Source organism: Thamnophis elegans, chromosome 12, assembly GCF_009769535.1.
Source record: "Thamnophis elegans isolate rThaEle1 chromosome 12, rThaEle1.pri, whole genome shotgun sequence".
Classification (NCBI taxonomy): domain Eukaryota; kingdom Metazoa; phylum Chordata; class Lepidosauria; order Squamata; family Colubridae; genus Thamnophis; species Thamnophis elegans.
Window position 1 is genome coordinate 13913578 of NC_045552.1, and position 133377 is coordinate 14046954.

Below are 133377 nucleotides of genomic sequence, written 5' to 3' on the forward strand. Positions count from 1 at the left end.
TAAGAACAGTGAAGTGTATGGAGGGAGGCACTTGGGTCCACTTCATAAAACTAACTGGGAGGAACTGCCAGTCACTTCTACCCCACTCTTAAAGACTCCGTTAGCGTCCATTCCGCCTGGTGGTTGCCAGACCAAGACAGACAGGAAGGAAACGAATCCCAAGGCATCCAGTTCCTTCTCCCCAAAACAGAGTCTACCAATAGCCGTTAAGCCTGTTAGTTCTTCCAAAGAGAAGGAGAAGCAGCTAGGACTTCTTCAAGCCCCCGTTTGGTACAGATTGAACCGGCATCCAGTCCCTCTCCATGAACCTGCTTGGGAATAAAGACCATGGAGCTTTTTCTTCTCAGGACGAGCTCCATCGGTAGTCAACCCACTTAAAAGCTGTAAGAAGAAAGGAGATGAGATTAGGATCATGAATGATGGGGGTGTCTTCCTCTTTGATTCTAGAATCAGTTCCACCGGTCATCGTTTCCACCATTCCGGCATTAAAAAACAGCGAGAATTGGGTCTCCAAATGGCCAGCTTCCTCCCTTCCTCCACCATCTCTAATTCCTGGGACATAGTGACACAATTGCAAAAGCCCTTCTGTGAATTAGAAGCAGGTATTAAAACAAGGGGGTCCAACTCAATTTCACTGAGGGCCGCATCAGTGTTGCATTTGACCTTGAGGGGCTGGGGTGGGCATGGCCAGAGGTGGGCATGGCCAGTTTGACGACACTCGTGTCAGGGACGCCTGTGGTGGCCCAAGCACTCTGCAAGCAAAAATGGGCTCCTGAGCTCCGTTTTAGGCTCCGACGGCCTCCTGCAGCCCTCTGCCAGTGAAAGCCCTTCATGGTATTGGACCTGGGTACTTGAGAGACCGCCTGCTGCCAATTACCTCCCAAAGACCCATTAGATCGCATAGGGCTGGCCTCCTCCGGGTTCCGTCTACCAGCCAATGCCATCTGGCTACCACCCGGGGGAGGGCCTTCTCTGTTGCAGCTCCGGCCCTTTGGAACGAACTCCCCCAGAGATTCGGACCCTCACCTCTCTCCAGGCCTTCCGAAAAGCCGTTAAAACCTGGTTGTGTCGGCAGGCCTGGGGTTGATGAGTTCCCTTCCCCTCTCGATCTGTGTGGCTGTTGGTTATTTTTAAATGCTTGTATTTGTACTTTTTGTGTTTCCCTTTCCCCCCTTGGGTTTGTGCGCTGCCCTGAGTCCCGCTGGGAATAGGGCAGCATATAAATAAAACAAAACCTAAATGAAACCTAAACCTAAAATAGAGCTCGGAGGGTGAGCTCCATTTTCGCTGGCAGAAGCATCGTGGGCCAGCTCTTTTCTGTTTCCAGGGTGGCCCCAAGGGCCAGATCTAAGCACTCCGCAGGCCAGATCTGGCCCCTGGGCCTTGAGTTTGACACCCCTGCTTTAAAGTATTTGTAGACCTCAATGTTGGAAAAACACTAGCTTCCTGGCAAACATCAATCCCGGAAGTTGAACATGGTTCTATTTGTAGTGCTCAATTCCCGAGTGGCAACCGGAGTCTCCCCCAAAGGGATATGTGGATCTGAAGAGCTGCAGCAGGAAGTCTCCTCTTCACCCCTTGGCATCTTCAAATCTATTCCAATATAGGTAGTCCTCGACTTACAACCCTTCATTTAGTAACCCTTCAAAGTTATAACGGCATGGGGAAAAATAAGTCTGAGGGACCATTTTTCACACTTACAAACACTGCAGCATCGGTCAGATGGTTGGGACACTGCCTTCGTCATAAATATGAATCAGTTGCCAGGGATCTGAATTTTGATCACGCAACTGATTCCTACTGGATAACCATTTGCCTGAAGTGGGATAGGGTTTCCTGCCTAAGCAGGGGGTTAGACTAGAAGACCTCCAAGGTCCCTCCCAACTCTGTCATTCTATATTTATGACGATTGCAGTGTCCTGACCTTCTGACAACTCAAGTCAGTGGGGAAAGCCCGATTCATTTAACGACACTGTCACTAACTCAACAACCCATGCAGTGATTCAAGGGACCACTTTTATCAAAGGGGGCAAAACCCACTGAACAAATGTCTTGCTCAGCAATGGAAACGCTGGGCTCGCTTGTGGTCGTAAGTCAAGGACTCCTCCTAAACCACACCAAACTGGGAGAAATGAGAAATGAGGGCTTATGTCTTTGGATTTTTGCAGTGGTGAAATTCATTTTTTTTTTTACTACCGGTTCTGTGGGCGTGGGTTGGTGGGCGTGGCAGAGGAAGGATACTAATATATCACCATTCCCATCCCACTCTGGGGCCAACTGGAAGTGGTATTTGCCGGTTCTCTGAACTACTCCAAATTTCCGCTACCGGTTCTCCAAACCTGGCAGAACCTGCTGAATTTCACCCCTGGATTTTCGCCACCGCAAACGGCAGATGATGCCGAGTTTGCTGCGCCGGGCATCACGCTGGGAGGTGGGTGGGGTGCCCGAACCGGCGCTAGAGGGCGCCCGCAAGCCTCTCCGTCTCTCTCTCTCTCTCTCCTCTCCTGCCTCCTCCCAGCCGCTGAGCGAATGGAAACGGATCAGGAGCGCACGTTTCCTGAGCGGGGGAAGGAGCGGGGTGCGCTCTGATTGTTACGGTCCCGGCGGCCGCGGGCGACTCTGGGCTGGAGCCGGAGGGAGGAGGCGTCCCACAGCGGCCATCCTTGCAGCTCGGGCCGGCCTCCGCCCCTCCCAATCGGTTGCATCTCTCCCGTTGCCTCTTGGCGGGTGCCTCTTCGCAGCCCTCCGGCTCTCCTCCTTCCCTGCGTTGCTCCGGGTTTCTAGTTGCATCGGAAACAAAGGAAAGGCACTTGCCCCCCTCCCGCTCCTCCCCCGTCCCTCCCCTCCCCTCTCCGTCCCTCCGGACTGCAGCCGTGCGGGGGGCAGCCGGATCGGCCGTGCCTTCCTCCTCCTCGTCCAGCCGGAATCCAACATGCCTCGGCTGCAGCCGTCGAGGCCCCGCGGCCAGGCAGGGCTGCCGCCGCCGCCGCTTCTGCTCCTCCTGCTCCTGGCCGGCCACGTCGCCCGAGTAAGTGACACATTGGCTGCTTTTTCAGGGCACCCCGGGCCGGGTGAGCTTTGGGGGGGGGGTGTCTCCCTAAACCCGTCTTCTCTGCCAGGCTCCCTCGCGTCTTCCGTGGGTGGTCGGGGCAAAAGAGAGGAGGGGGTGCTTTTCTCTTGCCTTCAGGCCTTTTTAAAAAGAGGGGGGATGCTAAAGCGAGGAGGGGGGCTCGCTCTAATGCGAGCTTCCCTGAGCTCACGGGTTTGGGGGCGCTTTTTCAAAGAAACCAATGTAGGGGTGGCGAGGGGTTCCCAAGGCGGTCCTGCTGAATTGGGGTGGGGGGGCAAGGACCCCTCTAGGCATTTGGGCTGCCAAGAGAGGGGTGGGTGGGTGGGTCTGGGTGGTTACCCCGGAGTCGGGTCTCAACGGCTCCTCTGCTTAAGGAGCATCCCTCCTCTCTCTTTTGGGGCGGAGGGCGTGTGTGTGTGTGTGTGTGTGTGGCTTGCGGGAGGAGGGGGGGCAGATGGGGAGGAAGAGGGGGGGTGTCTGAATGAGCAGCAGCTGCCGGCGTTTGCAGTATGGGGGGGTGAGTAGTGGGCGCGCGTGATTTGGCAGGATTAGCCAGTGCCTCACACGCCCCCTTTTTTGGGGGGGGTGTTACATCCCTCTCCTGCTGCACCCGAGAAGAGGATGAGGTCGGCTTGCTGGAGGGGACCGAACCCGCTCCGAAGCAAGTCAAGGGAGTCCCTGTCTTCCTTGAGTGAATGGGTTTAGTAGTAGATAGATAGATAGATGGATGGATGGAGGGATGGATGGAGGGATGGATGGATGCTTGGCCCGAATGGATTCGGAAAGGAAGCGAAGTGGGGAGGGGTCTCCATCGTTGTACATCCCCCAGCTCAGCATGCTGAAGATTGAAGCTTTGTTGGAGAATTAAAGGCAACCCCTCCTCTTTCCTTCGCTGGGGCGGCAGATGTCCTGGTTTGTAAGCTCTAGTTGCAAAAAAAGTCTTTATGGAAAGGCGGGGAGAAGGTATTATCTCCCCCTCCCTCCCCCGCCCCAATTCGATCGCGCAGCTTGAGTCCCACGCCAAAGGTCACCTGCGAATCTTCCGCGCTCAGCTCTTTTTTCCTCTGACCTACTACAAACTCCCCTTTCGTTTGGGAGGGGAGAAGGTGGGAGGTGCGGGGGGGGGGGAGAAAGGTGAGCTGTGACGTCATTTGAAGGTCGATGGGTTTGCACAGAAGGGGGACATTTCTCCCCCCCCTTCTTCTTCCCTTCTTGCTTTGCTGTGTAGCACGGGTGTCTTGTGAGTGTGTGTGTGTGTGGGGGGGGAGTAAACAGAAGGAAGGATTATGTATAGGATTATACATAGAATGATATTTGCTCGTCACCTCAGTGGGTCAAGTCTGCAGAGAAAATACACAGGGAGGGTTGAGTCGTGGGGTGGGTGGGAGTGCCCCGTAATCCTCCCTGCTTTGCTGTCTCCAGTCTTTTTGGGCGCAGCTCCCTCTCATCCAGCAGAAACAAAGTAAAAGTAATAAAAGAAAGATTGCCTTCCCTATTGTGATTTCTCTTCCAGAGTGGTTAAAGAACAGCCCACTCCCCTATCCAGAGAGAGCCATGGCTCCCTCATGGGAAAAAAAAGCTGGGAAGGAGTGGTCTTGATGGGTGGGTGGAGAGGAATGGAAATAGGGGCTGTTCTTGAGTTCCAGGAGACACCCCCCCTCCCTTCCTGTAGTAGAAGGTCACTTGGCTTATCTTTTCCCACCCAGCGATCTTTCCACCCGGTTGGGGGTCCCATGTTATACTCTCCCTCCCCTGTTTTTAGGCCTCTGGAAGCCTGCAGGGTGTATGTGTGGCTGGTGTCGGGAGTGACACATCAGAACAGGGCATGGGGAAAGCATCCATCCTTTTACACTTTTGTGGGGTGGTGGTGGTGGAGAGGTAGGGTTCCATAGAAGAAGGGTGTGTTGAGTCTATTGTTTTCACTGTCCTAGTGGTACAAATAAAATAAAATAAAATCACGCGTCTTGGGGGTGTGGAGGATGTCCACATGTGCTACAGGATCTGGGTAGGTGGATTACTTGAGGAGATGATGAATTCTGAAGCTGTGACATTATTGAAGAGGTACTTTTTTTTAACAAGGGGGTGTGTCAGGGGTGAAATCCAGCAGGGTTTGACCGGTTCTGGAGAACTGGTAGCAGAAATGTTGAGTAATTTGGAGAACCGGTAGCAGAAGTTTTGAGTAGTTTGGAGAACTGGTAGCAGAAGTTTTGAGTAGTTTGGAGAACCGGTAGCAGAAATTTCGAGTAATTCGGAGAACCGGTAGCAGAAATTTTGAGTAGTTTGGAGAACAGGTAGGAGAAATTTTGAGTAATTCGGAGAACCAGTAGGAGAAATTTTGAGTAATTCGGAGAACCGGTAGGAGAAATTTTGAGTAATTCGAAGAATCGGTAGGAGAAATTTTGATTAGTTCAGAGAACCTGCAAATGCCACCTCTGGCTGGCCCCAGAGTGGGGTGGGAATGGAGATTTTGCATTATCCTTCCCTTGCCACGCCCACCAAGCCAGGCCCACAGAACCAGTAGTAATTTTTTTTTGAATTTCATCACTGGTGTGTATGTGTGTGTGTGTGTGTGTGTGTGTGTGTCTTTCAGAGGCACTGTTGCTGGTTAAGAGTGATGGAAGCAACAACCCATCTGGCAGGATAGCATCTTCAACAGGCTTGCCTAGACAAATGCAGTGTGACATCACTGGGGCTCTGAATGGCTAGAGAAGAGACCCAGGCTCAGTAATTGAGTCCATATACTATTGGGCCATGATGGCGAACCTGTGGCATGCGTGCCAGAGGTGGCACGTAGAGCCCTCTCTGTGGGCACACCCTCCGTCGCCAGCTGATCTTCTGGTTTCCAGCAGGCGCCTGCACGCCGGCCAGCTGGTCATAGTGCACGCTGGAGCACTGGAAACCCGAAGACCAGGTGGCTGGCACACGCCTTCTTTGCGCACTTCCAATAGGTCCGTTTTTCACCCTCCCGGAGCCTCTGTGCGTGCCCTGCACTTACCTGCAGTCCAAAACGGGCCGTGTGGGGACTCCTGGGAGGGGCGGGGCGGGCAGGGCCAGCCAGTAGTGGGATTTGGGTGTTCTCCAAACCCCTGCATACCCCCAGCTGCCCACCCCTGCTTCTGCCCCAATTTCATGATGTTGGCTGTAGTCCGGATTGTTGGCCAGTGCGTTGCCAAGATGACATCATGTTCTACATTCGGCTTACCTAAATATTGGGAAGGCTCATCCTGTGGCAGAATCTTGTCTCCCCTAATATAAATTCAGTCGCTGTGAGCCTGATTCATGTGCCTTATTCCCAGCCTATGAGGTCATTCTCAGATGCCTGCAGGATGCTGATGGAAAATTCAGTTGGGGAAAACCTTCTAAACTCCTTGTAACTATTTTATTGCTGTCTTTGGCTGCTGCTGTGCCCCATACTTCCTAATTCCTGCGTCTGGCAGTAAAGCTCCGTTAAAAGCCATTAATTGAGCCCTTAAAGAGGCAGGATGAAAAGAATGGGCCAAGGCATGGGTTTGAGGGCACCAGAACTATGCATCCATCCATTATTAAGTGAATGAATGTTCAGCCTTGGAACCTTTCAAAGTTATGATTATCCTTAAACAGGGAGTGATGGGCAAAGTCTTCCCATAACCCATGGCAAATAATTGGAGAGTTGACTTGCGTTTTTGAAGTGTGTGTTTGTGGGGTAACTTCGAGTCAATTTGCAGTTTTCTTGGCAATCTCAGTAGAGGTTGACTGTCAATCCATCCATCCATCCATCCATCCATCCACACACCCACACACCCACCCACCTCTGTCTGTCCATCTACTTAACTACCTACCTACCCATCCATATCTCTCTCTCTCTCTCTCTCTCTCTCTCTCTCTCTCTCTCTCTCTCTCTCTCTCTCTCTCTCTCTCTCTGTCCCTCCCTCCCTCCCTCCCTCCCTCCCTCCCATGTCTGTCTGTCTGTCTACTTACCTACATACCTACCTACCTACCCACCCGTCCACCCGGGTGTATTTTATATGAGGCCAAGATAATTCCTCTTCACTCAATGCAGCCCAGGCAAGCCAAAAGGTTGGAGGCCCATCCTTTATATCATGTCCTGAGACCATGGCTGGGTTTTCATAGCCTACAGAAGCACAAATGAACCATCCTGTTTTAGCTTAGTCTGGTGTACCGTCTAGTGTGTTGTGAGAACTATGTCTAGCTTTATTGCTTGTTGGCTAGAGTTTGAGATTTTTTTTTTTTAAAAAATGCCTTTTGTTGCTGGTGCTCTCAATTAGTGGGAGCTTTATAAATCATGTGGTCTCCCGCTCCTTTTTATTGCCGAATATTGTGAGATGGAACTGAAATGCAGAAAATCAAATCCTGATTTGTAAATGACTTCTTGGTACTTAAGAGTTAACCAGGAGATTTTCGTCAACCAGATACTGGTGGGATTCAAATTTTTTTACTACCGGTTCTGTGGCCATGGCTTGGTGGGCGTGGCACAGTGGTGGGTTCCAGATCCCGTTGCAACTGGTACGGAGCAACGGAACCAGGCGTCCACCACATGAACACGTGCAGCATTACCTTACCGCCTGCGACACTCCGCAACGCCTCCACAATGCTCCAACTGCGTGGTGGAGGAGTGTTGCGTAGGTGCCGTACGCTCCGTGGGTGTGTGTGGAAGCCCTGAAGAGTTCAAATACCGGTAAGGAGCATGGGCGGGCAGGCAGGCCCTCTGGAGCATCGTCCTGGAATGGTACCAGGTGCGTACTGATCGTAACCCACCTCTGGCGTGGCAGGGGAAGGATACTGTAAACTCTCCTTTCCCAACCCACTCCAGGGGAAGGTTACTGCAAAATTCCCATTCCCTCCCGATTAGCTGGGACTCGGGAGGCAGAGAATAAATGGGGGCACGGCCAGCCAGAGCTAGTATTTGCCGGTTCTCCAAACTACTCAAAATTTCCACTACCGGTTCTCCAGAACTGGTCAGAACCTGCTGAATGCCACCTCTGCAACCAGATATTGGGTGGGTGCGGAGACCTTTAACTGAATTTCTGTAGGTTAATGGAAAACCAGCTGGGTTCAAAGCAACATGTGGAAAAGGGTTTTTAGATCTGGATCCTGGAATCCAGATGACCACCAAGGCAGGGAAGTGAATATTTTTTTATCCTTTATTACCATTTTGAGATCTTCCAGAGTTACGCAGCCCAGAACGGGTGCTGAATTAACATGCGGTTTGTTGGTTTTGGCTTAGTATCACATGTAAATCTGGCTCTTCTCTAGAGGTTTTTCAGAATTGGGTCTCAGCCTTATTAATGACGATCTTCTCAATTGCCAGTTTGGCTACTACTTTAACTCCTTTTCGGTGCTCTAGAGCAGTGTTTTTTTCCCCTAAACTTGGCAATTTTAAATTGTGTGGACTTCATCTCCAAGAATTCCTTGGTAACTGTTGGCTGGAAAATTCTGGGAGCTGAAATCCACATGTCTTAAAAGTGTGATTAGATAAATGCATTTTGATAAATGTTGGTTGCAGCATTCTGTGTCTGTGTAACCGGAAGACACTTCCTGAAAAATATTCAGCATACAGGCTGCAAAAGATTTTTAAACATCTATTTTAATAGCTGAAAATAACCTGTTTATCCAAACGATGCTCTTATTTCCTAAACAGCCTGTTCTCTGTATAAACAACTTCATCTCTTTAATTCTTTCAGTTTGATTTTAAGCATGCAGACAGACAAATATTTATAGGAATTGGCTTACTTAATTAGCAGACCATCCATTTCCTGAGTATTTTTTTCTGAAAGTTTATCACGAAAGAAACACAAACATTGACCTTAGTATAAATTATAAGGTTTTCCTCCCCCTTAAACCCCCTCCCATCTCTTGCAGTGACTTCTCAGAGTTGCTAACAAATGTCTTAACTCTACCAGAAAGTACTAAGAACACCAACAACAAAAAACTTGTCATTGTGATGGGGTACGGAAGACAAATGTTAAGCAACTGGAAGCCAGTGACTAGGGAGACCATGTCAACTTTGCAAAGGCATCCCGGAAGGATTCATTCACTGTGAAATTCCTAGTTGAATGGGTAAAGGAAATTATTCCATCAGCAGCTGCAGAAAATGGCTGTGGTTGAGTTAGGTCACATTTCTACTTGTCCCTCCTCAGCACCTTAACAAGCTAGGTGTTAAGCTTAGCTGGTGTAGTGTCTCTGGGGGGGACTCAATCATCCAGGTCATGGTTGTCCCAAAGGTGCTTTTTCAAAAGGCAACTGAACTGTCTTTGTTTTCACTTGAAGACATTTCACTTCTCATCCAAGGAGCAGCAGCTGTTGTTTTTTTCTCCTCCTCCTCCTCCTCCTCCTTCTTCCTTCTTCCTTCTTCTTCCTTCTTCCTTCTTCCTTCTCCTCCTCCTCTCCTCCTCTTCCTCCTCCTCTTCTTCTTCCTCCTGCTTTTCTCCTCCTCCTCCTCCTCCTCTTCTTCTTCCTCCTCTTCCTCCTCCTCCTCCCCTTCTTCTTCTTCTTCTTCTTCCTCTTCCTTCTCCTCCTCCTCCTCTCCTCCTCCTCTTCTTATTCCTCCTCCTCCTCCTCTTCTTCCTTCTCCTCCTCCTTCTCTCCTCCTCCTCCTCTTCTTCTTCCTCCTCTTCCTCCTCCTCCCCTTCTTCTTCGTCTTGCTTCTTCTTCGTTCTTTCCTCTTCCTTATCCTCTCTCCCTCCTCTACTCCTCCTCTTCTATTTCCTCCTCCTCCTACTCCTCTCTTCCTTCTCCTCCTCCTTCTCTCCTCCTCCTCCTCTTCTTCTTCCCTTCCTCTTCCCCTTCCCTCCCCCTCCTCCTCCCCTTCTTCTTCTCTTCCTTCTTCCTCTTCCTTCTCCTCCTCCTCCTCTCCTCCTCCTCTTCTTATTCCTCCTCCTCCTCCTCCTCTTCTTCCTTCTCCTCCTCCTCTCCCGGTCCTCCTACCTCTTCTCGTCCTCCTCTTCCTCCTCCTCCTCCCCTCTTCTTCTTCTTCTTCTTTCTTCTTCTTCTCTCTCTTTTCGTCTTCTTCCGTCTTCTTACTCTCCTCTCCCTCCTCCTCCTCTTCTTATTCCTCCTCCTCCTCCTCCTCTTCTTCCTTCTCCTCCTCCTTCTCCTCCTCCTCCTCCTCCTCCTCCTCTTCTTCTTCTTCCTCCTCCTCTTCTTCTTCTTCTTCTTCCTTCTCTTCCTCCTCCTCCTCCCTTCCTCCTCCTTATTCTTCCTCCTCTTCCTCCTCCCCTCCTCCTCCTCCTCTTCTTATTCTTCCTCCTCTTTCTCTTCCTCCTTGGATGAGAAGCAAAACCTCTTCAAGCCAAAAACAAAGAGATATCCAGTTGCCTTTTAAAAATCACCTTTGGGACTTATTGCTTTTCATTTATTTTCTCTCTTGGCATAATCTCAGAGTTCAGTCATTGCCATGGTTGAGTTGTATGACTTATAGCTTTAGGTATTTTGTGTTTGCATCTTGTTATGATGTTAATTTTTGTTTAGGAATTTTGTACGATTTTATTGGCTGGAGGTTCCTTTCTTTTCCTTTGCATTTGTCTATGAGATTCCTTTTAAATTAATGGAATGTGATTTAAAAGCTTGAGAAATAAATGAACTTGCTCTATGACTTATTGCTATATCTGAAACCAACTACTATGGTTTATTCAGTAGACCATGGTTAATGCATATTATGAATCCCATTTATAACACAACCTGTCTAAGCCACAAGTAAGATATCCACATTAAGGATTAGTACATGTCAACATCATTACTACAATCTGTAGGACTAAATAAGAAAAGAATTGACTCCTCTCTCATAGATGTTGTCCCCTCTAGACATAGTTATGCCATGAGTCCATTCTCGTGTCTACTGTATTAAAATCCTCCAGGGATGCTTCCCAGCACATACACAATCTAGGCTATAGATTTTCCCTCTTAATTTTTTCCTGCTGTGACAGAAATTGCTCTTGTTATCCACAAGAATCCTTTTCAAAGTCCAAGCATCTCTCCTGGAATGGCCTCCAAAAAGACTGCTTCAGCATAAAAGCCCATTCACCGTTCAGTGGTACCTCATTGTTAATTGATTCTGGGAGGCACGATGAGTTTAAAAAATGATGACTACCAAACAAATCCCCTCCCCCATAATGAATAATGTAGTGAGTCACAAGGCAGCCGATACTGACAGGTTGTAACTTGTGCATTGAGTACCAAACAAACAATGAGTATCAGGACAAAATTTTCACATCAAAATTTGATGAGTTTCAAAGGTGTTGAGTACCCAGCATTAGGCTCTTCTTCAGTGAGTCCTTCCATCACATTAGACGGCCAAAGTATTTGAGTTTTCTCTTCAGGATCTGGCCTTCTAAAGCAGTGTTTTTCAACCTTTTTTGTGCAAAGGCACACTTTTTTCATGAAAAAAATCACGAGGCACACCACCATTAGAAAATGTTAAAAAAATTTAACTCTGTGCCTATATTGACTATATATAAAGTGTTTTTCCCACGGCACACCTTACACTATGTCACGGCACACTAGTGTGCCGCGGCACAGTGGTTGAAAAACACTGTTCTAAAGAGCAGTCAGGGTTGATCTCCTCTAGGACTGACCAGTTGGATCACCTTGCAGTCCAAGGAACTCCCAGGAGTCTTCTCCAGCACCAGAGTTCAAAGGCCTCCATTTTTCCTAGGCTTTCTTATGGTCCAACTTTCACAGCCATCCATTGCAACTGGGAAAACCATAGCCTTGACTATATGCTCTTTTGTTGGCAGGATGAGGTCTCTGCTTTTTAGTATGCTGTCTAGATTTGCCACAGCTTTCCTCCCCAGAAGCAAGCCTCTTTTAATTGGCTGCAATCCCCATCTGCAGTGATCTTGGAGCTTAGAAAAATAAAATCTGTCACTACTTCCATTTCTTCCCCATCTATTTGCCAGGAATTGAAAGGGCCGGATGCCATGATCTTAGTTTTCTTAATGTTAGGCCTTCTGTCCCTTGTCCCTTACTTTAATTACCTTATAGTGATGTGCTACAAAGCAGGCAGTGATGCCAAGGAATATGTTGTATAACAAAAGGGTTCAGAAATGGGATGCATTTTTTTTAAAAGAAACCCAAGATGTTTGAAAGAGAAAGAAAAGCAATGCAAAAAGCATTACTGCTTTTAAGTTGCTTTGTGGTTCTGAACTCAGATTCTGAGGACCCAATGGATAGCCTACTTCATTTCTTGGGAACTGAGTGTATATAATTTTGATCGATTGGAACTATCTTCTGAAGCAGCTCCGGGTCAGAGATAGACGATAGAAACAGCAGATGGGGTCCCATTATGTCTGGACTTCTTGCTAGATGACCTACACACAATCTTCTCAGGCACTTTTTGGAAGATGAGTTAATAAGCAATAGCGTAAAATGACATTGACCGTGGACATATTGCAATACGCCAAACCTTGATTTGCTTGTTTTGAGCCGAGCATGACGTACAAATTCAGCTCTTCTAGTTGGCATCATGTTCAAATCAAGATAGAATGGCTTATCCGGTAAATTGGGCTTAAAAATTGAGGTTTAACAGCAACTGGGTCTACTCAGCATCCTAATCTAGTCTAGAGGGGAGTGGTGGGCTGTTTGTTGTGTTGGTTACAGTTTTGTACCAATTTAGTAATTGTGTACAAATGCAGAGAGAACAACACTATCAGGTTAAGTTAGTGGTGGGATTCAAATAATTTAACAACAGGTTCTCTGCCTTAATGACCAGCTGGGTAGGTATGGCTTGGTGGTCATGTGACTGGGAGGTCATGGCCAACTCAATGTCACTCTGGTCGATGGGCGCTTCGCCTTAGCTGTGACAATGTAATAAGGGTTAACCGGAGAGGCAGTTTCTGTAAGCAGGGCAATAAAGATTAGGCTAGAAACAACACCAGAATGTTTCCTTCCTGCCTTCCTTACAGGATTAGCCCTGTAAAATGGGGAAAAACAAAATGTGATTTCTTCCAACAACTGGAGCCGAGGTGGCGCAGTTGTTAGGGTGCAGTACTGCAGGCCACTTCAGCTGACTGTTATCTGCAGTTCAGCGGTTCTAATCTCACTGGCTCAAGGTTGACTCAGCCTTCCATCCTTCCGAGGTGGGTGAAATGAGGACCCAGACTATGGGGGCAATATGCTGACTCTGTAAACCGCTTAGAGAGGGCTGAAAGCCCTATGAAGCGGTATATAAGTCTAACTGCTATTGCTAACTGCTATTACTAACTGGTTCTCCAAACTGCTTAGAAAGTTAACAACCGGTTCTCCCAAATAGGTGCGAACCGGCTGAATCCCACCACTGGCATTAAGTGATACTAGTTGTAGTGCAAAACATTTGGTGTGCCTGGCTATTGTGTTCTTTTTTAGGATTAGGATTAGGGTTTAATATTGTCGAGTGAACCAGTCATTGATCGTAAATCAAACAGGGAACTGAAGCACATGCAGACTGTACTGCATGTTTTAATAATTTGGTTTGGAGAACACTTACGGCTCCATTGCAGGTTCATTTCTTTCAAAAGTTGACAGGCATTTTAACAGATGTGTCAATATTAGCTGAAGTGTTTTCTTAATTATAGCAGCTAGAAGAAACTCCATGATGATGGAGAAAGCGGACTGTGGTTGGGAGGCGAAGTGCTTTATAGGGGAGAAACCAGAGGTGGGTTCCTACCGGTTCGGCCCGATTTGGCCGAGTAGGTAGTAACTTGGCCTGCCATCCCCCCCCCCACCGAACCGGCCATGACCAAGAAGTGGTGTGTGGGCAGGAGTGGGGGATGTGGTTTTGCATGCTGCCTGCACGTATGTGGATAGGGTTCAGAGGTGGGTTCCTACCAGTTTGCACCTATTCGGTAGATCCGGTTCGTCAAATCTACCGAACCGGTTAGAAGAGGTTCCACCAGTGGACCCGGAAAGCGGGCCACACCTACAGAAGAGGTTCCAAAAAATTTTGAAACCCACCACTGGTCCTTGGATATGATTATTCTACACTATGAAGCTCATATTTATAAAATTTAGTGCCTCTGTGAAAGGTAAGGATGACTACTGCGTTTGTGGTGCAATCAGAACATTGCGTGTGTTGAAGTTGTTTTAACGCAAACCAAAGATGCCTTTTAAAAAACAAGTTGACATCCTATTCTTATGCAGGCCAGTGCTGTGTGTGAGATAATTTAAGGTGGTTTTGACAAGTGTCGTCGGCATCTTCATATCCAGTCACATGGGCGGCAAGCCACTCCCATCCGGTCACATGGGCGGCAAGCCACTCCCACAAAGGAGGCCACACCCACAGAGTAGGTTCGAACAATTTTTGAAACCCACCGCTGGTCTTTGGATATGATTATTCTACGCTATCATGCTCATGTTTATAAAACTCAGTGCCTCTGTGAAAGGTAAGGATGACTACTGCGTTTGTGGTGCAATCAGAACATTGCGTGTGTTGAAGTTGTTTTAACGCAAACCAAAGATGCCTTTTAAAAAACAAGTTGACATCCTATTCTTATGCAGGCCAGTGCTGTGTGTGAGATAATTTAAGGTGGTTTTGACAAGTGTCGTCGGCATCTTCATATCCAGTCACATGGGCAGCAAACCACTCCCATCCGGTCACATGGGCGGCAAGCCACTCCCACAAAGGAGGCCACACCCACAGAGTAGGTTCGAACAATTTTTGAAACCCACCATTGATAGGGTTTATGTTGCTTGTGCGGCTCAGTTTCTGGTAGGCTGTGGCCCAGTGCCAGTCCATAGCCCAGGAGTTGGAGACCCCTGTTTTACACTTACTGTGATGCCCTGATCATCCTTTTGGCATGTTCACTAATTTGTTGGAAACCCCACAAAAGACATGCCCGATGCCTCTTCTGCTATTGAATGTGTGCCGGAGCAGGCTGATGGAATGATATGCAGGTTGTCTTTGTTCTTTTAGAGGCATTGCTTTGCAGGGTAGTTTCAAAAGAGGATGCTTCCTGCAGTGATCACAAAGCAAAAACACCTCCTTCCGAGCTCTGGAATAGCTTTGTTATTTACAAGGATGATTTAAGATGAGGACTTAATCCATAATTTAGGCTGGGGATTTAATCTTTGTCCTTAATATGACCCCATCCCTGCAACCTAATAATACCTTAACACCAAGAATCATACGCTCACCAGGATAAAAGATATATAATAAAAAGAATCCACGGTATTTAAAAATATTTATTTCCCTCCAACGATTTCTCTTCTTCTAAGCAACAAATGTATATTGCTGGTCTTTGACCGTAATAAAGATCTTACTCTTCTTCTAAGCAGCCTCCTCCTCCTCCTCTTCCTCCTCCTCTTCCTCTTCCTCCTCCTCCTCCTCCTCCTCCTCCTCCTCCTCCTCCTCCTCCTCCTCCTCCTCCTCCTCCTCCTCCTCCTCCTCCTCCTCCTCCTCCTCCTCCTCCATCTCCTCCATCATTTGGTACCTGTTTCAGCCCTGAGGGTTGCTAGATAGAAATAAACGACAATTGAACAATTCCAAGGATCTCTTTATAAATATGAATGATGCGTTCCCATAAATGAGAATCTCCATTTCAATTACTTTTGGCATTTATCCTAGGAGACCAGGCTCAGTTTACAGTTGCACAATGAAAAGCGGAAAAAGAAAGAAATAGAGAGAGAGAGAGAGAGAGAAAAGCAACAAAAGGCAGTCTTTAAAAACATCTCAGCCTCGGTGGAACATCAAGCCAGTTTTTCAAGCCTCATTGGCTTCATGGATTATTTATCCATATTTGACCATGAAAAGAAAATAGGTACTCAGCTGAATGCTTTTCAGAAATAAGGGAGAGGAAGCATTCTTCAAATCTTGGCTTTTTAAAATTAAAACCCAGTGCTCTTCAGAAAGTTCATTTCTTCGGGATTCTGGACGCATCTGTTCCTCCGGTGTAAAGTCCCTAGTGAAATCTTTAGAAGAAGGAATACTTTTAAATTCAGTTTCAAGGATACGAAGCATCTTGTTTCTCTAACTCAGTGATGCAGTGGTGGGTTTCAAATTTTTTTAGAACCTCTTCTGTAGGTGTGGCCTGCTTTGTGGGAGTGGCTTGCCAGCCATGTGACTGAGTGGGAGTGGTCAACTTGTAAAATGTGGTGAAACTCACTTAACAACGCTCTTGCTTAGCAACCAAAATGTTGAACTCTGGCATTTGAAGCACGCAAGTCTTAAAGCTGTCAAGTTACAAGACCCTTGCACCCCTAACTCTTTAGAAAAAAAAAACCAGGGGTGTTCAAACTGGACAGCTTTAAGACTTGTGGACTTCAACTCCCAGAATTCCTCCTCTCATTCTTCAGCTTGATGATGTGTGGATGGGCGGGGTGGGGGGGGAGCTGGAACCGGTTCTAAACAGCACTGTAGATTTCTGGAACCTCTTCTATAGAAGAAGTTAGAACTGGCAGGAACCCACCCCTGCAGTGATGGCTAACTTTTTGTCGTTGAAAAGGTGCCGAAAGCGTGCGCATGTGTATCACACCCACGTGCCCACGCCCATATTGCAATGCATGCACAATCTCCCTGTGTGCCCGCCCCCTGTGCATGCGCTTGTGACCCTCCCTGCATGTGCCCCCCCACATGCATGCGTGCTCCCCTATGTTCCCCCACCCCCGCGCATGCGCCTCGCCCCCCTCGCCCAATATTTGCTTCCAGGTTGGTACAGGAGGCTTTCGCCACACCCTGTTTTGGGGCTGGAAAACCTCCTGCACCAACCTGGAAGTCAAAATGGGGCATGGGGATGCCACGCAAGGCCCCAAAATGCAATGGGAGTGCCCCCCCCATGCATACAACCCCCTGCATGTGCCCGTGCATCCCAGCAGTAGGCGCATGGGCATGTGTGGTGGAGCTGGGCTGGGGTGATGGCTGGTATGCCCGCAGAGAAGGCTCTGAGTGCCACCTGTGGCATAGTAATAGCAATAGCAATTAGACTTATATATACCGCTTCATAGGGCTTTCAGCCCTCTCTAAGCGGTTTACAGAGTCAGCATATTGCCCCCAACAACAATCCGGGTCCTCATTTTACCCACCTTGGAAGGATGGAAGGCTGAGTCAACCCTGAGCCGGTGGGAGTTGAACAGCCGAACTGCAGAACTGCAGTCATGCGTGGCATAGCTTTTCCATCATGGCTCTAACTAGCTTCTGTCTTGGTGACTTACAAATCCAAGTTTTTCTTTTTCTTTTTGTCCTCTTTCCTTGTTTCTGATCCTAAGATATCACCTGTTTTGGGTGGCAATTTAAATTTTCCAGTAAAGTTCACTCGGGTCCATAATTGATTGCCTTGTGATGTTTCGTATTTCTTCAGTGTATATTTAGAATTCATGAGAATAAAAACTAAAATATAACATTTATGATTTGTACCGATATAGAGTTTCCTTTGTAGAGATCAGGCATTGGAACAACAAAATTCAGTGTATTTTCGGTAATGGAAGAGATGTTTTCAAACAAGCTTTCTTTGGAAATGATTTAAACTGAGATTGTGATAAAATGGCTCAAGTTTTTAAAGAAATAAAAGAGAGATGCCAACTATTCAGAACTAACAGAAAGCCAGATTTTTAGAGAATCCTGCTGAATTGTGGCTTGTTCTGGATGAACTTTAAGATGGTACACAACCTGTTTGACTCCTAGATGGTGACCTCCAGATGAATGGGATTACAACTTCCATAGTTCCCAGCCAGCCAGGGATACCTTTAAAAAATAAGCCAGCATTCAGGAAGAAAGAGTTTTCACTTTCTAGATCAGGGGTGTCAAACTCAAGGCCCAGGGGCTGGATTTGGCCCGTGGGGTGTGGGTGCTTAGATTTGGCCCATGGGGTTGCCTTGGAAACAACAAAGGACCGGCCCACGGTGCCTCTGCCTCACGAGCTCCATTTTTGCTGGCAGAGCATTGCAGGAAGTTGTTGCAGCCAAAAACAGAGCTTGGGAAGGTCACACGCAGCCTCTCTGAGCTCCGTTTTCGCTGGCGGAGGGTTGCATGAGGCCGTCGCGGCCCAAAAAAGAGTCCGGGAGGGCTGCATGCTACATTTTCGCTGGCAGAGGGACTGCAGGACGGTCCTTCACTATTTCCGGGGCGGGCCCGTGGGCCAGATCTAAGCACCCCACAGGTCAGATCCAGCCTCTAGGCCTTTTGTTTAAAACTTCTGGACTTGAAGTTCTCCTGCTTTCTACCCAATCTGTTCATTTGGTTCCACTCATTTGATTTGGTGGTTTGATCCCATTACCATCAAATTTCTTAACTCGTGTGTGTGTGTGTGTGTGTGTGTGTGTGTGTGTGTCTCCAAACTTGAGACTTGTGGACTTCAACTTCCAGAATTCCTCAGGCAGCCATGAGGTTGAAGTCCAGAAGTTCCCAAAGTTGGACACTCCTCGCACGCTCGGTCCTGCTAAGAGGTTGTCTGTTCTCAGCTACTGAAAGCTGAAACTCTGTTTTACTGCAGGACTTAAACTAGGGGAAAAAAAACGGTTTGTTTGCGGGAAGCTCTTGCCATTTAAATGCAGACATGAAGCTTTGCATGAGCTCTGAATGTCTCAGCAAGACCTTTGCACATTCTTATATCCTAAAGCTTCCTTTAAGCATTCAAGATAAGAAAAGGAAATACAATAGAGTTTGCAAACATTATTCTCCTTTGCTTTTTTTTTTTTTTGTCTGTGAGCTGTGATATTAGCCTCTATCTGGAGCTGGTAAAAGGAGTTTCCATAATTTAACTGCTGAGTGTAGCATATTTGGATGTGCCCACTGAATGTTGCTGCTTCAGTCAATGGGGGGGGGGGGCGTTGTTAAACGAGCAATAAACATGTTGAAGGGTGAGATGAACGTTTTCACTTTCCCTGTATTTTAGTCAAGCTTTGCCAATTGTTGTTTTCCGTTTACAAATATGCTGTCTTTCCCTGCCTTAGGTTCATGGCATACATAAGCAAGAGAAATCTTAATGTCCTCATTAGCACAAATGTTTTAATTTGTATACGTAACTGTGAATGGGGAAAGGGGGAAATATATAATAAATGACACCGAGATGGGTCTTTTGCAAGATGCTTGATTTTGGTGAACGGTATTCGTTGATTTCATGAAATTCGCACTGAAGGTAATTACCCTTCATTGCCAAAGAAAACTGGGATTTATGAGCTTTGCAGTCTAGTACGTAGAGAGGAAGGCAAGAGAAAGAATCTTCGGGGAGAAAAAGTAATACAGTCCTGGACAAGTGATCTATAGCCCACGGGGCCCATGGTGGCACTTCATATAGGCTTCAAACAAGGCTGCTCTATAGAAAAGGAAGTGGTGGCTCAGTGGCTAAAGCACTGAGCTTGTTGATCAGAAAGATCAACAGTTCGGCAGTTCGAATCCCTAGCGCCGTGCAACCAAGTGAGCTCCTGTTACTTGTCCCAGCTTCTGCCAACTTAGCAGTTCAAAAGCATGTAAAAATTCAAGTAGAAAAATAGAGGCCACCTTTGGTGGGAAGGTAACAGCGTTCCGTGCGTCTTCGGCGTTTAGTCATGCCGGCCACAAGACCATGGAGACGTCTTCGGACAGTGCTGGCTCTTCGGCTTTGAAACGGAGATGAGCACTGCCCCCTAGAGTTGGGAATGACTAGCACATACGTGCGAGAGGAACCTTTACTTTTACTTAACTGTGATGGGAATGGAGTAGCGGGTTACTCCATGGGTGGATACATTGTTTTAAAATGAAGGGCTGCAGTCAAAAAGGATATGCTGTATAATCTGTGTTTATTAAAATTTTAAGATTAATTACTGTATAAGAAATGCATATAAGCTAAACTAGAACAGGGGGAACGAAAAAGAAAGAGAAATAGCAAAAAAAGGTAACAGTGCAATAAAAGAAAAGAGAAGCAGTTTAGGAAAAAAGAGAAAGATATAAAGAAAAATGTAAAGGTTTAAAGACTTCTTATATTCGTCCCAACAGTTGTACATAGAAACACAGAGTAGATTTTACTGATTAACAGAGTTGGGAGGGGCTTTTGTAGGTCATCGTCCAACTCTCTCCCCCCCCCCCCCCAAGCAGGAGACCCTAGACCATTTCTGACAAATAGCAGTACAATCTCTTCTTGCACGACTCAGAAATTTCGAGGTGTCTGTTCCTGGCAAGAGCAGGATTTCGGCTTTGGGATCTAGAGTGGGAGAGTGATTACGCATGTGCTTCAGGTGAGGTGTGGTGCTTGCTACCTCTGGTGTCGCAATCTGGCTGCGATCATCTGGTGGGTTGTCCCATTCTAGTAATGGTGGCAGTGGGAACTGTGTACTCCCATCTAATGCTTCTCTGCAGAATCCATTGACTTCCCTCCCCACTGTGCGCTGGGACCTGGTGCACGTTGATGTCATGACGTGCATTTTTCTTCACTTTGGACATAGATGAGACTGTCAAGTATTGAGTCTCGTGATCCAGATTGAGATTCTCCCCCTTGTTCCTGTTGTGATGGGCTTGGGTCATCCATGTAGGCCTTAACATGCTTGTGCTGGTTATCTTTCTCCAGCTTCCTAGGACTGAAGATGAGGGAGGAACAGATAGCCTTCATCTGTAGAGCTTTGGCCCGTATTAGTCTTTCTTTCGCTTCCCTCTTGCATTGAAGGTATTCCAGTTGAGCCTGAACTTTAGCAGCTGCAGCTGCCTTTTCTGCTTCCATGGCTGCTAACTGTACCTGAGCTTTGAAAAAAAGAAAAGAAACAAGGAAAGGAACAAGCAAAAATGCAGAAAGAATAAAAAGAAACCTAAAACACCTTTTGATTTCCCTTGCATCAATTATACACATAATTGCAAAATTATCCCTTATTCTATGATTACAAAAGGAAGCTCACTTTTTTGGTTGTTATCCAGTTTTTTCCACTAATCATCAAAACCACAAATCATAAGTGTCTTCCCCCCCCCCCCCTGTTTCGGGCAAAATGTCTACAAGGGTTTTCCGGTCAGCCATAAATAAAGATATTGGTTTTTTTCTCTAATCAAAGAGGTTGATTTAGATTGTATAGAAGCATCCAAGTAGCTTTCTGGGTAATAGCAGTTTGTCATGGCCTTATCCTGAAAAATTTGTTTGATTTCCCGTATAGCTGTGGTATTCCCAAAGCAATTTCTTTTTGTTTCCAATATATTTTTATTATTTTTACATTTAAAACAATGCAGTACCGCGAAGTCGAAGTGACTATACATTCACATTATATACAGCTAGTCTCAACCATTAACTATTAGCCTACTTAATACATTGTCCATCCTTCTGTCCAATCACAATATATACAGTTTGTTCCAGTCTTGTCACCTTGTCTTATACCAGTCATAAAATCTGTTCCAGACTTCAAAATATTCTGAGTCCCCTTTATTTTTAAGTTCAAAAGTGAGCCTATCTGCTTCGGCACAGGCCAACACTTTTCTGATTATATCTAGCTCTGATGGTGTATTTTCTTTTTTCCAATATTGTGCATAAGTTATGCGTGCCACAGTTAGTACATGTATAAGTAAATAAAATGTATCTTTCTTAAACTCCTCCGGTATTATACCTAGGAGAAAAAATTCCGGTTTAAACAAGATTTGGTCTCCCACCATTTCTTCTAACAATGATTGGATCATTTTCCAATAATTTTTTGCCTCATTGCACGTCCACCACATATGATAAAAAGTGCCTGGTGTTTTTTTTACACTTCCAACAATTTGGAGCCAGATTTTCCCAAAGCAATTTCTTCTTTAGAAGCTACCTAGACCCAACTGTAGATTTCAAGCTCCAAGGTTGGAAGACTTGTGTTTCTTCCCAAAAACCAAGTGTCATGTACCTATTTTCCATGGGAGGTTGATCTTATATTAAAATCTGCCACAGAATCAGTAATCAGGATCCCAGTTTCCAGATTCTGATCCTTCCATTTGTAATGCCCTCCCTCCATGGGTGGGTTGCAATTTAATTTACTATTGGTTTGCTTGTGTGTGCGCTTGCGCGCTGCTTCTGCGCATGCACAGAAATGTCCAGGCGGGTGGGGAGAGCCTCCCACTACCACCACTAATCCGGGGCGAACTGGCAGCAACCCACCTCTGCCTCCCCCCACCTCTCCAATCTGTTTCATGGTCTGGATTCACATCACGTAAAGCCATTGTTGGAAGAAATGCCCATCTGGGTTCAGTTCCAAGTGTGGAGAAAGACACTGGAAACATGGTGACTGCTTGGAAAGATGGTTTTAATGGTGGACAGGGCCACACGCCTTGAAGATGTTGGGTGAAGGGGGGTGGAAGGGAAGAGATGCTGAGAGTGCCTGGGTTTTATACCCTCTCTGGGCTTTTGAATTTGAGCTTGTATTCTGATTGGTTGTCAGACTCCCATGGAGCCATGCAGGAGCAACTCTGTAGGCTGTCCTGAGTCCCAGGCTTGGTTGAGCCTTGCTGGGTGATGTAATCTTCCCAGATGCCATGTGGTGAGTTCTGTTGCTAGATGGGTAGAGGGCTAATCCTACCTTTGTTGGATCTTGGGTGAGGGCATTTGCCTATGAATAGATCTAGCTATCTCTTTATCTCTTAAGCGCGGACATCTGCTAGGGTATTTCATTCTTCTAGGAGAGGGGTGGATGCTACCTTCCTACATTATTGTTGTTGTTTTGTTGTTGAAGGTATCAATTAAGCACAGCCATGTGGTTTATTCAATAAAATATGGATATGCAAGCTATTGTTTGGTTAAGGCAGTTTGGAGATATAATAACAAATTCAATGGAGTTTCTCCATTTTGGTTTCTATAGGATTGCACTCTTTGGCTGTACATCTGTATTTGCTTGCCCGAGCATAAATCCAAATGAATCCATTCATTGGATTGCACCGTTGGACCATTAACTCTCCAGATTGCTGTAAACATGTTGAGGCAAAATGCTTAACCTTGGCCAACCCAGAACTCGTGTTCTTGAATGAATGCATCTCTTTGAGCTTTGTTTAAGGTGAGCATAAGAAGTTCTTTCAGTTGTGAAATTCAGCACTCGACATCCTCACCAGAGCTTGGATTTTTTTTCTTTTTCTTTTGTGGTTTAACCGTTGTCATGTGAAGCCTCTTTCTTGTTTTCCTCACCTGGTCCATTGCTTTTCAGTTTTGTAAAGGTTCAGTTCAGCGGGACTTGTGATTCAAACCAAGTTTGAAAAAGTAAAGTTCTACATTCAGGCAAGAAAAACAAAAAGCACAGGTACAGTATGGGTGGTACCTCGCTCAATAGTAGTAACTGTGAGAGGGATCTTGGAGTCCTTAGTGGACAATCACTTAAGTATGAGCCAGCAGTGTGCAGCAGCTGCCAAAAAAACCAACACAGTTCTAGGCTGCATAAGCAGTGGGATAGAATCAACATCCCGTGAAGGGTTAATACCACTTTATAATGCCTTGGTAAGGCCACACTTGGAATACTGCATCTAGTTTTGGTTGCCACAATGTAAAAAAAGATGTTGAGACATCAAAAAATTCCCAGAAAGCCTTTTGAATCTCTTCCTGTTGGAACACCTCCTTCCCTCTGTAAATCAGTTTAGATATATTTCGAGTTTTCCTTTTTTTCCTAATCTGATAAGCTAACCATCTGCCAGGTTTGTTTGCATTACAAAAAGTATTGTGTTTTGCATATAATAAATTAGTAGCTACCTGGTCAGAGATCAACATGTCAAATTGAGATTTTAATATGTTAATAGCTTCCTTAACCTTTGTATCGTCTGGTTTCCTTGTTAACTCCAGCTCTTTTCTCTTAATTTCCTCTTCCAGTTCTGTTCGTTTTAGCCCTTGCTTATTTCTATGTGTTTTATTTATATTCATCAAAACTCCTCTCATATACGCTTTGCTTGCATCCCATACAAATTCCATAGATGTACCCTTATTCATATTCAAACAAAATATTCAGATAGTAATTTTTTACAATCATTAATATAGTTTTCATATCTAAATAAATTTTCATTCAGTCTCCAAAACCTTCTTGCCTGCACTACCCTTCCCAACTCCATCCAAACTGGGTTATGGTCCGAAAGGACTCTAGCTGCAATCTTTGTTTTCTTGACCCTAGAAAGCAAATCATTAGTGGTTAGAATAAAATCGATCCTTGAAAGGGATTGATGCCTGTCCGAGAAGAAAGTGAAGTCATATTCCTCTGCATTTCTTTCTCGCCAGATATCTCTCAATTCAAAATCATCCATAATGTCAAAGAAAGATTTGGGTAACTTTGCTCGCATCTTGGTATTTAGGCGGGAAATCTTCTTATCTCTCTTAGTGTCTATCACTCCATTCCAGTCACCCAATAGTATACAGGAACTATAGTCCCACTGTACTAATTTAGCATGAAGATTTCTATAGAATCTATCTTGCTGTTGATTGGGAGCATAAATTCCCAAAAGTAATGTCTTTTTCCCTTCTAAGATTAAGTCTAAAGCAATATATCTTCCGAAGGGATCTGCTTCTATTAATTCAGCTTTCATATCTTTTCTTAAGTATACAACTATACCATTCTTCTTTTCCATAGCAGAAGCTGCAAAATGTTGACCAAGTTTTGAGTTGATCAAATATTTTTGATCAGTTGACTTGATATGAGTTTCTTGCAAACAAATTACATCGTTCTTAAACTGTTTAAGATAATGAAATATTTTCTTCCTCTTCTGTGGAGAGTTCAGTCCGTTGACATTCCATGTTAAAATCTTAGTTGTCATCTTTGGTTGGTTGAAGCATTTTTAGAGCTTCCTGCACGGCCTGTTTAACCTTAGGTCTAGCTCCTCCCACTGCTTCCAGATTTGTTGTTGTAGTTCCTTGATCGATGGCCGATGATTGTTGATGCTGTTGCCTCTTAGCTTGTTTCTCCATACGTCTAGTAGTCATGCGGCTAGGTCTTGGTTCCATAGCACCTTGCACTTCTAGAGAAGAGAGATGCTCCATCTTGTCTGGTGGTTGTGTAGTTTGCTGTCTATCCTGTCCTTCTTGTGGTCTTTCTCTAGGTCCAGATGGTGCAGGGTGTCCGGCCTTCAATATATTATAATAAAATCTCGGGCTTTCCATACAGAGTTGAGGCGGTACCTTTGCTTATCAAATGTAAATATGATGCCAAATGGTGCATCCCATCTATACTGTATCTGACGATTTCTGAGTTCTTCGACCAAAAAAGCGTAGTCTCTTCTGGCTCTTAACATTTGAGGTGGTATCTCTTTCAAAACAGCCAGGTCTTGACCGCCAATTTGAAGCTTAGTGTTATAAGACGCTTGCAGTACCATATTTCTGAACTCTCTTGTAGTAAAATATATAACGATGTCTCGAGGAAGCTGCTTCTGCTTTGCCAGCCAGGAGTTAACGCGGTAAGCTTTGTCAATTTGCCAGCCTTGGTTGGTCCCTGGTCTTCCCATCAGGCGGTCAAAAGCTTCCGATAGGATCTGTTTCAGGTTCTCCTGTTTCTCCTCACGCAGCCCCCTTACTCTTAATGCGAACTCCATTTGTCGGTACTGTATCATAATAATTTCTTTTTCAGCATTTTCCACTTTTTGTTCCACCACCTCTGTTTTCAATGTCAAGTTAGCATTGGCATCATTAAGAACCTCTAGAGTATCTTCCACTCCAGAAATATGTTCTGTTAATACAGTTACAAGACTCAGCATGTCGTCTCTAATTTTATCAACCTTAGCCTCAAATTTCTCATACAACTCCTGTTTAAGTCCTTTTATTTCACTTTTAATTTCACTTTTAATTTCTTCTTTCATTTCTTTTATTTCCTCTTTTCTCTCCTCTCTATTATCTCTAAATTTATCTTCCATTTTAATTGTCTGTGCATTAAGAGCCTCGCTTAGATTACTCAGAAAAAATTCTTTCGTTAACACATCCCCAGCAGGGGGCGTAGGAAGCGGAGGCTGCAGCTTTGTACCAGGCACTGAGGATGTGCCCCTGGAAGTAGAGGGTGACGACTTCAAGTTAATATTTGGTTTTGAGGCCATTTCAAAATTTGTCTGCCTGCAGTTAATAAAACTCTATTGCCTAAATATGCAGCTTTAAGTAAAGAGGCTTTTATTTTGAAGTTTAAGGCTTGGCAAAAGTTTCAGTGAGTAAACATTGTAACAAGACCGTTCAACAGATTCATCACCATTTAACTTCCAAATAAGCAAAGTTAATGAAGGAGTAAAATTCTTCTATTGTGAAACCAAAACATGTGATAAGCTATCTCTTTTGTTTTGAATTCTTTTGAAGTCTTGTGAGAATTAGCAAAAAGTGTTCGTTATTACCGGAGAAACCAGCCTGCTCGGCGCCATTTTAAAAGCCTCTGAGTAAATAATTTTTCGGAGGAGAAAAAGAGAAGAAGCTAAAATGTTGATAAGCAATTATTGTCCTCGCAGTAAACGGATTCAGCTCGTGATAAGATTAAATCAAACAAAACTTAGAGCAGAGTGGGAGAGACCTACTTTGTCCTGCACAAGGCAGTTTGAAGTTCCCAGCACGGACAGCCGTTCTGCCTTGGGCTAGCCCCCCTTTCCTTGCAAGCACAAAAGCTGCAAAAATCGAAGAGCATTTGCCAGCAAAACAGTTTCTTCTTTCCCTCTTGCCTGAAGGATAAGAAAACCTGATAAGACGTCAGATGGAAGATCCTCTAATCAGGTACGTAGCCAGGAATTCGGAGGCAGCTGATTTTTTGCTGCTTCCACCAGTAAGCTCCTCCCAGGAAGTCTATAATTTTTTACAGAACTGTATAAAGGGGATAAAATTAATGGTTTAGACATAGACAAATATTTAGACAAGGAGAAAATACCTTCAGTTAGAGAAGAACACAGGCAAAAATTGAATCAACCAATAACCTCGGGGGAAATCCTGCAGGTAATTAAGCAATTAAAGCCAGGGAAAGCACCAGGTACAGATGGCTTGACAGCGGTTTACTACAAAAACTTACAGTTAGAAATGGTAGAACCTCTTAGAGAATTATTTAATATGATTCAAACGGAAGGTAAAGTCCCTCCATCTTGGAAGACAGCGTTTATATCTTTGATACCCAAAGAAGATCAAGATACTACTCAACCCAAAAATTATAGACCCATTTCATTACTGAATGTAGATTATAAAATTTTTACTAAAATATTAGCAAATAGGTTAATGTTGGTCATTCAACAATTGATACATACGGACCAAACAGGTTTTATACAAGGGAGACAGATGAAAAGTAATGTCAGATTAATTATTAATGCATTAGAATATTTGGGAAAGAACAACCAGATCCCTGCTGCGTTTATATTTTTGGATGCTGAGAAGGCCTTTGATCGAGTTAACTGGCAATTTCTGCTGAAGATATTGCAAAAAATGCAGATAGGAGATAATTTTTTACAGTCAATTAAAGCAATATACCAACAGCAAACAGCACAAATCATAGTCAATGGAAGTTTAACAGACTCTTTTCAAATTGGAAAAGGTACAAGACAGGGTTGTCCTTTGTCCCCATTATTGTTTATTATAACTTTGAGACATCAAGAAAGAGTGCAGAGAAGAGTAACAAAGATGATTAGGGGACTGGAGGCTAAATATATATAAAGAATGGTTGCTGGAACTGGGTATGTCTAGTTTGATTAAAAGAAGGACTAGAGGAGACATGAGAGCAGTGTTTCAATATCTCAGAGGCTGCCACAAAGAAGAGGGAGTCAAGCTATTCTCCAAAACACTTGAGGGCAGGACAAGAAGCAATGGGTGGAAACTAATCAAGGAGATAAGCAACTTGGAACTAAGGAGAGATTTCCTGACAGTTAGAATAATTAATCAGTGGATCAACTTGCCTCCAGAAGTTGTAAATTTTCCAACACTGGAAGTTTTTAAGATGATGTTGAATAACCATTTGTCTGAAATGGTATAGAGTTTCCTGCCTAGGCAGGGTGTTGGACTAGAAGACCTCCAAGGTCCCTTCCAATTCTGTTATTCTATTCTATTCTATTCTATTCCATTCCATTCCATTCCATTCCATTCTAGTAGTGATAGAAATCACAGTAAAAGCATCAAAGAATATGGTCATGTTCACCAACATTTGAAAACATTTCTAACTGATCCTGTAGAGCAGGGGTGTTAAACTGAAGGCCTGTGGGCCAGATCCAGCTGGGGGAGTGCTTAGATCTGGCCCATGGGCTCACCCTGGAAACAGCGAAGGACCGGCTCACTGTGCCTCTGCCAGTGAAAATAGAGCTCTGATTTTGCTGGCAGAGGGCTGCAGGAGGCAGTCACAGCCAGAAACGGAACTTGGGAACCCATTTTCGCTGGCACAGCACCTGGGCCATCACCAGCGCCGCCGACACAAGTGACTTTGAGTTGACCATGCCCCCAGCCCCCCCAGGTCAAACATAACCTTGATGCAGCCCTGAATGAAATCGAGTTTGATACCCCTGCAGTAAAGAATAGTTTGGGGCCAGCTTAGTCTCTCTGGAGACAGGTTTCCAGTCCTAGATGTTCAAACAATGGAAATCAGTGAAACATTGAAAAGCCAAGGCATATGACAGAAGAATGGAAGAATAACCCTCAGATGTTCAGGTTGGAGAAGTGAAAATTGTAGACTTCAGATACCTGCAGGGTTATCCAGAGTAGACAGGAGTTCTGTGCAAACAGCAGGATAAAAACTAATGAATGAAGCAAATAAAGCATTTGTGGAGGTGAGGTTGGTAGGAATTGTAAATTAACAATTTTGTTGAGTAACCTGTTGTGTTTGACCACTATCAAATTCATTGCTGCATTGGAAATTGGAAATAATGTATCATTATTTCTGTAGAAGAATGGTGAATTAATTGGTATGTATTGATGTCAAAAATATCCTCATCTTTGAAAAACAAATCTGATGTGGCATTCTGTTTGACTTGGAAACCCATTTGCAGATGATAATTCTATAGAGCAGGGGTAGTCAACCTTTTTATACCTACTGCCCACTTTCGTATCTCTGTTAGTAGTAAAATTTTCTAACCGCCCACCGGTTCCACAGTAATGGTGATTTATAAAGTAGGGAAGTAACTTTACTTTATAAAATTTATAAAGCAGAGTTATAGCAAACCCCTACCGCCCACCATGAAAGCTGGAATGCCCACTGGTGGGCGGTAAGGACCAGGTTGACTACCACTGATATAGAGAATTCTATAGGAGGGCCTCTCTTTAGACTAGTGATTAAGTTACTGGGTTAGAATGCGGGAGAATGTGAGTTCTAGTCTCGCCTTAGCCATGAAAGCCAGCTGGGTGATCTTCAGCCAGTGACTCTCTCTCTCTCTCTCTCTCTCTCTCTCTCTCTCTCAGACCAACTCATCTTTCAGGGTTATTGTTGTAGTAGGGATAATAGGAGGAGGAGGAAGGTGTGTTGGATATATTCATTGCTTTGAGTTATCTTATCTTATCTTATTCTTTCTTTCTTATTCTTATCTTCTTTCTTTTCTTATCTTTCTTCTTATTTTTATCTTTCTTATCTTATCTTTCTTTTCTTCTTATCTTTCTTCTTATTTTTATCTTTCTTTCTTATCTTCTTATCTTTCTTCTTATCTTAATATATATGTGTGTGCGCGTGTATGCATGCGTGTGTGCATGTATGTATGCATGCATGTATGTATGTATGCATGTTCCAGCATAATTCTGGAACGCCTTTGGTTGAACATTCTCATTTCAACCAAATTTGGGACACAGATGACTTACTCTCTGGAAACAAATACTGTGGGGGATTAGACACTCCTAAAGCCCCTCGCAGTGTTTTTTCTGTTAAGATACAGCCTGTTGTGCCCTAAAATGGCTTCTACTGTACTGCCATAAAATGGCTTCTACTGTACAGCACAGTAGAGTTGCCATGGTGACGGCTTCACAGTACTTCACAAGGGGGCTCTCTCTCTTGTGGGGGAGGGGGGAGGGAAAGCCAACATTAGAAATTATGTTTGGTCTGGACGTTTTCCCCCTATAAATAAATACCCGGGCAATGGTGGGTTATCAGCTATTTGTAATAAAGTTGGAAGATAGTTACTTACTTAGTTACTTCGTTAGTTAGATGATAGATTGATAGATGACAGATAGACATATAGACATACTATATTGCCAAAAGCATTCGCTCACCTGCTTTTACTCGCATATGAACTTACTGTAAGTGACATCCCATTCCTAATCCATAGGGTTCAATGTGACGTCAGTCCACCCTTTGCAGCTGTAACAGCTTCAACTCTTCTGGGAAGGCTGTCCACAAGGTTCAGGAGTGTGTTTATGGGAATTTTTGACCATTCTTCCAGAAGTGCATTTGTGAGGTCACACACTGATGTTGGACGGGTTTACGTGGCCTACCACTTTGTGGCTGAGTTGCTGTCGTTCCCAAACACTTCCACATTCTTATAATACAGCTGACAGTTGACCGTGGAATATTTAGGAGCGAGGAAATGTCACGACAGGATTTGTTGCACAGGTGGCATCCTATCACAGTTCCACGCTGGAATTCACTGAGCTCCCGAGAGCGACCTCTTCTTTCACAAATGTTTGTCAAAACAGTCTGCATGCCTAGGTACTTGATTTTATACCCCTGTGGCCATGGAAGTGATTGGAACTCCTGATTCTGATTATTTGGATGGGTGAGCGAATACCTTTGGCAATATAGTGTAGATATAGATAGATAGATAGATAGATAGATAGATAGATAGATAGATAGATAGATAGATAGATAGATAGATAGATAGATGATAGATAGATAGATAGATAGATAGATAGATAGATAGATAGATAGATAGATAGATAGACTGGCTTGTGCTGCATGTGAAGTTTGGGTTACCCAGCATAATCTAACTGTGGACTAAGAGAGTCACTGGCTCAAAGTCAGCAGGGATTTTCTATGTCTGGACTAAAACCAGGGTCTCCCCATTGCTAGTTCAGCTCCTTCACCACTACATCACCTTGGCTGTCATCTTGAATGCTCATGGAATTGGAGACAGTGGATCTACTGTAATTTGAAAATGCAGTTGGACTACAGAGTCTTTGTCTACTACCCTCAATTTCCATCGGGGCTAAATGAGCAAGTTTTTTTTTTCTTGGTTGGATCTGAAAGCATAAAACTGAGCGCACATGCTGATAGATTCCATTAAACTGTTCCTTTTTAAATCAAAAGAAAGGTGAGTGTCTTATGCTCCCTCCTGTGAGAAGGTTGGGGAACACAGGGCTGCTTTCCAAGGCTAGCAATTAAACCACAATCCTTAAATAAACAGAGATTGAATTGAATTGAATTGAATTGATTTTATTTGTAGGCCGCCCTTTTCCCTGAGGGGACTCAGGGCGGCTCACAGAAACCAGGGAGAGGGGAATACAATACAATACAGTACTAAGACAACAACACATAATAAAAATGATACACAACATGCATACAACATTCGGGCGGGGTAATGGTCCTTATCCCCAGGCCTGACGGGCGAGCCAGTTCTTCAAGGCTGTGCGGAAGGCCTGGACGGTGGAGAGGGTACGAATCTCCACGGGGAGCTCGTTCCAAAGGGTCGGGGCCGCTACTGAGAAGGCCCTCCTCCTTGTGGTTGCCAGCCGACATTGGCTGGCCGATGGGATGCGGAGGAGGCCTAACCTATGAGATCTTATAGGCCGTAGGGAGGTAATTGGCAGAAGGCGGTCTCTCAAGTATCCAGATCCACTGCCATGTAGGGCTTTATGGGTGGTCAATAGCACCTTGAAGCGCATCCGGAGATCGACAGGTAGCCAGCGCAGCTCGCGGAGGATAGGTGTAATGCGGGTGAATCGGGGTGCACCCGCAATCACTCGCGCGGCTGCGTTCTGCACTAGCTGAAGTCGCCGGATGCTCTTCAAGGGCAGCCCCATGTAGAGCACATTGCAGTATTCCAGCCTAGAAATCACGAGGGCCCGAGTGACTGTTGTGAGGGCCTCCCGGTTCAGGTAGGGTCGCAACTGGCGCACCAGGCGTACCTGGGCGAATGCCCCCCTGAGATGCTGAACTCTCGGCCACTCCACTCTCTCTCTCTCTCTCTCTCTCCTTCCGCCCCCTTCCCATCCCAGAAACTTAAATGGAAGATATTGATCAAAAGTGCTTCTCCTTCCCTGCTGCAAATAATGATGTTTTCTCTTAGGCAGTTGCTAAATCTCATTATAGAAGAACATCTGCACAACTCATAACTTAGGGGCTGCTTCTCTCTCCCTCCTTCTCTCTTTCTCCCTCTCCCTCTCCTTTTCCCTCTCCCTCTCTCTTTTCCTCTCTCTTCCCTCCCCCCTCCCTCTTTCCCTTCCTCCTTCCTTCCCTCCCTTCCTGAATATGAGAGAGAGAGAGAGAGAGAAAGAAAAGGAGAGGCTGGCTCTACATATCACCCTGAGCCATGGTTGTTGAAGAAGCAGCAATTAGATGAATTCCCACAACATGCCAAGACATAAATAATGGTTTGCAAATTCGGGTGGCTAGGTTGAAGCAACATGTCAAGGCGGAATTAAGGACTGACACGAAGGCTTCAGTAAATGTGGGAATCCAGCTGGGAAAGACAATGAATAAACGAGAGAGAAAATCAGAAATGAACATCCCACAGTGTGGAAGCTTTAGTTAAGAGCAACGACGGTATCATGGGATGCCACATTATATCTTCATTCTTCTGTATGGGCCAAGTGCAATGATGGCAGACAGATCTCGTGCATTCGGTAAACCGGATAATCTTTTCCCAGCTGTGAGTGAATGCACCCTGCCTGCCTGTCTGATATTTGTCTGGGTTCTCGGAGCTCGTAATTCTCAATTTGAGGACAGCTCCTTGGTCCTTGAGTGGCTTCTAGTTGAAGTTCAAAGTGTATATTTTTAGTCAGTCTAGATATTTATACATTCTCCTTCAAGACAAAACAGCACTTTCCCAGACTCGCTCTAAAAGGGAGTTAGAATATAATACTGCAGTGTAGAGGCATGGCAAATGGATAGAAAAGATGAAAAACTCTGTGGCTTTGGGGGGAGGGGGAACACATTGTCCGAGAGCCGTTGGCTATTATCTTTCCTGCACTTAGTACTCATGTGCTTCCTGTATTCATGCATAGTACCGAATCCGCCGATGTGAGCTGGTTTGATTTTGGCTTAGAACATTGTAGCTAAGTCCAGCCATTGTGGTTTTGCAAATCATAGTTTATGATTTAAGATTATGTGTGAAGCCTTTATTACTTTGTTATGTAAAGCTTGCTTAGCTTCGGTGATTCCTGTCTTGAATATTGCCCAGAATCTATATGATTGGTACTCTAGAAATAGTGAAAAATAAACAAACAAATCATGCACTTGCAGAGAATATTTGGTGGCCAGGCCTACCTCAACCATCCAAAGTCCAATCTATTGTGTCTTTGATGTCAGTAGGTGGAGAGCAATGGTGGAAGATAATTTTCAAACCCCCTCCTCTTTTTTTTTTCCTTTTGGATCATGGTGAGCAGAGGAAAGAAGTGGCAGTGATGGGTTAGTCATGGTGAAATGTTTTGTTGGAAGAAATGTCCATCTGGGTTCAGTTCCAAGTGCAGAGAAAGACACTGGAAACATGGAGGCTGATTGAAAAGATGGTTTATTGATGGACAGGAGTGCATGGGTTTTAGGTCCAGGGCAGCAGAACACATGGAATGGAGAGTGAGTGGGCCTTGCCCTTGAGCTTCCTGTTCCTGTGGCAATGACATGTATTCTATTGGTTGCTGTCAAACTCCCATCGGGCTGTGCAGGGGTCATAGCTAATTTTGTCGGGTTTCTGAGTCAAGCTTGGTTGAAATTTGGGCTGATGCAATGCTGTTCCTATTGTGGCTGAATGGCTTTGCCCTGAAAGATAATCCCATCATCCTGGAGCTGAAGGTCTTTTGTCTTGTAGATAGGCTGGCCCAGTCCTGCTGGGGCTATTAAGAAAGGTGGGGGCTGCTTTCCAAGATGATGCTTCTCCTTTAGGGGAATATAATATTCTGCCTTTTATAATATTTCCCAAAATATTTCATTCTTCTAGGAGAGGGGTGGGTGCTAACTTTCTACAGTTTAAAGAGTGGTCCTCCCAAAGGTGCTTTTTTCAAGAGGCACCTGGACTTTCTGGTTTTTCTTTGAAGGCGTTTCGCTTCTCCTCTTAAGAAGCTTCTTCAGCTCTGATTGGATGGTGATCAAGAAGCTGAAGAAGCTTCCTGGATGAGAAGCGAAATGTCTTCAAAGAAAAACCAGAAAGTCCAGTTGCCTCTGGGACAACCATGACCTGGATGACGGAGAATCTCCACAGACGTTTCAAGAACGGGGAATGGTGAGAGGTTTGGAGTTTCTGCAGAGGTGGAATGCTGAGAGACCGCCTACTGCCAATTACCTCCACTAGACCGATACGATCGCATCGATTAGGCCTCCTCCGAATACCATCTTCCAGCCAGTGCAGACTGGCAACTACCTGGAGGAGAGCCTTCTCGGTGGCTGCTCCGACCCTCTGGAACGAACTCCCCGTGGAGATTCGGACCCTCACCACCCTCCAGTCCTTCCGCGCTGCTTTAAAGATCTGGCTATCCTGGCTGGCCTGGGGTTAAGATTCTAACCCCACCCGAATTGTGTGACTGTTGTGTTTTCTTTTAATATGTTGTACTGTCTTCATGTCGGAAAATTGTTTGTCCTTCCCCCCCCCCTTTTTGAACTGTGAGCCGCCCTGAGTCCCCCCAGGGAAAAGGGCGGCATACAAATAAAGGGAAATGAAATGAAAATGAAATGATTAGAACATGAAGCAAGATGTTTGGCAGATCTCTGAGGGCCATTCATAACTGAGGGTGGGATGATATTGCAGTTTACATTTCCAACCTCCCCCCTCCCCCCGCGTCAGGAGTCTTTCTCTCAGGCTCAAGAAGATTAGTTAATTCCTTTTGCTGGAGGTCTGAGAGGCCGTGGACTGCTGTTCATCATTTTGGGTGCTTCTCTGTTTGTTCCAGGAAAGCCTGAATGATCAGACAAGACTTGCAAAGAAGGTACTGTGCAGACAGAATGAGACAACTCACCACGGCCAAATCGCTGTGGCCAAGTCACCACAGCCAACCTTAGTACACTTACTACGTAGGACGTTATCACCCAGCCCTTTCCCAGAAAAATGAAATATCCTAGGAAATATTGAAAAGGCAGAATATTTCTCTGGACGTGAAAAGGAAGAAACATGTTTTAAAAGACAGAATAGCTGCCTGTAGCTTCCTGCCCATCCCCACTTTGTCAATGGGCCATTAAGAAGGCCAAGCTAGTCCCTTTACATAATAAAGACTTCTTCACTTCAGCCACAGGGGGATGGGATTAAAGCATGATAATATTGGCCCTTTACTCAACTGACCACATGGCACCTGAGAACTCAACCAAACCTGGATTCAAAACACAGCCTACAGAGTTGCCCCTGCATGGCCCCATGGGAGTCTGACAACTAATCAGAATACATTTCTTACACAGGAACAGGAAACACAGAGGTGGGACTGAACAGGTTATAAAAAGCTTACCAAGCCCCTCCTTCAGCCCTTCTCTTCTTCTCCACCAGCATTGAAACATGTGATTTTACCTTTTCTGTTCAGGGCTCAAGCCATGTGGTCCTGTCCACCAATGAACCATCTTTCCAAGCAGCCTCCATGTCTCCAGTGTCTTTTCCCCCACTTGGAGCCGAACCCAGAAGGACATTTCTTTCATCAGTACCTTTCATTTTTGTTGACCACATTTTTGCCAAAATTATTTTATCCCTTGTATCAATTTTTTCCCCCCATTCCTATGACTATCAGCTTTTCTAATGCCTTGGTGAATAATAAAAGGAACCAATACCCTGTTGAATTGTCCCCTGGCGAGCTGGGGAAGTCAGATCCACTTAACAACCGGGTTACTGATTTAACAACTGCAGCGATTCACCTAACAAACCGTGGCAAGAAAGATCATAAAATGGGGCAAAATTCACTTAAACAAATGTCTCGCTTAGCAACAGAAGAGTTGAGCTCAATTGTGGTCGTAAGTTGAGGAACTACCTGTAATGCACAGCCATTTTGGTTCTCCAGATGGGCTGGTGGAATTATTTTCTGGGCCTGTTGTTGTTGTTAGTTGCGAAGTTGTGTCCGACCCATCACCGTTTTGGTAACTCCATCCAGCTTCCTCATTCTCTGTCGTCCCCTTCTTCTTTTGCCATCAATCTTTCCCAACACTATCCTCCAGTGAGTCCTTCCTTCTCATTAGGTGGCCAAAATACCCTGTTTCCCTGAAAATAAGACCTCCCTGGATAATAAGCCCAATTGGGCTTTTGAGCGCATGCATTAAAATAGGCCCTCCCCTGAAAATATTGCAACACAGCAGCAGCCCTGAGGTGACCATGCTCACCACCTCCTGTACCTTACAAATAATAAGACCTCCCCAAAAATAAGGCCGAGGGTTTATTTCAGGGTTCAAAAGAAAAGAAGATCCTGTCTTATTTTTGGAGAAACATGGTATTTGAGTTTCATCTTCAGGATCTGTCATTTTTGGGCCCAGGTCAGTGGTGGGTTTCAAAAATTGTTTGAACCTACTCTGTGGGTGTGGCCTTATTTGTGGGAGTGGCTTGCCACCCATGTGACTGGATGGGAGTGGCTTGCCGCCCATGTGACCGGATATGAAGATGCTGACGACACTCAAGCTGAAGTGGCGCAGTGGTTAGGGTGCAGTACTGCAGGCCACTTCAGCTGACTGTTATCTGCAGTTCAGCGGTTCTAATCTCACCGGTTCAAGGTTGACTCAGCCTTCCATCCTTCCGAGGTGGGTGAAATGAGGACCCAGACTGTGGGGGCGATATGCTGACTCTGTAAACCGCTTAGAGAGGGCTGAAATCCCTATGAAGCGGTATATAAGTCTAACCACTATTGCTATTGCTATTGTCAGAACCACCTTAAATTACCTCACACACAGCACTGGCCTGCATAAGAATATGAGGTAAACCTGTTTTTTAAAAGGCATCTTTGGTTTGCGTTAAAACAACTTCAACACACGCAATGTTCTGATTGCACCACAAACGCCCTAGTCATCCTTACCTTTCACAGAGGCACTGAGTTTTATAAATATGAGCATGATAGTGTAGAATAATCATATCCAAGGACCAGTGGTGGGTTTCAAAAATTTTTGGAACCTCTTCTGTAGGTGTGGCCTGGCGCAGTGGTTAAATGCAGCACTGCAGGCTACTGCTAGATCAGCAGGTCAGCGGTTCAAATCTCACCGGCTCAGGGTTGACTCAGCCTTCCATCCTTCCGAGGTGGGTAAAATGAGGACCCAGATTGTTGGGGGCAATATGCTGACTCTCTGTAAACCGCTTAGAGAGGCCTGAAAGGCCTATGAAGCGGTATATAAGTCTACTGCTATTGCTCTACTGCTATTTCCGGGTCCACTGGTGGAACCTCTTCTAACCGGTTCTGTAGATTTGACGAACCAGTTCTACTGAATAGGTGCTAACTGGTAGGAACCCACCTCTGGCCCAGGTGCAGCCTTTGATGCCACTATATGAGCTTTCTGGAGGATGCAGCTGCTTTAATGCTCTTTTGTCTACGCACTTTGTCAAGCTCCCTTTCGGAAGCTCTGCACAGCTCTGAGATACGGATGACACTGAAGCATAGCTATCTCCCCCCCCCCCCACCTGCAGACCTCCTGCATTCTGCCTCTTCATTTACACAACCCTGGACTGGAGGGAGAGCGCCATTCAGTCAGCTCAGTGAGGGGAGTTGTTTCTCAGATCCGTGCCCAGGAGGCATCATTTATGCGGCCATTTAAATTCACAGATTGCCCATTATGAACAGTAATGGTTCCTGTCAGATGAGCCTTTAGTAAATTGAACTGGAAAGGTCACTGCTTTGAAACCTTCCTGCCCGTGGCTAGATCAGCCACCAGTTCCCTTGGTCCCTTGGGGTGTAATCCCAGGAAATGGTTATCTCCATAATAGCTTTTGGTCTCCCAGCTTGTTTATTCTGTAGGATAACATTTAATTAAACTCATCAAAGGGAACGGTGGGTGAACAAGCCGCCGCCGCTCAATTCCTTATTAACGTGGAGGGTCCAATGTTGCTGGCGAAAGAACCCGCCTTTTCTGTATTAATGCTACACTCCGTGCTTATCGCCGAACTTCACATTTATGACGTTCGGTTTCTCTGCAATTTCCCCAATCAAGTCTCGTGACCTCGCTTGTTTGAACAGATGGATCTGCAGGCAGAAATTCCAAACGAATCCACATTAGGCTTACGATTCTATGCCGGGGATCTATGTCGGGGAGGAGCATAAGGCTGTTCGTTGAATTGCAAACTACTACTGTCACATGTTTTAAGGGTCGTGACCCACTTACGTATAGCGTTGTCCAAGAAGAATAAAAACAAAATACAAGCGGGGAAGCTTCAGTGGTGGATTCTGGATCCCATTCCAATCGGTATGTTGGAACAGGCCCGGCGTCGGCCACATGGATGTGTGTGGCGTGGGCATTCATTGTACCTTCTTGCGATGCCTCTTCAAGCTTCCGCGATGCTCCAGCTGCTCGGCAGAGCATCGTATAGGCGCCGTATGCACTGTGCATGTGCACCAGAGGTGGGTTCCTACCAGTTTGCACCTATTCGGTAGAACTGGTTCATCAAATCTACCGGACCGGTTAGAAGAGGTTCCACCAGTGGACCCGGAAAGCAGGCCACACCTACAGAAGAGGTTCCAAATTTTTTTGAAACCCACCACTGCTAAAGGGTTAAGGGGTACAATGATCTTGTAACTTGACAGCTTTAAGACTTGCATACTTCAATGCCAGAGTTCCTGAGCCAACGTGACTGGAGGAGGAATTCTGGGAGCTAAAGTCCACAAGTCTTAAAGCTGTCAGGTTTGAAGACCCCTAGTTTTTTTCCTAAAGGGTTAGGGGTGCGAGGGTCTTGTAACTTGAGAGACCGCCTCCTGCCAATTACCTCCTTGCGACCCATTAGATCGCATAGATTGGGCCTCCTCCGAGTTCCATCTGCCAGTCAGTGTCGACTGGCAACTACGCGGAGGAGAGCCTTTTCAGTAGCAGCTCCGACCCTTTGGAACGATCTCCCCGTGGAGATTCGTACCCTCACCACCCTCCAGACCTTCCGCACAGCCCTCAAGACCTGGCTATCCCGTCAGGTCTGGAGTTAAAGATCATAATCCATCCCCGCCCGAATGATGAATGTTGCTTTATTCTTTTAATTATGTATTGTCCTATATGTCATTGTATGTTTCCCCTTCCTACATAAGTTGTAAGCCACCCTGAGTCCCCTCAGGGAAAAAGGCGGCCTATAAATAAACTTAAATGAAAAATGAATGAAATAATTTGACAGCTTTAAGACTTGCATGCTTCAATGCCAGAGTTTCTGAATAGCTACTTGGACCAACCTAAGTACTAATTCATAATTTCATATCCGGTCACATGGGCGGCAGGCCCTCTGGAGCACCATACTGGAATGGTACCTGGTGCTCCCGGCAGGCTCCAGTACGCACGTACCGGGGCGTACCGCCTGCAACCAGGGGTGGGTTTCAACTGGTTCGCACCGGTCCCTGCGATCCGGTTGGTCGCCAAACCCGGAAGTAAGTAACTTCCGGGAACGGCGAAGCCCCCCCCCCGCACCCGCGTGCGCCTGCACACCCGCACCCGCTCCTTACCCGGTTTTTACGAATTCTGCGCTTCCACGCATGCGCAGAATGCATACAGCGCCTGCGCGATCCTCCAGGAGCAGCTGGAGCATTGCGCAGACGCTAGTACGCATGCACGCGCCGCGTGCGTGCGCGAGGACGCCGCGTGCGTGCGCGAGGACGCCGCCGGCCTCGTTCCAACCGAACCGGTTGGAACGGGGCGAGAAACCCACCCCTGCCTGCAACTCACCACTGGGAAGCTTGCATTTGATCCAAAGTTTTCAGTAGACATTTTACATCTGGGGTCCATCCATCCAGTACCAACAGAAAGAAAACTCTCAGGCTCATCTCGCTTTGAACATCCTAATCATTGATTGATAATTTCTGGTTCCTTAAGTACTGTGTTTCCTCGAAAATAAGACAGGGTCTTATTTTCTTTTGATCCCTGAAATAAGCCCTTGGCCTTATTTTTGGGGAGGTCTTATTATTTTTAAGGTGCAGGAGGTGGCAAGCATGGTCATCTCATGGGTGCTACTGTGTTGCAATATTTTCGGGAAGGTCTTATTTTTCAGGAGGGCTTATTTTAGTGCATGTACTCAAAAGTCCGATTGGGCTTATTATCTGGGGAGGTCTTATTTTCAGGGAAACAGGACATTAGGGTTTTCATTTGATGAAGATTTGATGTGAAGGTTTGATTTGAAGATTGGATACAATCAGGAGTCTATTGAATAACCCCTTCAATAACTGAATCCTCAAACTGAGGGGTGAAATCAGCTCAGGGCATTGAATGGACTTGAAATATTTGAATTGATTTAGCAATTCAGCGAAGTTCTACGTATATGCGGTTCTTATCAAATCCATCTAATTCAGCTCTTGGGCTGATAATATCGAATTCATTCAGATCAGTTTGTCCACTCAAACCGATGATTGATCCTGGATCTTAGAAGACTTAGTTACTCATAGACAGCATGGGCTGACGAGAAATTGACAGCATTCTCAATCGATCCCTTGATCCAGGAGACTCACCATAATACCTGTGAGCCTGTGAACTCTGCAGAAATCTTTAGAGATTTGCCTGAGCAGGCGCCAACATTTTCAAGATGCTTTTAGAAAAATAAAAATAATTGAGATTGAGAAATGGATGTGCTACCAAACAAAACATCGTCTAAGAATGCTCCTTGTCCCCAAAGAGATTTCTATAGGTACTTCTGGAAAATAAAAATGGTGAGCATCTGTCAATGTATAATCTATGCTGGGGAGGAAGCGCAAAACGGTTCATTGAATTGCAAACTACTGTAAACACGTTTTAAGGGGTTGCCACCCACTTGCGTGTAGCATTGTTCAAGAAGAATAAAAAAATACGTGTGGGGGGAAGCTTGAATTGTAACGATTTCAAAACGGGTTCATCTAAAAAGAAAACACAGGCTCATCGCCATCTGGGACAAGTGAGGATGACGTCACAGGCATCAGGACACACTCACGCCTTTGATGATGCCATTTGTATCATTTGAGTGATAAAATGATGCACGTAGATATCATTACTCCCCCTCCCCGCCACCCTTCCAGAAACAATTGCATTTAAACATTCTGAGTTGCCACAGAGGAAATGGCAGGGAATAACATTACCAATTTGTCTGCCAATTCTGATTTTTCTTTTTCCCCCCCGTCTCAGTACATTTTGGTTAATGGAGTCATTGATTATATGCTCCTGAGTCAAGAAGTTAAAAGGAATGTCTTATTTGGGGAAAAAACACATCAATAGAGTTTCCTTCCTTCCTTCCTTCCTCCCTCCCTCCCTCTCTCCCTTCTTCCTTCCTCCCTCCCTTCCCCCTTCTTCCTTCCTCCTTTCTCCCTCCCTCTCTCCCTTCCCTCCCTCCCTCCCTCCGTCCCTTCCTCTTTCCTTTTCCTTCCTCCCTCTCTCTTCCTTCCTCTCTCCCTTCCCTCCCTCCTTCCTCCTTTCTCCCTCCCTTCCTCTCTCCTTTCCCTCCCTCTCCCTCCCTTCCTTTCTCCCTTCCTTCCCTTCATCTCTCCTTTCCCACCCTCCCTCTTTCCTTCTTTCATCCCTCTCTCCCCCTCCCTCCCTCTCTCCTTTCCCTCCCGCTCTCCCCCTCCCTCTCTCTTTTCCCCCTCCCTCCTTTCTTCCTTCCTCCTTTCTCCCTCCCTCTCTCCCTCCCTCCTCCCTCTCCCTTCTTTTCCTCCCTTCCTCCCTTTCCTCCCTCTCTCCCCCTCCCTTCCCTCTCTCCTCCCTCCCTCCTCCCTCCCTCCTTTCCTTCCTCTCTCCTTTCCCTCCCTCTCCCTCCCCCTTCCTCTCTCCTTTCCCCCTCCCTCCCCCTTCTTCCTTCCTTCCTTCCTCCTTTCTCCCTCCCTCTCTCCCCTCCCTCCCTTCTTTCTTTCTTCCCATCCTCCCTTCCTTGCCGGTCCATCCAATTTTTGCAGGGCAAAGAGCTGTTTCTCCCTGAATCCTTTTTAGCAGACTGTTCTTGAAAAGCATATGCTCAGAAATTGCTTTGAGCTAATGATTGGAGAGATCAGGGTCTTTTTTTTTTGCATGCCTATGATGATGGCAGCAACGGAGGCCACTTCTTGTTTCCTGCTGAACCATCTTTGCTTTCTGCAGACACTTCTTCGCCACCTTGGTTGTCTTCCCGGGAGAAGAATAAGAATATGAGTGAACCGGCGACCGTGATCTCCAAGGGTTTTGCCGAGCTTCTCAAACAGTTCATTGTATCTGTTAATCAAGTGGGAGGGTGTCAAGTTTGGTTTTCATCAAAGATTTGTTTGTTCCTGGGGGAGGGGGTAAATAATCTCTTGCTCAGCGGAGATGTAAATGCCAGATGGCGGTAATATTACGCGGGTGGGCAGCGTGAACAATAATGCAAACTGTTCTGCAGTGCTACGGAACTCCTTGTCCTGCTTAGGTGTAAAATGTAAAAAAATCTTTTGCTGGAAAGAAAGAAAAAGAAAGGAAGGAAGGAAGGAATAAAAACAGAAAGAAGAGAGAGAGAGAGAGAAAGAAAAAGAGGAAGAGAAAGAGAGAGAAAAAATGAAAGAAAGAAAAAAGAAAGAAAAAGAGAAAGAAAGGAAGGAAGAAGAAGGAAGGAGAAAGGAAGAAGGAAGGAAGAAAAAAGGAAGGAAGAAAAAAAAAGAAAGAAAGAAGGGAGGAAGAAGGAAGGAAGAAAGAAAAAAAGAAAGGAAGGAGGGAAGAAGAAAAAAGGAGGGAAGGAGAAAAGAAGGAAGGAAAGAAGGAAAAAAGAAAGAAAGAAAGAAAGAAAGAAAGAGAAAGGGCAAAGTAGCATTCTGCTGTGCAAAACGTAGACTGCTGGCATTTTGAGAGACGTTTTCTGGCCCCATAAACTCTCTATAAATACTTTAATTGGAAAAAATGGAGGGTGGAAGATAGAAGCCTAGGGCATTGTTCATGCCTCAAAAAGCCAAAATAAGTTGGGCTAGTCTGCAGCACCATTTCAGAACGAAGGGTTTAAGCAAGAAACAACTGGCAAATGGGTCTTTAGCAACTGGCCAAACTCACCATGGCAGCTGCTTTGTGAATATTCAAGGCTGCCTCACAGGGGGATGCCTCCTCTATTGCCAGCCAACTTAATTGAAATAACTTGGTCTCAACTTTTGTTTTTTGTTTTTGTTTTAAAAAATCCAAACTTAAGGCAGCAAATAAATAAAGCTGTTTAATTATTCCTTGCTAGCAAAAAAATAATAATAAAAATCAGGCTAGCGGTTTCAGGCGATAGCGTGCCTGCTCTCTGTCAGTAATTGGCAATTATCAGCAGAAAACAGGCTGGATGGGCTGCTGACCTGCTTTTTGCCCGCAAGCGAAGAAGAAATCCTTTTGCAGCATGTGAGCATGCCCAGGGATGGCGTTAGGCAAACCCTCCCCTGCAGTGATGTCATGATACAGGTGCTTGGTACAGTATGCAAGCGAAGGGCTTGAACACAGGAGTGAAATCCAGCAGGTTCTGACAAGTTCTGGAGAACCGGTAGCGGGAATTGTGAGTAGTTCGGAGAAGCAGCAAATACCACCTCTGGCTGGAGTGGGGTGGGAATGGAGATTTTGCAGAATCCTTCCCCTGGAGTGGGGTGGGAATGGAGATTTTGCAGAATCCTTCCCTTGGAGTGGGGTGGGAAAGGAGATTTTGCAGAATCCTTTCCCTGGATTGGGATGGGAATGGAGATTTTGCAGTATCCTTCTCCTGCCATGCCCACAAAGCCACTCCCACAGAACCGGTAGTAAAAAAAAATGAATTTCACCACTGCTTGAGCAGTGACACCATTTCAGGGTGTGGCTTGTCACACCTCGTCCTACTTGGAGGAGACACTCCTGGTCCCTCGGCAGACATTTTGTGAAGCAACACTGTCTTAATATGGTCCATCCACTTAAAAAAAAAAAGCCCATCTCATATACTCTCCTGGAATAGAATTATGAACCCTTAGTTGTTAAATGCGGGCCAAAGAAGGACAGGACCTTAAAAGGGAGATTTCCCAGCAATTTTAAAAAATCTCAGCCAACCTTAGAAACAGCAGTGACACCAACACCCATCACAGAGGTGTCCATTTCACTGCCTATGGCAAAAAAAGAGCTGTTTGGCTATTTGAGGACTAGTAGAAGGATGGAATACAGTAGCTCAGTGGCTAAGATGCTGAGCTTGTTGATCAGAAAGGTTGGCAGTTCGGCGGTTCGAATCCCTAGCGCCAGATAACAGAGTGAGCTCCCGTTACTTGTCCCAGCTTCTGCCAACCTAGCAGTTCAAAAGCACATAAAAATGCAAGTAGAAAAATAGGGACCACCTTTGGTGGGAAGGTAACAGCATTCTGTGTGCCTTTGGCGTTCAGTCATGGCGGTCACATGACCACAGAGACATCTTTGGACAGCATTGGCTCTTCGGCTTAGAAACGGAGATGAGCACTGCCCCCTAGAGCTGGGAATGACTAGCATGCATGTGCCGGGGAACCTTTACCTTAGAAGGATAGAACTATAGTTGATGAATGATGCCAAAGACCTATCACAGTGCATTTCTGAGACACAAAGATTGTACTACCAATGGGTAATTGACTATGTACAACCTTGTTTCCCAACATCAGCACCTTTAAGATGTATGAACTTCAACTCCCAGAATTCCCCAGCCAACATGCTGCTTGGAGAATTCTGGGAGATGAAGTCCACATATCTGAAAATTGCTGACATTGACAAGCACTGATGATATATGAGATACACAAGTTTGATCCTGTGACCCGACAAATGCGTGCCCGATAACAGTGCGCCGTTAAAACCGTGGCGATAAAACCACGACGTCGACAGTGCACCCACAAAGGCGCGCCGATAAAAGAGCGCTGACAGAAGCGCGATTAAGGTTAAGGTAAGGGTTAGGGTAAGGTTTAGGGTTAGGGTTAGGGTTAGGGTTAGGTTTAGAGCGCGCTTCTGTTGGCAGCTGTTGTCGGCGCGCTTCTGCGCTCATTTGTCAGCGCAATTTCCAACTCACGGTTTTCTCACCACGGTTTTGTCGGCGCGCTTTTGTCGAACGTGCATTTGTTGGTGAACCATTTGATCCCTGGCCTGGAAATGTTTTTTTTGTCCCCTCTGTTTGTGGGACTTTGGGGATTCACTCCTCTGTGGACATGGCTTGAAGTGGCACAAAAACCACTTATGGTGTTCCTTCCCATCTTACTTCTTGCTCCAAGACTGATTCATTGAGGAGCTGAAGGATCACCTTGTCACTGGAGCTATTGAGACTGATTAGCTGTTATTTTCTGCAGAGCTCTGAAATTTGCTTACATGCGCCCTTTTGACTCTTCTGCTGAGGATGTTCAAGTACATTATACCCTTTGCTTAGAGATGCCATTACTGTTGGATCAGGAGCAAAAAATGAAGGATTGTGTGTGTGCAGTGAGTTTCCACAATCACCATTGAGATTGATTTCCTTCCACATAGTCTTACTCAATCTGTCTCCAGTCCAGCGCTGATGGATGGGGCTTCTTGAAACACCGTTTCCTTGAAAGGACTCTGTTACCAGCTCATTCTAGCTAGTGAAGAAAGAGACAGTGATTGCAGTGATTCCTGGTCTCTGTTTAAGCCAGCCTCTACAATACAATATAATACAATGGCAGAGTTGGAAGGGACCTTGGAGGTCTTCTAGTTCAACCCCCTGCCTAGGCAGGAAACCCTATACCGTTTCAGACAAATGGCTATCCAACATCTTCTTAAAGACTTCCAGTGTTGGGGCATTCACAATTTCTGGAGGCAAGCTGTTCCACTGATTAATTGTTCTAACTGGAAATTTCTCCTCAGTTCAGGGTTGCTTCTCTCCTTGATTAGTTTCCACCCATTGCTTCTTGTTCTACCCTCAGGTGCCTTGGAGAATAGCTTGACTCCCTCTTCTTTGTGGCAGCCCCTGAGATATTGGAACACTGCTATCATGTCTCCCCTAGTCCTTCTTTCTATTAAACTAGACATACGCAGTTCCTGCAACCGTTCCTCATATGTTTTAGTCTCCAGTCCCCTAATCATCTTTGTTGCTCTTCTCTGCACTCTTTCTAGAGTCTCCACATCTTTTCTACATCGTGGTGACCAAAACTGAATGCAGTATTCAAAGTGTGGCCTTACCAGGGCATTATAGGCCACACTCCCTAAGTGTTGAAGCTGAAGATTTGGCTTCACAGCTTGACTTCAGTTGGGAGTAACCTTTTCTTCTGATGACTTTGTCCCAGACCTGTTCCAAAGTAGTTTTCTGCCATAGGTGGAGCAGCTAAGAACCCATATTCCTCCATTCAATAACTTCTAAAGTTGGCCACGTTATTTGGGCAAGGGAGATAGAAGAGGCCCCCAATACCATTCCTTACCTCTTGCAGCTGGGTCATTCCATGTCAAGTGGTCTGGGGATTCCTACCAGTGCTGGGTTCCTACCGGTTCAGCCGAACCAGTAGTGGTTTGGCGGCCTGGGTCACTGGAACCAGCAGCGACCCAGGCCTGCCACACCCCTGAACCGGTTCTCTGGTTCACCATAGGCGCCACTATCTTGTTTGCAGAACAATTTTAATCGTACTGTGCATGCACGCACAGCTTTCATCAAGCAGACACGTGCGGGCAGCGCACACATGAGCAAATAGCAATAGTAGCAATAGCAGTTAGACTTATATACCGCTTCATAGGGCTTTCAGCCCTCTCTAAGCGATTTACAGAGTCAGCATATTGCCCCCAACAACAATCCGGGTCCTCATTTTACCCACCTCGGAAGGATGGAAGGCTGAGTCAACCCTGAGCCGGTGAGATTTGAACAGCCGAACTGCAGAACTGCAGTCAGCTGAAGTAGCCTGCTGTGCTGCATTTAACCACTGCGCCACCTCGGCTCAAAATGGCAGTTGTGCCTGCCGGAACCCACCCCCTGGCTTCTAAGTTTCATGTTTGTCATGCCTTTCCTTCCAGAGATAAGAAAAGCCAAACCTTCAACCTTTTTTTTTTGAGCTGTGCTATTTTCGGTCAACTTTGCTCTAAATTATCTAGATGGAGATCGCTCAGGAGAATGTTTTTATTGTTTTGTTTAATAGAGCACAACAAGTTGTACAAGATGGCCAAGTTTTTCTTTCTCTCAACAAAATATTGCCGGAGATATTAGGTCTCAAAGTTGCTGGAATCTCAGAGTCGAACGCTGTGGTATGGGGTCAAACAAATGACGATATCTCTGCAAGTATTGCATCGGCATGCGTAACATTTTCCTGACGTTCATTAGGGGCGTGCGTGCATGTTCACACCAAATTTCATTGAAATCTGTGGTGGCAGAGCACGGCATTTTTCTGAAGTCAAACCCCTTGACATGGAATGACCCAGCTGAAACACAGTACAGTAATGACAGAGGTAGATGCCCAATTTTGCTTCTACGGAATTTCCTCATGAAGGCTTCCTCGAAAGACGTGATTTTGAGAGTTGAAAGCACCAAGGAAATACCTTATCCAACTCTCACCACACATTCTCAGAGGTAGTATTCAGCCAGTTCTGACAGGTTCCGGAGAACCGGTAGTGGAAGTTTTGAGTAGTTCGGAGAACCGGCAAATAGGCTGGCCACGCCCCCACTTCCTCCCAGCTGATCTTCTTTTCTTGCCCTGAAGAGGAGAACGGAACTGGAAAGCAGGTTAGTGGGGAATGGGGGGAATGGGGATTTTGCACTATCCTTCCCCCAGGAGTGGGGTGGGAATGGGGATTTTGCCACGCCCATAAAGCCATGCCCACAAAGCCGCACCCCACCCACAAAGCCACACCCACAGAACTGGTAGGAAAAATTTTTGAATTCCACCACTACACATTCTCATATGAAATGTTGGACCCAGATATCAGTGGCAGTTAATTTCCTCTTGCCATCCGAAGGAGGAGGAGAACATCAAACCCTTTATTTTGGCTATAGAGAGCAATATATATGCAAGCTGAAAAACACAGGTGAAAGGATGTGGTGAAAGACAAGCTTGCTAAGAGCCAAGAGACGGATTCCTTGGATGGGTGCCATGGCATTTAGGGGAGAAAGGAAACAGACAAGAGTTTTCCAGGCACTTCTCTATTACATTCATTACAGTTCATCTTTGACATAATCCAGATGCCTGGAGGAGGGGTCGCTCCGGAGAACAGCTTGAAGTGTTGCCACATGTGGTTCAGCAGGCCTGGAAGTGTGTATTTGTGTGTGTGCCTTCATAGACCAGCATGTGATGAATCTGACATTCCCTGTTTCTGAAGAATTACAGGCAGGGGTGTTATCCCTTAAGGAAAACAAAGAAAAGACATTAGAGAGATTTAACAGATTAAGAGAGTTGTAAGGGACCTTGCAAGTCATCTAGTCGAACCTCCTGGTCAAGCAGGAGACCCTACATTTGCCTCTACCTAGGATCAAACTCACAAGCTCCTGATTGGGAGGCGAGAGCTCCATCTCTAGGCCACAGCATCTTCAATTCATTTAAAGATCTCAAAAATTCTGAGCCGAATGCAGAGCATATTTGTTCTCTGGGTAGTTTTCTCCCATTAATAATGTTAAGATTTGTTGAAGACCTTGTGTTCCTACTCACATCCTGTAGGTCAAGGTTTCTCAACTTTGAGAACTTTAAGATGTGTGGACTTCAACTCCCAGAATTCCCCACCCAGCCTTTTACTGGCTATAGAGTTCTAGGAGCTGAAGTTCACACCTCTTAAAGTTCTCAAGGTTGAGAAATGCTGCTGTAGTCTAATAATTTTTTAATTTTATTTACAAATTTATATGGCCATCCAGCTCACACACAGTGACTCTAGGCAGCCTTGTTGTTGTTGTTAGTTGCAAAGTCATGTCCAACGCATCGCGACCCATGGACAATGTTCCTCCAAGACAGGCCTTCCTGTCCTCTACCATCCTCTAGAGTCCATTTAAGCTCATGCCTACTGCTTCGGTGAGTCCATCCAGCCATCTCATTCTCTGTCATCCCCTTCTTCCTTTCCCCTCAATCTTTCCCAGCATTAGGCTCTTCTCCAGTGAGTCCTTCCTTCTCATTAGGTGGCCAAAGTATTTGAGTTTCCTCTTCAGGATCTGGCCTTCTAAAGAGCAACCAAGGTTGATCTCCTCTAGGACTGACCAGTTTGATCGTCTTGCAATCCAAGGGACTCACAGGAATCTTCTCCAGCACCATAGTTCAAAGGCCTCCATTCTTTGATGCTTAGCCTTTCTTATGGTCCAACTTTCACAGCCATACCTTGCAACTGGGAAAACTATCGCCTTGACTATATGCAGTTTTGTTGGCAGGGTGATGTCTCTGCTTTTTAGTATGCTATCTAGATTTGCCATCGCTTTCCTTCCCAGGAGCAAGCGTCTTTTAATGTTTTGGCTGCAGTCCCCATCTGCGGTGATCTTGGAGCCCAGGAAAATAAAATCTGTCACTACCTCCATTTCCTCCCCATCTATTCCAGGAATTGAGAGGGGAGGATGGACCTTAGTTTCCTTGATGTTGAGTTTCAAGCCAACTTTTTCACTCTCCTTCTTCACCCGCATCAAGAGGCTCTTTAGTTCCTCTTCACTTTCTGCCATTATAGTGGTATCATCTGCATATCTGAGGTTGTTGATATTTCTTCTGGCAATCTTAATTTGGGTTCATCTAGCCCCGCCTTTCTTATTATGTGCTCTGCATATAAGTTAAATAAGCAAGGTGGCAGTATTCAGCCTTCTTGGATTCCTTTCCCAATTTTTAACCACTCAGTAGTTCTGTATCTAGTTCTCACTGTTCTGGGCAGATTACAACATTAAATAAAAGCTTGGGATTGTCTTCTATGGTGGCTGTATGTTGGAGGGTACCCCTGTTCCTCACATCCATAAGAAGGGCACCCAGAAATAAGAACAGATAAGTTGTCCATGTCAAAATATCCTAATTAAAGTCTAGGAGCACAATATCTCCTAGCAACATTCACACATGACCCTCACTGGCTTGGTCAGAATTTCTACAATTTTTTTTTTAAGAAGGAACAGGCACCAGAGGAGGGGATGTAGTGGCAGTAATGATGGTGCATGCACTAGCACCGTGATGTCGAACCTATGGCATGAGTGCCCGAAGTGACACATAGAGCCATCTCTCTGGGCACCATCGCCCATTGCTTTTCTGGGTTCCAGTGCACCGGCCAGCTGGTCTTCATGTGCTTGGGAGTGCCAGAAATCGGAAGAGCAGCCACCTGGTGCACATGCCCATGCTGGGAAGATAATCTTCTGGTTTCTGGCATGCACATGTGTGCTGGTCAACTGGTCTTCTGGTTTCTGGTGTGCATGCGCACGCCATAAATTGGAAGATCATTTTCTCGGTGCGCGCATGTGCACTGGCCACCTGGTCTTTCTGATTTCCCACATGTGTGAAGACCAGCTGGCTGGTGCACCGGAAGCTGGAAGGTCATTTTCCCAGCGTACACGCCTCCCGTCTCGCTACTCAGTGCTCTAGCACATGGACTTCAACTCGGCCATAATAAGAAGAATACGGAAAGAGATTGTGCAAAGGCTTGGCCAGATAGAACTACTCTGGGTTAAAGGCCACTGATCCTGCATGAGTAATACCTGAAAAGGAAGGGTTAAAAGCAAAAGCAAATGGGGAATGTGTTGTTGTGTTGTGATGCAAGGCCTCTCTCCTTTCGCATATGTGCCACATCTGGCATCTTGTGTTTTTTTTGATCCCCCTGTGGATGTCTGCCCGAGCATGCGATATCACAACTAACTTTCATCCTGATGGCATCATTATGGTGAGGAATAGATTGTAATGTTTGTAGCTCAGACCTGTTGCTTGCAATTTGGGATTGCTCACAGCTGCATTCTTTGCTAGGTTTCCACTTTAAAAAAGAGGGAAATATTAGATCCTGGCATGTAAAAAAGAGCCGAGGTGGCGCAGTGGTTAGGGGTGAAGTACTGCAGGCCACTTCAGCTGGCTGTTATCTGCAGTTCAGCAGTTCTAATCTCACCGGCTCAAGGTTGACTCAGCCTTCCATCCTTCCGAGGTGGGTGAAATGAGGACCCAGACTGTGGGGGCGATATGCTGACTCTGTAAATAGGCTGAAAGCCCTATGAAGCGGTATATAAGTCTAACTGCTATTGCTATTGCTATGTAACTCGGTGTTGTAGCTCTGGAAAAGTACATTTCTTTGGAGCTTCCTGATTCCTGGGCCAGTTGAGCCAAGTTGTTTGAAGTGGCACGGCCTTTGGCGCAATTTAGGCTTCCTATGAATCCATACTTCTTAAAATCCTGGTTTACTGACTTAAGCTACAGTTGATTAGGCAGGGATATTGCGGTGTCATAACGGCTTACAAAACATTGTGACAGGGGTTGTTCAACGTTGTAAGCGAAGGCAAACAAGCTACATTACAGCTTGGAGCTATGTGTGAGCTCAGCTGTACGAGAGGATCAACTTCCAATCCCTGGTTGTCTGCCCTAATGCTCCGATGACAGCAATAATTGAAAGAACCAGTGACCTTAGCAGAAGAATTAGCCAGAGTTCGGTGAAGCTGGTTGGGAGCTCCTTTTTCAAGACAAGCCCTTTGCATTAATATCATCACCCATTAGTATTTGCTTTGCAGCCTGGATTGCAACTCATCTTTAGTTTTTAGACCTGGGGTTCTTTTGAACTCGAGAGCCACTGTCAAATGCATTCTCAGTGATGTCTATGGAGATTCTCGGTCATCCAGATAATGGTTGACCCAAAGATGCTTTTTTTCCATCAGGACTGGATTCAGCAGTAGTCTCTTTGCATTTAAAAGGCAAAATCCACTCTTTTGAAGACAGCAAAGTCCACATTTTGGACAGAGAGGACCTCTGGTTTGAAAGAGGGATCAAAGAGGCCATCTGTGTCAAAACTGAACAGCCCTCTCAACAGAGGGGGGGAGCGATGTGCCATTATTTACTGTGTTTTTCCTGAAAACAAGTTTCTGTCTTATATTTTTGCTCCAAAGGACACATTAGGGGTTATTTTCCATGTAGGTCTAATTTTCAGGGAAATATGGTACTAAAATGCACCCATCTGACTGACGAGCATAACTGGGGCTTATTTTTGGGGTAGGACTTAAATTCTGAGCATCTGGAAAAATCATGCTAGGGCTTATTTTCCAGTTGGGCCTTATTTTCGGAGAAACATGGAATCTCCAGTCTACAACACAGTCCTTTCAACAGTTCAAGAAGGCTCCACACCTATTTGCGTTACTCAGGTGACCCTGACAACACAGATAAGCCTCCAGGTGGCCTCAATGACCTGCTAAAAAATGCAAAGGACCAGCTGTCTCCAAGGAATATAAATCCTTCCATCTCCCACCATCCACCCAGAGCTGAAGAAGCTTCTTGGATGAGAAGAGAAACGTCTTCAGAGAAAATCCAGAAAATCCAGTTGTCCTCTTGAAAAAAGCACCTTTGGGACATTCTCAGTTATGGAAGCACACAGAGATGGGTTCCTACTGGTTCGGAACCAGTAGTAACTTGGCAGCCTGGCTCACTGGGACTGGCAGTGACCCAGGCCTGCTACACCCCTGGATTTGTTCTCCAGCATGCGCACTGCGCAACCATGAGCAAAGCAGCAGTAGCGCTGATGGAACCCACCCCTGTAACCGCGCCAATCTGACAGAATTATTCTTGTGGGGAAAATAGGAGGAAGGAGAGCTATAGATTCCAGATTATATTTCTGGAGGAAAAGCAGGGTACGTCTCTGCTGAAGGCAGACAACATCTTAAGGGTCATATTTTGTATGAATGAAGCAGATGCAAAGTATGATAGAAGAGAATATTTGTAGCTCACGGTTGAACTGTGGTGTCGTTTGGTGCTCTCTGAACACGGTCGTTTTCTTGCAGATAGTTCAGTGATGCACTGATGATTTATCTAGTTTGGTAATGAAATATCTCCAAGAAAACCACCAACTATGGAGAGCAGCAAGGATCCCACAGGTTCAGTCCTATTCATGGACTTGTGCTTACATTGGACAAATGGTGTCGTAGTATTCATAGGGTTTTGATTTTGCTGTCATAGGTTTTGATTCCCTTCGCCAGCTGAGCTGTGACACTTACCCATCCAGCCAAATGAGATGGAACGCAAGCATGTGTGCGTTCCATACAACTAGGTCAGAGGTGGTATTCAGCAGGTTCTGATCACTTCTGTAAGACCTGTAGCGGAAATTTTGAGTAGTTCAGAGAACCGGTAAATACCACCTGCTCCTGGTCTCATCTATTCTCTGCCTCCCAAGTCCCAGCTGATCAGGAGGAAATGGGGATTTTGCAGTATCCTGCCACACCCACCAAGCCACGCCGACAGAACCGGTAGTAAAAAAAATTGAATCCCACTACTGAACTAGGTCCCCAGTGCAGGCTCTTCGACATAGACAATATATATTTTACTTGGCAACAAACTCCCCTCCCTTAGCTGCGGTTATATCAGGTAACTTCTATGCAACCCCCATTTCCCATTGCATTGGAAAAATGACGCTGATATTGAACAAGCTTGAATCATGATTTAATATCCTGATTTTCTCCAAAGCTTGTGAGCATCTTTTTCTGAGTTGCCCCCTTAATTGCTTCTTCAGCCAAGATGTCATTGTCTAGTAAGAATAGCAGGGGTGAAATGCTACCGGTTCGCCCGAACCAGTATTTAAAAAATGCTTTAAAAAGTTAAAAAAAAGTTCTGACGACTGTACAGCACAGGTGATTGTCGCACAGCTGATGATCGGAACTTTTAAAAACATTTTTTTAGCATTTTCAAACTACCGGTTCTCCCGAATGCTAAAAAAGTTAAAAAGAAGAGTTGACCACGCCTACACAGTCACATGACCCCCTGAGCCATGCCCATGAAGCCACGCCCACAGAACCTGTAGGCGGTTTTGAATTTCACCAATGAAGAATAGTTATTGCACAAAACTGGAAAGCCGACAAAATCCCATCGGAAGGGGAGGTAATAAAGAAGATATTAGACTGTGCAGAAATGAATAGGTTGACATTGAGAATAAAGGGCAAGGAGGAATCAGTGTACTACAGGACATGGGGGCGATTTTATGAGTGGCTTGAAAAAAGATATAAATAGAAAGAAAAAGGAACAAAACATGAAATCAGTATCTCAGATGACACATGATTAAAATAGGGGGGAGGGGAAATAATATATCAAAATGTAAATATACAGGCGGAAAAATGATATGAAATGACATGCGTTAAATAACAATTATAAGCATGTATATCTAAGAACGAATTTAAAAGGAAAAATACAAAACTTTTTACCCCCCGAAAAAGAATAGTCATTGTCAACTCTGTCAACTTTGGACCCCTTCCCACTCTCATTCTAGACACAAGTGTTTACTGAGTTGTTTAGCTTAATCTTCCTTTTTTCCTCTCCCTATTCCCTCACCCTTTATCCTGTCTCTCTCCCATTGCATCTTTCTCTCCAATCCCTATTAAATCCCAAAGCGTTCGCAAGACCCCCTCCCTGGGCCTATTTTCTCTGCAAGGGACTAGTCTGGTTTCCTGCCCTCACTTTGTCTGAGTTCTCTTCCTTCCAAGATAAACATTTCTGAGAGAGGATTGGAGTTGGGAAGCAGCTAAGAAGAATCAAAGGAGTATAAATAGAAGCGGTATTGTTTGCAAGTTTATTGCTCCTCTAAAGCAATGATGGTGAACCTTTGTGACATCAAGTACTAAACCGGAAGGTCTCACTGGAGCACTGAAAACCTGAAGACCAGCTGGTTGGTGCACATATGAACGGCGGCCAGCTGGTTTTGGGGTTTCCGGCACATGCATGTGCACTGGCCAGCTGGTCTTTGTGCATGCCAGAGCACTGGAAATCTGAAGACCAGCTGGCCAACACACATGTGCCTTTTGGGCTGGGTTTTTTGGTGGTTTTCAGGCCATTTTGGGGCCAAAAAACAGCCTGAAAACTCCCTGTTTTGGGGGCATTTTTTTGGCTGTTTTCAGGCTGTTTCCCGGCACTCTGGCACCTGCAAAGACCAGCTGATTGGCGTGCATGTGCAGGCCGGAAGCCAGAAGAGCAGCTGGCGACGGTACGGTATGCCACTTCTGGCACGCATGCCATAAGGTTTGTCATTATGGCTCTATAGAGATTTGGGATATGGGTTTTGGGGAGTAAGAAGGATGGAGATACATTTATGCTGCCTTTGGAAAGAAGAGGTTGGACTTGGTGACCTCAGCTGAATGCTTCTGTGTGCCAACGTTTGCCACCAGCATTAGCAGTTAAGAAAGATAAACTTTGCTTCTCTTACCTTCCTCTCAAGTCACAGCTCAGGGAGAAACAGTTTGGTTCTCGGAAATAATCAATTTACACTATGGATGGTATCAGTAAGTGTTTAATAGGGTGCAGGTAATTGGAAGCATATGTACTGCCTTCCCAACTGTGTGCAGCAGGGTAGTCTTCCCTCCCATCCAAGGATGACTATTATGGGCTCACAACAGGGAGCTAGCTCCAGTTCCCTTCATTAACTTGAAGACATGTGGGTCTAAACTCTCAGGATTCCCCAGGCAACATGCTAGCTGGGGAATTCTGGAAATGGAAGTCTTCAAGATGCCGAGGTTGAGAAACACTGCATTGAAGATAAAATCGAACAAACCTGAATAGGGAGGATGTGGTGGTGGTTTGTTGTTGATGCAGTGGTTAAAATGCAGCATTGCAGGGTAACCCACTGCCAGGAGTTCGATCCTGACCGGCTCAAGGTTGACTCAGCCTTCTATCCTTCCGAGGTCGATAAAATGAGGACCCAGATTGTTTGGGGCAATAGGCTGACTCTGTAAACCACTTAGAGAGGTCTGTAAAGCACTGTAAAGCGGTATATAAGTCTATTGCTCTTCCTTCCTTCCTTCCTTCCTTCCTTCCTTCCTTCCTTCCTTCCTTCCTTCCTTCCTTCTTCCCTCCTTCCCTCCCTCCCTCCCATAATGCATAATTGTTAGAATGCCGTATTGCAGGGTAATTCTGCCAACTGCTAGCAGTTTGTTCCTGACCGGCTCAAGGTTGACTCAGCCTTCCATCCTTCCGAGGTGGGTAAAATGAGGACCCAGATGGCTGGGGGCAGTAGGCTGGCTCTGTAAACCGCTTAGAGAGGGCTGTAAAGCAGTATATAAGTCTATTGCTCTTCATTCCTTCCCCTTCCTTTCTCCCTCCCTCCCTCTCTCTCTCTCCCTCCCTCCCTCCCATAATGCATAATTGTTAGAATGCCGTATTGCAGGCTAATTCTGCCAACTGCTAGCAGTTCGTTCCTAACCGGCTCAAGGTTGACTCAGCCTTCCATCCTTCCGAAGTGGGTAAAATGAGGACCCAGATTGCTGGGGGGCAATAGGCTGGCTCTGTAAACCGCTTAGAGAGGACTGTAAAAGCATTGTGAAGCGGTGTATAAGTCTAAGTGCTATTGCTTTTGGTTTGGCAGCCTACAAATACTTGATTTGGCTCAGGCTTTAAGACCCCCATCTATAACCAAAGAAGAAACAATTAAGCCTAATGAATATCATGCGGTCGGTTTATAGCATGTGATTGCGATGGAATAAGGAAAAGGGAAATTGGGAGAGAATGCCTTGGCGAGCCCTTCGCATTTGCAAATGGATAGCGTTTAAAAAAAAAATATAATTAGCAGAACTCATCATCTCTCATCATCGGCTGCCAGGTACTTAAAATGCAGGCATTTTTTCCGTGCCTATCTCTGAATTCATTTTCTTTTAAAAGCTCCGTGCTGCACTCAGAACCCGATGTACGAATGAATTCCTGCCGCTCCACGGACCTTTTCATTCAAGTTTATTCCTTTTCAAGACTAAACGGTGTTTCTTACTTTCTCTTCCAAAACTGCCACAACGATAATGAGCGCAATGATTTACATACACAAAATGGAGACGGACCATAATTTATTGCAAGTGATCTTGTGCGTTGCTGAATTCAGTCCAATTTGGAGGGGGGGACAAGAAAAAAAAGGGGGTGGGGTGGGGGAATAAGGCCATTGGAATGCAATTCATTTCTTTTTCCTTTGGATTGAGTGGGAAATTCAGTGAATGTCTGCGGCTCCCCAGCCCGTTCCAGGACCTCCTTCTATTGTTCTACTAGCGTTTGGCGCAGCTATTTTTGCATTTTTCTTTCCTTTTTTTCAAAACAAGGTGTGTCTAGGTGTGTTGAGCCTCCCGTATCCTCAAGAGACCAATTGCATTGTTTTAAAAACAAAAAAAAAAGCGGGGGGGGAAATGGGGTTGAAAATTCTGGACCTCCTCCCTGGGAAGATGTTATAGTATTACCGACGTGCTACTCTTCCGTGGCTCTTGGCTGCTGTAAAAATATTTATTCCGAAAAACACGCTTCCTTCCCCAGTTGCACAAAAGTTCCCATTCTCTGTTACAGAGCTAAAACCATCCTATCTAGCTGAGAGAGGTCCTGGCTAGTTGTTGCCAATTTTGGTTATCTAAGTGAGTTATGCTCTTGTTCACTACCTGCTTATTTCTTGAAGGTTTGTTTGGCATAGATGTAGCTCATTCTCTAGGGCGGTGTTTCTTAATTTTGGAGACTTTGTGTGGACTCAGAAACGTTGGTTAGTCAATCTCGCAGCCCTTCAAGGAGCCCTGATGTCAGTTCATCCAAGGCAGGGGTCCCCCAATCTTGACAACCCCCAATCTTGACAACCCCCAATCCCCCAACTCGAGAGTGGGCGGCATACAAATCCTAATAAACAAACAAACAAACTTTTAAGATAGGTGGACTTCAACTCCCAGAATTCTCCAGCCAGCATAGCTGGCTGGAGAATTCTGAGACTTGAAATCCACCCATCTTAAAAGTTGCCAAGATTGAGGAGGTCAGGGTGGTCAAACTTGATTTCATTAAGGGCTGCATCTTGGTTGTGTTTGACCATGGGCGGGGGAATGGGTTGGGCATGGCATGGCCAGCTTGATGTCATTCGTATTGGGGAGTTTCCTGTGGTGGCCCGAGCACTCTGCGGGCAAAAATGGACTCCCGAGTTCCATTTTTGGCTGCGACAGCTTCCCGCAACCCTCTGCCAGCAAAAATGGAGCTCCATTTTCTCTGGCAGAGGCACTGCAGGCTGGTCGTTCGCTGTTTCCAGGGTGGCCCTGTGGGCCAGATCTAAGCATCTCGTGGGCTGGATCCGGCCCGTGGGCTTTGAGTTTGACAGTCCTGCTCTAGGTCTTTCCCTTATGCACCACATCATTGAAGCACATGTGGAAGAGCAGATGTTGTGATGTTTTTTTTCTGAGGAATGGGTGGGTGGGTTGTCTCCTTTTGAAGTTGGCCCATATTTGTAAGGAATATTAGAATACAATTGTGCATTGAGCAGCTGTAAGCAGCTGTAAGGCCGCTTCTTTGAACCTGGACATCTTCCAGAAACATGGATTTCAACTCCCAGAATTCAACAATGGTCAGCTGGAGAGCAAAAATACTGGACTTGAAGTTTATTATATCTGGAGGGTGACCAAGTTAGCAACAGCTAGAGTGGGAGGCTGCTATCTCCAGATTCATGTGGAGCTACAGGTAGTCCTTCACTTAAACAGTTCATTTAGCGACCGTTCAAAGTTAGAATGGAGCTGAAAGGAGGGACTTATGACCATTGCTGCATCCTCATGGTCATGTGATCAAAATTCTGGCAACTGGCTCATATTTACGATGATTGTAGTGTCCCGGGTTCATGTGGTCCCTTTTTGTGACCTTCTGACAAGCGAAGTCGATAGGGAAGCCAGAGTCACTTAAGAACCATGCTACTAATTTAACAACTTCAGTGTGACAAGGAAGTTTGTAACATGGGGCAACATTCACTGAAATTGGGGTCGTAAGTTGAGGGTTACTTGTATTATGGAAAAGGGTTCCTTCTGCTGCCTTTAACATCATCAGCAAGTAAAAAAAAAAAAAGGACCAGTCTGGAAACCAGCAAGAGGATCTGGTCAGATAGCAAGAAAGGTGTCCAATGTAGAACTTCCCATGTAGGCAGAAGATCAAGGGCAAGATAAGGTGAGTAGAGGAATGTGGGAGAAGATCAAGTAAAGAAGGGGAGGCAAAAATGGGTGGTGGAAGGTCAGTGGTGGGTTTCAAATTTTTTTCGAACCTACTCTGTGGGTGTGGCCTCCTTTGTGGGAGTGGCTTGCCAGCCATGTGACCTGGTGGGAGTGGCTTACCAGCCATGTGTTTTCTTTCTTTCTCTCTCTCTCCCTCTCTCTCTCTCTTTCCTTCCTTTTGTCTCTCTGTCCCTTTTTCCTTTTTTTCTTTCATCTCTCTCTCACTTTTTCTTTCTTTTTTTCTTTTTTATTTCTTTCTTTCTCTTTCTCTCTGTGAGTCTGTCTGTCTGTCTGTCTGTCTGTCTGTGTGTGTGTGTGTGTGTGTGTGTGTGTGTGTGTGAGTGGTGGGTTTCCAAAATTTTTGGAACCTCTTCTGTAGGTGTGGCCTGCTTTCTGGTGGAACCTCTTCTAACCGGTTCGGTAGATTTGACGAACCGGTTCTACCGAACTGGTGCGAACTGGTAGGAACCCACCTCTGTGGAAGGTTGACACTGCTGATTTTGCCAAAGCAGCAGTGATGGGATTCAAATAATTTAACAATCGGTTCTCTGTGCTAATGACTTAGCTGGGTAGGCGGGGCTCAGTGGTCATGTGATTGGATGAGTGTGGCCAACTCAACATCACTCACATCAATGGGTGCTTCGCCTTAGCTGTTGCAATGTAATAAGGGTTAACAGAGAGGCAGTTTCTGTAAGCAGGGCAATAAAGATTAGGCTAGGAACAACACCAGAATGTTTCCTTCCTGCCTTCCTTACAGGATTAGCCCTGTAAGGTGGAAAAAAAAACAAAAGGAGATTTCTTCCAACAACCGGTTCTCCGAACTGCTTAGAAAGTTAACAACCGGTTCTTCCGAATAGGTGTGAACTGGCTGAATCCCACCACTGTAAAGCAGCCAGAGGAAGTAGAAGGAGAGAGGTTAGGAAATAGGTGATTGAGCCAAAAGAGATAGAAATCCGAATATTTTTACAAGAGAGAAAAGTCTGTCTGCTAGGGTAGACGTATCAGTCCTGCTTCTCCTGAACATATGTAGATGCCACCTCTGTGAAAGCTATCTAAGAGCGAAGCCTCTCTTCATGCCTTACTTTGTCAGTTCAGATACAGCTGGAGCATATCACCATTTCCCCATAGTATCCTGTGGCAAAGAAGCTTTAAAGTAGGGCTCCAAACCCAAACATAGCAATTTCTCCTAAGCCACAGCTTCTCAGTGGACCTCAGTGGAGACAGTTCTCCAGATTATAGATCAGATCTTTGGGAATTAACCCAACCTGACCTGGATTGTTCCTGATTCTCCTGACCTCTTTTCCTGTGCTTTTCCTGTTGGGCTCAAGCTCTAGTCCATGCTTCTCTGCAAATTGGTACGTGGCAATTTGTGACAGGTGAGAATGGGTGACTTGGTAGCCAGTGGCTTCAATTTTTGAAGCTGGAGTTTATATTGTAGAGATTCTGAGTATGTATCCTCTTCGAATTGAAGGAGTATACTTTGGCTTTCGTACTTTACGAAAGTAGGTAGGGTACAGGTCAAACACTAAGTTGGATTTATGATAAATGTAAAGGTTCCCCTTGCACATACGCGCTAGTCGTTCCTGACTCTAGGGGGTGGTGCTCATCTCTGTTTCTAAGCTGAAGAGCCAATGCTGTCCAAAGATGTCTCCATGGTCATAAGGCTGGCATGACTAAGTGCCAAAGGCTCATGGATCGCTATTATCTTCCAACCAAAGGTTCTCCCTATTTTTCTACTTGCATTTTTACATGCTTTCGAACTGCTAGGTTGGCAGAAGCTGGGGCAAGTAACGGGAGCTCACTCCATTACGCAGCACTATGGATTCGAGCCACCAAACTACCTACCTTTCTGATCGACAAGCTCAGCATCTTTGCTACTGAGCCACGGTGTCCCCAAGTTGGATTTAGGCTTAACTAAATTAAAATTAAACAAATATGTTTGCTAGATTTATCCCTTTCCTTTCATTCAGGAATGCAAGGTGGCATACAAAAATCTTTCTTTTGCCCCCCCCTTTACTATATCAAACATACGAGGAAAGTTAGCTACAACAGCAGAATGATCTCAATTTTTTGCACTGATGTTCTTTGGCTGAGAGGGGAACAGAACCTGAGCTTCCCTTCTCCTAATTCAGCACCTTAACCATTAGGCTCCAGTGGCTAAATAAAAAGAATGATTCTTTAGTCATATGTCTTAATATTCGTTTCCTTCAGCTGCATTCAAAATTAGAATTCAGCGATGACTTTTGCACCAAAGGTGTTAGAAGCTGTGCGTTCCCAAGGGCTCAGATTTCACCTTCTGAGTTAATTCTTTCATTCATCATTGGATGCGCATTGTTAGATGTGGTTGGCTAGTTGGATGAACAAAGACCAATTTGGCCTTTGATTGTGATAAAGATAACTACCTTCCTCCCTCCCTCCCTCCCTCCCCTCCATTTCTTTCCTTCTTTCCTCCCTCCCTCCCCTCCATTTCCTTCCTTCCTTCTTCCCTCCCTCCCTCCATTTCCAGAAATCCTAAGTTGCATTAACAGAGGGATACAATCAAGATCAAGTGAGGTACTAATACCACTCTATAAAGCCCTAGTAAGACCACACTAGAGCAGTGGTTCCCAAACTTGGCAACTTTAAGACTTGTGGACTTCAACTCCCAGAATTCTCCAGCCAGCAGAGTTTTGGTCACTCAACTATAAAAAGATGTTGAGACTCTAGAAGAGCAACCAAGATGATTAGGAGATTGGAGGCTAAAACAGACGATGAACAATTGCAGGAACTGGGCATGGCTAGTCTAGTGAAGAGAAGGACCAGGGGAGGCATGATAGCAGTCTTCCAATATTTGAGGGGCTGCCACAGAGAGGAAGTGGGTCAAGTTGTTTTCCAAAGCACCCAAAGGCCAGACAAGGAATAATGGATGGAAACTGACCAAGGAAGGATTCAACCTAGAAATAAGGATAAATTTTCTGACAGTGAGAACAATCAACCAATGGAACAGAAGTTGCCTTCAGAAGTTGTGGGAGCTTCTCATCACGTGAGATTTTCAAGAAGAGATTGGACTGCCATCTGTCAGAAATGGTGTAGGTTCTCCTGCTTGATCGGGAGGGGGGGGAGGTTGGACTAGATGACCTACAAAGTCCCTTCCAACTCTGTTAATCTGTTAAATCTGTTAAATTCAAAGCTGCTTACACATAATATAGAATAGGATTGTTTAAAAAAAACCCACAAAAAACCTGTAACAAATCATCAGCTAATTTGCAGTATTCGGTGTGCCATAACTTCAGTTGTCCTCAAGTGCTTTTCTGAAAAGTCATGTTCTTTTCTAAAATATACAGAGGAATTGTTAGATGATTTAGAGGCTGTTGCAAAGGAGGTGGAAATGGCTGAGAAATCCTCCCGATGAGATTCCTGAGAATGGCATTTCTGTGGTGGTAGATCTTTAGCTTAGCTTCCCTCCCAGACAGAGGTGGGTTCCTGCCAGTTCACACCAGTTCAGTAGAACCGGTTCGTCAAATCTACCGAACCAGTTAGAAGAGGTTCCACCAGTGGACCCGGAAAGCAGGCCACACCTACAGAAGAGGTTCCCAAAAATTTTTGAAACCCACCACACAAACACACACACACACACACACACACACACACACACACACACACACACAGACTCACACAGAGAGAGAAAGAGAAAGAGAAAGAAAGGAAGAAATAAATAAAGAAAAAAGAAAGAAAAAGTGAGAGAGAGAGATGAAAGAAAAAAAGGAAAAAGGGACAGAGAGACAAAAGGAAGGAAAGAGAGAGAGAGAGGGAGAGAGAGAGAAAGAAAGAAAACACATGGCCAGCAAGCCACTCCCACCAGATCACATGGCCAGCAAGCCACTCCCACACAGGAGGCCACACCCACAGAGTAGGTTCGAAACTTTTTTGAAACCCACCACTGCTCCCAGATCTTTTATAGGGGCAGATTAAATCTCCAGGTGGCTTTGGAGATAATCCAGTCCCTAGGTTTTAAAGGTTACAACTAGCACCTTGAATTGTATCTGGAAGGTAACTGGAACATCTCCACAAATAATGATGGTACAGGAGCAAAACTCAGTGTATCCATAACTACCTAGATTGCTGGATGGTGACCCAACTGGACTTTCCACTTGGTCTTCAAGGAACCCCAATGTATAGAGGGTTGCAGTAGTCTTCTCCCTTCCCTGACTTCCATGTACCTGTCCCGGGCACCAGTAGATCTTCCATTGACTGACAGTCCCACTCTCATCGCCTTCTTGATACCAAGCTGTGCTATTGCCCCTGCCTCTTTAATTGGTTGTTTTTGTTGCTGGTGTAGAACTGAAAGGAGAGCCTGCTTTCCATTTATCCAAAGATAATTGTTTTGGGTTCAGAGTAGTAATTCAGTTGTTCGCTAAGCAGTAATTAGGAGGCTGGGAGAAGGCTGCATGGAGGCTGGTGATGCAGTTATTATCAGCCTGGCTGGCTGGATAGCATCTCCTCTTAGACTGGCAACAGGCCAATGCTCCCTTCCACCGCCAGCGGAAATTTACCAGTATTTGTTGGTGGCAGCGTTGCAGTGCCTGGCTAGTAAATCTGGACGGAAGCAGTTGGAAGAAACTTGGTGTGGAAAGTTAGCATACACTCCTCTCCTAGAGGAATGAAATATTTTGAGAAATATTAAAAAGGCAGAATATTATATTTCCCTGGATGATAAAAGAAGAAGCATGTTTTAAAGACAGAGAGCAGCTCCCTGCCCCCAATGGATATTTGGTACCCATTGAGAAAGACTGGGCCAGCCTATCTACAAGACAAAAGACAAAAGACCTCCAGCTCCAGGGTGATGGGATTAAGACATGACACTCCAGGACATAATAGGATTAACTCATCTAGCAGCAGATCTCACCACATGGCACAACAAGCCCCTTCATTGCATCAGCCCAAACTTCAACCAATCTTAGCTCAGACAAACATGACCCCCACAGGGCCCTATGGGAGTCTGACAAGGGCCAATAGGACACATGTTCTTGCACAGGGACAGGAAATTCAAGTGCAAAGCCGAAGGAAAGGTATAAATAGTTCTATCTCTCTCAACTCCATGTGGTCAGCTGCACAGGACCATGTGCTTGATGGTTCTGCTTCATTAAATCATCTTCTCCAAGCAGGCTCCATGTTTCCAGTGTCTTTCGCCCCACTTGGAACTGAACGAGATGGATATTTCTTCCAACACTGGATAGAAGCAGGATTCAGGATCCGAAAAATACAGATAGCCCTCAATTTACAGCCATTCGTTTAGCAACCGCTTGAAGTTAAAAGGACACTGGAAAAAAAGAACTTACAGCTGATACTCCTGCTTAACATCCATCACAGCATTCCCATGTGCTCAGGTGATTAGCAATCGGCATGTATTACGGTATCCCAGGATCAGCTGATGGTCATCGGCAACCTTCCAAGCAAAGTCAATATGGGAAGCTGGATTTGCTTGATTCACTTCACTGCAGTGATTCACATAACAACCTTAGTTAAGAAAAAGGTTGTATCATAGGGCACAACTCACTGAACAGTTACTTTGCTTAACAACAAAAATTCTGGTCCCAATTGTCATACATTGAGGATTACCTATAATGATTTGATTTTCCTTCCTTCCTCCCTCCCTCCCTCCCTCCCTCCTTCCTTCCTTTCTTCTTTCCTCCCTCCCTCTTCCCCTTCCTTCCTCCTCTCCCTCCTTTCTTCCTCCCTTTCTCCCTCCTCTTCCCCTTCCTTCCTTCTTCCCTCTCTCCCACTTCCCCTCCCTCCCTCTCCTTCCTCCCCCCTTCCCTCTTCTTCCTCCCTTCTTCCTCCCCCCTTCCCTCTTCTCCCCCTTCCTTCCTTCTTCCTCCCTCTTCCCCTTCCTATCTTCCTTCCTCTCCTTCCTCCCTTCCCTTCCTTCTTTCCTCTCTCCCTCCTTCTCTCCCTACCTTCTTGATTCCCTCCTTCCCTCTTTTCCTTCCTTTTTTACTCCCTCCCTTCCTCTTCTATCTTCCTCCCTCCCTCTCTCCCCTTTTTCATTTCATTTTTTCCATCCAACCCCTACATTTTATTTCCACTGTAAGGGGTTTCCTGGCATTTACAGAGGTGGAATTGTGCTGGGGATTTGCATACTCTGCTACGGAATCGAGGGAGAATAACGGCAGCTTGCGTCATAAGGAAAACATTCAGTGGAATGGAGTGGTGGCAGAATTAATCAAGCTTGACATCTTCAAGGATGCCTCTTGAAGAAGCTCAACCTTGAGAAGAGAGGAGGGAGGGCAGGAGTGTGGGCCTCCTCAAGTACCTGAAATGATGTCACCCTGAAGGTCAAGATCAGAAGTATGTCACTTTAGAGTGAGCACATAAAATAATGGATTTAAGTTACAGGAAGGCCTATTCCTGATGAATGCTAAAAGGGAAACATCTTCCTAGCTGTTCAATATATACGGTAATAAGTTGTATCCTATCCATCACAATCATACAACTCTGGAAACAAATACTACTGCTTTAATAAGTCACATTATTGTTGCATGTTTCAAAGAAGGTCTTCAGAATCAAATCCCAAAAGTATTGCATAACCCTAATCCCCGATAATAGGGAGTAGAATCTAGTGGTCTCAGACAGTAATAGGGCTCGGTGCCTATCAAAAGGAGAACATGATTGACAGTTTATATTATAGGCCAAAAGAACATGAGGGCAACGTGAGAAAGAGGAAAAAGTGAACTTAGGACAGTGATAGTTGAAGCCCTTAAAGTGAGCTGGGCAGCACATTCCTGTAGAGCAGGATTTCTCAACCACAAAGTTCTGTGAACTTCAAGCCCAGAATTCAGTTCGGTATAGAAGCTTTTTCTGCAGTGGCCGCCACCCTGTGAATTCATCAAGGTGAGGTTGGCCCCATGTTTGCCCCTGTTTTTCCTGACCTTCTGGAAGTCCCTCAACACCTGGTTGTGTCAACAGACCTGGGGTTTACAAGGAAATGGTGATCTGATGAGATGGCTCCGCTATTCCCAATCTGATGCTCTCTCTTAGTATTTTCATAGTAATAGTAGTTTTTGTACTTTTTATATGTTTTTTTTAAATGAATGGTTCTGAAATGGTTTGCTGCCTGAGCAGGGGGTTGGACTAGAAGAACTCCAAGGTTCCTTCCAACTCTGTTATTTTGTTAAGATGGGCGGCCATATAAATTAGATAGATAGATAGATAGATAGTTATTTGTTTTTGTAGATTTTCACACACACACACACACACACACGTATGTGTGTGTGTGTGTATAATGTATATATATATGTATAGCTATATGTATAGCTATATGTATATGTATATGTATATGTATATGTATAGCTATATGTATGTGTATGTGTATGTGTATACGTATATGTGTATATGTGTGTGTATATATACACACATATGATAGACAGATGATAGATAAATAGATAGATAGAAAGAAGACAGACAGATGATAAATAGAGAGACAGACAGATGGTGATAGGTAGAAAGAAGACAGAGACAGATAGATCAATAGATAGATATGAGAGAGAGAGAGAGAGAGAGAGAGAGAGAGAGAGAGAGAGAGAGAGAATCTACATAAATTGTCCATATAACCACATAAATAAATGGCACCCTTTTTTTTGGTAATTATTTGGTCACTCAAATGTTATATATATATATTATGTGACCCAAGGTGATGGAGAAAAATTAAACCAAAGAACCGTATCATAAATAATAAAAATCAATACATCATGATTCAGCCCCGCGGCTCCTGGACAGGTTGTCACGTTGCTACCACACCCCTGTGACCTTTGGTAGCCAGAAGAAGAAGAAAAGAAGAGGAGGAGGAAAGTAGGGCTAGGGGTTGCAAAAAGGTTGACTCTCCCTGCCTCAAAGTGTTGCTTTAAGCGCCAAGGGAACATCACACCTTCTTCTCACCCTTCAGGCTTTTGTTCCTGGTGTCCATTTCGTACGGAGACGGCATCTTCTTTTGTCCCCCTTGTCTCCTCGCCTTCTCATCCCTGCTCTCTTCATATGCAAGAGAGGGGTTGCCATGGGAACAGTTTCCTGGTTAACAGGCAGTGCTCCATCGATGCTCATGCACGAGCTGCAGGAAGCCGGGTGTCTTGAAGTGGCCTTTGAATGCCGGGTGTTTGGAAGAGCCCTTTGCCTTTGGTTGGCTGGCCCACCAGCCCAAGGTGCAGCTGAACTGAAACCCCCTGAGATGATATCTCTGGGAGAGGTCGTAGCTGAACGCTGAACGCCGGAATGGCGAAGCTGCTCGGGGAGGCAGGATAGGTGATCAGTCCTGTGGTTCTTTGATTTTTGCTAGCGACGAGAGATGTCGTAGCACCGGCATTGCTTGAGTTACTAACTAAACTGATATTTTAACAATCTCCCTTCTTTTTGCAGGCTTTAATCTGCATGCAGTTTTATTTCAACTAATAGAGAAATATAGAAGGATGGTTTATGCCAGATCATTGATTGTCCTTCCTTCCTTCCTCCCATCCTCCCTCCGTCTTCTCCTTCCTTCCTTCCTTCCTTCCTTCCTTCCTTCCTTCCTTCCTTCCTTCCTCCTTCTTCTCCCTCCCTCTTCTCCTCTCTCTCTCCCTCCCTCCCTTCCTCTCTCCCTCCCTCTTCTCCTCTCTCCCTCCCTCTTTTCCCCTTCCTTCCTCTCTCCCTCCCTCTTCTCCTTCCTCCCTCCCTGTCTCCTTCCTTCCTTCCTCGCTCCCTCCTTCTTTCCTTTCCTTCTTCCTTCCTTTTTCCTTCTCTCCCACCCTCTTCTCCCTCCCTCTTCTCCTTTCTCCCTCCATCTCTCCCTCCTTCCTTCCTTCTTCCTTTCCTCCCTCTCAAATATAAATTATATCTATCTATCTATCTATCTATCTATCTATCTATCTATCTATCTATCTATCTATCTATCTATCTATCTATCTATCTATCTATCTATCTATCTATCTATCTATCTATCTATCTATCTATCTGAATATGAGAAAGGAGAGGTGGCTTTCTCCCATAGATCCTTCTGACCTCCCCAATATTATTTCAGCATTTTTCAGTAGGATGTCCTGTAGGTCTCCAGACTCTGAAAGATTTTTCAGCCTCCGAACCAAAGTGGGAGTGGGGGGAAGAGGAGAGACTCATCCATTTCAAAACCATAGTATGGTAAGGGAAGAACTGTCCCTTAGCAAGTTCCACTGTCTCCTAAAATTATGAAAAAAGTGTGTCAAACAAAGAGAGAGAAAAACATCCCATCGACAGCCTGCAAAGGTTGTCATACAAACAACATGTGTGATACTTTTGGTCAGGTATCACTTTTTTCTATATTATCTATGCATTTTCTGGAGGACCTTTTCTTAGTGATGATGGCTGGCATGGAAAGGAGGAGAAACCTTGTTTATTCCTGTTTCCTCTCTAGATGACATTCAGGGTGAGCAGTACAAATATTTATAGATTTACACAAATAAAACATAGGAAGAGGGGAAGTGTTTTTTTTAAAATGAACTAATGAATGAGGAGGAAATGTAGTTGATACTCAGTAGTACTTTCCAGCTTTTAAAAATTCTGGAAAAAACAACCCCCCACCCCCCAAAACGCCTCCTAGTTTCTAAAATAATTGGTCTCTGAGAACATTCTTGGAGAGGTAAATGTTAAAAAGCCCTTTCCCGCCCTTTTTATAAGATCCATGTTTATTTATTTAAGTTAATAATCAATTGTGGTGACTTCAATATAAAATGACAGTCAAGAGTTTTGTAGTGATTTACAGTTATTTTCTTAAGACAGTGTAAGGATTTGAGGTTTATATTTATATTGTATATTCAGTTGATTACTTGATCAATGGAATAATAAAGTAGTGAATTCTACATGTTATGACACTTATAAATTCCCTGGTTATTTGCTGATCTTTTGTTATCTGGCCATTATGCCTTTCCTCTTTCTTTCTTTCCTTTCTTCTTAGGTAGTTATTTATTTTATTCTTCACGTGTTTTGAAGAATCTCATGAAAGAAGTCAAAATACTGGCCACAATCCTTTTTTTTACAGGCAATATGAAATGCATTGTGACTTGCATAAAAGGAGAGAGGGCTTCTGTTGCACAATTGTGATTGCCATCTTGACTTTTTGGACCTCCTTCTCCTCCAGGGGATATCCTGGCATCTTTACTTGGCATTTCATTTTATTAATTTGTTATTGAATTTGTACAACCAACCAATTCTCCAGAGCCATTATCCTGGCTGTTAAAACTAGTTCCTAGTCGGGGGTGTCAAACTCTATTTCATTGAGGGCCACACCAGGGTTGTGTTTGACGTCAGAGGGGCAGGGGTGTGTGGTCATGGTGGGCATGGCCCGCTTGACATCACTCGTGTCGGGAGTGCCAGTGGTGGCCTGGGAGGAGCTGGGGGATCCATTGTCCACAGAGAGGAAGGTGAGATTAGTCTTGCCATCTGCTAGTGGCGAAATGCTAAGGCAAGACTTCCCTTCCTTCCTTCCTTCCTTCCTTCCTTCCTCCCTCCATCCCTCCATCCCTCCATTTTCCCTCCCCCTTCTTTCCTTCTCTTCTTTTTCCTTCCTTCTTCCTTCTCCTTTCGTCTTCCTTCCTCTCTTTCCTTCTCTTTCCTTCCTTGCTCTCTTCCCATCTTCCCTTCTTTTTCTTTGTCTTTCCTCTTCCCCTTTCTCCTTTCCTGTCCCTTCTTGGATGTTCAAATGCAAAAAGGGCAACATTTCTCCTTTTGTTTTGATTTGTTTTGCTTTTACTTTGTTTTGCTAGCCCTCTGCCAGCAAAAACGGGGCACAGGCTCTGTTTTTGCTGGCAGAGGCACTGCGGACTGGTCCTTCGCTATTTCCAGGAGTGCCCCATGGGCCAGATCTAAGTATCCAACAGGCCGGATCCGGCCCATGGGCCTTGAGTTTGACACCCCTGTCCAAAGTGAAGCAAACACACACTGCTGGCCACATAAGTTGGCTGCCCACTTTAAGAATGTATCCGCTTGAGATTTTAGGATGGGATCATAATGCCGGTTACAGAACTTTTCATTGTGAATTTTACTGTTGTGGCCAACTTGGGACAAGGCACGCGGAGGTCCCAAAGAGATCCGTAATGTGACCATTCAGTCCAAAGCAGCAGGCCCCGAAGGAAGCTGTGGATTTGAATCTGTGGACAGACTTGTTCCCTGGTGCCAAATGACACGGCCTTTCTTAAGCAAAGGGTTTCAGAACCGTTGTACCGGCAAACACAGATCCGCAGTTCCAAGAATCAGCATGCCAAGATCCCACTGTTTCGATTCAAACCCTTCGGCTTGGTTATGGTAGCTCTTTATATCCTGGGCTTTGTACCAACGTGGTTTGTTACTGAGCCAGTAATGCTAAAGTCTTTATTTACAACAATATAATTAAGCTGTGGCACCGCCTTAATTGGATTGCTGTTGTCAGCTTCATTTCACACTGCACTGGATGCTTCCTCCCCGCCGGGTGGACCAGAATCCACAAGGAAGATCAACACTCATCATAATTTCCTTTGGCTTCCTCATCAGCAACTATGGCTTCAGCGTTATCATATGGAGGGGCTGATTAGTTTTGATGCAGAGAAAGCGAACTAGACGGGCTACGAAGCAGGGAAGCTTTATTTATAATCTGACAATCATAAAGACGTTGAGCTTGACCCAGATTTACACGTGGAAGTGAATCCCACAGTTTGTCGGGGGGGGGGAATCAAGAGGGCAGCTTTTTTACATAGGTCGCAGGCATGGCATGGGTGCAGCCGCTTTCTTGACTGCCCAATGGATGCCCTCGTGCAACAATAAATCCAGTTGTAGCCTTTCATCCTTTCCAAAATATACTTCATGAACAGATTTAGGAAAGAAAGGATATATGAGCAACTGTTATTGATAATTCATACAGGACAGCTGTATAATATTTTTGCCTCATATCTAGTGATAGTAGTGGTAGTAATAATAATAGTAATGGAGCACCACTTAAGTGCGATCAGCATTGACAGATTCATGATCAGTCAATTGCGAAAGGCAGCTTTACTCGGAACACCTTACATCCTGCAATGTTACCTCTGGCATCATCAAACAACTGCATCTGCCTATCCCAGGATCTTGGGAAGGACTCGATAGGTGGACAGAATTGCCAAATTCATCCTGAATACTTGGCTAACTTTGCGATGAACCATCGTAATAATAATGATGGTACGTGAAGGGAGAGGAATAGAAGAGAAAGATCTGGAGAAGTTAACAAAGACTTGTAAACAGAAATAGAATGACTGTGGGAAAAAGGAAGCAAAGTTAGGTGCAATTCCAAAACTTCTGGAACACCTCCTGAATGCCATCGGCATTGACAAAATCCCTATCGGTCAATTGCAAAAGGCAGATTTATTTGGGACAACTTACAACCTCAACAATACTTTTAAGCAGTGGTGAAATTCAATTTTTTTTACTACCGGTTCTGTGGGTGTGGTTTGGTGGGTGTGGCAGGGGAAAATCCCCATTTCTTCCCTACTCTGAGGCCAGCCAGAGGTGGTATTTGCCAGTTCTCCGAACCACTCAAAAATTCCGCTACGGGTTTTCCAGAACCTGTCACAACCTGCTGAATTTCACCCTTGCTTTTAACATGATCAAATGCAATACCTGCCTATCCCGAGTTCTTGGGAAGGACCCGCTAGTGGATAAAAATGCCAAAGCCAGTCAAAACATCTGTCTTACTGTAAGATGAATCACAATAATGAAAATTACGAGTAGGCAGCAGTGTAATTGCATTAGCTCATCTATTACTTTTGGTTTTGACAGAAGTGGTCTGGGAGAACAGCCACTGGTGGTTCCATAGTTATTAATAGATGCTTGCTGATTCCTGAAAATATTGATTACAAGTAAACCACAACTCATGATGATCTGATATTATGGATTATCCCAGCTCCCAGTAGCCCCAAGAAGAGGAGAAAGGTCTAATAGCACCCTTTTATTTTGGAAATTGTCCAAAGTGCTCATCTTTTTTGTGTTTCATTGCACAAAAAACCTTGAAAATATGGTTGTTAGTTGCGAAGTCGTGTTTGACCCATCATGACCCCATGGACATGGTTCCTCCAGGCCTTCCTGTCCTCTACCATCCTCTGGAGTCCATTTAAGCTCATACTGACTGCTTCAGTGGCTCCATGAGAATATTTCAGCTCATTTAATAATTTTGGAGCTGTTTTCCTCATTTAGACCTTGTTTCTAGGTCTTTTCTACAAATGCAAAGATTGAGGTTCTCTCTGGCTCACTCATATCTCCATTTTGTGAGTTAAGGAGCCACAAGGCAGGAAGAACCATGGTTTATCGGTATTTGTGTGTCCCGAGTTATATCTTTGCAATTCTCTTCTCTCCGTGTTTCCTCTTCTTGCTGATTACCCCCAAAGGACTTGTGGTTTTCTCTCAATGGATGCATTTTAAAATGGGGCATTATTCTCACACTTGTTTTTGAAGCGAATGGCGCTCTCAGTTCTGAAATGCATCTACTTCCCAATATACTGTATGTGAAAAATTTCTCCTGCTAAAGAGTTGCTTATATTTCTTCCCTATGGATGAGAATGTGATTAGGAAAATATTAGAATGTGTAGAAATGAATAGGTTAACACCAGGAGTGAAATCTACTTACCTTCGCTACTGGTCCACATGTGCATGCACAGAGCATCAAAAACAGACATGAGCACATCTGCAAAGAGACGTAGGACAGCGGGGGGGGGGGAATCTGTTGTGCCATGCAATTTATATTAGCTGGAAAGCAGGAAATCCTGCTTTCCAGCTAACATAAATCGTGCGTCACAGCTGATTGTCAGAAATACTAATTCACCCAAACTGGTAGCATTTTTTTACTACCTGTTCAGGTGAACTGGTAGCTTTTTTTACTACCAGTTTGGGAGAACCAGTCTGAACCGGTAGCATTTCACCCCTGGTTAACACTCAAAATTAAAGAGACGTAACGATCTGATTATTATAATTATTTTATCAATGGTTAGAGAATAATTATGAAAAGTGGAACAAAGCAGAGGAGTGAAATAGAGAAAATGTTTTAATAGAGTTAAATAAGTTAAGAAAAGGACCCTTATAGTATTAGGTATGATATATATTAATATTAGTATTAAGTCGAATAGATAAAATAATGAACATGACTGTAAATGGTAATTGTTATTGTATAAAATATTTGCACAAAATATTTGTACACAGCCGACACACTGTTTAATGGAAGATGATGTTTGAATCAAAATAAAATTTAAAAAATTGGGGGGAAAAAGTTCCGTATATTTCTGAGCTTGTGCGCATTACGGCAAATAGTCTGAAAAGTGACCGCTGAAGTACTGCCAGAAGGTTCTTCTGGTGCCTTTACATGAAAGAGAAGAAAGAAAGAAAGAAAGAAAGAAAGAAAGAGAAAGAAGAAAGAAAGAAGAAAGAAAGGAAAGAAAGGAAAGAAAGAAAGAAGGATGGATGGATGCTGGGAGAGAAGAAAAGGGGTAATAGATGGCTTAGTGTTCTTCGCTTGCATCACTTCCCAACTGACTACAATGCAGCCAATGTTTCAGTGCAAATAAATCAAGGAAGCATTGCCAATGTTCCTTTCCTTTCCCATGTAACTGCTGCCCTGTGATTCTTGCCCCACAACGGGGACAGTTTCCTCATTGATGCTCCAGTCTTGTCTCAAGTGTGATGTGGCTCTTTCTCAGGCTGGTTTGGCCTTCTTTTCTTGGCTTTATCTTAATATTATGTACTCGGGAGAAATGTTTGAGAGTGTTAGGCAGTGGAGGTGAAGAGGTCTTTGTTGTCAGCCATTGGGAGTTTGCTTGGTATGGAATTGCCCAGGGATTTTCTGGAGAGAAACTGTGACCTAAGTCTGTTCTGATCTCCTCTTCCCCTTCCTCTTCCTCCCTCCCTCCCTTCTTTCCTCCTTGGAGGTCTTCTAGTCCAACCCCCTGCAAAGGCAGGAAGCCCTATACCACTTCAGACAAATGGATATCCAACATCTTCTTAAAAGCTTCCAGTGTTGGAGCATTCACAACTTCTGGAGGCAAGTTGCTCCACTGATCAATTGTTCTAACTGTCAGGAAATTCCTCCTTAGTTCTAGGTTATTTCTCTCCTTGATTATTTCCATTCATTGCTTCTTGTCCTGCCCTCAGGTGCTTTGGAGCAGTGGTCCCCAACCCCCGGTCCGCGGACCGGTGCCGGGCCGTGGAGTACCTGGCACCGGGCCGCGCAGCGGCCGGGGGACATGAACAGCTGCCCAAAGGTCCGCGCGCGCGCTGGTGGAATCCCCGGGCGCTGCTGGTACCGCCGCCCCCGCCGCCCCCTGCGAAACCCAAGAGCGGCTCTTCTCCTGCGAGGTGGCTGGCTGAACAGCTGCCACCGCCACGCGCCTTCCTGCCTCAGCCGCTCCGTTGCTTCCAAGGAACGGCGTCAGCGGCGGCAGCTTTACTTCTGAGGCGCTGCACACTTCCCCAATAGTCGTCACAGCCCAGGTAGGAGAATGGGAACTTCCCGCCTGGCTTCCAGCCCGCACCGAAAGGGGGCCGTTGGGGTTTTTTGTGGAGCTCGGAAAGACGCGCGTCAGCTGTACGCGTCCGCCTCCTCGGGGCCACTTTTGCCCAAGCGCCCGAGGCAGCCAACCCTGGTAAGAAGGTGGTGGTTAACTGGCGCCTTTGCTGCAGGTTTTTCTGGAAGGGGCCACTGCCGCTGTCCGGAGGTGACCTTGAGCTGCTCGCTCGCTCTATGCGGGGCTGGTGGGGCTGTGACGCTCGGAGGTGGCGCGTGTGGGAGTGAGAGGCGCGGGGACTGGCTTTCTCCGGACCGGCTTTCTCCGGGGGGGGAGGCGAAGGACCAGGCTGCAGCGCAAAGGCTCCTGGGCCGTGCGCAAAAGCTCCAGGGAAGAGAGCCCTGTGTGCCCCTGCGCGCGCTCAGCGGGCCACGGTAAAATTATCAAAGGCTGACTGGTCCGCGGCAATAAAAAGGTTGGGGACCACTGCTTTGGAGAATAGCTTGACTCCCTCTTCTTTGTGGTAGCCCCTGAGATATCGGAACACTGCTATCATGTCACCCCTGGTCCTTCTTTTCATTAAACTAGACATACCCAGTTCCAACAACCGTTCTTCATGTTTTAGCCCCCAGTCCCCTAATCATCTTGGTTGCTCTTCTCTGCACTCTTTCTAGAGTCTCAACATCTTTTTAACATCGTGGTGACCAAAACTGGATGCAGTATTCCAAGTGTGGCCTTACCAAGGCATTATAAGTGGTATTGACACTTCACGTGATCTTGATTCTATCCCACTGTTTATGCAGCCTAGAACTTGTGTTGGCTTTGATGATTGCCCATGAAGGAGCCTTCACACCCAACATCTTCACTTGTCACCTGCTACCGTATATTGTTTTCATGAGAATTTCCCCAACATTTGTTTCTCCTTTCGAAAAACTTTATGATGGAACTTTCTTTTTGATTAGATTGAGTAGGACAAAATGCTGGAAGGTGGTGGGATTTTTTCCCCTCCCCTCCCCTTTTGGCATGGTGCTAATTCTACATTCTGTCCTGGTTTTCAATAACACGCTGCCCCCCCCAAAAGTGTCTGCAATCTACTTTGCTTAAATACACTCCAAACAATTTTGGTTGACCATCTGTAAGTAACAGAAGTTGGACTATGAGGATCTGTGCTCTCATGTTCTTAAACTGCATATTCTTGGCTATTGCTACGCTTTTCCCCGTAATTGCACGGCAGGATTGCAAACTCTTGTTTACCTCTCTATTTATAGCCATGAAGGAAGGTTGAAGGAAAGGATTTGCGTACTGTGAAACGGAAGGCTGGATCAGAATTGCAGAGTTTGAAGGGAGTTGTGATCACTAAAGGGAAGACCAGTAATTGAAGGTCTTGTAATTTTGGATTCAGACCTTGAGTGGAGGATGAGCTGACTGGCCAGCGAACCATTCCTGAATAAATTGCAGGTTCAGTCCTTAGAATCTTGGCTTTGGATTTGCTTGTTCCTCTTGCCGATAAGATCTTTCAATGAGATCGCTGAGCTTGTTGATCAGAAAGGTCGGTAGCTTGGCAGTTTGAATCCCTAGCGCTGCATAACGGAGTGAGCTCCTGTTACTTGTCCCAGCTTCTGTCAACCTAGCAGTTCGAAAGCATGTAAAAATGCAAGTAGGAAACTAGGGACCACCTTTGGTGGGAAGGTAACAATGTTCTGTGCACCTTCAGCAATTAGTCATACCAGCCACATGACCACGGAGACATCTTCAGACAGTGCTGGCTCTTCAGTTTTCAAACAGAGATGAGCATTGCTTCCTAGAGTCGGGAACGACTAGTATACATGTGTGAGGGGAATCTTTACCGTTTCCCTTTACTTGCCGATTTTATTCAGTTTCCTCCTGACGGAATGCTTGAATGATTTGCTTCCATGACATTGTTAGCATTGACCAAAAAACCATGACTATTGAATAGGGTAGTTCTGACTCACATCTCATGAGAACCAATTGTCAACTCAGAAGCTGGCCTGACTGAGGCCATCTTGGAGGCTTCGGTGTTGCCACTATGGTGCTGAGGGATAGGGAGGGGTGGGACTAGAGATAGCTGGGGTTTTGTGGTCAAAACAAAATAGTTTCCCCCGAAAACCAAGGACATTCGCACAGGTGGCTGAAGCAAAGAAGAGTGAAGTTTCCAAGCAACCAGACACCTTGATTGGACCATGTGACTGATTGTTTGAGAAAGGGGAACATTTTTTGTTTTACTTTTAATTAGGTGGAAACTGCAGGAACCTTCAGAGTCAGTTTTCACCAGTCTGTGCCAATATGATATAGCCTATAAACCTGTTCTTTGAAGAATCGATTTGCCTTGGAGTTCTGTTTGCTATGGATCTATTACTTGGAACCCTGACACCAATATTGTCTTTGGTTTAAGAAAGTGGACGATACTACCATTGTGGCTTATAAACCATGTTTTTGAGCTTCATGTAAGGTGATAATCCACAATCTATTGTTTACTTGGATAATGGCAGTTGTGGGTTCCTGCCAGTTCTAACTTCTTCTATAGAAGAGGTTCCACAAATCTACAGTGGCATTTAGAACTGGTTCCAGCTCCCTCCTCCCACCCGTCTGCACATCTTCAAGATGAAGAGCAAGAGGAGGAATTCTGGGAGTTGAAGTCCACAAGTCTTAAAGCTGTCAAGTTTGAACACCCCTGGGGTTTTTTTCCTAAAGGGTTACGGGTGCAAGAGTCTTGTAACTTAACAGCTTTAAGACTTGCGTGCTTCAAATGCCAGAGTTCCTGAGCCAATATTTTGGTTGCTAAGCAAGAGTGTTGTTAAGTGAGTTTCACCACATTTTACAAGTTGGCCACGCCCACCCAGTCACATGACTGACAAGCCACTCCCACTCAGTCACATGGCCAGCAAGCCACTCCCACAAAGCAGGCCACACCTACAAAAGAGGTTTTAAAAAAATTTGAAACCCACCACTGGATAATGGGTTACATATTACAAATCTCAATCTTATGGCTGATCAATCTCCCCATAGCTTAGAAGGCCAATTCATGCTGTGTTTGTTCTATTTTTTTTTTTTACAACTACTGGTGCTCAAACTTTTCCTGAATTAATGGGAGGCCTGGATGGGGTACTCAAACAAACCAGGAATAAACCAAGACCATAGATGAACCTGAAGTTCCGAATTGCACAGCAGAATAAATAACCACAGTTGCTGCCCAACAGTAAACCATGACTTAAAATGATAATGTGCTGCTTCCAAGCTAATAATTGGCCATTCCTTAAGACACCCACCTGTTGGCACATTTCATGAAGATGAATGCAAATCAGCTAGATCAGTGCCCCCCAACCTTTTGGGCACCAGGGACTGGTTCCATGGAGAAAGGTTTTTCTGTGGACCAGAGGGAGCATGGTTTTGCATGGTGCCTGCATCCCAGGATGGGGCTTTGCTTGTTTGCACGGCCTGATTTTTGGCATGCTGCAGATCAAGGGGTTGGGGAGCCCTGGGATGGATATTGGACAACAGAGATATGTCAATAGCAATAGCATTTGGACTTATATATCACTTCTCCATGGAACCAGTTTTTCAGCCCTCTCTAAGCAGTTTACAGAGTCAGCATATTGCCTCCAACAATCTGGGTCCTCATTTTTCCTACCTCGGAAGGATGGAAGGCTGAGTAACTTTGAGCCTGGTGAGATTCAAACTGCCAAACTGCTGGCAGTCAGCAGAAGTAGCCTGCAGAACTGCACTCTAACCACTGCGCCACCCCAATGCAATGGGTTGCACGCAGACTGAGTTTCCTTTTTGCAAAAATGGCATCGCTCCAGAGATTAAATTAGCAGAAAATGCTTTTTCCCAATTCCAGGACCTTTTGGGACTGGGTGGGGAGCATGGGGGGGGGGAATGCTTTTTTTGTGCAATAAAGAAGGATGCAAAAGAATAAAAAAAAGGGGGGGAGGGAAAGCGTTTTGGATTTCTTCTTGGCTATGTTTTGTCTCCCTGGAAAAGTTTGTGTTTGCTTAGGGAGAATGTTAATGGACTTCACTTGGAAGGGAACAGCATATGTTTAAAAGAAAGGCAACTTTGTTGTTAAATGGAAAATGTTCTTGTCTGAAAAATGCGCGTGCACGAACACCACCCACCTCCTGTTCTTCAAGAAGCCATTCTCCATGGTTAAGAGACCTTTCTTTCTTGCCAGTTTTCTATGAGGGTGGTAGGCAGATGTGCTTTTGCTGGAGTATTTTGTTGAAATAGCTATGCTCAAAGGGAGTTTTGAATGGTGCCCTGACTTCTTCTCTTGCTGCATTTATTGGCAAGCATGCTGACCTGGTTTGAGGTTCCGTATTTTTCGGAGTATAAGATGCTCCGTAGTATAAGATGCACTTAGCTTTTGGGGAGGAAAACAATGGGGAAAAAAATCTGTCTCTGCCTCCCAGCAGTTTGCCTCCTTGCAGCAGACAGCAAACAGTACAGATGATATACACTATTTGTGGTGTTACATTTCAGACTATACTTGTGCAGATATTAAAATTGATGTGGCTTTCTGGAAGTATAGTTAATTCTCTGCTATTTAAAAGAAGATACAATAGCACTGGGCCTCTTCAGATCAAGCATTTATTTTAAAAAGCTGCTTCATTTTGTTAAGTTGTCTAGAACAATAATAAAGCAGTCTTTAAAAAAATAAGTCTAACAATTTGAACATTCTATAGGCATTTATAGTTATTTACTCACCTCCTTACAGCAAACAGCCTGTTTCAGTTTAGCCTGATTAGAAGAAGAAGAAAAAATCTGCCTCTGCCTCCCAGCCATTTGCCTCCAATAGCAAGTTTCACTTTAAATTTCAGTTTAAGCATGGCCTCCGATGATCAGCTGTTTCAGGCTTCAGGGATTACTATAGCCCATTGCCACTTTCGCAAGCCCCATTTTCTCCATTTGCTGCAAGGAGGTAAATTGCTGGGAGGCAGAGCCAAAGAGTGGGGGCTGGTGGGTGGGTGCGGCTACATTCGGTGTATGAAAGGCATCCAAATTTTCACCCTCTTTTAGGAGAGGAAAAGGTGCATCTTATACTCTGAAAAATACGGTAGATCTAAAGCTGATTCCCCCCTCCCCCCAAGTCCATATACACTATATTGCCAAAAGTATTCGCTCACCCATCCACATAACCAGACTCAGTTGTGAGCGAATACTTTTGGCAATATAGTGTATCTTGATCTGCGAAAACTGGAATGCTCTGTCGTCTCCTTGCCATCCAAGACATCTGCCCTCAGCTTCCGGCTTCTATGAATGATTTCCCACAGCTGTGCTGGATATTTTTCTAAAGAGTTTGCTTATTATAGTTTTGGAACCTGAGAATTGGCAGCCTTGTCATGGAATCAACTTTCTTGTCGATGTCTGATGGGCAGGATTTGGAGCAGATCCAGCCCAGAGATGGCTGAAGAGGTCCAGGAGCAGAGGTGGGCATCACATACTGCAACAACCGATTCCAGAAAAAAGCAGATAATGTCAGCTGCAGTATTTCCACTTTTGGTCAAAGCGCTGCAAAATGAAATCAGTTGCAGTTTGCAAGTTTGCAAGTTTAATAACATTTATATGCTGCCCAATCCCGTAGGATGTGCGTTGCATCTCAGAGCACAATGTGAATAAATGCATTTGCAGCACTCGGGATACCAAATGCTGTACTTTCTTTTACCCTGTTTTTACCCAAAAATAAGACCTCCCCGGATAATAAGCCCAATCAGGCTTTTGAGCGCATGTGCTAAAATAAGCCCTCCTGGAAAATACTGCAACATAGCAGCAGCCATGAGGTGACCATGCTTGCTGCCTCCTGCACCTCAAAAATAATAAGACCTCCCTGTAAATAAGACCAAGTGCTTATTTGGGGAGGTCAAAAGAAAATAAGACTCTGTCTTATTTTCAGGGAAACACAGTAACTTTCTATGGATCTTGTCGGAAAAGAACAGGTATTACCGAACAACAAAGTTTAAAAGAATAACAAACGGAACCCAGCAACTAAAACCAGAAGGTCCATTTCTTTTTTTAACAGAACTTTTTTATTTTTCTTTAAAAAAAAAACACAAATATGTCATCATTTGTCAATCATTAAGACATTGAAGTACAATTTTTTTTGTTGTGTGTACCCCTCCCTCCCTCCACCCCCCCACCCCCCCCTCCTCCTTCCCCCCCCTGACTTCCCAGAACCCGTACACGGTATGGATTTTTAACTAACACAGTCTAAAATCTATTGAGAAAAAAGAAATAAAGAAATTAATGACATTCTAGATTGACCTTAGCTTCTTCTTACTGAACTGACTTTTAACAGTTTAAATCATTTCTAATAGTGGCCACTGATGAAAATCAATCATCTCTGCGCATTTGTAAGGCGAGAGACGGTGTGATGTTGAGCATATTGGCATAAACCTTTCTGGGATGTGATGCGATTGTCGTTTATTTATGATGGATATTCTGGGTGATTTTTCCTGTGATGAAGCTTCCTCTGAGGCTTTTAAAGAGATCAAATAAACAAAGAGGAGGATGAATGATTGTGAGATCGTCCAAAGTTCTTGAAGAAAGAAGCTTGCTTTAATTAACAAGCACAGTAATAAATGAAGCTTGTTTCGTTAAGTCAGTTCTTGGTTTGAAACTTAACGGATATATTTGCAGAAGATACCTGGGCTGCGTTAATTTATGAATCTGTCTGTTGTGCAATCCCAGGGAATGACTAGCTGTAGGCCTCAGAAAATGCAGGTTGTATGAATTACAGCCAGTAAGCCAGTATACCCAATTCCTCAGAAATAACATTATTCCAGTGGTAGAACATACCATTTTCACAACAAAGATTCTCCTTTTAGACAAGAAGCTCTTATCAGAAGTTAGAGCTGTTGGCCTACAGAAGAGGTATGTGTTAGGCCAAAGTCTGCATAACATTAGGTCAAAGGTTGCATAAAATCAAGGCAAAGATCATAAATGACTCTAGGGTGGCAGATTAGCCATTCCTCTCCTGCACTGATAAATTGCACTGATAAATAATAGATACGCCCATAAGGCATGATTTGAAGGCATGGTGTTACGTGAATTCTTGAAGCTGATCAGATATTTAGCTGGTCAGTACTGTGGTGAGAGAAATAGAAGGACTCTGTATAGATTCCCTTGATTGACAATAGAAAGTAGGCAGAGTCTTAACTATAACTAAATGAAGCAACCAGAATCACAGAATTTATAGGGCTGGAAGGGACCTCAGAAGTCTTCCAATCCAACCTCCTGCTCAAGATAGGATACCTTATATAAGTGATGATTAACCTTTTCAACACCAAGTGCCAAAACTGGAGCACGCACGCTGGAGTGCCAGAACCTGGAAAAGAGCAACTGTGCAGATGCTCATGGTGGCCAGCTGCTTTTCCTGGTTCCATTGCACACATGCATGCTGGTCTTCAAAGACCAGCTGGATGGCATGAATGCATGTGCTGGAACCCGGAAGAGAGTAGCTGGTTGGGGCATGCGCCCCAGACCAGCTGGCTGGCATGCATGTGCACAATGGAACCCAGAAGAGCAGCTAGCGACGGCGCACATGCCCACAGAGAGGGCTCTGTATGCCACCTCTGGCATGCATGCAACAGGTTTGCCACCACGGCCTTATACCACCACAGTCAAATGACTGGCCAGTCTCTTCTTTAAAGTCTCCACCGATGAAGCACCCACAACCTAAAATTTGGCTTGGCTTTGGTGGTTAGCCAGGATTCTTGCCATGCCTACAGAGGAAGTGTGCTGATTTAGAAGACAGATCGAGAATCAGCAAGGATTGAGATTTCAGCTTAGTAAGGAGGAGAAGGCTCCTAACAATAGAAGTTGTGAGCAGTGGAAGATGCTACTTCAGATTGCTCTTCAGAAGAAACTTTTTAAGAAGTCCCTGGTGCCCATCCTTTATACCCCGTCCTCGCAAAACCCCGCAGTCTGTTCTGCTTCTATGATCCTTTCCACCAGGAAGAATCAGGTTAAAGCTTTTGATACAGAGTCTCAGAAACATGCAGGATTCAGTGGGACTTTTTGCGGCTTTCTACTGGTTTACAAGTCATACCCTTCCCACCCCCCATCCCTGTGTTGAGAACAATCCCCAGCTTTCTTAAGGCCGAGAAGTCTGCCTGTAGCTATAGATGCCCATGAAAAGATGCTCTTTGGCGATAAGCGGGTGCATATATTTTGGGGCCTTTTGTCGGAGGAATTAAACTGTGCCAACGCCATGAGCGCTAAATAATGAGCCCATGTTATTCCCGCTTTGCAAAAATATCATAATGGGAAAGCGAGTTCTTTGCGGCGTCTAAGAAGTTGAGTTTTGTTCTAACACACTGAGTCCTACTCATACATGCATTAAATGAAGCAGACGGATGGCACTTTCTTTGTCTAATGGCTTTGATATATCTCCTTGAAGTGGTGATGAAATCTATGGCAATGTTCTGTATCAGTTCAAAGGAACCCTTTGTCTGTCTGGCTAGCAGGGTACGGTGACGGAAGTCACCCTTTTTCTTGGACAAGGACGTTGATTGTCTGGTGCGGACATCCTCTGCCAAGAGTCTCTCTTGCGCTCCATGAGCAAACACATCATCTCCAAGATCACTGGCTCTCACAATTGTGTGCTTGCCCTTGCAAGTTGGTTAACAGTCACGGCACAAGCTAATTTTTGAGAGCAATCACCAGCATGAGATCAGGCTGAGCTCCATTCTCCTTGCTTCAGAAGTCCTGAAACGAACGCAGGTATTGTCCGCCAGACAGAAGACAATGGAACGAATGGAAGCAGAGGAAGAAGGAAAAGTTTAGTCAATTAGTTGATCTGCCGAGGATCAGCTGCTTAGTCCAACAAAAAACGTTTGGATTCTCATTTTCTTTTAATTGATTGCAATTTGCCCTGGTAATGGCTTTAATCAAAAGGTGGGGCATACCTTGTTAAAATAAATAGCTCAGGATTCCTGCGCAAACAACTACCGCCAACTAGCAGGATGGGGTTTTTTTTGAAAGTGGAATTCTTAGTGTAAATATAGGCAGGGTGAAGGGCATTTTATTATTATTAGTTTGGTTTTGTTTTTTTTAAAGAAAGGGCAGGCACAAAATGAGATCCCCGGGGAAATGAATTGCTCCTGGTAATCCAGCATTCCAATCTCAGAGCAGGGAATAAATCTCAAATCAGACTGATGCAATTTATGCCAAGAGCCGAGAGCTTTACTTCGAATGCCCGGTCCAGCTTTAAAGCTGGGAAGAGAGGGGGGAAGAGAAGGGAGGGGGGGAGAGGAAGAGTGTTTTTACATCTCTTCCCCGAAGACAGAACTGAGCCAGTTTGGAAATAGCGTGTGGCTAAGAGGCATGTGATGAGCATTTTATATTCCGCCTGAATAAATCCCGAGCATACGAACACATTCCGTCTATTTATATCCATTTTATTTATATCTCGGTTTAAAAGCTGCTTTTCTAATAACTTGTTTTTTCCTCCAGTTCTTCTCTCTCTCTCTCTCTCTCTCTCTCTCTCTCTCTCTCTCCCTCCCTCCCTCCCTCCCTCCCTCCTTCCCTCCCTCTCCCTCTCTCTCTTTTTTAAAAAGATGCCCTTTTTAGACCAATTGCTTTCATCACCTGAGAAGGGTTGATAACTGTTTCGTGATCCAAGGTCAATTAGGGGTATTTTTTTGCCCCAAAGCAATGATGTCATAGAAGGATTTTGCAGCATGGTAGGCTTGGGGAATTGAGGGAAATGAGATGTTAAGCTTAACGGAAATTTAACGTAGCAGGTTGAGTCTATTTCGTTAAAAAAATAATAGCTCCACACATACTCCTGATTATAACATATATTTTTTTTGCTGTTGAATTTCTGCTTTGCTTCTGCTGGTGGAAAATCATTTCGTTCTTCCCTAGCAGCAGAGCTCAGGAAATCCAGATTGATTTGATTAGCATGCAAACTGAAGTGAGGACTTTTGCTTTTTGCCTCATTTATTTTAGAGACACAAACTTGGATTTGAGGTTAGTTTACGAATCCTGGCTTGTTTGGGATCAGCACACCAGGATTGCCAACTGGTAACATTCATAAATTGAGTGTGTTTCTGATTGTGGGCCTAAGGGCCACTATGTTGGTTTTTTTTTTTTAAAAAAAAATCCCTTCCTTCCAATTGTTGCCTTTGGAAGGGGGATTAATGAAATTATTTTGGACCTATATGAAATTCTTTTTTAAATTTTTTTAAATTTTGTTTATACAAACATAACATCTTTGCAACACATTATACTTCTTTTACATAACCATTGTGTTTCCATTGTCTGTACATGTAAATCTTTATATCTATATCTTTATCTCTATCTATCTCTCTATCTCTATCTATATCTCTCTATCTCTCTATCTCTATCTCTATCACTATCTTTATATCTCTATATCTCTATATCTCTATATCTCTATATCTCTATATCTCTATATCTCTATATCTCTATATCTCTATATCTCTATATCTCTATATCTCTATATCTCTATATCTCTATATCTCTATCTCTATCTCTCTATATATCTCTATCTCTATCTCTATCTCTATCTCTATCTCTATCTCTATCTCTATCTCTCTCTATCTCTATCTCTATCTCTATCTCTATCTCTATCTCTATCTCTATCTATCTATCTATCTATCTATCTATCTATCTATCTATCTATCTATCTATCTCTATCTCTATCTCTATCTCTATCTCTATCTCTATCTCTATCTCTATCTATCTATCTCTATCTCTATCTCTATCTCTATCTCTATCATCTATATCTATATCTATATCTATATCTATATCTATCTATATCTATATCATCTATATATCTATATCTATATCTATATCTATATCTATATCTATATCTATATCTATATCTATATCTATATCTATATCTATATCTATATCTATATCTATATCTATATCTATATCTATATCTATATCTATATCTATATCTATATCTATATCTATATCTAATCTATATCTATATCTATATCTATATCTATATCTATATCTATATCTATATCTATATCTATATCTATATCTATATCTATATCTATATCTATATCTATATCTATATCTATATCTATATCTATATCTATATCTATATCTATATCTATATATCTGTATCTACATCTACATCTACATCTATATCTATATCTACATCTATATCTTTCAGTGGTGGGTTTCAGGCGGTACGCCCCGGTACAGGCGTACCGGAACCTCCCCGGGGCACTGGGTACCATTCTGGTATGGTGCTCCGGAGGGCCCACCTGCCCGCCTGAGCTCCTTACTTGTCCTTTAAGCCTTTGGCGTTTCTGCTGCACGACACTCCGCCGAGCAGCAGGTGCATCGCAGAGGCGTCACAGGCAGGTACGATGCATGCGTCTGCCGCGCGCGTCCATGTGGGTGACGTCGGGCCCGTTCCAACTGTACTGGTTGGAACGGGATCCAGAACCCACCACTGATATATACAGTCTATTTTGTAATTCCGCCTCTTATTCATTCTCCGGTTTTGTATTTGTTTTGTAGTTTCTTGATCTTTCTTCTTCTCTTTATTGCTTTTCTACTTTTTTCGTTTTTCCTCTAGCCAATTATACCATAAGTCCCATACTGAGTAGTATTCAGATTCCTCTTTATCTTTTAGCTCTTTCGTGAGTCTGACCATTTCAGCCCCATGTGAAATTCTTAATATCGGTGGTCTTTGAGTGCAAACAGTATATCGAAACATAACTAGTTTGCTTAAACAGCTGAGTTTGCTGTCACAACACACAGAGACAAATCAAATAATTTTTTTACTGGTTTGACTTTGATATATTTAATTATTACCAAAATTAAATTAAGAAAATTAATTTGATTTCAATTAATCTTTCATATATCCTTATACCTGCACCTAATCTGTTTTACTTTCAAGGGTGTGTTTCTCAATTTCAACACTAATAAAAAGGTTATGCCAATAAAGGGGCATCCTAAGGAGTAAGATCTGTTTGTTTTTCTGAATTCCTAAATCTTTTTGCTATTGAGATTTGCATAATTTTTGCAGGGGGGAATTTTCTTCTGAAAATAGTAATTGCCCTCTTGTCATGCAAACACCATGTGTGTCTTATTGGATGATGAGTCTAATAACCGAAAACAATGACAGAATGACCCAGAAGACAGCATAAAAATGTCTAGCAAATTAGACAGTTAATATACAGCTCACAAACAAGAACACTTATGTATCACTTATCTTATGTAGGATATTTGGGGTCTGGGAAGCACTCTAAAGCATAGGATACATAAGATAAGTGATACTTATGTATCACTTATCTTATGTAGGATATTTGGGGTCTGGGAAGCACTCTAAAGCATAGGATGCTGGGGTACCATATTTTCCTGTTCTGACCCCCCTCGTCCCACACCAAAGCACGCCGAGCCAAAGATACTTTACGGAATTTATTAACAGACAGACAGGTCCTTGGCAGCAAATCAGCACAGACAAGCCTTGGCAGCAATCCAGCCTGCCAAGTTAACACCACAGTTCTCCAACATTAATGAATGCGTTGACTCCTGCAAAAGGAGCGTGTGCACAAGCATTCCTTTTATAGTTCCTTATGCCTATTAGCTCTCTGGTGCCGGGCATCCAGGAACAACACTCTTGGCTCCTCCGCACTGCTGATGTCCGGATCACACACCCTTGTCTCCTCCCCACTGGTCCAAGGGTCAGGCACCTCCTGGTGTCCAACCAACCTCTCTGTGCCCTGCTCGGAGTCGGAACCCTGTCCAGGGTCCTCCACATCCTCCAAAGCCGACTCATAGGGCCCCTCGCTGTCGGAGTCTGGTGGCAGTTCCAACGGCTCCTGCTGGGCCACAACATTTTCCTAACATAGCTAGAAGCTAGGAAGGAGTGGAACATACTCCCAGAATATACAATCTGTGTTGGCAAAATATATAAGGATCCAAATTGAATCGCTGTCAGTTTTTTAAGCTATGAGGGGTACCATTTCATTTTGCTTTTCAAATATTCATTTGATTGCACTGTTGCTATTTAAACTCTACCCTCCCTTGGAGGTATTTCTATTCCATTAAAGGGAAACCAGCCAGAGCTGACACTTGAAAGAACTTGAAGTAGGATGGCTTGGGTCACACAGTTGACATCAAAGAGTTGGAGAGTATCTTTGACTTCCAAATGGTGTTCCTTCATCTCAATGTCCACGCCTTCTTCTGAAGCTCAGAATGAGAGACGGAGAGCACAGCCATTATGATGGAGGAAACAGTTACTATGGTTACTGTTGTCATGTCAATGTCTATTAGGATAGTTATCCCAGCAGGGATCCCTCAGTTCTTAACTGGGTTTTATAGTCTACTTTTATCAATATATCCTGATCAGCCTTGTCTGGGTTTTGATACATTAGCATATAAAATAAAACCCTGCTAAGATTAGTTTGGTTTCTTATAAGGCGTGATAAGAATGACATCTTTTTCCTTTGCAAAATTACTAGGGGCTGGATGTAGGCTTAATAAACCCTTATGGAATTTACCGTTCATTTCCACACGTCTGCAGTGAACCTGGGTCAAGATGAATCCATCCAGGACGAGTTCTTAGAAAAGCATATCCCATCCTTATCCCATCCTTTCTCAAATTGGTTCACTCCAAATGAGTTTGTCTATAAATAAGCCTTTTATTCCCAGTAAGTATGGTCAATTAAAATTGATGGGAGCTGTCATTCAACATACCTTTAGGGAACCAGATTATGGAAAGCTGGGAGCTGGTGATTCTTGAAAGCCTGGAAGCTGGAGTTGCTCATTTTGATCCAGAAATATACTGAAATGGGGGGGGGGGGAAGAACTATCCTACCCCATATCGAGTAGATAGCTATTTTTAAAAATTATATGAATAACCTTTCTGGCTAGCCAAGTAAATTTCTTTGGTATGAAAAATATCTCTGTAGGCTAAGATGCTGAGCTTGTCGATCAGAAAGGTTGGCAGTTTGGTGGTTCGAATCCCTAGCACCACATAACGGAGTGAGCTCCCATTACTTGTCCCAGCTTCTGCCAATCTAGCAGTTCGAAAGTATGTACAAAATGCAAGTAGTAAAATAAGAACCACCTGTGTGGGAAGGTAACAGTGTTCCATGCACCTTTGGCATTTAATCATGCCAGCCACATGACCACAGAGATGTCTTCAGACAGCGCTGGCTCTTCGGCTTTGAAACGGAGATGAGCACCGCCCCCTAGAGTTGGGAACGACTAGCACTTGTGCGTGAGGGGAACCTTTACCTTTAAGCCGATCAATGTGATTTATATGATTTGTGTTTGCATGGACTAGATCAGATTGTTCTGGATGCCATTAGATTATTATGTTATCATTGTTACTACTTGTTGCTTTTGTTGGTTTTAATCCAATTTTACCACCCAGAGTCCCAAATGTGAGATGAGCAGCTATGTAAATAAATAATTAGGCTTCCCCCCCCCCCCCCAAATGCTGAAAATATTGCCTTAAACACCTTGCTGGGGATTTCACCATCTTCTCCACCCCTCAATGCCTACTTAGACCAGAAACTTGTAAAGTTTGGGATACTGTAGCCCTGTAAAATGATAGCAAGGTTTGTGTGATCTTCTTTGAGAAGAAAACTAGCAATTTTGTTAAGGCTACAGGTGAACAAGATACAACTCTATCATTTCATGTTACATCTGTCATAATATCTTGTTAGAAAATAGATATTTAATACAAATATTTAATATTTTTAAATATTAAATATAATAGTAAAATAATTAAAATATATATTTGGTTTAAAAAATAGATATAACAAATAGAACAATATAAATTTACACTTTATATTGTTCAATTTATTTCCTAGTATGATTTGATTGCTTATTAATAACTTATGACTATCACTAAGTGTTTAATATTTATATGATGGATCTTTCCCCTTTTCCTGTCACACTATAAAGCTTTCTTCCCAGCTGATGCTTTGGTCTTAATTTTGGATTCCTCACCTTCACAGTCCGCCCCCCCCCCCCCCGAACACAATCATTCTGCTAAACAAATAATTCCCTCAACACTGTCAAACTATTCACTAAGACTGCATTTCTATTACTATTAGTCTTCTCATCGTTCCTATCACCCATCTCCTCCCACTTATGACTGCATGTCTGTAAGTTTTTTGCTTGTATCCTTATGATTTATATTGATTCTTTCCTGATTGCTTATTTGTACCCTATGACTATCACTAAGTGTTGTGTCTTATAATTCTTGATGAATGTATTCTATTTTATTTTTCTTTATATACACTGAGAGCATATGCACCAAAGACAAATTCCTTGTGTGTCCAATCACACTTGGCCAATAAAGAATTCTCTTCTCTTCTCTTCTCTTCTCTTCTCTTCTCTTCTCTTCTCTTCTCTTTCTCTTCTCTTCTCTTCCCTTCCCTCCCCTCCCCTCCCCTCCCCTCCCCTCCCATTCCATTCCATTCCATTCCATGTTTTCTATTCTATTCTAATCTATTCTATCCTATTTATTTTTATCTGCACTAGCAGTAGATTAGTTATCGCTAGCCTTTCTCATGCCATCTAGGAAAAAAGGTTCGAGAGGAAAAATAATGGAAAAATGTCCTGAACTTGTCTAACTTCCATAAATAGTCCAAAAACAACCGATACATTTCCACTTGCGAGCGGTTACCAGCCAGTGGAAAACCAGCCACCAATGAAAGTGTCAGTGGATGTTTTTGATAGGTGGTTAGATGCATTTAACCAATTCTCAAACTCATTCTAGGTCCTGATCCTCATTCCTGCCTTATTGCTGAAAAAACCCTCCTAATAAAAATTGTGTGCCCAGACCAGAAAATTGTCCACAATAGTTTTGGCAAATGACCTTTGAAAAATTTCCCACCTCTGCTTTGAAAAGTGAGGACGGAGTTTTTGTGTACGCATACGGGGTTTGACATCTCCAACAAGAGCTTCCCAAAATTCAGCTTGAAATCTTGGAGACCTCTTGCCAGGAAACTGCATTATAAATTAAAAAAAAGTGATGTCAGAATTCAGCAGGAAAGGGAAAAGACACAGACTTGGGTAATGTCTCACCCTGTGATTATTTATTGAGTATATAAAGACTAAACACATCATTTGATAGGAAGGATGGCTTCTTAGTATGCCTGATGGTGAAGCTATGCAATTTATAAAACAAAACATGTTTTGCTCCAATGAATAAACAGGAAGAACAGATTGGGTGAATTTATAATCATTTACATGGTATTCCAGAGGACCTGTTTTTAAAATAGGCAGTGATTTCTCATAGGCCCATGATGGCAAACCTATGGCATGCATGTCAGAGGTGCCATGCAACGCCCTCTCTGATGGCACGTGAGCCATCGCCCCAGTTCAGCTCCATCGCGCATACACGCACACCTCCAGCCAGCCAGCTGGTCTTCAGGTCTCTGCCGCGCATGCATGCAGGGTGGGATGGGGGCCAGGGTGCACAGGGAGCATAGGTATGCTGAGAGACACGTGCACTTGTGCGGGGGCAGGGTGTGTGCAAGGGGCGTGTGCATGCACAGAGGTGTGTGTGCACGCATCACATTTTGGAGATTTGGGTGTCTGTACACTTTGAGCACTTGATCAGGAAAAGGTTAGCCATTAATGTCATAGGCTTTAGAGCAGTCTTTTTGAAACTTGGCAACTTTATTTTTTTTTTAAAAAAAATATATTTTTATTTTCAAAACAAACATACAAATCCTCCTTCTTTACATACTGTAGAAAGTATATCAGTTGGTTACAAAAGGCTTTTGTGCATCTCTTCCACCGTCATCAAATATAATTCATATTAACTCTAATATCTTAACTCGGATATTTATTATATTACCATCATCATACCTCCACTTTTATTTGACTATGATTATTTAAACATCCTTCATCATAAAATATACCAAGATTTAATACATAACCACATACTGGCATTTCATTTACTTATTTATAAAATCCTCCATTAACATTAAATCCTCATATTCTATTCTAGTTAAACATCCATAATATTTAATACCAAAATTTTCCAATCCTCCTTTCCAAATCCCTGTTTACCATTTGCATCCAATTCCCTTATATTATATCCATACATATATATAAATTATTATCATTGAAACTTGGCAACTTTATGATGTGTGGACTTCAATTCCCAGAATTCCCCAGCCAGCATGCTGAGTTGAAGCCCAGGCATTTTAAGGTTGCCAAGTTTCAAAAACATTGCCCTAGAGAATTTATAAGAGCCAAACTTCTCTTGTCTCCTTGCCTTTCCTTTGCTTTGAACAGCGCAACCTTGGCATCTTCCTGTTTATAATCCTGCAAACCATCAATATTTTAGTATGATTGGGGGCTGCGGTGTCTGCCAGCCTAACCAGTTTTCCTGGTTGATGGCCAGGTGCAATTGTTAGAAGGATGACTGGACATTGGACCGACTTCTTGGCACTAGTGGACTTTTCATTTTTTTCCTTTGACTCATTTAGTGGCAAAATCCCAATGCCATTGAAGTTCAAATAAGGATAAAGCCAGGGACCCAATTCCACGGTTCGTCGGCTGTTGTGGCTTAGTAAAATTACAGGTACGGTTGCTGATAAATGAGTCCCAGCTTTGAAATGCGAGATATCAACGATACAATACATCAGCGCTTAAAATGGTGCTGGGTGACTCTCTAAATTTTGACAGCTTAGGAATGTATTTCCTGCTTCTGTGTTTTCAACACTTTGCCAGGATTACACTCTCTTCCCCTTTTTTGGAGTTTGCATCACTTATGATGAAACTTTCCATATGGCCCAAGTAACCTTCAACAGCGCAGTGGTCTCCAAATATTTGTGACTCTGGTTTCTGCCTGCCCCAATAAGCATAACCAACATTCGGTATCAGAAGCCCTGGCAGCACAGTTGAAACTGCAGCGTTTCAGGCAAACTCTGCCCACAGCCTGCAGTTTGATCCTGATGGGGCTCAAGGTTGACTCGGCCTTCCATCCTTCTGAGGTCGGTAAAATGAGGACCCAGATTGTTGGGGGCAATATGTAAATAATATGTACAGTGCAAACCTCCCAGAGAGTGCTGTCAAGTGCTATGAGGCAGTATATAAACCTAAATGCTATTGCTATTTATAGGTTCAAAATTTGGGAAGGCTACCTAAATATATGCTGCCAGTCAGAACAGGTAGCGTTAGGTTAAATGTACCAGTAGCCTGTCTTTGCTAATTTATCTGGGCCTTTCCTGCAGGAACTCAAAATGTGTAGCCACAACTGAGCCCAAAACTTCAATTGTTAAGCAAGTTTTTAAGTGAGTTTTGCTCCCTTTTATGATTTTTCTTGCCACAATTGTTAAGTGAATCATTGCTGTTGTTAAATTAGTAACATGGTTGTTAACACGGCTTCCCCATTGACTTGGCTTGTTAGAAAGTCACAAAAAAGGATCACATGCTTCCAGGACATTGGAACTGTCATAAATACAAGTCAGTTGCCAAGCATCCGAATTTTGATCATGTGACTCTGAGGATTTCTTTGTCTCTTTTTTTCCTTTCTTTTCTATTTTGCTTTTAATTTCCCCTCTCCTTTCTTGCACTTTTAGCTTTCTTTTGATTTCATTCTTTTTTCCTACTGTATTTCCTCAAAAATAAGACAGGGTCTTATTTTCTTTCTTTTTTTTGAAAAGTTTTATTGATTTAATTAAACAAAAACACAAAAAAGGAATCTTCTTTCGTTACATCTTGTAGAAAGCGTGTTGATTGGTTACAAATACATTTCGTGCGTTTCTTCCACAATCATTACATATACTTCATTCAAATTGAATTGTACATTTAAAAAAAATATGTATTTTGCTATCCCTGTACCACAATTCTCATTTAATTACAATTATTTAAACGTGCTTTTATCTACAATCATTTGTATTTAAAGACACAACCACCTACTGGCATTCATTTGCAATTTCAATAAACCTCCAATAACATTACACCTTTATAACATATTCTGAAACAAAATCAGTTAGTAAGCCTTTCCTCCCCCCCTTTCTCCCCCCAACTCACAGTTTAAAGCTTTTTTTTTAACCTCCAAAATAAGCTCTTGGCCTTATTTTCGGGGAGGTCTTATTAGTTTTGAGGTGCAGGAGGCGGCGAACGTGGTCACCTCATGGCTGCTGCTGTGTTGCAATATTTTCAGGAGGGCTTATTTTTTGGGGGAGGGCTCATTTTAGTGCATGCACTCAAAAGCCCGATTGGGCTTATTATCCGGGGAGGTCTTATTTTAGAGGAAACAGGGTACTTTATATTAGTCTATATTAGTTTTAATTATCTTTTTTTAAAAATACCTTTAACAAAAAGTGTATAAAAGAGGGATATGTCTGGCCCAAGGTTATCTAGTGCAGTGGCCCCCACATTTTGGGGTGCCAGAGACCTGTTCCAAAGAGGGTGTCTTTTCCGTGGGTGGGTGGGTGAAGCGTGGTTTCATGCACTGCCTGGATTTTGGGCGTGCATGGATGTGACTTTGCTTGCTTGCACGTCCCAGTTCTCAACCTTGAAGCCGACCTGACCAAAGCCATTTTTGACCACTTCAGGGTTGCCACACTGGAGCTGAGGAATAGGGAGGGGGGAATTGAGACAGAGGGCAATCTGTAGTCAAAGCAATGTATTTTCTCTTGGGAATCAAGGACATTCTCACACCTGATCGGAGGATGGCAGAGTAATGCTACCAGTCTGCTAGTCCACACCATAATTGGACCATGTTACTGGTTGTTTTGAGAAAGTAGAAAAAGTTTACTTTTAATTAGGTGAAAACCATGGGAGATTTCAGAGTTGGTTTTCACTAGATAGGTGCCAATATGATAGTTCCAATAAAAGTATTCAATGAGGAATCTATGGGCCTCAGAGTCTTGCTTGCTATGGATCTATTACTTGGAACCCTGACATTGGTTCCTGGTGGAGTGCAGACCGATGCCGATCCCTGGCCTGGGGAGTTGGGAACCCCTGGTCTAGTGAGCTTTTGTGACTGATGGTAAATAGAGACGCAGGGTCTTCCCAGTTCCAATAACACATTAACTATGACAGCCCAGGGGTTTATGCAAGGCAGTTGTTGATGCAACAACATTCAGCTGGGAATGCTTGCAGAATTCACTTGATTTTTGTTAAGGGCTGGCTTCCATAGTGCAGATTCCAGAGGTTTTATTTTTCTGCTAAGCTAGCAAAAATTGCTTGTAGCATTTCTGCTGTTGTGGAACTTTTCCAGCGAAGAACTGCATAGCTTTATTTTTAAATGCATATAAGTTGCTTTTTCTCTTCCTTGGTCCGTGGATTCTCTTCCAAGGGAAAAAAAAACCCCTTCACTACTGATACTAAAGTATGTGGCATTGGACGAGGGGGAGATTGACAAAAATGTGGTGCTTTATAAGGACAAAAGTACATTCTGCTAATGCAAATCTGCAAGAGCGTGGAGTTCCATCAAAGCAGTTTATAAATCCATATTTCTCAACCTTGGCCATTTTAAGGGGTGTGGACTACAACTCCCAGAATTGCTGATTGGGGAATTCTGGGAACTGCACTGGCTGCCTATTGGTCTTCGGATACGCTTCAAGGCGCTAGTCGTCACTTATAAAGCCCTTCATGGTATTGGACCTGGGTACTTGAGAGACCGCCTGCTGCCAATCACCTCCAATAGACCGATCAGATCCCATAGATTAGGCCTCCTCTGAATTCCATCCGCCAGCCAATGCCGACTGGCGACTACCCGGAGGAGAGCCTTCTCTGTGGCTGCTCCGACCCTCTGGAACAAACTCCCCGTGGAGATTTGAACCCTCACCACCCTCCAGGCCTTCCGCAAAGCCCTTAAAACCTGGCTATTCCGGCAGGCCTGGGGCTAAAGAGCTTCTGCCCCCCCTCTTCTCGAATGGTATGGTTGTTGTGTGTTTTAAATTATGTATTGTTTGTTTGTCTTTTTTATCCCCTGTTTGTACCTCCTTTCCCTTGACTGAGTTGTGAGCCGCCCTGAGTCCCCTTCGGGGAAAAGGGCGGCATATAAATGAAATAAATCCTAATCCTAACTGAAGTCCACACATTTTTAAAAGTCACCACTGTTGAGAAACACTGTAATAAATAGTTCTGCACCGTTAAACCTGCTAGGTTAATTATAATATGCTTTCCAGTTTTTTAATTAGCTTTTTTAAAAAAAGAAATGTTTTCAGCCGAGTTCTAAAAACAGAAAAATAGCCACCACATCTTAGCAGATACAGATTAACACAGTTGGAAGGGACCTTGTAGGTCATCTAATCAAACCCCCTGCCCAAGCAGTCCCCCACACCATTTCTGACAGATGGCAGTCCAATCTCTTCTTGAAAGCCTCCAGTGATGAAGCTCCCACAACTTCTGAAGGCAACTTCTGTTCCATTGGTTGATTGTTCTCACTGCCAGAATTTCTCCAGGTTGAATCTCTCCTTGTTCAGGTTCCATCCATGATTCCTTGTCTGGCCTTCAGGTGCTTTGGAAAATAGCTTGTTCCTCTCCTCTCTGTGGTAGCCCCTCAAATTGAAAGACTTCTATCATGTCTCCCCTGGTCCTTCTCTTCACTGGAGTAGCCATGCCCAGTTCCTGCAACCGTTCTTCATATGTTTTAGCCCCCAGTCCCCTCATCATCGTGGTTGCTCTTCTCTGCACTTTTTCTAAAGTCTCAACATCTTTTTTATAGTGTGGTGGCCAAAACTTAATGCAGTACTCTAGGTGTGGTCTTACTAAGGCTTTATAGAATGGTATTAGTACCTCACTTGATCTTGATTGTATCCCTCTGTTAATGCAATTTAGGATTATGTTGTGGCCTGGCAGGAGCCGTTGGAGCTGCTGCCAGACTCCGTCAGCGAGGGGTCTTATGAGTCAGCCTTGGAGGAGGTGGAGGACCCTGAACAGGGCGAGGAGAGACTGGTTGGCCACCAGGTGGCGGCAGAGCATTGGATCAGAGGGAGTGTTCAGGAAAACACTTGTGAGTTGTTTCAGGATGCACCCCATCGAAGGGTTACTCGACGGAAGGAACAACTGCGTAATTGTAGGAGATGATTGTGCTTAGCTGATGCTGATTAAGATCCTCTCCTGATTATAAAAGAGACTGTTTGTGCCACGCCCTGTTTGCAGGAGTCAATGTTCTCATTCACGTTCACGAATTAACAGAAACCAACTTGGAGAAGTGGTTTGCTGAGAGAAGCCTGTTTGCAGTGCTGCGTCGGTGTGTAGGAGTTTTTGCCAGAGTGATTATCTCTTTGTTTATTTTGGGCTTGCAGCCAACAAGAGTCTGGACTGATTAAAACATTCTTTCGTACGTCTGTTTTGGCTTTCGTTCCTGACGGAGAAGGGGGGTCAGAACAGGATTGCTTGACTTTGGTGAACGGTATTCGTTGATTTCATGAAATTCGCACTGAAGGTAATTATCCTTCATTGCCAAAGAAAACTGGGATTTATGAGCTTTGCAGTCTAGTAAATAGAGAGGAAGGCAAGAAAAAGAATCTTCGGTTCCCGGGAGAAAAAGTAATACAGTCCTGGACAAGTGATCTATAGCCCACGAGGCCCATGGTGGCTCTTCATATAGGCTTCAAACAAGGCTGCTCTATAGAAAGGGAAGTGGTGGCTCAGTGGCTAAATCACTGAGCTTGTTGATCAGAAAGATCAACAGTTCGGCAGTTCGAATCCCAAGCGCCATGCAACCAAGTGAGCTCCTGTTACTTGTCCCAGCTTCTGCCAACCTAGCAGTTCAAAAGCATGTAAAAATTCAAGTAGAAAAATAAAAACCACTTTTGGGGAGAAGGTAATAGCGTTCCGTGTGCCTTTGGCATTGAGTCATGCCAGCCACATGACCATGGAGAAATCTTCGGACAATGCTGGCTTTGAAACGGAGATCAACACCACCCCCTACAGTCGGGAACGCCTAGCACATATGTGCCAGGGGAACCTTTACCTTTATAGAAAGATTTTGCTATTGGATCTGCATGAATAATGTATTTATTTGTCGGCCCTTTTCATCCTCTAGGCTCAACAGTGGCGGAATGAAAATTTCGAACGGCCCATTGACATGGAGGGCTCGGGGGACGATGACTCCTTTGAAGATGAAGAACTAGAGGAAATGGAGGACTTCTATTCAGGATCTGGCTCTGGATGTGAGTATGGAACTAAAATGGAAAAAAAATACGTCATGCCAGGAAAGAATACATCACACCAATTGTGGCTTTGATTGTCCAGTTAATAGATTAGATGGAAAGGCAGAAGTCTTCTTTGGATTGAATTTTTATTTATTTCTCTCTCTCTCTCTCTCTCTCCTCTCTCTCTCTCTCTCCTCTCTCTCTCTCTCCTCCCTCCCTCCCTCCCTCCCTCCCTCCCTCCCTCCCTCCCTCCCTCCCTCTCTCTCTCTTTCTCTCTCTCTCTCTGTGTGTGTGTGTGTGTAGACTTGGATAGTCCACTTGAGAGGAAAACAATTGGTTTTTTTTTTAATAGAAGAAGACAGAAAGAAGAAAGTTTCAGGAAAGTTCTGAAGGGGGATGGTGGATTTCCTGGCACTTTCTTTGGATATCAAGTGGGTGGTGAAATAGATGCGATTCACATATTATGCTAAGCCAACAATGGGCTTTCTGTGATTTTGCTTTTGGATGTGATGTGAAGTCAGCTAACTGCTCACGGTTCATGCAATGGGCAAACCTAGTTCAATACCATGGTTTAAATGCAGTCTGAAAACCTGACCACTCTGCCTTATCTTTCATGGTGTGCTCATTCTTTCAGAGATCAGTAGAATGATGGACAGATTCCTCCCTCCCTCCCTCTTTCTCCCTCCCTCCCTCCCTCCCTCCCTCCCTCTCACCCTCTCTCTCCCCATCCTCCCTCTCTTGCTCTCCTTTTCTCTCGCTCACCTCGGTCCCTTTCCCCTCTCCTTTTCTCTCTGCCACTCCCTTCCTCCCTTCCTCCCCTTTTCCCTCTCCTTCTCTCTCTCTCCCCCTCCCTCCTCTCTCTCCCCCCCCCTCTCACACACACACCAGATCACCATATGTTCCTCACAACAATCCACAGTCTCTGGTCACCCCCATTGCCTCACTGGAAAAAGTTCTCAAGAAATGCTAAGCGTTTTTAAAAAACGAGACACCTATTTCAGAGGAAAGCTAGCTTTTGAGAAATTTGAGTGGGAATTTGAGACAAACGATGAGCTGAAATCTTGGCCATGTCTGTCGAAGATCTTCGAGAATGTGTTGATGTTGGATCTGATACATCTTTGCATTCTTTGGATCCACATATTGTAGAGTGGAGGAGTTCCGATCACCCACAATAGTCCTTTGCAATTCTCACCCTCCATGCTGGTGACAGGAAGAGCATCTGGCCATTAAACCAGAGGTGGGTTCCTACCAGTTCGGTCCGGTTTGGGCAAACTGGTAGTAACTTGGTGGCCTGGGTCGTTGGAACTGGCAGCGACCTAGGCCTGCCACACACACTCCCGAACCGGTTCTCCTATGGTGGTGCCATCTTGATTTTCTGTTCTGCACATGCGCAGAACAATTTTCATTGCAGAAATGTAATTTTAAATTTTTTAAGGTTTTGCGCATGCACAGACCTTTTTATTTGCAAATGTGCATGTGGGGCAGAGCGCGCGTGAGGCATCCATGTGAGCAAAGTGAGCATGTACGAACTGGCAGTAATGCTGGCAGCAACCCACCTCTGCATTAAATGCTGTGCCAGCTGCATTCAGTTGCCCAGGCTCCACCTTGCAAGGAATTATGGGGTCATTAACTGATAGATGATGATTATATTATTCGTTATAACAACTGCAATGCCGCAAGTGGAACAAGATATAACGAAGAACCATTTTATAATACAAATTGGGAAATCTGGAGTAGATCTCCAGATTTGATTAAGACATAGTTCCCCTCTATAGCCCATGCAGAATGTATGCCTAAGGGTGAAGGGTGCTGGGAGTTGTAGTTTTAGAAGAATCTGCAGACATGAATTCAACACCGATTAAAGAACATTGCGTGATGCCTTAGGATTCATGGAGATTTGCATCTTTTAAGGGGGGATGGGGCGGGGAGAATGTTGCAAGAGTATAAACCTCTTAAAGACGAACAAGTGGTAAATTCCACGGAATCGAAAAGAGTGACTTGTGAGGAAGCCAGGGAGATAATCGCAGTGCTATTATTCAGCTCTGGTTCTAAAACCATGGAAAAAATCAAAGCAGGTATTTAATTCCTGACCGAAATAGCGGGAATGCCCATTAAAAACCAAATTGGGAGCAGTTTGCCATGCTCTGATTTGCCAGCTAATATCCATAGTTTAATTTTCATTCAGTTCACAAAGGCGTTGTTTTCATTCATTCATTCATTGACTTTAATTATTTCAAAGAGATTGGAGTTTTCCAGTGGAAGCAAACAGATAGCAAAGCTGGGGCGCCATCAATAGAAATTGAAGGAGCAGATCTCTTGTAGATTAGGTGTGTGCTTTCCAGGACATCTAACGGTAAACTGGCATTCTTCCAGATTCTTCTGAACTACAACTCCCAGAACCCTTCACCCTTAACATTCATTCTGTGTGGGCTATAGAGCAGTGTGGGTTTCAAAAATTGTTTGAAGCCTACTCTGTGGTGTGGCCTCCTTTGTGGGAGTGGCTTGCTGCCCATGTGACCGGATGGGAGTGGCTTGCCTCCCATGTGACCGGATATGAAGATGGCCGACGATACTTGTCAGAACCACCTTAAATTACCTCACACACAGCACTGGCCTGCATAAGAATATGATGTAAACTTATTTTTTAAAAGGCATCTTTGGTTTGCGTTAAAACAACTTCAACACACGCAATGTTCTGATTGCACCACAAACGCAGTAGTCATCCTTACCTTTCACAGAGGCCCTGAGTTTATAAATATGAGCATGATAGTGTAGAATAATCATATCCAAGGACCAGTGGGTGGGTTTCAAAAAATTTTGGAACCTCAATCTGTAGGTGTGGCCTGCTTCCGGGTCCACTGGTGGAACCTCTTCTAAACCGGTTTCGGTAGATTTGATGACCGTTCTAACCGAATAGGTGCGAACTGTAGGAACCCACCTCTGCTATAGAGGGGAACTATGACTTAATAAAATCTGGAGGTCTAGTTTTCTCAATCGTATTATAAGACAGCTCTTGTTGTATCTTGTTCCAATTGCGGTTGTTCTAACTAATAATATTAATCATCACATCATTTATGACCCTATAATGCCTTGTGGAGTGGAGTCTTGGCAACTGAATGGAACTGGCAGAGTGTTTAATGGCCGGATGCTTTTCCTGTCGCCAATGCGGAGTTTTTGTTCAGCAGATATATTCTCATCCTGCCCAGAGAGAGAATATCTGCCTCTACCCAGGATCGAACTCCTGATGGTGTGGTGAGAGCTCCACCTCTAGGTTGTGCTCCACTCTTAATAATATTAATTAATTAATAATATTAATCAGCTTGAATAATCTACTGCAGGTTATCCTCAATTTACCACCATTAGTGACCGTTCAAAGTTACAACAGCAGTGAAAAAAAAATGACTTATGACCTTTTTTCACACTTAGGACCATTACAGCATCTCATGGTCATGTGATCAAAATGTGAATGCTTTGCATATTTATGACGGTTGATATTTATGACGGTTGCACCATCCCGGAGTGATGTGATCACCGTTTGCGACCTTACGATGAGCAAAATCAATGGGGAAGCCAGATTCACTTTACAACCGTGTCGCTAACTTAACAACTGCAATGATTCGCTTAACAACGGTGGCAAGAAAGGTTGTAAAGTAGGGAAAATTAACAACTGTCTTGCTTAGGAACAGAAATGTTGGTGTCAATTGGGCTTATAAATCAAGAATTACATGCATATCTGGTCATTTCCTGCCTTAGGGTAATCTAGAGCAGGGGCGTCAAACTCAAGGCCCGCGGGCCAGATCCGGCCCACAGGCTGCTTAGATCTGGCCCACGTGGCTGCCCTGGAAACAGTGAAGGATTGGCCAGTGGTGCCTCTGACAGTGAAGACGGACCTCGGGAGGACTGCGGTGGCCCTTCTGAGTTCCATTTTCAGCTGCGACAGCCTCCTGCAATCATCTGCCAGTGAAAATGGAGCTCGGGTTCTATTTTTCCTGGCAGAGTGCTCAGGTCTCCACAGGCGCCCCCGACACATGTGAGGTCAAGCTGGCCATGCTCACCCTGGCCACGCCCACCCTGGCCATGCCCACCTTGGCCACACCCACCCTAGGCATCCCCACCTGAGCCATGCCCAAAACCCTGATGCAGCCCTCAATGAAATCAAGTCTGACTCCCCTGCTCTAGAGTAAAGGTCCTAGTCCTCAACTTACAACAGTTCATTTAGTGACCATTCAAAGTTATAACGGCACTGAAGAATGGGACTTACGGCCATTTTTCACAGTTATGACCTTTCCAGCATCCCCATGATCAAAATTGTGATCAGAAGTGGCAACTGGTTCACATTTATGACCGTTGCTGTGTCCCAAGGTCATGTGAACATCTTTTGCCACCTTCTGGTGAGCAAATTCAACGCGGGAAGTCCGACTCACTTAACAACCGGGTTGCTAAGTTATCCACTGCAGCGATTCATTTGTCAAGCGTGGCAAGAGAGGACAAGAAACGGGGGCAAAACTCACTTAACAAGTGTCAAGAAAAATGTTGGGTTCCATTGTAGGGGTTGTAAGTTGAGGACTACCCGTATTGCTATTTTCTAGATGACGCTTCCTGTTCTCTCTTGCAGATTTCAAGCAGGACCCTGTACCCAAGACGGTTGTGCGGCTCACCACAGATTCATCCATCCTACTTGCTACCACCTCGGCTGTTTTGCCTGTCACATCTGTGCAACCAGTTGCCACCCCTTTGGCACCGCTCCCTACCGAGGAAGTTATTCCTGATTCAGCTACCAGCGGTCTGTACATCCCCAGGATTTCAGAAGCCCCAGCAGTCACCATCTGGAAAGCAGTCGGCGTTACGGCGACCCCTGCGGCCCGCGATGTCGCTACGACTACGACAACTGCTTCTAGCATGGCGACCACAGCCTCCACCACAACAGTTACCTCTAGACCCACCACTGCCCTGAGGGACCTGCTGCCTGTGATCACAATTGTTGCCGTGACACAGTCGATGATGCTCGAAACCCCAACGACGATGGCGACTGTAGCCAGAACGGAAATTCCAGCTCCCCCTCTGGGACGACCAGGGAGACAAAGGTCAGAGAGACGGCCCAGCTCAGCACTTCGCAGGAACCAGACGTTACCACAGGCCCCCAGCCTCCCACAGCAACCCCCACAGAGGCTGCTCAGGTAGGCCAGGTGCCAGGAAAGCCTTTCACGACAGGCAATTTCTCTCAGTAGGGTGGCTTTCTATTCAGTACAGAATAGAAAATAGAAATACAGAATAGAAAACAGAAGTACAGAATAGAAAATAGTATAGAATAGAAAATAGAAGTATAGAATAGGAAATAGAAGTATAGAATAGGAAATAGAAGTATAGAATAGAATAGAAACAGAAGTATAGAATAGAAAATGGAAGTATAGAATGGAAAACAGAAGTATAGAAGAGAAAAGTACAGAATAGAAAATAGAAATACAGAATAGAAAATAGAAGTACAGAATAGAAAATAGTATAGAATAGAAAATAGTATAGAATGGAAAATAGAAGTATAGAATAGAAAATAGAAGTATAGAATAGATTAGAAAACAGAAGTATAGAATAGAAAACGGAAGTATAGAATGGAAAACAGAAGTATAGAATAGAAAATGGAAGTATTGAATAGAAAATGGAAGTATTCAATAGAAAATGAAGTATTCAAATAGAAAAATGGAAGTATTGAATAGAAAATGGAAGTATAGAATAGAAAATAGAAGTATAGAAATAGAAAATAGAAGTATAGAAAATAGAATTACAGAACATAAAATAGAAGTATAGAATAGAAAATAGAAGTATAGAATAGAATAGTATGGAATAGTATGGAATGGAATGGAATGGAATGGAATGGAATGGAATAGAATAGAATAGAATAGAATAGAATTCTTTATTGGCCTTGTTACATACAAGCATACGTGATAAATCATGATCATAGTCCATTGTAAAAATACATTCATCATAAATCATAACATATAATACTTAGTGATAAGGTATAAGCTGATGATAACAGTCCTTCTGATCTTTCTGCCTGTTTGTCAATCAATCAATCATCAGCCAATCATTAGTTTCCCCCCTTTCTTCCATTTTCTTATCTTCCCTTGTTTAGAAACAGTTCGATACTGTTGGGCCCAATTGGTTTTGAAGCAATGGCTCTTAACATTGGCAGTGCCATTTCAGCACAAATGTTCATCACTTCTTTGTTCCTTCAGTGTTTGGCTGTTCCTCTGGAAAAAAGTTATTTGGGGTGGAGTCTGCATATGCAAAGAAAGGAAAATAATTACGGGTAGTCCTCACCTTAACAACAGTTCATTTAGCGACCATTCAAAGTTGCAACGAAAAAAAAAAGTGACTTATGACCATTTTCACACTTAGACCCTTGCCGCATCCTCAAGGTCAAGTGATCAAAATTCAGATGCTGGCAGCTGGCTCATATTTATGACGGCCGCAGTGTCCCGGGGTCATGTGATCATCCTTTGCCACCTTCTGCCAAGTCAATGTGGAAGCCAGATTCACTTAAAACTGTGTTACTAACCAACAACTGCAGCGATTCACTTAACAACTGTGGCTAGAACAGTGTTTCTCAACCTTGGCGACTTTAAGTCCTGTGGACTTAAGCTGTGCTGGCTGGGGGATTCTGGGAGTTGAAGTCCACAGGACTTAAAGTCGCCAAGGTTGAGAAACACTGGGCTACAAAGATAATAAAATGGGGCAAAACTCACTTAACCAATGTAACAGCATAAATGGTCATACGTTGAGGACTACCTGTAGTGAGAGTAAGGTCATAAAGGAAGGCTGCAGCCTTTGTTCCTAATTTCCTACAGTTCCAGCATTTCCCCAGATGACTTGAATGAAGAAGTTGAGGGAATGATTTATCAGATTTTCCAGATGACATCCCACTGGGTGGGATTGCTACTACAGTACTACTACTACTACTACTACTACTACTACTACTACTACTACTACTACTACCCTAGAAGAGAGAAATAAAATTCAGATGGAGGATTGGAGACATGGGCTGAAAGTAACAGCTTGAAAGCTAGCAGAGATGGATGTAAAGTTATTCACATAGGAAAAAGACATCAGTTGCAATAGTACAGAATGAGAGGTACAGGCTGGGTATAGTAATAGTGTGAAGCAGTGGTGGGATTCAGCCGGTTCGCACCTATTCGGGAGAACCGGTTGTTAACTTTCTAAGCAGTTCGGAGAACCGGTTGTTGGAAGAAATCTCATTTTGATTCTTTCCACTTTACAGGGCTCATCCTGTAAGGAAGGCAGGAAGGAAATATTCTGGTGTTGTTTCTAGCCTAATTTTTATTGCCCTGCTTACAGAAACTGCCTCTCTGGGTAACCCTTACTACATTGTAAAAGCTGAGGTGAAGCGCCCATCGACATGAGTGATGTTGTGTTGGCCACGCCCACCCAGTCACATGATCACCGAGCCCTGCCTACCCAGCTGGTCATTAGGACCAGTTGTTAAATTCTTTGAATCCCACCACTGGTGTGAAGGTAAAGGTTCGTTCTCCAAGCTTGTGGGTTGGTGTCCAGATGTTTTGTTACCAGGCTAGGTAACATCTTCAGTGGAGTTTAGGGACTGCCCGTGTCAGTGTTCTGTTTGTAAGGGCTTCAGGGGTGGGTGTGTCAAGTGAGGGTCTTGTGCTGAGTCAGCTGTGAGTCATCAGTGAGTCTTGTGCTATGGGTGTTTTTTTGATAAGGCGATTAGATCAGGTCAAGGTCATTGGGAAGTGAACTGCTTGTGTGTGGGGATGTTCTGACCCAGCTTCCCCAGCAGCATGAAGCCGAGTCCTTGTCCCGATAAGCCCCTTTTATTTAATTGACAGTGAATTCCTCTCCAGCCGTCTTTCAGGATACTTCACAATGACCCACCTTTATCAGGCTTGGAAAGTGGCCAGGCTGATATCTTTCAGATGCCGCAATACTTAGCAAGAATGTAGGAATGAACTAATTGTCTCCTGCAAACACTCCTCCCCTTTGGCTCCTCTTTTATTCCCCATGGGAGGGGCCATTCACCATCCACCTGTGCCTTTACTCTCGAGTTGGCCCTTGCTCTTTAACTGTTTCCTTCTCCTGGCAGCTCTGCACATGTGCACATCAGGAACAGGCTCCAGCTGTTTTTCTGCATCACTGATCTCCGACTCGAAGGCAGCTGATATCTATCAGATGGGCCTGGCCCTCTCTCTGCCTCCAATGCAGAGCACTTGTCAGAGACTTCCCCAGACTCCAGGACTGGCCCATGTTCCTCCCCAACCTCCTCACTGTCCGAATCTGCTGCCAGCTCCACTGTCTGTTGGCGGGACACAACAGGGGATTATGTGAGTTGGTTGAGGGTTAGTCAACCCTCTGGCTATGCAATTGATTTGGATTCTGAGTTGAGTTCGTAGGCTGGTTGTAAGTCAATGTGTCTGTTGATGGAATTGCTTGTAGAATGAACTCACAAGCGTGGCGGGTGATAGTGTAGCGAATTTTTTTGTGTTGCTCCAATTGAACCGGTACTGTTCGATGCTGGTGTGGGTAGAGATGAAGGATTTGGGATCGGGGCGTTTGACTGCCAGACGGTGTTTGTGGATCGTGGCTTTTAATTGATGTGGGTGTCTGTCTTGGGCAGAAGAGGTTGCAATGGTTACAGTTGATTTTGCAGTTTAGTAACAGCGTTTGTGAAAAGGAACTGGAAACTAATCACAAGTGAAATGTGAGTCAACGGTGTGACACGTTTGCTAAATCAGTCCAATGCAGAGGGATAGTTTCCAAATCAGGTTTGTATGTGTCAAATGTTCTTCATTGGACAAATTGTACATTGAGTATTATGTCTAGATCTAAGCACCACATGTTAAGAAACATTCAGGGAAGTGTTTGTGGATCGTGGCTTTTAATTGACGTGGGTGTCTGTCTTGGGCAGAAGGGGTTGCAATGGTTACAATGAATACCAAGAAATGGTCGCAAGAATATCCAGAGGTTTGGACTTTGAGGCTTGCATGGAGAAACCCAAGGGATAATAGCAATAGCACTTATACTTATATACCACTTCACAGTGCTTTTACAGCCCTCTCTAAGAGGTTTACAGAGTCAGCCTATCCCCGACAATTTGGGTCCTCATTTCACCCATCTCAGAAGGATGGAAGGCTGAGTCAATCTGGAGCCTGGTGAGATTCAAACTGCTGAACTGCAGCTAGCAGTCAGCTGAAGTAGCCTGCAGTACTGCACTCTAACCACTGCACCACTCCTGCTCTTTTATGATGGTTTTGTTCTAAAGGAAGATGGTATCATGCTTTTCCAAAAGGCACCTGGATTTTCTTTGGTTTTCCTTGAAAACGTTTTGCTCCTCATCCAAGAAGGATGAGAACTGAAGAAGCTCCTTGGATGAGAAGTGAAAGGGTTTCAAAGAAAAAGAAAAACCAAGAAAGTCCAGTTGCCTTAGAAAAAGCACCTGTGGGATTTACAAAAGAAGTTATGAAGGAGACGGTCCTTATTATTATTATTTTTTACTGAGCCAGACTGCCAGAAACCAAATAAGCAACAGGAAGGCAGATTCCATTTGGATGTCAAGAAAATCATAAAAATTACTTCAGCAAAAGAACCAACACTGTGTGAGGATAATTAGCTCATCCTAACTAGATGTGCTCAAAGAGATATCTTTGGGAATGCTTTGAATTAGATCCCTGGTATTTAATCACTTGTGTTTCCTCTGTGAGTCTGTAAAATACACCACTCGTTAGCACGGAAAGGAAACATAATATAGAATTAAATTATGCATCTAAAGATACCTAAGTTACCTTCCTACTAGAAAACAGACTTTTAAAACTGATTAAACTAATTGGAGAAATCCCATTTCTGCTATTGTCTTCAAACACACATACAAACACATACACACAAACAAACGAAGAAACACACACACACAGAGACCCCTGAGCAACCAGGAGCCCCATTGGTGAAACCTGTAATTAACCTGACTAAAAATTTAGTTATTTACGTGAATAGATAATACTTTAATGTCTTATTCCTTTGTGTGTGGTCTCCATGGCAACTTAGAACAGGAATTTAAATATAAAACAATTGAATGAACTGTATCGCTAAAAAGGAATATGACGCGAATTAAGAAAAAAATTAAGCTGCGAACAGATCTAGATTTCATACGGCTAAAGTTTGGGAAACCAAGAGGTGTCTAAATGAATGAAAGCTGTTGCTGTGTTAATATATTTATCAAGATCTATTAGGTCATTGGGATTCAGTGGGGAATGTTGGTGAAGCGGCATTGAAGGCATTAAGCCCAGAACTGTGAAGACTCAGATTCTAGTTCACTTCAGCTGTTATTTCAGACGATATAGCAACCTATTTATCTTTGGATTCTCCAGTCTATTCCGTTGAGTGCAATCTCAAATGTCTGAAGGTGGCCCTACTTGAATAAGCCAAAGTAATGAGAAAAATAAGGGGTCTTTGGTACTCTCTCAGTTTGGTTGATCCCTTGCTGCCGGGGTGGGATTCAAAGTTTTTACTACTAGTTCTGTGGGCATGGCGTGGCTTGGTGAGCATGGCTTGATGGGTGTGGCAGGGGAAGGATACTGCAAAATCCCCATTCCCTCCCTGCTCCTGGAGGAAGGATACTGTAACATCTCTAGTCCCTTCCCACTCCAGGGCAAGGATACTTAAAATCTCTATTCCCTCCCTGCTCCTGGAGGAAGGATACTGTAACTCTCTATTCCCTTCCCACCCCACTCCAGGGGAAGGATACTGTAAAATCTCCATTTCCCGCCCCACTCCAGGGGAAGGATACTGTAAAATCCATTCCCTTCCCACTACAGGGCAAGGATACTGTAAATCTCTTTTCCACCCCATTCATGGGGGAAGGTTTGCAAAATCCTCATTCCTTCCCACCCCACTAACCTGTTCCAGCTCTGTCTCCTGTATAGGGCAACAGAAGAAGACCTCACCGATCAGCTGGGACTCGGGAGGCAGAGAATAGACGGGGGCAGAACCAGCCAGAGGTGGTATTTGCCGTTCTGTGAACTACTCAAAATTTTACTAGAACTGGTCATAACTGGCTAAATGCAGACATTTCATTACCCAAACTAGGTAACATTATCGCCGCTACACCATCATTGATGATATTACCTAGTTTGGGCAATGAAACCACCAAGCTCAGAGAGGACTGAGGACCTTTATTTCAAATCTGAGCTACAAATATTCTCCTTTATTAATGAGAAAAAAAAATGCCCAGTTTCCTCAGGGTGATCCACATGAAGAGCATTGTTGAAAATGTAAAACGGGGCTTCCAAACCCAGCCATTGAGATGAAATACTTCTGGGACTCTTGATCAATAGAAAAAGGGATGCTGAACTTTTAGCTTGGAAAGTGTAACCCAAAACGTTGGTTAGCCAATCTTGCAGCTCTTCAAGGAGCTGATGTCAGCTCCAAAGTCCTCCGAGTCAGGGGTCCCCCCACACTTGGCAACTTTAAGACTTGCAGACTTCAACTCCCAGAGTTCAACTCTATGCTGGCTGGAGAATTCTGGGGTTGAAGTCCACGTATCTTAAAAGTTGCCCAGATTGGGAGCTTGCTCTAGGTCAGGGTTGTCAAACTCAATTTTATTGAGGACCCCACATGGGTTGTGTTTCCCTTGGGGGGGGGATGGGATGAATGTGGCCAGGGTGGGCATGGCCAGCTCGTGTCAGTCGTCTCGGTGGTGGCTGAAGAATTCTGGGAGTTGAAGTCCCCAACTCTTAAAGATGCCAAGTTTGACTAAGAGACTATCATTGCCTTTCCTTATGGAGAATCAATTCTTGAATCAATTACACATTGGAGCATGTAGCTAAGATGTTTTCTAAGAGGAGACAAAGAGGGTGGGGGGAAACACATCAGCCAATAGATGGTGCACATCCTGATGAATGGTTTCAATCACAAACCATATAGGGCATCCTTTTTAAAACAGTCTGGTGGTGGCAAATATGACAGGTGTTGCTGGGGAATTTGATCTCACTCTATTCTCTCTTTGGAGAATAGAAAAAGAAGGAAAGGGAATGGCAGCATTTCTTCACCATTGTTAACGTTCAAAGCAGGGACCAGCTGTGTAGGTGGGAATAGTTCAGGGGTGGGTTCCTGCCAGTTCTAACCTCTTCTATAGAAGAGGTTCCACAATCTACAGTGCCGTTTAGAACTGGTTCCAGCTCCCTCTCCCTGCCCGTTCCCACATCATCAAGATGAAGAGCAAGAGGAGGAATTCTGGGAGTTGAAGTCCACAAGTCTTAAAGCTGTCAAAGTTTGAACACCCCTGGGTTTTTTTTCTAAAGGGGTTCAAAGGTCTTGTAACTTGGCAGCTTTAAGACTTGCCACACTTCAATGTCAGAGTTCTGAGCCAACATGACTGGAGGAGGAATTTGGGAGTTGAAGTCCACAAGTCTTAAAGCTGTCAAGTTTGAACACCCCTGGGGTTTTTTTCCTAAAGAGTAGGGGTTCAAAGGTCTTGTAACTTGGACAGCTTAAGACTTGCACACTTCAATGCCAGAGTTCCTGAGCCAACATTTTGGTGCTAAGCAAGAGCGTTGTAAGTGAGTTTCACCACATTTACAAGTTGGCCACTCCCACCCAGTCACATGGCCGGCAAGCCACTCCCACTCCAGTCACATGGCCGGCAAGCCACTCCCACAAAGCAGGCCACACCTACAGAAGCGGTTCTCAAAAATTTTGAAAACCCATCACTGGAATAGTTTGAGGGGAAGGATGAAGTACAAGAACCAAGTTGCATGTGCCAAGCCAAGGATAAATCGGAGCTGGGTTTACTCCCCTGGCTTAATATCTGCGGAGAGTCCCGGTCATCCAAAAAGGCAACTGGCTTTCTTGATTTTTTTCCCCCCTTTGAAAATGTTCAGTTCTAACTGAAACTGAAGAAGCTTCTTGGAGAAGAAGCGAAATGTTTGCAAGGGGGAAAAAAAAACCCCCAAGAAAGACCCAGTTGCCTTTGATAAAGCTCTTATAGAGACATGGTGGCTCAGTGGGTAAGACGCTGAGCTGGTCGATCAGAAAGGTCGTCAGTTGGCAGTTCGAATCCCTAGCGCCACATAACAGGGTGAGATTCCCGTACTTGTCCCAGCTTCTGCCAAGCTAAAAATTTGAAAGCAAGAAAAAAAAATGCAAGTAGAAAAATGGGAATATCTTGGTGGGAGGGAACAGCGTTTTGGCACCTTTGGCATGTAGGTCATGCTGGCCACATGACCACGGAGAGTTCTTTGGACAGCGGCTGGCTCTTCGGCTTTGAAACGGAGATGAGCCCCCTAGAGTCGGGAACAACTAGCCCATATGTGCGAGGGAACCTTACCTTTATCTGAAGCTGCCATCCAAGCAGGTTCCTTCCCTTATCAACTGGACATTTCAATCTGCTGATCTAGGCATCTCTTCCTTCTGTTTCCAAAGCAAAGTCACAGGAGACTTTTTTTTGCATCTGAAGACTCAATTTGTGACAGCATGGCTAAATAAGGGTGGGGAAAGGGGGGAGCTAGTTTTAAAAGGGATGGGGCTTTACTCCTCTGGCCAGCATTCTAAAAGCAGTAGAGTGATTTACCAAGGAAAAAAAACAACAATTCCTAGTGAAAATGGCACTACCTGTCAGATATCTCACCATCGTCCCAGGGGAGATAACCGGAAAAGCCAACTAGAAAGAAGTCAATTGTTTTACAAAATGCCAAGCTTCATTTGCGGGGGGTGGGGGTGGGGAGAAGTAGACTGCTGAAACTTTTGTTATGTAAAGAGCCCTGGGCAGTGCAATCTGGGTGGTGTCTGTGTGTGGTGTGGTGTCTGTGAGAGAGAGAAGACAAGAGGACACAGGAGACAGGAGAGACGAGAGGACAGAGAGGGGACAGAAGAGAAAGACAGAGAGAGAGAGAGAGAGAGACAAACACAGAGACACCACATGAGAGAGAGAGAATCTGAGAGAGAGAAAGAGACAGACAGGACAAACAACACACAGAGGACAGATAGAGACACACACAAGAGACAGACAGAGAGAAAGAGAGGACAGAGAGGCAGACACCACACCCCACACACACACACACCCCACAAAACGCACACAACAGCGACTGAGTGAGAGAGAAAGACTGAGAGGAGAGAGGAGGCGGGGGAAAGTGGGAGAGAGAGAGAAGAGGAGAGAGAAAGAGAGGGAGGGGGAGGGGGAAATGGGGAGGAGAGGGTTGAGGGGGGGAGGAGAGAGAGAGAGAGAAAGACGGGAGAGAGAGAGAGAGAGAAGAGATGAGAGATAGAGGAGAGAGCGAGAGGGAGGGGGAGGTGGGAAGAGAGAGAGAAAGGAGAGAGAAGAGATAGAGAGAGAGGAGGGAGAGGGAGAGTGTGGAGAGAGGAGAGAGAGAGAGAAAGAGATAGAGAGAGAGAGAGGGGGAGGGGAGAGTGGGAGAGAGAGAGAGAAAGAGAGAGAGAAGAGATAGAGGAGAGAGGGAGAGGGAGAGTGGGAGAGAGAGAGAGAGAGAGAAAGAGATAGAGAGAGAGGGAGAGAGGGAGAGGGAGAGTGGGAGAGAGAGAGAAGGGGGGGAACATTCTTCTCTTAAAGGAAAAGAATAGCCAATTAAAGATGATTTAGGCTCATGACCAAAGGAGGAATACCTTGTTTTTTTTTTCTTGGATGCAACCATTTCTTCGTTTTACCTCTTTTCCTCCTTCCTATAGAAAATGATCAATGCTTAACGGCAGTGCTCATTTTGAGTTTTTAAGGGTCTCCTTCAAGGCTTTTCTTTCATCCCCAAAAGAGATGAAACAGCCTGGGGTTGAAACGTTCGTTCCTCCTACTCCTGAATGCTCCAGAGCCATCTACAGGTCATCTATGTATGTCATCCTATATCTCAGGCCAACCCAGGTAGTGGAATCTTGCTCATCAACCTGCTGAGTGCTGAAGAAAAAAAAAAAGCATCATTTCATTTTCCTGCTTTCTGTATTCTCTTTTTTCTCTCTCTCTCTCTCTCCCTTCCAGGCAGAACCCATGGAAACGACGCTTTCCACAGTTACAATGAATGAACTTGACGTTCCCATCAGTGGGGACTTCGAGATCCACGAGGAGGAAGAGGTAGCTCAGACCGAGCTCGGCAATGAAGTGGTGCCTCTGGTCACGCCTGCAGCTGAGCCGGGGTTGAAAAAGAAAGTGGAACCAGGGCTCTTGGACAACACCATAGAGTCTGGGAATTCAGCAGCACAACTGCCCCAGAAAAACATACTGGAAAGGAAAGAAGTGCTCATAGGTAAGAAGTATTACAGATCGCCCATCGGGCTCCAAATCCGTGTTTGAAGGAGGGAATGGACTGGACTTTGGCTTTCTTGCATCAGAGCGCATGATGTGGCTTTCCAGAGTGCTAAAGGCAAAATGTTGCCTTGAGGAATTCACTGTATTGCATTGCTTACTTACCAGACTGATCAAGATTCAAGAGACGTTGTGTAGAAAGCTAGCTACAAGCTTCTCCATTATCCATGAAAAGACTCCCAACCTCCCTGGACCCCTGGAAGGCTGTTAGAAGGAATACACAGAATAACAGAGTTGGAAGGGACTTTGGTGGTCTTCTAGTCCAACCCCCCCTACTCAAGTACAAGACCCTTATACCAGGGATGGCAAACTTGATTTCATTGAGGGCCACATCAGGCTTGTGTTTGACCTTGGGAGGGCGGAGTGGGCATGGCCAGCTTGATGTCACTCGTGTCAGGGTGCGCCTATGGTGGACTGAGTGCTCTGCCACTGAAAATGGGCTCCTGGCAGAGGTGGTGATCAGCAGGTTCTGACCAGTTCTGGAGAACTGGTAGCGGAAATTTTGAGTAGTTCAGAGAACCAGTAAATACCACTTCTGACTGGCCCCGCCTCCATCTATTCTCTGCCTCCCGAGTCTCAGCTGATTGGGAGGAAATGGGGATTTTTACAGTATCCTTGCCCTGGAGTGGGGAGGAAATGGAGATTTTACAGTATCCTTGCCCTGGAGTGGGGAGGAAATGGAGATTTTACAGTATCCTTGCCCTGGAGTGGGGAGGAAATGGAGATTTTTACAGTATCCTTGCCCTGCCACACCCACCAAGCCACGCCCACCAAGCCACGCCATTCCCACCAAGCCACGCCCACAGAACCAGAAGCAAAAAAATTTGAATTCCACCCTTGGCTCCTGGGCTCCGTTTTCAGCCGCAATGGCCTCCTACAGGCCTCTAACAGTGAAAATGGAGCTCAGGGTGGGAACGGAGCCTGAGAGGGCCACGTGCAGCCCTCCTGAGCTCCGTTTTCACTGGCAGAGGCAACACGGGCTGGTCCTTTGCTGTTTCCAGGGCGGCCCTGTGGGCCAGATCTAAACATCCCATGGGCCTTGAGTTTGACACCCCTGTCCTATTCCATTTCAGACCAATGGCTGTCCAGTTTCTTTTTTAAAAGCCTCCTGTGATGGAGGACCCGCAACTTCTGAAAGCAAGCCGTTCCACTTATTGTTCTCAATGTCAGGAAATTTCTCCTTAGTTCTAGGTTGCTTCTCTCCTTGACTAGTTCCCACCCATTGCTTCTTGTTCTGCCCTCAGGTGTCTTATTTGTGGCTGCCCCTCAAACAGAGAGAAAGTCTCCAGCCTAACACCTGTGGCGATACAATGATTCTTAACAGGAAATAGTTCCATGGCTAGAATTTTGATAACCACTTCTCATCCCTGTAATCTCAATAAATGTTAAAGAAGATACAGAGCCTTGCTTGGAATGCATGACTTGCAACCAAGGCATGGTTAGTCTAGTGAAGAGAAGGACCAGGGGAGACATGATAGCAGTGTTCCAATATTTGAGGGGCTGCCACAGAGAGAAGGAAGGGGGTCAAGCTATTTCCATCTGAAGGCCAGAGAAGGAATAATGGATGGAAACTGAGCAAGGAGAGATTCAACCTGGAAATGAGAAGAAATTTCCTGACAGTGAGAACAATCAACCAGTGGAATTTGCCTTCAGAAGTTGTGGGAGCTTCATCACTGGAAGCTTTCAAGAAGAGAATGGACTGCCATCTCTCAAATGGTGTAGGGTCTCCTGCTTGGGCCAGGGGTTGGACTAGATGACCTACAAGGTCCGTTCCAACTCTGTTAATCTTTATCTGTATCTAAGGCAGCTGCCAGACTATCTGATCCTGGAAGGTAGACTATAGCGTGGGAGAAAAAAGGCAGAGGAAGGAGAAACACAAAGCTAAACAGAAAAGTTGACATACCTAAACTTGCACTAAACTTGTGAGTCATCATTGCCTAACTTTCTAGTGGTTTTTAAAAAAAACATTATACTGTAAAAAACCCACATTCACTTTCTGTTTTAGACTTTCCCTAACTCAAAGCATTTCTTTGTAATTTCCCTACATGTGCATAATTTTTTTAGCATAAATATCCCACGTCATAACCATTTTTACTGGGAGCGAGGATGACTTTTGGTCCAGTCAGATTCAGAATTGACTTTGAGACTTTCAGTTCAGCGATTTGATCTTATCTGATACGTTTCAAAAGCTAGATTTGATTCAGTCCCCAAATGCCTTTCTAAAGCAAACTTTCTACAGCCCTTGTTTTTACAGTCTTTTTTCTTTTTTTTTCTCCTGCTGCTTTTTAAAACAGATTCTCCTTAAAGTTCTCTCTCCCCCCCCCCCCCGCCATGCTTGATTTATTGTGCAACACCTTGCTCTTGTATCTGAGCCGGCTTTTATGCACTGTTTTTATTGTTGCAGCGACTTCTCTGGTCACTGGCCATAAATAAATAGAAATAAATTTCAAATTTTCATCTTTCAAAAGGCTGCTAGACTAGAATGTGTCAGGGGTCCAATCCAGCAGAGCCCCCTCCTTATGTTCTTATATACATCCAAAGGCAACCACAATCATTCTCATAACCCTTACAGAACTGGCTATCTAATGCCCTGATCCAGTCCCTGGGGAGAAAACCAGTTTTCCAAAGCTTTATGGAAGGCTATCAGTTTTGGGAGCATGAAAGCCCTTCTTTAGAACCAGTGAAATAGACAATACATCAGAGGTAGCTGTGGTGGTGGTGGGGGAAGGATGATTTTAAAAAAGAGTCAGAATGGTGTGCACAGCCATACAATCAAAGATTCACCCCATTTTTATGCATGCAACATGTTAAAAAGGAGATGAAGCTTCAGTAGTGTAGTTGCAGGCACACTCTTGACTATTTTGATTCTTCCTCTGTAGACATTCCATCTGTCCATCTTTTGTCTGTCCATCCATCCATCCATCTCTCCAATTGCTCATCCTCCTCCTAGACTTTTAATATTCAATTATTTTTTTTCCTCTGTAGACACGCCTGATATCCATCCATCCATCTACCTGTCCATCCACCCGTCCATCCATCCATCCATCCATCCGTCCATCCATCTGTCCATTCACCCATCCATGCACCCGTCCATCCATCCATCCATCCATCCATCCATCCATCCATTTTTTCTTTCTCTGTAGATACTCCTGTCCATCTAGCTGTCTACCCATCCACACACATACCCATCCATCCATCCACCCACCCACCCACCCATCCTTTCATCCATCCATCCATCTGCCCATTCCTCCCTGTTTCCTCAAGCTTTTAATATTCAATTATTATTTTTCTTCCTTTGTAGACACTCCTGATATCCATCCATCCGTCCATCCATCCGTCCATCCATCCATCCATCCATCCACCCATCCATCCACCTGTCCATCCATCCATCTCTCCAATTGCTCATTCCTCCCTACTTCCTCAGACTTTTAATATTCAATTATTTTTTTCTTCCTCTGTAGACACTCCTGATATCCATCCATCTGTCCATCCATCCATCTGTCCGTCCATCCACCCATCCACCCATCCACCCACCCACCCATCCATCCATCCATCCATCCACCCATCCACCCACCCACCCACCTGTCTATCCATCCACCTGTCCATCCATCCAATTGTCTATCCCTCCCTACTTCCTCAAGCTTTTACTATTATTAAAATTATTTTTAAAATGTTGTTTTTATACAAAAGGTAAAAGCAGATGCAAATCCCACTAACTTTCCTCTGTTGCCCCTTTGCAGCTGTGATTGTGGGAGGGGTCGTTGGGGCCCTCTTCGCAGCCTTCCTGGTGATGCTCTTGATCTATCGGATGAAGAAGAAAGACGAAGGAAGCTACACGCTGGAAGAGCCCAAGCAGGCAAGTGTCACATACCAAAAACCTGACAAGCAGGAGGAATTTTATGCATAGACTGGAACCTTGAGTGCCTCGCCATCTCTTTCGGTCTCAATGCTGTCCCTTTTTTTAACAACAACAACAACAAACCCATCTCTGATTCAACCCGTCTCTTTCTAATTGAGTCTATCAAGTTTAACCCGAAAGTTTGAAGAAACCAACTGTTTTAAAAAGAGTTGCGCATTTTTAGAAGGCAACAGAGCTGCACTCACCTTGTAGCGCAGGAGATCCTTCAAGGAGTGCCGATGTGGGAGGACCCAAGAGGTAGACCTTTTCGGATGTCTCCTGGAAGATCTTCTGAAATTAACAGGAAGTCCTGGATTCATACCTAACTCAGGACTAAAAGCACTGATCTTTTTTAAAAAAAAAAATAAGTGGACACTTTTGGTTGTCAATACTTTCTGATACTCTTCAAGACGAGGGTTTAACTTCACGTGCTAGAAGATGCAATATTTGATAGACCGGGCTGCTCACGAGCCATCACCTCTTCCGACTGAGCAACTGTGCTGGACCCTTGGGATTGCTTCCTTGAAGATGTCACCTGGTCTGCAAGGGGCACTCCTTAACGCTCGTGTCTTTCTTCCTTTCTCCCTTCATCCCATCACGATCAACAGCCAAAAGACCTCAGATGCTACCTTTCTGTTGCAAACCCAGCCTAGGTTTCCAACTGAAGCTTGTGCCCAGATTTATTGGGATTCACTGTGACGTTAAACCTCGATTAGCACAGCATTCCACATCTAGGCAAGAGGATGAAGAGCATTTTTCTAAGATATCGATCGTGAGGAAGGAGATGGCAATACCTTTTTTTTTCTTTTTTAGAAAGTCAAGCTATCTTCTAAAATCATGTAGGAAATAGATCTCACACATCTTGATGAATGGTGTGGTCATTTCTTCATTGGTGGGGGGACTGGTGGGAGGTTTATTGGGGAAGCCTAAGAGTAGAATGATGTGAGCCTAGTTCTTTGATTCTGAGGGACTCTGTAAATAGATGGATTAAAAAAAATGAAATAAGTATATAGAGAACTTGAGTGGGGGGAGAATCCTGATTCTTCTGAAGCAGTAAGTTGTCGAGTAACAGCAAGCATGCAAAAAGAAACATTTCGGTCAAGTTTGTTAAGCAAGTTCATATTTCATAGCAATGCAGGAGAGGTGATTGTGCTGACCCCAAAGAGTTATAAGGATGCTATAAACCCCCCCAGTCTGAACAAAGAACGAAAAAAAAAAGGTAAATGAATCAGATAATTGGAACGTTGGATGCCATGCAATAAAACCAAGCAATGGAAAGAGCAGTGTTTTAACCTATGGGAAGGTGAAGTCAGAATAACAAATCTGTAGTAATTGTTTGCGGGGGGAAAAAGACATATGAATGATAAATGTGCTGTAATGATGTCAGTGATAGAATGCTGTTACAAGATGCTTGTTGCTCTTGGTCATTGATAATTCCTGTTGCATTAACTGAATGTTGTATACATGCACCTTGAGTAGATTGCAATGGACCAGATGCTGTGATCAAATTACTTGTGGTTGTGAAGAAAGTAGAAAAAGAGTTTTACATTAACGTGCTCCTGACAAATACACATGGAGAAAAGCTGGGAATTACGTCTCACTTTTAAAAAAAGCAAAGTTTAAAAAATATAAAAGGTGCAGATTCCAGCATCTTAAAGGTTTATCAAAGCCACTGAGGAGGAGAAAAAAGTGTTGGTTTTTTCCCTGAACACTAGCAATTTTTATTGACTTTTCAGACCAATACAGTTACTTATAGTAGTACTAGTAATTATAGCAGTAATAATGGTTAAGAACCAAATTAACGCATTCCATTTCAACCTTTTTGAGTAAATTATATATACCTAAAAAAAACCACCTTAAACAGCACAAAAGAAAAAAAAAGAATGAATATATATATAAAAAAAAGCTAAACCTTGTGAAAAATTAGTACGTTTCTATTATGTCAAAGTACATAGTATTGTATGATGTTTATTCAAATTGTTACAGATTAGTTTTTAAACTTCCTGTTAAACCTGGAGCATCCTGATCCTATGTCCAATATTGCCTTTTCATTGCTACAAAAGTTGGAAAACTCACAAATTTCATTAAGTTATCCTTGGAACCTTAAAGATGTCTCCTTCTAGTAATATATCAGAACCACCTAAAAGGAAAAATTTGATGTGTTCAAACCTTTTTACAGATTCAGAAAGTCTGGTAGTCCTCGATTTACGACTGCAGTTGAGCCCCAAATTTCTGTTGCTAAGCAGACAGTTGTTAAGGCCATTTTGCCCCATTTTACAACTTGTCTTGCCACCGTTGTGAAGTGAATCGCTGTGGTTATTAAGTTAGTAAACATGCTGTTAAGTGAATTCCGGCTTCCCCATTGACTTGGCTTGTCAGAAGGTGGCAAAAGGGAATCACATGGACACTGCAACCGGCATAAGTACATGCCAGTTGCCAAGCATCTGAATTTTGATCACGTGACCGCCAGGAGGCTGCCATGGTTGTTTTAGTGTGAAAAACGGTCCTGTCGCTTTTTTCAGAGCTGTTGTAACTTTGAATGGTGAACTGTTGTAAGTGGGGGACCATCCGTACTTCCTTAACATTCCTAAGCTTGGGGACAAGCTGTTCAAACAAAATGAAAGGAATTAAAACACCAGTGGTTAGTTAAAATCCTATCTCCCGCATAATATTACAATGATTTGAAAGGGAAAACGGATAAAATTCCATTCCTTCTACATCTACATCCGTGTTTCCCAACCTTGGCAACATGAAGATGGCTGGACTTCAACTCCCAGAATTCCCCAGCCAGCATTCGCTGGCTGGTGAATTCTGGGAGTTGAATTCCGGACGTCTTCAAGTTCCCAAGGTTGGGAAACAGTGATCTATTTAGCATCTTCATGTTGATTTGCCCTCAAGTTCTCCTACATGTGGTTTAGAAGAATCTGAAAAAAAAAGCAAGACTTGATCAGGTAGGCCAGAGGTGGGGAATTATGGCCCTTTTATGACTTGTGGACTTCAACTCCCAGAATTCTTGGGCCAGAATGGCTGCCTCTGCTCCCAGAGACTCCTGGAGTCAGAGACTTGTGGATTGCTTTGCTGTGGACATCCATAATTCCCCATCTCTGTTCCCAGAGATTCGTAGGCTTCATTCCCAGAATTCCTGGGCCAGCATGGCTGCCTCTGCTCCCAGAGACTTGTGGATTCCGAGACTTGTGGACTGCTATGGACAGCCATAATTCCCCACATCTGTTGCCAGAGACTTGTGGACTTCAATTACTAGAATTTTGGCTAGCTCAGGAATTCTGGGAGTTGAAGTCCGCAAATCATAAAAGGGCCAGAATTCCCCAACACTGGGGTAGGCCAAATGAGCAAAGTGAAAATGAATTTGTTACACAGGTTTTCTCCCATGTACAGAGGGCAAGGACCGACAGATGGAGTAGGAGCAATACCGTCAATCCCCCATCTCTCCTTCATGCAATTATTCTTGGGCATGTCTGAGTGGGGCGGATGTTTGAATGGAATTTTATTGGCCTGATGGTGTCCATTATGCAAGATGGTAGCCAGTGAACTCTCTTATCATATATATTCTGTCATTTTTGGTCTATCCAAATATGGGAGGGAGCATACTGCTTCCTTTTCGCCTTTCAGACCCAATCCAGGAACCTTCGCAGACAGTCGCTTTTATGACAAACAGCTGATGAGAGCTAAATAGCTTGAAATAGATCTATACTAGCCTCCCTTCATTTCTTTATCAGTGAAATGTAACAAAATAGTTTGTCATGAAAGCCACTGTCTGTGAAGGCTCCTGGAGTGGGGCTGAAAGGCGAAAGGGAAGCAGTATCCCTCCCATATTTGGGTAGACTAGGTGATCTGACAGAAGAAAAAAAAACACTTAATTTCCCCCCTGGTTCAGCTGATAAAGTGAGGAGAACTTGTGGCTTAGAGGTTAATACAACTGCTTAATATGCAAGCAGCCCAAGTTCGAATCCCAGAAGGGTATGACTAGCTGTCGAGAGCTTTACTTTACTTTATCAGTAAAATGTAACTATATATATTGTTAAAGATAATGGCTTTCTGTCTGGATGGTCTCCTGGGGTGAGCCGATAGACAGAGAAAGGAAGCAGTATGATTCCTCCCATATTTGGGCATACCAGGGATTGTGACACAATATATATTGTGAACTTGAACAAGATAAGAAGGATTATGCCTGGTTAGTATTTAGATGGGAATCCAGTCAAAAAACATCTGAAAAGGACAACAGATGGGAAGATTGATTTCTGAATTATTGTCAAATTCAGAACGGTCCATCAAGAGGTGAGCCTGACTTGAGAGACACTTAAAAATTTTTGAATTAAAAAACAAAAAATAAAACAGCTAAAAAGGAAAATTACACATGTACGTGTGTGTGTGTGTGTGTGTGTGTGTGTGTTTGTGTCCATGCACATTGTACGTTCATACGTAAAATTTGTGAGGGCATATGCGTATTTTTATTCCCAGCCATTATTAATCCATTGAGGGACATCCCATTGAAGGTTACGGGCCATCTTCTATCATCGGTGCAGTGCAGGTCGGTAGGAAGATGTTTTTGACCTCTCTAGGAACTCTGAGAAAGTTGATGGCCCAAAGTGATCCATCTGGTTAGGTGTCGAAGGGAAGCCTGGATGCTGGTTGTTGTCCCTCTTCGTAATCCATCATTTTAAGCCACAATGCTGGTTGGCTTGCTGTTGCTCTCTCATCCCACACTCACTCCCCCACCCATCTCTCTCTACCAGATCTTGTGTTAAAGTACAGAGTGGGATTTGTGTGTGTCTGTGAGCTCTGAAAAGGTTGCTAAGCTTAGCAGTCCTTTGGATTGTTCAACAAAATGATGATTTAAGACGACTTGGCAATTGTGTCTGAATCCATTTACGGCACTCTATAAAGATTTCAGTCGATTCAAGAAACCCTTTTTTTTTTGGTCTGTTCCAGTGGGTTGAGAGAGATTTATTCCACGGAAAATATGCAAAGAATCGCAGCTGTAGATCTCAAGAAGATATAGGCTTCAGTTTAAGAATTGTTGATGTCGGGACATGGAAAATTGCCTCTGGCGGTTTTGAAGGGATTTATGAGCCTTTCTTTAACAGTGGTGAACAGAAAACTCCCACTCTTAGTCATAACCGTTGAGAGGGAGAATGGACAGGTTTGATTTAATGGCTTTAGCCTCACCAGGAAGGAAGGTAAATCAACAGGGAGAAAGTATGGGAAGGAAAAACAGAATAAAATGTTATGCTTATATTCCCCTCCAGAGATAAAAAAAGATAAATGTGGTTATCCCAAAGAAAACAGAAATCGGTTGGAGTCTTGTTATTGCTTGATCTCAGTGGTGGGAGATGGAATTAGTTGTGCCTCTTAAGTAATTGTAACCAAAAGGTTTGAACTTGAGAAGCTGAATAGCCTGTTTTAACAGAATAACATGAAAAGACGCTGAGCTGTTAAGATGCTGAAATTCAATCTAACAGAATAACAGAGTTGGAAGGGACCTGGGGAAGTCTTCTAGTCCAATCTCCTGCTCAAGCAGGGAACCCTACACATTTCAGACAAATGCTTGTCCAATCTCTTCTTAAAAGAGCTTAGTCAACTAGTTAACTCTGACTACAGTTAACTAGCTATCTGTGACTTAGTTCCTTTTAACGGTAGAAAGAGAGCTAATCTCTCTGCTTGTCAACTTTGAATATACTGCTTATGAGCTGTTGAGTTTTGGTGTTATGCTATACTGCCCTACACGTTCTTCCATCAGCACTTTATAGTTCTGTTGGATAATACATCATCCCCAAGTAGGGACACTACATGGCTATAAATTAGGCGTTCACATTCCAATATATCTTAGTCACCAAGTTGGGGAGGGCTGTGCTTGATTTCAAGCTTGTAGCGAGGAAAACACAGTAGTAGAAGCCTCCCATTGATACAGGGATTAAGCCACCCACTTCCAATTCCAGACTTCCTATCAACAGTCATGTTTGGGGTCTGTGACAATTTGCCATGGCCAACTCGCCACAGCCCGCTTGTCACGGCCCACTTGCTGTGGCCAACTCACCCCGGGACAACTTGCCATGACCAACTTCCCACGGGACAATTCACAGCGGGACAAGAGTTACCCGAATATCAAAGAAATGGTGGGTTAGAATAATTAGAGCAGTGTTTCTCAACCTTGGCAACTTGAAGATGTCTGGACTTCAACTCCCAGAATTCCCCAGCCAGCATTTGCTGGCTGGGGAATTCTGGGAGTTGAAGTCCGGACATCTTCAAGTTGCCAAGGTTGAGAAACACTGCATTAGAGAAAGGATGCAAAAGGAGGGACTGAATGGAATGTGAATGACAAAAATGAAAACAATTTTTAAAAAATTAATTTGAATTAAATCGAATTGTTAAATTGTCCCGTGGTGGGTTGTCCAGCGATGAGTTGACCACGGTGAGTTGGCTGTGGGCAGTTGTCCCATTCCGTAATGTTTTCTGGCTGTCTTAGCTTCTCAACCTCAAAAAACCTTCCATGTTTTCCTGCATTGTAGGAAACACTGCAATGTCAGTGCTTGTTAATCTCAGCCATTATGAGATGGGTGAACTTTTGACTCCCAGAATCCCCCAGTCAGTCATGGCTCTTGAAGTCTGCACATCTTAAAATGGCTGAAATGGAGAAACACTGATCGGTAGTATCACCAGGTAAAAGAAATCTAGGATTGAGGCTCTTAAGTTCTAGAATGCTTTCTCTAGTTTACTACCGTCTAGAAGTGGAGCAGAGTGCAACTCCCAGAGTTTTCAAACAGATAGCCAGTGGCTGGCAATTCTAAAAGGTGATGATTGGATTGGATTGGATTTATTTCATTTATATGCCGCCCTTTTCCCCGAAGGGGATTCAGGGCGGCTCACAACTCAGTCAAGGGAAAGGAAGTACAAACAGGGGATAAAGACAAACAAACAATACACAATTTAAAAACACACAACAACCGTACCATTCGAGAAGGGGGGGCAGAAGCTCTTTAGCCCCAGGCCTGCCGGAATAGCCAGATTTTGAGGGCTTTGCAGAAGGCCTGGAGGGTGGTGAGGGTTCGAATCTCCACGGGGAGTTCATTCCAGAGGGTTGGAGCGGCCACAGAGAAGGCTCTCCTCCGGGTAATCGCCAGGTCGGCATTGGCCGGCGGATGGAATTCGGAGGAGGCCTAATCTGTGGGATCTAATCGGTCTATTGGAGGTAATTGGCAGCAGGCGGTCTCTCAAGTACAATGATGAACCAAGTAAGAGATAGAAGCCTCCAGATGTTGCTACATCTCACCAACCTCATCTAGCATGGGGAATAATGTGAGATTCTGAGACCAACATCTGGAAAGCACCCCTTTCTTTGCCTCTGGTCTTGAGCAACCAAACATTCAACTGCGTCAAGGCTTAATTTGTGCCTTGAAGGCTAAGCTATTTTGGAAGGTGAGACTAACAAGGCAAGAAATGATATCCTTCTGCAGAAATGCAACCATAGTAACAACAATGTTCCTTCTTCCCAAGTTCTTCAAATGGAGCTCTCTTGCCGTCTTCCCTTGCTCTGAACATGCCACTGAGAAATCTTTCCGAAAGAACTGCCTTAAGTCTTACTCATGTCAGGACCAGCACAAGGGACCCAGCCAATCACTCTGGTGAAAGATTTATTTTGAGAGAAAGCCTTACCAAGTCTCACCTTGAACAAATTGCCATTTCTATTTAGTAGTGTCTTCAACTTCGATGATATATTTGTGAGTTTAGTTCTTTTCTAATTATGTTCAGCATTCTAGACCTGTTTGAGGACTGTGCTTTGGAAGAACCACAGTTCAGTTGCAGAACCCTTGCCTTGTAGAGAAAAAGCTTCAAGTTTAATGATGAATAGCTCCGAGGTAGTAGGAGTGGACAGTTGCAGCTAATCAGAGTAGAAGTCTTAAATAGATGGCTTTAGAAACAGCATCTTGTACTCCACTGGGGTGTCTTTAAAGGCAGATAATTTTCTGTGATTCATCTATACGTGTGTTTTGTGGTGAGCGAGAAATCAGAAATAGCTTCTTTAAACTGACAATCAGAATAAGAGCAAAAAACAATACCATATTCATACACAGTTTTATACAACTTTTTCTAAAAAAAAAAAATCCTTTTATCAGTAAAACAGCTTGCTGGCTGCAGCGACTTCACCGTTGTTTGTGTCTCTCAAGACAAAAAAAATCCAATCTACCAGTTTTGTAAATAGGAAACAAAACGTGTATAAAATTTCAGAAAGAAAGCACTTGAGACGTCTATCTCCCAATTAACTCTCAAGAAGAATTGAAATGGCAGTGAAAAATGTCATAAGAATTTAGATAAAATAGCTCAAATGACATTCTGTGCTATTAACTCCGGGGAGCAAAGCATGTAAATAATTTTAAAGGGTAAATGTCTTAAAATAAAACAAGAATGTATATAACTTCTAGAGATTAGTATCAAAATGGCTATTTAGTGTCTGTTTTAAAAAAAATGGAAGATGGATGACAAATTTCTTTTAAAAAGAACCACACATGTTTAATTGTTTTTGACCGGTCTATGGCCAAAACTTTAAAATTATTAAAAATATTTTTTTTGCCAATGTAACATTGTAACGGTAATGTCTATTTTTTTTAATTACTCCTGTGTTGTGCCCATTTATAAAAAGGAGCCAAAATAAACACAAATGCTGACTTGGAGTTTTGGTTTGTCCTTTTTTTAAAAAAAAAAATGCTTTGGGAAGAAGCAAAGGGGTTTGATTTAACTTTCTGTTGGAGAGATTCATATTAAGATGAATTTGTTCAAACCAATAATGCCAAGGCTGGTTCAGAATTCTAGGTTTCACAGCCTAATCAGTTTATATAGCCATCAGCTTGGGAAAACATTTTTTTTCTCTGTGATTCATCTATATGTGTGTTTTGTGTGAGTGAGAAATCAGAAATAGCTGATTTGAGGCTTGATTCCAGGTAAAAAAAAAAGTATAAACTTGCAAATGAATTTATCAGGAGTATTTCTCATGCTTAATAGAGCCATTGTGCCATGAAGGTTAATGTTTCAGAGTTCAAATATTCACATGTGAAAATGCAATACGTTAACCAGCCATGGAGGGAATTAACATATAATTTGCCACAATCTTTTCTTACAAGAACAATTGTTTGCAGCTGGGGACAAATGGAACCTGTGCTAAGAATTTAAGTCCAGGTTGTTTAGATAGTAAGACTCCAGGGGCAGATAATTTATACTCCAGGGTGTTGAAGACTTGAGTAGCTGTCTTGGAGAAGCTAACTGGAGCCTTTGAAAACTCTGAAGAGAACATATGAGCTCCAGGAGAGCAGAGATAAATATTGCCATCTTCAACAAGAGGAACAAGCTGCAAATTAATAAAGGAGGATATTTGTAGGTTGGGGTTGAAATGAGGGGGTCCTTGGTGCGCTCTGAGATTGATTGTTCTCTTGCAGAAGTTTCATTACCCAAACTAGATAACAAGTTTGTTGTTAGTCATCATCAGTGCTAACACTGACGATGTTATCTAATTTGGGTAATGAAACATCTGCAGAAAACAATCCAGCTCAGCACCAAGGATCCCCTCATTTCAACCCCAACCTACCAAATATTCTCAAATACTCAGTACCAAGGACCCCTCAAGCTGCAAATCAAGCCATCAGATTTCCATACCAGGTAAAATTCTAGTACGGATTATTATGAGGAAAGGGTTATGAACTTGTAGAAAACTGATAGATTGGTCAGTAGAGCCAATGTAGTGTGAATTTTGTGTCAAAACCATACAATGGAATTTAAAGCATTTGTTATGGTTGAAGATTAACAGAGATGGAAGGTACCTTGAAGGTCTTCTAGTCCAACCCCCTGCTTAGGCAGGAAACCTACACCACTTCACACAAATGGATATCCAACATCATCTAAAAACTTCCAGAGTTGGAGCATTCACAACTTCTGGAGGTAAGTTGTTCCACTGATTATTTGTTCTAACTGTCAGGAATTTCTCCTTAATTCTAAGTTGCTTCTCTCCTTGAATAGTTTTCCACCCATTGCTTATTGTCCTGCCCTCAAGTACTTCGGAGAATAGTTTGACTTCCCTCTTCTTTGTGGCAGCCCCTGAGATATTGGAAGACTGCTATCGTGTCTCCCTAGTCCTTCTTTTCATCAGACTAGACCTACCCAGTTCCTGCAACTGTTCTTCATATGTTTTAGCCTCCAGTCCCCTAATCATCTTTGTTGCTCTTCTCTGCACTCTTTCTAGAGTCTCCACATCTTTTCTACATTGTGGCGACCAAAACTAGATGCAGTATTCCAAGTGTAGCCTTACCAAGGCATTATAAAGTAAAGGAAAAAATGTGAATGGACTCATGGTGAAACCACAGCTGCATCTACTTGGATGCACTGGAGAACTTGTCCTGCATTCACCACCATTTTTAATAAATCTTAGCAGAAAGTACAGAGGGTGTATTATACAACTTGCAAATCATACAAAGCAAGGAGGGATAGCTATTATCAGGAAGAAGATTGATAAAAAACCCCTTTATATTCATTTGATTTGGGATTAGCATGATATGTTAATCGAGCCATTGTTGTCTTATAAACCATGGTTTATCACATATAAACCTCTGTGATTTATTCAATAGCAGAAGTTTAAACAGATGTGTGAACTCATCATGTCAAGATAGAAAAAGAATGTTGGGCTAAAATGCTTAGCCCACAAATTCAATCAATGAGTTCAAATTAAATATTAAAGGAGGTAAATTGGAGGAGGGGGAAGATTTGATCCCAGAGCAGTACTCATGTTTGATTTTAATTCTGTTGCAGTCTTAAGGCCCCAGAATGTGGTTTCAGTCTGTGATGCTCAAATCGTTGCCTCTTATGCCAAAATCTGAATGTCAAATTTTAAATTAAGACTTTAGCAATAGGATTATATCTGGATAATGTGAATCAGGGTATAAACAGGGTCTCTAGACTTTGCAACTTTAAGGCTTGTGGACTTCACCTTTCAGAATTCCTCAGCCAGTCATGCTGGCTGGGGAATTATGGGAGTTGTAGTCCACAAGCCTTAAAGTGGCTGGGTTTGGAGACCCCGGTATAAAACCAAGTCCTCTGAAAATACTGTATTGAAAGAGTCAGTTTATGTGTAGCTTCCGTTCTGCGATAGATCGGAAATGGATTTATTTCCAACTTTTCCAGTGTTCTGAATGTTGTTGTTAGTTGAGATGTCATGTCCAACCCATCGTGACCCCATGGACACCTCATTCTCTGTGCTCCCCTTCTTTTGCCCTCAATCGTTCCCAGCATGAGGCTCTTCTCCAGTAAGTCCTTCCTTCTCATTAGGTGGCCAAAGTATTTGAGCTTCATCTTCAGGATCTGACCTTCTAAAGAGCCGTCAGGGTTGATCTCCTCTAGGACTGCCAGGTTGGATCGCTTTGCAGTCCAAGGGACTCACAGGAGTCTTCTCCAGCACCAGAGTTCAAAGGCTTCCATTCTTTGGCGCTCAGCCTTTCTTATGGTCTAACTTTCACAGCCATGTATTGCAACTGGGAAAACCATAGCCTTGACTATACGCACCTTTGTTGGCAGGGTGATGTCATTATATCACAGACTCCATCCAGCCACCTCATTCTCTGCCGTCCCTTTCTTCTTTTGCCCTCCATCGTTCCCAGCATTAGGCTCTTCTCCAGTGAGTCCTTCCTTCTCATTAGGTGACCAAAGTATTTGAGCTTCATCTTCAGGATCTGGCCTTCTAAAGAGCAGCCAGGGTTGATCTCCTCTAGGACTGACGGGTTGGATTGCCTTGCAGTCCAAGGGACTCGCAGGAGTCTTCTCCAGCACCATAGCTCAAAGGTCTCAATTCCTTTCTTATGGTCCAACTTTCACAGCCATACATTGCATGGGGCAGAATAAACACAATCTGTCTCTTAATCCTGGTGTAAAGATCTGCAGATGATTAATAAAGGATATGGAACAATATACTTATTTACTTTGTTTAATTCATGAACCTTGCCTTGTATCAAATGCAAATGTGCACTTTTGGGTCTCCTATTCAGGTCTCAAAGATCAAGAACTCCTGGGACAGATTTTTGATGAAACGGCCTATTTTTGAGCCTGCAAAATAAACCTCAACTGTACTCAGAATATTTCTTGAATTAGCTGCTCTCAGTAGAGGGAGCAACTGAGCCAAGGACAGCAACTGACAGTCCTAAAGGGGGCTTAAGAGAGATGGTGAAGGAAGAAGAGAAGGAAAAGGAGAAGGAGGAAGGGCCAGAAATTGGGAAAAGTAAAGTCACTATACATTTATATTTCTTTTTGAACTCCAGAAATTAATTTTTTTAAAAACACAAAAATTGCACTGAGCATTGAAATGGCTAAGTTCAGGACAGCCTGTTCACTTTCAACCCCAAATTTTGCAAGGGGCACCAAGTCAAGCAACAGAGCTAAGTTTTAAGGCACTTCCGGAAGCCAGAAGGTGGGGCGGATCTCTCTTCCAGTGGCAAGATGTTCCAAAGGGAAGGGGGCATAGCAGAAAGGGTTGTTCTGTTAGACCCTGCCAGCCAAAATTCCTTGACCAGTGGGGTGGGCAGTACACTTCTGCTAGAACGAATGGGGTGAGCCAATTCCATAGGGATGACAAGATGGTTCCTCAAATTGCTCACACTCATGTTGGAAGCACTGAGACACTTCTGGGGTGAAAGCAGTGGTGGGATTTAGCCGGTCCGCATTGGTTCCGATGAACCGGTTGTTAAATTACCACCATCACCACCCCATTATCAAAGTGGATCCTGAGCACTGTGCTGTGCTGGCAATGGAGAAATGGGCAATGGAGCGGCTGGCACAAGGGAAGGAGAAGGCTGCTTTCCCTCTTTCTTCTTTCTGCTTCTCCTCCTTCTCTCATGCCAGCCACTCGGTTGTCCATTTCTCCATTGCAGCACAACACCCAGGATTCAATTTGATTGTGTGTGTGTGTGTGTGTGTGTGTGTGTGTGTGTGTGTGTGTAATTTAACAACTGGTTCGCCCAGGGTCAGGTTGGCCATTGTTGGAGGATCATCACAGATGTGCAGTGGAGCTGGAGGATGGGGATGGGCCACGCCTCCCACAACAGCCAACCTGGGTGAACCAGTTGTTAAATTATTTGAATCCCACCACTGGTTGAAAGGATTATACAATACAGTAAACACAATACCAGAGTTGGAAGGGACCTTGGAGGTCTTCTAGTCCAAGCCCCTGCCTAGGCAGGAAACCCTTTACCATTTCAGACAAATGCTATCCAACATCTTCTTAAAGACTTCCAGTGTTTTGGCATTCACAACCTCTGGAGGCAAGCTGTTCCACTGATTAATTGTTCTCACTGTCAGGAAATTTCTCCTCAGTTCTAAGTTGCTTCTCTCCTTGATTAGTTTCCACCCATTGCTTCTTGTTCTACACTCAGGTGCCTTGGAGAATAGCTTGACTCCCTCTTCTTTGTGGCAGCCCCTGAGATATTGGAACACTGCTCTTTTGTCTCCCCTAGTCCTTCTTTTCATTAAATAGACATAACCCAGTTCCTGCAACCGTTCTTCATATGTTTTAGCCTCCAGTCCCCTAATCATCTTGTTGCTCTTCGCTGCACTCTTTCTAGAGTCTCCATAACATTTTTACATCGTGACGACCAAAACTTGATGCAGTATTCCAAGTGTGGCCTTTCCAAGGCATTATAAAGTGGTATTAACACTTCACGTGATCTTGATTCTATCCCTCTGTTTATGTAGCCTAGAACTGTGTTGGCTTTTTTGGCAGCTGCTGCACACGGCTGGCTCATATTTAAATGCTGGTCCACTAGGACTCCAAGATCCCTTTTACAGTTACTACTGTTGAGCAAGGTACCACCTATACTGTACCTGTGCATTTTTTTTGATTAGCCAGTGGCATCACCTTTGCCCAGGGGACATTTAGCTGGGGTTCCTTTCACAGCAGGAGCTGAAGGACGGGAGCTCACCCTGACCCCAGGTAGCACTTGGGTCTTGAATGTGGACTTGCTAACCTCCATCCCAGCATCCTAACCATGCTAGCCACTGTGCTCCTTGGTTCCTCAGATAACTTGGTCCTATTTCACGAAGGACTTAATGAAAGAGGTTTGTGAGGTAGCTCATGTTCAGAGACGCACCACCACGATTTCCCCAATTTTACATGTTCTTTTATTCATGCAAAAAAAGGGAAGAGCAATGAGATTGCTGTTTATTCTCTTGATTAGAAATCCAGGTGTCTTATTTACATTTTGCTTGAAATTAATTCAGTGGATTCTTTGAAATGTAAATGCTGGGAGTGCTATCACTGAAGGAAAAGTGGAAATTTGTCCTCTGAGGAGTGACAGGCGATCTAGGTAGAAATAATTGGCAGTTCAAATAGGTGCGAGCAAGCGCATTTAGGAGTGTTGCAAAATCCTCCAGGAAAGGAGACAAGTGGTTTGTGTCAATCATAGGCTGTAAATGTTTTGATTACAAATCAGAAATGGCTGGTAGATTTTGTCCTGTAAGTTGACTGTTCCATTATTCAATCAATCATATGGAAATGTATGTTTTAAACAACCACTCCCCCATTGCAAGTATGGGATGAAAGATTGCAATGCTTCCCCAGATAGCATACATGGCTGTGATATTATTTGTTTCCTGTAAATTTCTGCTGATTTTACAGATACAGACACAGATTAACAGAGTTGGAAGGGACCTTGTAGTAGGTCATCTAGTCCAACTCCCCCCCCTAGCAGACAATACACCATTTTTGACAGATGGCAGTCCAGTCTCTTCTTGAAAACTTCCAGTGGTGAATCTCCCACAACTTCTGAAGGCAACTTGGTTGATTGTTCTCACAGTCAGAAAATGTCTCCTTATTTCCAGGCTGAATCTCTCCTTGTTCAGTTTTCATCCATTATTCCTTATCTGGCCTTCAGGTGCTTTGGAAAATAGCTTGACCCCTTCCTCCTCTCTGGGGCAGCCCCTCAAATATTGGAAGACTGCTATCATGTCTCCCCTGGTCCTTCTCTTCACTAGACTAGCCATGCCCAGTTCCTGCAACTGTTCTTCATATGTTTTAGCTTCCAGTCCCCTCATCATCTTGCTCTCCTCTGCACTTTTTCTAGAGTCTCAACATCTTTTTTATAGTGTGGTGGCCAAAACTGGATGCAGTACTCTAGGTGTGGTCTTACTAAGGCTTTATAGAATGGAATTAGTACCTCATTTGATCTTGATTGTATCCCTCTGTCAATGCAACTTAGAATTGCATTGGCTTTTTTAGCTGCCACCTCACACTGTTGGCTCATATTTAATTGGTTGTCCACCAAGACTCCAAGATCCCTCTCACATTACTGTTATTTTTACAATTTTTCATTTAGTGACCATTTGAAGCTACAACAGCATTGAAAAAAGTGATTTATAAATTACAATTTTTCACCCTTATGGCCATTGCAGCATCCCCATAGTCATGTGATCAAACTTCAGGCACTTGGCCACTAATTCATATTTATGACGGCCACAGCGCCCCACGGTCACATGGTGTGGCTTGGTGGCCGTGAAAGAGGAAGGATACTGTAAAATGCCCATTCTCCCCCACTCCAGGGAAAGAATACTGCAAAATCCCCATTCCCTCCCAATCAGCTGGGACTCGGGAGACAGAGAATAGATGGGGCGGGGCCAGTCAGAGATGGTATTTACCGGTTCTCCAAACTACTCAAAATTTCTGCTACCAGTTCTCCAGAACTGGTCAACGCCTGTTGAATACCACCTCTGGCCCACTGTCACCAGTCCCTCTAACTACCAAGGGCGACACCATGCACGGAGAAGAATCAGATTTCACCTCTAAAAGTCTCAAACATGAAATTCTCCTGGGACTATCTGAAGTAGGAAGCTGTCGCCAAGATCTGAAGGAAGAATTCAACCAGATTTACTTATCTTTTGTAGTATAAACACACAGTTACTCATCTGATTGTGCGTTGACTTATACACATAGGCCTTGACTTACAATAGTTGATTTAGTTTGAAGTTACAACTTGAAAAAGTGACATTTTTTCATACTTATGAGTGTTACATGATCCACCTTCGTTACGTAATCAAAATTCAGATGCTTGGCAACTGACTCATACTTAAAGGTTGTAAAATGGGACAAAATTATCTTAAACGTTTCACTTAGCAACGAAAGTTCTGGGGTGAATTGTGGTTGTAAGTCATGGACTAGCTGTATAATGCACATTTAAGAAGGAAAAATTACTGTGTTGTCAATCCAAATACTTATAGTGCATATGTTTTAGTTAAGCAGCAGATCCAAAGCTTTGGAGCAGGGGTGGTATTCCTTTCCTTTCCTCCTCAGTTCTAAGTTGCTTCTCTCCTTGATTAGTTTCCACCCATTGCATCTTGTCTTGCCCTCCAGTGCTTTGGAGAATAGTTTGACTCCTTCTTCTTTGTGGTAGCCTCTGAGATACTGGAACACTGCTATCATGTCACCCCAGTCGTTCTTTTCATCAGGCTAGACATACCCAGTTCCAGCAACCGTTCTTCATATGTTTTACCCTCCAGTCCCCTAATCATCTTTGTTGCTCTTCTCTGCACTCTTTCT

The 133377-nt window shown here is 44.1% G+C and overlaps 1 protein-coding gene across 1 annotated transcript; it reads left to right on the forward strand.

Annotated features, from left to right (window-relative positions):
- Positions 1–2619: 2619 nt before the first annotated feature.
- Positions 2620–118016, forward strand: SDC3 (syndecan 3). The gene is given in 6 exon segments (XM_032227081.1): positions 2620–3028; positions 97473–97599; positions 102197–102625; positions 102628–102758; positions 112583–112847; positions 116647–118016. Coding segments are annotated over 6 exon segments (1215 nt in total). The 5' UTR covers positions 2620–2932; the 3' UTR covers positions 116814–118016.
- The last annotated feature ends 15361 nt before the right edge of the window (positions 118017–133377 follow it).